We start from the raw sequence: 123,285 nt of genomic DNA, 5'->3' as shown, positions 1-123,285 counted from the left end.
CCACCACTTGACCCCTTCCCCATCTTCCTTAAGGTTCTTATATTTCCTGTAGTAGTTCATTCTCCTCATACTGTTATATTTAGCTCAAACTGTAAGACATACAAATTCCTTTTTCCTGGCTTTCCAACAATCCATGTTGTAGTGAGTTTACCGGGGGAAGGATCTGGCCTAAGCCAGGATGTTCATTTCATTGCAGCATCAAGAACTTTATGTCTGGAAGCACAGCTTGCACCTTCCCCTTGCTGCTTCTGGAGTAGATTTTAAAAGCTCCACCCAAAAAATGCACCCCACTTCAATACATGCTGCCAGTGTGAGTCCTCAACTGTTTTTTCTTGATGGAAGGACCAGCACCTCAGGTTTTGTGGGGGATAAAGGTAGGCAGCAGCTGATATTTCTTGTGGTATTCTATTCAAGCAGTGCTTTTTGTCTGCAGATCTAATATTAGCCATCCTAGGTAGAAGTTTTCCAGCTGATCAGTTGACTGGATGAGGCACTCGGTGCCATGGTCTAGTGGACTGGCTAGGGCTGGGTGCTAGGTTGGACTGGATGATCTTGGAGGTCTCTTCCAACCTGGTTGATTCTATGATTCTATGATCACTCACCTGTTGGAAGAGTGTGGATAATTTCAAACCTCTCCTGGGTGAGTGCCAAGCTGAGTAACTCATTGACATGGCAGCAGCTGGATGTTAGCAGCAGGGCTGAGGTGAAAGCCTTTTATTAGTGCTGTCATCTTGCTTGGCAATGAGTGCAATCACCACTGTGCTACTTCAGCAGGCAGCCAGTCATGTCTGCTCCCTGTCAGTGCCAGGCCAAAGTGCAGCTGATATTCCTTCACACTCCTGCTTATAGAATCATTTTGATCATTTGGAAAAGACCTTTAAGATTATAGAATCCAACCAGTTTAAGAGGGACAGGAATCTGTTGGAGAGAGTCCAGCAGAGGGATATGAGGATGATGAGGAGACTGGAGCACTGCCTGATGAGGAGAGGCTGAGGGGCCTGGGGCTGTTTAGTCTGGAGAAGAGAAGACTGAGAGGAGTTTTAATCAATGTTTATAACTATCTGAGGGCTGGGGAGCAGGAGGGGGGGACAGGCTCTGCTCACTGCTCCCTGGGATAGGACAAGCAGCAGTGGATGGAAGCTGCAGCACAGGAGGTTCTAGCTCAACACAAGGGAGAATTTCTTTACTGTAAGGATCACAGACCACTGGCACAGGCTGCCCAGAGAGGTTGTGGAGTCTTCTTCTCTGGAGCCTTTCAAGACTTGTCTGGATGTGTTGCTGTGTGACCTGAGCTAGATTGTCTGGTCCTGCTCTGGCAAGGGCTTCGACTCGATGATCTCTTTGGGTCCCTTCCAACCCCTGACATCCTGTGAACCATTATCTAACTCTGTCAAGTCTAGTGCTAAACCACATCCCTCAACATCACATTTCTTCATCTTTTAAGCACTCCTAGGGAAAGGGATTTAACCACTTCCCTGGGGAGCTTCTTGCTGTGGATGTGAGGGATGCAGGTTAAAAGCAGAGTGCTTCTGGATGCGCATGGAGAATCAGAGAATCAGTCAGGGTTGGAAGGGACCACAAGGATCAGCCAGTTCCAACCCCTCTGCCATGGGCAGGGACACCTCATATTACATCAGGCTATCTAGAGCCTCATCCAGCCTGGCCTTAAATACCTCCAGGGATGAGGCTTCCACCACCTCCCTGGGCAACCCATTCCAGGCTCTCGCCACCCTCATGCTGAAGAACTTCTTCCTAACATCCACTCTGAATCTACCCATTTCCAGCTTTGTTCTATTCCCCCCACTCCTATCCCTACCTGACATCCTAAAAAGTCCCTCCCCAGCTTCCTTTTAGGCCCCCTTAAGATACTGAAAGGCCACAATAATGTCACTTCAGAGCCTTCTCCTCTCCAGACTGAACAGCCCCAACTGCCTCTTCTCATGTATGGAAGTACACAATGCTGTCTTGAGCTTTTTTTTTCCCCCCCTCAAAACACAGAAGTGAATGCCAAATTAACCTGAGGCACACCATTAAATATTAACCCTGGTAATTGTCAGCAAAAGGATTTGAATGTGAGGTGTGATGTGGTCTTTGTTTTCAATTAACTGTTTGGCTTGATGTGCAGCTTGCTCTGTCCTGTGTAATTGCCATGGGGACTGTTTGCAGTCTTTAATGTTTGCTGGCACAGCAAGTTCTAGGACAGACTGAGAGTCTGGAGCTATGCACACAGATCCTACCTGGGGAAAGGAGTCTGAGCACCACAGCTGCCAAGAGGAGGTGATCTGCAAGATAAATCAGGTAGAAGATGCAAAAGCTGGCCTCCAGCTTGTCCCTGTAGGGAATCTAAGAGTAAATCAGTATGCATTTGGAATATAGGAAGAAGGCAATATACATCCTTGCTAAAGCATTGCTTTCTGAAACAACAGATGAGTTTAGTCACAGGCTAGTCTGGTGATGTGAGAACAGCAGGACTGGGGGTGTGATTGAGCCAGCTATTACCAGAAATTAGCACTTATGCTGTTAAAATGCACAGATAGCCTGGCTTGGCAATCCATTTGCCTGTCAATTTGTCCCTATTTGGGGGAAAGTAAATCCATTGCTCAGCAGGTGATCTTCATAAACCTCATACCCTCCAGTGTTCTTGGGACAGGTTTTATTCTGTGTTCTTAAACTATGAGAAGGACAGGAAAAATAAATCAGTCACCTATCCCCAGTGGAGAAAGAGTGAGGGACTAATTGAGTCTGCTGGGAGAAGATGCAGGCTAAAATCCTGCTGTGTAAGGCCAGTTAAGTGGGTGTCATGCTGCTGCTGTTGGCAGGATGCCTTTTGGGCACAGGAGAGGGAAGTTCTGTTGCAGAGTGCCATGGAGAACAACAAACTGTGTGTGAATTTGCAATTCAGTTGGTTACAACTGCCAGATTTGTGACCCCAGAAAGCCTCTTTTCTGTTTCCTCTTTTTCTGTGCAAGAGGAATCATTCTTCATGAGGAGAGAGCTATGGTTTCATCTCCTGGAATGGTTTAGGTTGGAAGTAACCTTTCAAAGATCATCTAGTTCCACCTCTCGGTGTAGGCAGACACCTTCCACTAGAACAGCTTGCTCAAGGTCTCACCCAAACTGGTTTTGACCACCAGGGAGGGGCCAACCATGACCTCCCTGGGCAAACTGTTTCAGTGTCTCACCATCCTCACTGGAAATTGTTAATATTCAATCTAAACCTATCTTCCTCTAACTTCAATCCATTCCCTCTCATCCTGTCACTACAAACCCTTATAAAAAGTCCCTCCCCAGCTTTCATGTAGCCCAATTCAGGTACTGCTGTAAGGTCATAGAATTGATCAGGTTGGAAGAGACCTCCAAAATTATCCAGTCCAACCTAGCACCCAGTCCTAGCCAACCAACCAGACCATGGCACTAAGTGCCTCAGCCAGTCTTATCTTCAACACCTCCAGGGACAGAGACTCCACCACCTCCCTAGGCAGCCCATTCCAATGCCAATCACTCTCTCTGACAACAACTTCCTCCTAAGATCAAGCCTAGACCTGCCCTGGCACAGCTTCAGACTGTGTCCCCTTCCTCTGTTGCTGCTTGCCTGGCAGCAGAGCCCAACCCCCACCTGGCTACAGCCTCCCTTCAGATAGTTGTAGACAGCAATGAGCTCTGCCCTGAGCCTCCTCCAAGCTGAACAATGTCAAGTCTCTCAGCCTGTCCCCACAGGAGAAGTACCCCAGCCCTCTAATCATCTTCATGGCCTCCTCTGGACCCACTCCAGTAGAGTGTGGTGTCCTCCTTATGCTGGAGGCACCAGAGCTCTCTGTAAGCCTGTATCCAGGTGCTTAGAGACAAGCACACATTTCTGATATTAGGAGGAAGCTCTTGCTAGAGAGAGGACAAAGGGACAGTCTCAAGTTGTGTCAGGGGAGCTCTAGGCTGGATGTTAGGAGGAAGTTGTTGGCAGAGAGAGTGATTGGCATTGGAATGGGCTGCCCAGGGAGGTGGAGTCACCATACCTGGAGGTGTTGAAGCCAAGCCTGGCTGGGGCACTTAGTGCCATGGTCCAGCTGATTGTCTTGGGCTGGGTGAGCTTGGAGGTCTCTTCCAACCTGGTTGATTCTATGAACTTGGAGAGTAGGATTAGGGATGCTGGACAGCTAAATTATCCACAAGGCAGAAGAAATACAGTTGTCTGTTTTCATACTTGAAAATTACCTAAGGAACTTGATTTGCTGAAGGTCAAAGAGGTAGTGAACTGGTTAGGCCAGGACCAGATCCCACAGTGCTTTGATTTTGAGTCTGTCCCTTTCTGCAGCCATTGGCACTAAACCAAGGCAGCCTTCTGGGGAAATGCAGAGGAACATCTTGAAGCAAGTTGTTGTCAGAGTACCCTGTCCTCATGAGCCTGTGCTTCTCCCACCACCTCCCTGCCCATCTGCCCTCTAAAGATTTGGCTGCCAGTCTTGTGTCAGAGTGGCTTGTGGGTTTTGCTCTTCCCTCTGCAGTGATCCTCAGCTTGATGATGCTTTGTAAATTAGGCTGGAAGAATCAGCTGGGATCGCTTGGTGTTGCTAATTGCCAGCCTGAAAAGCCCAGCACACCTCTGGGTGTTATAGACATGACTTCTGTGGCTCTGTTAATGTTCCAGATGTGCAGCTCAGAAATGGCTTCCTCGTGGGTGCTCTTCTCCTGGCCTGGATGGGACCTGCAGGTGTGAGGATTCACTCTGAGGCTGCAGGTTGCAGATGTAATAAATGCTGCTTTATAAGGAACCTTCTGGGAAATCTGCTGCTGTGTCGTGGCTGGGTTATGTCATTTCCCTTGGGTGCAGAGGTACAAAGGTTTGCTGAAACTGATGGCAGTGTTTCATTAGCCAGCCAGCTCCCCAAAGGCTGATCATCCATCACAGCATCCAGTCGCTGCCAGCTGTGACTCAGGATCTGACATGAGCCCATTTATTTTTACCTCTTTGAGAAACTTAACCTTGTCAGGTTTATCTAAGTCATGGTGTTTTGTGGTGTTAAAAGCCTACTTATGTGGCTCACAGCAGAAGTGGAGGGGTTCTGGAAAGAGGAGTCTGGAATGATCAGGGGGCTGGAGGACAGGCTGAGAGACCTGAGGTTGTTTGACTCAAGGGAAACCTAACAGCAGCCTGCCAGTACCTGAAGGAGGCTACAAGGTTGCAGAGGGACTGTTTACAAAGGCCTGAAGGGATAGGGCAAGGGACAGTGGTTTGAATTTAGGGAAGAGAAGATTTAGATTGGAGGTTTGGAACAAGTTCTTTGCCGTGAGCATGGTGGAACACTGCAACAGGTTGCCCAGGGAGGTAGTTGAGGTCCCATCATTAGAGCTATTCAAGGTCAGGCTTGACAAGGCTCTGAGCAACCTGCTCTACTAACAACTGACTGCAGAGGGGTTGGACTGGATGACCTTTGGAGGGCCCTTCCAACCCAAACCATTCCATGATTTTATGATGCAGGGCACCAGGTTAGCTAAAATAATGGTTAATGCCTGCAAACTGTGACCTGAGAGGCTAGAAGGGAGCAGCTGACATCTTGAGAGCTTACAGAGGGCTTCAGGAATAAATTGCTGCTAGTTGCTTGGGTTGAAATTGATTTCTATGAATCTAAATAGAAATAGGTGATGTTGGCATTTGTGCCAGGGTCATTTGTACCCAGGGGAGCAGGAAAGTTGCTGACAGAAAAAGCATGTCATGATTTGGTGGATTTGGAACAGTGAGGCAAAATGGAACCAAGACTTTAAATCCTCCTCATTCTGTTTTGCTCAAATAAAACCTGCTCAAGCCAAACACTTCTTCATATTTTGCCTAGGTTCAATCAAACTTGCAAACAATAAATAAGGGGGGGCTGAGGCCTCATCCCTGGAGGTGCTTAAGGCCAGGCTGGATGTGGCTCTGGGCAGCCTCATCTAGGGTAGGGTGTCCCTGCCCATGGCAGGGGGGTTGGAACTGTATGATACTTATAGAGGTTCTGCCTCAACACAAGGGGGAGCTTCTTGACTGTAAGGGTCCCAGAGCACTGGCACAGGCTGCCCAGGAAGGTTGTGGAGCCTCCTTCTCTGGAGACTTCCAAGGCCTGTCTGGATGTGTTCCTCTGTGATCTGTGTTAGTTAGTATTGTCCTGCTCCAGCAGGGGGGTTGGACTCGATGATCTCTTTGGGTCCCTTCCAACCCCTAACATCCTATGATCCTATGTTCCCTTCCAACCCTGACTGAGTCTATGATTCTAACTCAGTAATCACCAAAATACCTGTGTCCTGAGGCACAGTTGGTCTGGGGTCTGTCAGCTTTGTCACCAAGTGTGGTCCTTTGTGATGCTGCTGTTAATTCTTTTCTCTTAGATTGCTTTCTACCACTTTATTTACTTGGCTCTCTATAACCTCACTGCCTCAGCACTGAGTCGTGGAGTCCATCCTTGCATACCCATGAGGATCTGCCTCATGGACATCCTCTCCCAGGGTCTCCTGATGCTCCACAGTCTTGAACTGGTCCTGTGGATCATTTGTAACATCAAGCTTTACTGCCTCTTCTCTCTCAGTTGTGCCTCTTAGAACAAGAGCATGTTTGGTTTAAAAGTGTGTTGCCATGGCAATGCCACTTCTGCATCTGGTCAATATTTGGGAAGTGTCTAATGCTGATCAGAAGAGAAATTAGATCCCAGTTGTGCATTAGGAGCCTGTTCATAGCAGGACAGCTTTGGATAACAGAGACTCCAGAGTCAGGGCCGTGGATGATGCTTTTGTTGTGTGCCTGAGAAGTTCTCAAAGCACACACTGAAGGGAACCAGGCTGGTGCCTGGTGCTGTGAATGGTTGTCCAGCTTCTCCAAGGGAACCAAGAAGAACCATTTTCCACCTACCAAACTTACTCCCCTAACAGCTCTGAAGCAATTGCTGATGCAGATTCTCTCTCCTGTGTCAGAAAAGGAGACAATTTGTTCCCTCTTGATGGCTGAGCTCTCAGGCCTTGTCTGGATGCCATTTATATTGGAAGTTTTAAACCTAGACTGGTTGGATGATGAGGAGACTGGAGCACTGCCTGATGAGGAGAGGCTGAGGGGCCTGGGGCTGTTTAATCTGGAGAAGACTGAGAGGGGATTTATTATTTATAGTTTATAACTATCTGAGGGCTGGGGGTCAGGAGGGGGGGACAGGCTCTGCTCACTGCTCCCTGGGATAGGACAAGCAGCGATGGATGGAAGCTGCAGCACAGGAGGTTCCAGCTCAGCACTAAGGGGGAACTTCTTGACTGTAAGGGTCCCAGAGCACTGGCACAGGCTGCCCAGAGAGGTTGTGGAGCCTCCTTCCCTGGAGACTTTCAAGGCCTGTCTGGATGTGTTCCTGAGCTAGATTGTATGGTTCTGCTCTGGCAGGGGCCTGGACTGGATGATCTCTTTGGATCCCTTCCAACCCCTGACATCCTGTGATTGATGAGGTCTCAGGTTCCTTCTCTCACCCCTTCTCTATCTCTGACCTGCAGCACTGTGAAGATCATTGGGCAGTTTTCTCCTGTGTTCCTCCATGCCTTACCAACACAGCAAGGGTTCATCAGCTCACCTGGAGGCCATATGTATTTATCCTAGCACTTGCCTTTAGATTTCCTTTGCTTCAGGCAGAAGCCAAAGTCACTTACAAATGTTCAAAGCAGCCTGGGGACCTGCAGTGTGTTCTCAGCCACTGCAGCCCACAGGTGACTGCAAATGAGCACATCAAAGGTGAGGGTTGGTCTCTTCTGCCAGGCAAGCAGCAACAGAACAAGGGGACACAGTCTCAAGCTGTGCCAGGGGAGGTCTAGGCTGGATGTTAGGAGGAAGTTGTTGTCAGAGAGAGTGATTGGCATTGGAATGGGCTGCCCAGGGAGGTGGAGGAGGCACTGTCCTTGGAGGTGATGAAGCAAATCCTGGCTGGGGCACTTAGTGCCATGGTCTAGCTGATTGGCCAGGGCTGGGTGCTAGGTTGGACTGGATGAGCTTGGAGCTCTCTTCCAATCTAGTTGATTCTATGATTCCTTTTGCTGAGTGCCATGCAATGCTTTGCTGTAGAGAAGTCTTTAAACAGATCTGAAAGCAGTGGCTGCAAAGAATCATTCTCAGGCTCTGCCTCGGTGGTGTTGGGTAATTGGACTGTGATTGCAAAGCTGAAGTTCTAACAGAGCTGGCACTAGCCATGCTGGCAGGCTTTGGCAGCAGCTGGGCTCTCACACTGCTCGGCAGCCAGACTGTAACTGTACAAACACTTGCTACCAAAAATGTAACCATGGTGCTGGAATTTTCCACTCCATTACAAGAAAAAACATTCCTGATGCTAAAACCTGCCTAGACACAAACCAGCCTGGTAGGAACCAGTTATGGACTGGAATGCTCTGCCCAAAATAGTGGTTGAGAGCTCGCTCAGGAGGTTGTGCTTTGAACTCAAGTCAGAAGGTTGTGCTTTGAGATGGGGCTGGGTGAATGGTTCCTGGGAGGTGGAAATAAGACCATTTGAAGCCTAAAGAATCCTAGCTGAGGGTTCACATATGTTCATCTGCAGCTTTCTGGGGTCTGTGCTTAGACCGCAAGCTGAAGGTGTTTGCCCTGCTTTCATAGAATCAACCAGGTTGGAAGAGACCTCCAAGATCATCCAGGCCAGCCTAGCACCCAGTCCTAGCCAGTCAACCAGACCATGGCACTAAGTGCCTCCTCCAGGCTTTGCTTGAACACCTCTAGGGACCGTGCCTCCACCACCTCTCTGGGCAGCCCATTCCAATGCCAATCACTCTCTCTGCCAACAACTTCCTCCTAACATCCAGCCTAGACCTGCCCTGGCACAACTTGAGACTGTGTCCCCTTGTTCTATTGCTGCTTGCCTGGCAGCAGAGCCCAACCCAACCTGGCTACAATGCCCCTTCAGGTAGTTGTAGACAGTAATAAGATCACCCCTGAGCCTCCTCTTCTCCAGGCTTTCTGTAGTCTAAAGCTACATAAACTACTGAGCAGACTGGAGGAGAGTCAGGAGGTTCCTGTATGCTCTGCCTTAAGGTAATGAAGAAGAAATTTCACCCCATGGAACGGAAAGGCAACAAACATAAAGCAGGTTGGTTGCACTGGGCTGCCCAGCACTACAGGACCCAATCCTGTGAGTGTCAAAACTCAGCTGGGCTCCTGAAGCAGTCTCATTTGCTTCATGTGATAACAAAAAAACCCCTTTCAACAGGTCACCTACATGGTGCATTCAATGAGCTGAAAGAAACAACTCAACACAGAGAAACTCAGCCTAAGGAAGCCTACCCAGCACCTGTGAGTGATATCAGAGCAATCAGGAGTCCTGGCCCTATCTAGCTGGGGGGCCCACCAGGCCCCCCAGCCTTTGAATCCCCTCCACCATTCACCCAGTGATGCACCACAGAGCACTCACCAGTGATGATCCAAGGAGGATCCTTCTGCCCAAGTGGGCAAGCTTGGGGCTTGCTTGTCCTGGGGCCACTTATAAGGGGGAGTGGGTGGGGGGGGCTAAGTGGTGACACCTGGAGTGGGAGGAGACTTCAATAGAATCCAGATTGAAAAGGGGAGTGGGCAGGGAGTGCAAAGTGGTGACACCTGGGGTGGGAGGAGACTCCAACAGAACCCAGGTGTTAGGAGTTTGGGGGAAATGCATTGTGCAGGAGAGAAAGAGGTGGATATGATGGAGAAGGGAGGGAAATGGAGAGGAGAGGCTGAGGGAGCTGGGGCTGTTTAGCCTGGAGAAGAGGAGGCTCAGGGGTGATCTTATTACTGTCTACAACTACCTGAAGGGACATTGTAGCCAGGTGGGGGGTGGCCTCTTCTCCCAGGTAACCAGCAATAGAACAGGGGGACACAGTCTCAAGTTGTGCCAGGGTAGATATAGACTGGATATTAGGAGGAAGTTGTTGGCAGAGAGAGTGATTGGCATTGGAATGGGCTGCCCAGGGAGGTGGTGGAGTCACCATGCCTGGAGGTGTTCAAGAAAAGCCTGGATGAGGCACTTAGTGCCATGGTCTGATTGATTGGATAGGGCTGGGTGCTAGGTTGGACTGGATGAACTTGGAGGTCTCTGGCACAGTCCCATCCTCTTCCAAGGCTCCTCCCTCCTGACTCTCTGCATCCCAAGCCAACATCCACCAGCCTGGAAGCATTAATCCTCCTTCTGTTTGTCTGAAGTTGGTGGCAGGTCCCCTTAGCCTGGTTCCAGTCTTGGGTAACCCCTCTGCAGACCTTCCCAATATGCTATCAAAACATCATGATTTGTGCTGCTATCCCTCACTAACACTCTGAGACATGTTTTTCACAGCTGTCAAAGCATTTAACACAGACATCAGCACACCTTCTGAGTCCTGTGCTTCAGCTCTGAGAAGCTGGCTACATAGAAAATCATTATTGTCTGAGATGCTGATTAGTAACAGACTGACCAAGGTGGAGATGAGAATCTCAGAGCTGGTTTAGTCTCCAGTTGGGCTGCTTTTTTTTTTCCCCTGTAGTAAAAAAATGCACAAAGTACATCAAATAAAAACCCTAACCCAAACGTTTAGGCAAAAGAACCTTGTTTCATTTCTTTTGTTTGTTTTGTTTCACATGCACTGAGATGGTTTAAGTGTTCTGGTAAATGAGTCCAGCTGATGGTGGTTGCTGCTTTACCTTCCAGCAGCTCTGGCTGCTCAGCGTTAGCTCTAGAAGTGCACTGCCCAGTATATGCCAAGGCAAAGCCACGGATCATGGGATAAAAAAGCATCCTTTGTTTGCAGGACTTGTTGTTTTGCTTCAAGTTGACTCACAGCAAACGTTCCAATATGACTCAGAAAGACCTGATATTTAATTATGGAGACATTCTGTACCAGCATCTCAGCTTCAGCAACTTAAGATGCTGTTGCTGATAATAATTACTGTTCACTAACAGCCCCTTCCATTCAAGGCTCTCAAGGCTGTTGGAGTTTCATTCTAAGCTGACTGAAAGAGTTTAAAAACCTGCCAGGCTTACAAACCTCTGCCCAGCTTGTAGAAATTTAGATGTAGCCCTGGGCTGCTTCACTTTTGCCTATAGTTAAAGATTCATAATAGCTTCTGGAGGTGAGATGTGTGTGTGTGGATCAGGTAAACTGCAGTGGCCAGACATGTAAAACCATTTCTGGCCAGCATTAGAAGTGCTGCTGTTCTGAGTGTATGAAATGAGACAGCCTGTTCCCAACCAGATCATTAGTATTATTTTTTTTTTGTTTTGCTTTTTGGTGGGGCTAAATTCTGGGAATTTTTAGGAAAACAGAGGCAATAATAATGCTGCTCATTTAAAAGGAGTAAAAAACCAGGAAGGATATGGACCTGATGGAGTGGGTCTAGAGGAAGGCCACGAAAATGATCAGGGAGTTGGAAAACCTCTGCAAGGAGGACAGGCTGAGGGAGCTGCGGTTGTTCAGCCTGGAGAAGAGAAGGCTCCAAGGACACCTAATAGCAGCCTGCCAGTACCTGAAGGAGGCTACAAGAAGGATGGGGAGATACTGTTTATAAAAGGCTGCAGTGGCTTCAAACTAGAGAAGAACAGGTTTAGAGTGGATGTTAGGAACAAGGGTTTTTTTTACCATGAGGGTGATGGAACAGGTTGCCCAGGGAGGTGGTTGGAGCCCCCATTCCTGGAGATGTTCAAAGTCAGGCTCGACAGAGCTCTGAGCAGCCTGCTCTAGTGGAGGATGTCCCTGCTGACTGCAGAGGCAGTTGGACTGGATGACCTTTGGAGGTCCCTTCCAACCCAGACCATTCTGTGATCCTATAATGCTATGATTCTAAAGACAGGAATAACAGTTTTCCCTCCAAAGCCACCCCGGTGAGACCAGGTGCATCTCTCTAGATTCTGGCTTAGTCTTTGGTGAGCATCTTTTCAAGTTGCTGAGGTATCACTTAAATGAGACCTCTTGCTTCCAAACAGCCTTGGCTGAGCAGAAGGAAAGCAGCACAGAAGTGCAAGCACATAAATTAGCTCCTTATTCTAGTCACTATCTCCTTGCTGCCAGCAGCAACATGGAAGGTTCCACCTCAACACGAGGAGACAATTTTATATGGTGAGGGTGATGGAACACCAGAACAGGCTGCCCAGAGAGGTTGTGGAGTCTCCTCTGGGCTGGGGGAAGTACAGGCTGGATGTTAGGAGGAAGTTCTTCACAGAGAGAGTGATTGGCATTGGAATGGGCTGCCCAGGGAGGTGGTGGAGGCACCGTCCCTGGAGGTGTTCAAGCAAAGACTGGATGAGGCACTTAGTGCCATGGTCTGGTTGACTGGATAGGGCTGGGTGCTAGGTTGGCCTGGATGATCTTGGAGGTCTCTTCCAACCTGGCTGATTCTATGATTACTTTTAAAACCTCCTTGGATGCCTTCCTGTGAGTCCTGCCCAAGGTGATCCTGCTTTTGGCAGCGAGGTTGGAAGTGATGATCTCCAGAGGTCCCTTCCAACCCCTAACATTCTGTGATTCTAGCAACTTGCTTTAAAAGCTTTAAAACCCAGACAGTGCCCAGACAGAGCCACAGCCAGCTGATGAGCATCTCCAAGGCATTCCAAACCTCTCCCCATCTCCCGTTTGTTGCTAGGACTGCCACTTGTGCCATTTGTTAAGGGCAGTCGCAGCTGCTCTTGGGCTGAGGCATTAGAGAGGTCCCAGGTGCTCGTTTCGAGGGGATGGGTAATTAGCTGGCAATTTCATAAAAGAAGGCTTGCTTGAAGGCAGTCAGTTCCTCAAGTGCTCAGGAGAGTTCTTTCAGGAGATCGTCTCCTGGCTCTCTTTTGTTTAAATGCATTTTTTTTTCCTCTCTCTTACAAGAGCCTGAAGAGTTCTGGACCCCTGAGTGCTTGTCCGGAAAGTGAGTACTTGTGACTTTACTTTGCTCTGTTCCTCCCTTACTCCTTTTGTCTATCAGCTCCACCATCACCACAGACCCACACAGGGTGCTGCACTTTGGCCACAACAACCCCATGCAGAGATACAGGCTGGGGTCGGAGTGGCTGGAGAGCAGCCAGACAGAGAGGGATCTGGGGGTACTGATTGATAACTGCCTGAACATGAGCCAGCAGTGTGCCCAGGTGGCCAAGAGAGCCAGTGGCATCCTGGCCTGCATCAGGAATGGTGTGGTCAGCAGGAGCAGGGAGGTCATTCTGCCCCTGTACTGTGCACTGGTTAGACCTCACCTTGAGTGCTGTGTTCAGTTCTGGGCCCCCCAGTTTAGGAGGGACATTGAGATGCTTGAGCGTGTCCAGAGAAGGGCAACGAGGCTGGGGAGAGGCCTTGAGCACAGCCCTATGAGGAGAGGCTGAGGGAGCTGGGATTGGTTAGCCTGGAGAAGGGGAGGCTCAGGGGAGACCTTATTGCTGTCTACAACTACCTGAGGGGAGGTTGTGGCCAGGAGGAGGTTGCTCTCTTCTCTCAGGTGGCCAGCACCAGAACAAGAGGACACAGCCTCAGGTTGTGCCAGGGGAAATTTAGGCTGGAGGTGAGGAGAAAGTTCTTCCCTGAGAGAGTCATTGGACACTGGAATGGGCTGCCCGGGGAGGTGGTGGAGTCGCCGTCCCTGGAGCTGTTCAAGGCAGGACTGGACGTGGCACTTGGTGCCATGGTCTGGCCTTGAGCTCTGTGGTAAAGGTTGGACTTGATGATCTGTGAGGTCTCTTCCAACCCTGATGATACTGTGAAAAGCTGGGAGTGAGTCAAAACCAAGTGGAGAGGAATCTTTTGAACGGAGATAGACTCCCCAAAATTGCCACCCTCCTCTCCCCAATTTCAGGGCAGCTTTAGCTCTTGATGGACAAAGGAAACACAAACCCTCTGCATTTGTTTAACACCCAGTGAAGAGAAGCACCTTGATTTAAGTAACTGGCAGCAGGAAAGATGAAACGCAGGGAGCTGTAATCTGTGTGGAGAACACACCCACAGAGGAACTCTCCTGTGGATTTTGTATCTCTTTCCAGATTCTGTTAGGAAAGAGGTAATGCAATCTCACACTTCATTTCTTTCTCTTCTGCAGCTCCTTCCTTTTGAGCATTTCTCTCAAGCTGGGAGCCTCCTGAAATCCTAGATACAATTGGATTCTCTGTAGGAAGTGAGTTAGGATGATGCCTGTAGCCCCAGTGGCATTGTTCCTGTTTGAAGCGCACTGATACTGAAAAACCGAGTAACAGTAGCTTAAAAAATGTTCCCTGAGGCTGAACGAGGTCTTGTCAGACTGCATCACAAAGCAAAACCTTGAGCGTAACTCCACTCAGGTCACTCTTTTCTTTCCCTGTGCTTCTTTGTGCCAATAAACTCCTTCTTCTGTGACTCAAGCCTTACTCCTTTTAAATAGCCCAGCACAAAAAAAGGGATTAATTTTATCTCTCTCTCAGAATGTTTTCTTTTTCCCTTTATTGTTATATTTAGCTGCCTCCAGGACAGAGCTTGCTAATAGGTCTTGCTGAACTGTCTTCCTTCTGATCTACAGGGAACACAGCACTGGTCTTGTTGTCCTTTGCTTATTTTAGCTGGAGGAGGGGCAAGGCAGACTTCAAATTTCCCTTTTCTATTATTTCCCCCCCACACTCACTCTTGTAGATCACAAGGCACAGACAAGCACAGATGCTTCCACTCATTTCCAAGTAACTATTCTTGGAAGCTTGTGTGCTGGGGAGAAAAAGCCCAGATAGCTCCTACTCTACTGCTCATTAGTAACTTACAGTGTTGCCAAAAAAACTTTCATCCCAAGTAACTTGTATTTGAAAAGAAGAGTTTTAAGAAGGACTTTAAAGGAGAAAAGGATTTACTGGGGGGAAGAGTTGAGCTAGATGGAGGGTGGAGGAACTGCAGAAGTTTCTGGCAGCCCCAAAGGGAGGGAGGTTGAAGATGGGGTGATGCTGAGAGCTGCAGCATGGAGACTGCTGTGCTCAGAGCTTCAGGCTCCACCTTAATCAGAGATAAACAGAGAGGCTAATTTATCTCAGTGTTCTTAATAAATGAGCACTTAGTTTTTAATCAAGGCTACTGGAAACAGTAATGAAATCATCACAGCCTGGTTAATTAGAGCTGACACTGCTGATGAGCTGTGAGTTGCATCCCTGCTGCTGCTCTCAGGTGAGCTGCTGAAGGTCTTAGTTCCTGGTCCCTGTCGTCAAGGGAGGGAAGATGCTGCAGCATGGATTGGGTTTGGTTTGTGCTGCCTTCATGAGCTGTCTCTGAGAGAAGGCAGGGAGGAAGGCTGCTGGAGTACTTGCCCAGGAAAGAGCATGGACTGCAGCTGGGCAAGCATCTGTCTTGAGATGCTCCAGAAGGTCACTTAGGTGACACCATTTTGGTCAGGGGAACCAAAGCTTGAGATCATCAGGTGAAAGACTTCAGCTTGTGCATGCTCTAAAGATATTTCTGTTTCTAAGAACTGCCTTAGCTCAGTCACACCCTTGAAGATGCACTCTCATTTTTGAGTTAACTGGCTTTGTTCTTCCCTTTGCCCTGCAGACAGTGCTGTTTAGGACTGCCACCAGGGCTGGCCCAGGCCAGGGGACAGTGGCACAGCTCTGTGTCCTGGTGTCATGCACCAGATCTCTATAGCAGAGAAAAGGAACCCAAGATCTAAAAGGAAAAGTGGTTTTATTTTAAGCACCTTTTGATCTTTAGGACCAGCTAAATCAGACATATTTTCCTGGACACACATTCTGCTGCTTTCTCCCCCCAGTTTCCTTCCAAGTTTCATGGGGAGTCCCCCAAGAGAAAATGCTTGCAGCACTTTGCTGCACAGCTGCTCCCAGAAAGCCCATAGTGGGAATGGGAACTGCCTGGTGAGAGCTGTGGGATAAGCATGGTTGTAGGACTGCTGGTGCCTGTCCCCTGAGATGCATGTGGGATCCTTACTCCCTGCTCTTCCCCATGGACAACAGCTCTGAAAACACCGTGTACAGCACTACCCACAGCCAAAACCCAAGCAAAGTATTTTGGGCTCTGCATTTTAGCTGTTCCTAACTCGTTTTTTGTTAGGTTTTTTATCACCTAATGGGACCTGCCTAGCTTTCCCCCCCCCACTCTGAATGCAGCCAGAAGCAGCAGGATCCTGAAAGCAGAGAAGGGAAAGCTAAGTTGCTACAGAGAGAAAGTAGCAGCTGTGTAATTTTACATAACAAGGCAATTTTGGGAGGTTTAAGCTCATTCTTGTGCCATAGTGACATTTTTTTCTTCTATGGCTAGTGCAGCTATGATTGGGCTGTACTCTGAAATGGATCAGTGTGTGCAACAGGTTGTGGAAGCCATAAACCTTTGCTCAGGTGCAGAAGTGAAGCTGTGGGTCTTAATTTGCCTCCAGCAGTTGGCTTTACATCTCTGTGGACAGAGGTCCAAGCACAGGGTGGTGGGTAGTAAAAATGTACTTGGGAGGTGTCCAGAGAAGGGCAATGAAGCTGGTGAGGGGCCTGGAGCACAGCCCCGTGAGGAGAGGCTGAGGGAGCTGGGGGTGTGCAGCCTGCAGCAGAGGAGGCTCAGGGCAGAGCTCATTGCTGTCTGCAACTACCTGAAGGGAGGCTGCAGCCAGGTGGGGTTGGGCTCTGCTGCCAGGCAACTAGCAATAGAACAAGAGGACACAGTCTCAACTTGTAGCAGGGCAGGTCTAGGCTGGATATTGGAGGAAGTTGTTGTCAGAGAGAGTGATTGGCATTGGAATGGGCTGCCCAGGGAGGTGGTGGAGTCACCATCCCTGGAGGTGTTCAAGCAAAGCCTGGCTGGGGCACTTAGTGCCATGGTCTGGTTGATTGTCTAGGGCTGGGTGCTAGGCTGGACTGGGTGAGCCTGGAGGTCTCTTCCAACCTGGTTGATTCTATGAACAGCCCCTTGGAGGCAGCTGCTCTGACAGTCCCTGCACTGGCTGCTGCAGGGTGAGCAGCCAGGTTCTTAGGCAGGCAGAATGGCCATTTCTTCTTCAGCTAATAGGCCCTTTTATGGTGCTCAGTTTTTGAGCACCAGAGCAAAAAAACACTGATGTAAAGCTTGAGTCTTGCCAACAAGCCATTTGGAGCCTGGAGAATTGGAAGACAACTCTTGGGAATGGGCTCATCCTGAGCTGGCATTCTTGAGGTTTGCCTCTTGGAGCGTATTGAGTGTCTAGCCCCAAAGTGCTGAAGGCTGAAAAGAGATGTGAGGGTTGGTGGATGGCTCAGGAATGCGGATGCAGCATTGAGCACTTAACGGAAATGGGAGATGTAAAGGTTGGGTACTCTCTTGAGAGCCAGGAATTGTCGTGAGTGCAGCTGGGGATGTGACAATCCTGTTAAGGACAGAAAAGAAAGCACTGCCTAATTCTGCTCTTCTGGGAGAAGAGTTGAATGAAGTGCAAGTTGAAAAGAGAGAAGGGACTGAAAGCAAGAAATGCTTTTTGTAGTGTGAATGCAAACTAAGCCGAGCTGGAATAGTTGTGATTCAAAAACTCAACCCTTGAAACACTCAGATACTGAGGGAGGAAAAAAAAACCAAACCAAAACCCAAACAAAAAACAACCCCACAAAAAAACCCACACCAAACCCAGACCATCTCATGATGAGTAAGGGCCATTGAAAGAGACTGTGATCATTATCAGCAGAAAAGAGTCACAGAATGGTTTAGGTTGGAAGGGACCTCGAAGTTCATCCAGTTCCAACCCCCTGCCATAGGCAGGGACACCTCCCACTAGAACAGGCTGCTCAAGGCCTCATCCAACCTGGCCTTGAACACCTCCAGGGAAGTTGTGGAGCACAGAAGCACAGAATGTGATCAAAGCCCTATCCAGTCAACCAGACCATGGCACTAAGTGCCCCAGCCAGGCTTTGCTTGAACACTTCCAGGGATGGCGACTCCACCACCTCCCTGGGCAGCCCATTCCAATGCTAATCACTCTCTCTGACAACAACTTCCTAACAACATCCAGCCTAGACCTCCCCTGGCACAACTTGAGACTGTGTCCTCTTGTTCTGTTGCTGGCTGCCTGGCAGCAGAGCCCAACCCCACCTGGCTACAGCCTCCCTTCAGGGAGCTGCAGCCAGCAATGAGCTCTGCCCTGAGCCTCCTCTTCTGCAGGCTGCACACCCCCAGCTCCCTCAGCCTCTCCTCACAGAGCTGTGCTCCAGGCCCCTCACCAGCTTCATTGTCCCTCTCTGGACACCTTCCAGGACCTCAACATCTCTCTTGAATTGAGGGGCCCAGAACTGGACACAGTGCTCAAGGTGTGGCCTGAGCAGTGCTGAGTACAGGGGCAGAATAACCTCCCTCATCCTACTGGCCACAGGTGTCCCTGCCTATGGTGGGGGGAGAGGCTGAAGTTGAAAGTTCTGGGTTTGTAGAGAAATATTTGCTTCCAAAGGAGAACCTGGTGGGGTGTTGGTTTTAATTCTAGTGGGAGGTGTCCCTGCCTATGGCAGGGGGTTGGAACTAGATGAATCTTTGAGGTCCCTTCCAACCTAAACCATTCTGTGATGCTGATTTATTTTGTTTAAAGTCGCTGAGGTACAATGTACTGTCCCTAGGTGGTGTTGGTTCCACTTCTGTCCTAGCTTTCATGCAGCTCTTCAGTGAACCCCCAGCGTTTTCAGAACACAAACACGACCTGCAGGACCTCAGCTGCCTGCTGGCCACTTTCTGAAGAAGAAAACTACTGTTCAGCATCAGCTTTTGCAACTCCGTGTGCTAGGGCTTGGGTCATCCCTGCCTCCAGGGAGTCGTCAGAAGCTTTTCAAGTCTTCTGGCTTCACTTTTCCTTTCAGTGTTTTATCTTCTGCATCACTTATTAAAGGGCTGGGGACTTCAGTTCCCATTTGAACATTTGTAGCTGCTTGTAAAAACCAGACTAGGATGTTTGGTTGGGTTTTTTTTTTGGGGGGTGTGTGTTTATTTTTCAGAAACTTCAGAGCAGTTTTTAGTTCAGTTTCATCTTCCCAACCTCCCCGAGGTGTTTTCTTCAATCTAAGGAGGGAGGGAAAGAAAAAGGCACAAGAGAAGCTTCCACAGGAACTTGCCTGCTTTTGCCAAAGCAGCCAGACCTGCCTTGGTGGTTCTTCTTGCTACTGAATCCTCTGCTAAGGACAAAACCCACAGCAATGCCTAGTCCTGGCAGGGCTCACTTCCACCTACTGAAGGGCTGTAATCAGCAGCCATATCACTGATGATTGCTCTTCTGGCTTGTCTTTGCTGTATCAATCAACTCTTCCTTGTCAAGGGCAAATCTTCCTGGCTGGTGTTTGCCAGGTTTCGTGTTCTGAGCTGACAGCATGTCCCCTTGCCTGGTTTGCCTTGTTCTTGCCTTTCAGCCATTTGATGGGCACAGGAAAGAGGAAATAACATGAAATTTTAGAATGCAATTTTGTACTGTCTCACTGCTTGTGATTCTCTTGAGCATTTTGCTGTGCAGGACCTGTATGTGCTACAGCAGGTCACTGCTGCCTGCCTGCCACACTCAATTAGAAATAATTGCAGGTACATTAGAGAAGTGAGGGAAAACCTATTGGGTACATTTGTACCAAGCTTTCCCAAGAGGATTGACCAGAGCTAACCCCACTCTCAATTTGGGATGTTCTTCCTCTTCCAGGCAAGGCTCACACATCTAAGCCAGGATGCTCTTTAGGAAAGGAACAAAAGGAGAGTCCTCAGAGCTGAGTTACCTCTTAAATGGTGCTGGATGTCTAGGACAAAAGTGCTTATTTGGCACTGAAATGTGATCACTTAGCCATATCCCCTCTTCCTAAGACCCTGCAATAAGTGAGCTCAGAGGTGACTTCATTGCTGTCTACAACTACAACTGAAGGGAGGCTGTAGGCAGGTGGGGGTTGGGCTCTTCTACCAGGCAAGCCGCAACAGAACAAGGGGACACAGTCTCAAGTTGTGGCAGGGAAGGTCTAGGCTGGATGTTGTTAGGAAGTTGTTGTCAGAGAGAGTGATTGGCATTGGAATGGGCTGCCCAGGGAGGTGATGGAGTCACCATCCCTGGAGGTGTTGAAGCAAAGCCTGGATGAGGCACTTAGTGCCATGGCCTGGTTGACTGGGCAGGGCTGGGTGCTAGGTTGGACTGGATGATCTTGGAGGTCTCTTCCAACCTGGCTGATTCTATGATTCTAAATGTAAACTCCTCTGAGAAGGAATCCAATGGAGAGACTTCTGCTTTCACCGAGAGTCTTACTGAACTGAGCAAGGCTGCATGATGGCTTCAGCCTCCTTTGGTCCTTTTGAGGATGGAGAGTATTTGTGGTCCACCTCTGATGGCCAGAGGGAATCCACTTGCAGAGAGGCTCTGGGTGGCAAAGAGTTGTGCTCCTTTTAAATGACAAAGGGGTTTGCTGAATTAAATTGCTGTTGCAAAAGGAGACTAACAAAAGTGCTTGGATGTCTCTTAGCACATAATAGCAGCAAGGTTTGCACCAGTTCTGGGCTGCAAAACTGAGTATTTTGCATTGTTCTAGATGAACATTACATTTGCAGGTCCATGGTGATATAACATTTGGATCACAAGGTGATTGTGGTTCCTCACCTTGCATCAATTTGCTGACAGTCCTTTTGCAGGTTGCTTGTGTGTCTGGTTTCACTATGGAAGTGCTGGTCCACTGTGCTCAAAGAGGTAGCTTCAGCTCCTAAGTCAAGCATTGGTGTTCTGGGTGATCCCACACAGGTCCCCTATCTCTGATGGCAGACTGGGGACTGTATTTCAGTGCCTCTCAGGAAAGCTGGGAGATAAATCCCCAGGGAATAGCACCTTTTAAGTACCTGGACAGATGGATAGCCTGTTGCCAGCACTTCTTCCATTTTCTTTCCCTGGGTGGAAGGGGGGAAAAAAAAGGACATTGAAACGATACAATGTCTGTTTACCTCGGGGCAATCCATTCCACTGAAGAGAAAGTGTGGCCCTTCAAGGAGGAGCTGAAAGCAATTAGTGAGTTTACTTTGCCATGACTAAAGAGGCTGTGTTCCACCCACTCTTTGCAGCTGAGCATCTTCTTCTTACAGGATTCATTTCTCTCTCTGTTTAGATGTTTCTCCACCGCAGTCAGCTGGTGCACACTGTGTTCTTGAAGCTCTGCCTCACAGCTGGGTGTGCAGGTGCTGGTGTGGTGCTGACATCACTGCCAGGGTGGCATCATTGCTGCCAGGGCACCTACTTATCTCCCAGCCCACTCTAGGTGCCTAGCAAACCCCTGTGCTGGAGGTGCCAGTGGGGTTCCCAGCAGGACTGGCAGCCTTCATCATGCCTCCACTGTGGACCTAAGGGAAGATCTCTCAGAATTAACCAGGTTGGAAGAGGCCTTTGAGATGATCAGGTCCAACCTATTACTTCACACCATCTAATCAACTAAACCATGGCACCAAGTGCCACATCCAGTCTCTTTTTAAAAAGCACTTAGAATCACAGAATCAGCCAGGGTTGGAAGGGACCAGAAGGATCATCCAGCTCCAGCCCCCCTGCCATGGGCAGGGACACCTCACTCCAAGGACAGTGACTCTACCACCTCCCTGAGCAGCCCATTCCAATGCCAATTAGTCTTTCTGTGAATATTTTATCCCTAACATCCAGGCTAAACCTCTCCTAGCACAGTTTGAGCCTGTGACTTCTCATTCTGTCACTGGTTGCCTGGGAGAAGAGACCAACCCCCACCTGCCTACGACCTCCTTTCAGTAGTTGTAGAGAGCAGTAAGGTCTCCCCTGAGCCTCCTCTTCTCCAAGTGGCACAGGTTTGTAGGCTGAAATTGGCCCTTGGGCAGAGCTAGGAGCATTCAGAGCTTTAGACACTGTGATTCTCAGCAATGTGAAAGTTAAACTGGTGGGAGGGTGGATGCAAAAGAACATGAAAGCAGTTTCACTGCTTCTGGGAGCTTGGCCCAAGAATATTCAGTGGGGTGTGATGCCTGGTTCTGCCTGGCTCTCTGCTTGCAGAAGCAGAACCCCAATTTGGTTCAGGATAATTGGCTGGCACAGGCTTGCTTATTTTCTGACAGTCACACTGTGACATTTTCTGAGTCAGAAATGCTGTACCAGTCGTTGCCAGCAAAGAGGAGTGCAGCATCCTCCCTGCACCAAAGTGAATACCAGAAATGAAAGGAAAGAAATCCTTCCCAAATACCAGACTGTGCTTTTCAAGGACTGCCCAAAGTCTTATTTCTAACACATGTTTTGAGTGAGAGCAGAAAATCTAGAGGCTGATACATGGCTCTCAAAGCCCTACTCAGGAAAGTGTGAACTGTTGGCTTCTCTAGGGAAGAGAGAATCTTCTCACAACTGCAACAGGCACATTGAAAGACTTTTCTCATTTAGACTTGGACATTTTAGCTGTTGAATTTTCTCTCTCTCTGGACAAGTTTCAAGCACTAAAACTTTCCATCTGCTTCAGAGGCTTTGGACTCTGAATGGCAAAGCAAAAAAAGCATTTGCTTTTTCAAGCCAGAAATCTCATTATTGCACCAGAGGACCTTGCTTTAGGTTTTGCCAGGATGTGTGAGCTCCCTACCCTCTGCAGCAGAGTGCCCTGCAGAGCCTGAACTGGAGGGAGGACAGGGAAAAGGGCAGACAGATGTTCTGGCAGGCATGGTCAGTTCCTCTGTGCATCTCCTTTGTGTGTTCTGAAGCACAACTGGCTCAGAAGTGGGACCAGCTTCAAGTATCAGCTTTTTCTTGACCTCTCCTCACTGGTGTGGGAGGCCTGAGCTTGGCACCAACAACAGAAAAGAACAGAGGGAAAGACAAGCCAAGAAAAAAGGCACCTTGATGGGAACTTCTGCCTCATGAGGATATTTGATGCCATGGCCTGGTGTTCTCAGTGTTTCTCTTATGCCTTCTGATGAGGTCTTTTACATACCTCATCAGCATGAAATACAGTCATTTACAGGGACAATTTCCCTCAGCTGTGCAAGCCCAATAGTCCCATAATGAAAGCATTTTCTTTCCATCTTTGTGGGAGCAGGCAGGAACAAGCACTTTAATACATATACCTACCAAGATTATGGTAACACAGCCAGGGGAGAAAGACTCCATTTCTGTAATGATTTGGCTCATTGTTAAGTACTGTCCAGTAATGAAGATGAATTATGTCCTTAGAAGCCATTTCTTTTAAATTAGCTTAAATCAAGGTGCAAGAGTGAACGGCCTTGACCCTGGGCACAGTGAAACTGGCTGCTGAATTATCTGGCTTGCCTCTGTCAGACAGGAAAAGGACTCAGCAGGCAAGGACCTTGGAAGGTGGAGTCACCATCCCTGGAGGTGTTTAAATGGAGACTGGCTGGGGCACTTAGTGCCGTGGTCTGGTTGACTGGACAGGGCTGGGTGCTAGGTTGGTCTGGATGAGCTTGGAGGTCTCTTCCAACCTGCTTAATTCTATGATTCCATTAGATTCTATTCTATGATAGTCCAACTCCACCCAGCCCTAGACAATCAACCAGACCATGACATTAAGTGCCTCATCCAGGCTTTGGCTTCAACACCTCCAGGGATGGTGACTCCACCACCTCCCTGGGCAGCCCATTCCAATGCCAATCACTCTCTCTGACAACAATTTCCTCCTAACATCCATCCTGAACCTCCCCTGGCACAACTTGAGACTGTGTCCCCTTGTTCTGTTGCTGCTTGCCTGGCAGGAGAGCCCAACCCCCACCTGGCTACAGCCTCCCTTCAGGTAGATAGGTCGGACTCAATGGTCTCAAAAGTCTTTTCCAACCTGGTTAATTCTGCAATTCTCTGACTGGGAGGATACCATGAGCCCACAAAGTCCACCTTGACCTCCCTGAGCAGAAGCAAATGCCAAATTCCAGGCAGATTTACAAAGCCAGGGACAGCAATCCAGTCAGGTTACAGGCTGACAATGTGAATTGTGTGGCAGGGTCTGCTGATGGTGTTGGAGAACTTTAACAGAGAATTTCAGGCCATTTCTCATTCCACCTGTCATACTCCAATCAATTGTATGCATTTCAATTTATTGAAGTAAGTGCTTTGATTCTTTGGTGTTCAGATTTGCCAGGCTGCTGACCAGGCAAGGATTTGAATGTTTATAGCACAGCTCTGAGTTCTTTGGCCCTCATCAGCACTCAATCTACATTAGAGCTATTCAGAAAATGGATCTTCATCTCCTTTTGAAATTTCAGCAATTCAGCTTCCCTTTTTTTTTTCCCCACACACACAAAAAGCACTCAAAATGAAAATGCTAAATAATGCAAGTGAAAGCTTCCCTTTTTTTTTTTTTCCCCCTCTGTTTTGAGTGACTTCAAAATGAGAAAGCCAGAAATGCTCTGTAGAAACAAAAGTTGGCTCTCTGCATTTCGACTGCCTGTGTTTGACTAAGTACGTTTCTCCCTTTGTTTGTTTGACTTAGAGGAGCCAGCACAAACCTTGCTGCGATGCATAATGAACTCTGAAGTCTGCTAGAAGCAGCTCAGAATTTCTAAGTGGATAATAACTGCAGCAGAACCAGCATGTGATTGCTGAAGTGTTTGAACCTTTGACAGACTAAACCGGTGCTGTAAAGAGTAGCGTGGCACAGGGATCGTGTGCCTTTGGCACCCACATGAGGCGTTCAGAGCCATTGGGTTCACGTGTCTCCAGCTGGAAGCTGCTCTGCCAACTTGTCCTTCTGAAGCACAGCAAAGAAATGGAAGGGAACATAGAATCATAGAATCATAGAATCAACCAGGTTGGAAGAGACCTCCAAGATCATCCAGGCCAACCTAGCACCCAGCCCTATCCAGTCAACTAGACCATGGCACTAAGTGCCTCATCCAGGCTTTGCTTCAACACCCCCAGGGACGGTGCACATTGTAGCCCCACCATGGTGGAGCTTGAGGATGGAGCCCTATGTGTCTCCACAGCCTCTGTCATGCCCACCCTGGATCCAGTCGTGTGTATGTACATGTGTGTATGCATGGTGGCATTCACCCCCCAGGCAGCAGCTTCTGACAGCCTGAGGGTCCAGAAGACATATGCAGGAAAATGGTTGCCACTTTTCCTTTGGTAGCCAGAGCCAGGCTTTTGATCACAGTATCACAGTATTATTAGGATTGGAAGAGACCTCACAGATCATCAAGTCCAACCCTTTACCACAGAGCTCAAGGCCGGACCATGGCACCAAGTGCCACGTCCAATCCTGCCTTGAACAGCTCCAGGGACGGCGACTCCACCACCTCCCCGGGCAGCCCATTCCAGTGTCCAATGACTCTCTCAGTGAAGAACTTTCTCCTCACCTCCAGCCTAAATCTCCCCTGGCGTAGCTTGAGGCTGTGTCCTCTCGTTCTGGTGCTGGCCACCTGAGAGAAGAGAGCAACCTCCTCCTGGCCACAACCACCCTTCAGGGATCTCATGCATGCCACAACTCTGCACCTTTAGGCTGTGAGTGATGCAGTTGTGATTTACCCTCCTCCAAACAAGATCCTGTGTTCATGAGTGTCCTTACAGAAACCATGAAGGAAAAGGTGAAAAGTCCTGCTTACTGGCTTATGTTCCTGGCTCAGCCCCTGGGGAAGGTGCAGGTGGGCCAGGAGAAAAAGGCTCTGGGTATAGTGAAGGAGGGCAGAGAAGCCTGGTGGTATCTCTGAAGGCACCTACAACATAACTGCTTACAGTTCTGCTTGCCAAACAAGTGCTGGCATTCCGTGTCTGTCACAAAACAGAGGCAGATGACTTTTATCTCCAATCTTGCATGCAAACCTGACTCTCTACAAAGAAAGAGGAGAAGAGAAAAGCTTTTCACCCACGTTGCTGCTCTTTGCTGCTGCTTTGCTCTGCTCCTGGCTCGGTGCACAGAGGCTGAGCTGTGGCAGGTCTCCCTGGACACACAGAATCACCCTGAAACTTCTGCTTTTGCTTTCAGATTATGTTTCACTTTTTAACAGTCCTTTGTGCCACAGGAAGAGCAAGAAGGCACAAATCCAGGAGCTTTCTGGAGGCAGAAATCTTCAGATGTTCTCCCCCTGCTAAAAGTGGGGAGAAAGATGCTACAGATCAGTACTGATGCTTCACGCTCTGTAGCTGTTGTGCTGGGTACCCAGGAAGGAGGGAAAGGAGGAGGGAGATGGGAAGATCAGAGCACATCCCACTCCCTGTGTTTTCCTGCTCTGTGAGGTCTGCACTTGTCAGCCTCTCCTGGTCTGTCTGGGGCTGTGATACACCTCAGGGTACGGCAGGCAGAGATGCGCTATTGGCTCTCAGCGATGCAGTGTCATCTGCAGGCTCTATATATCACAGGGAAAGCAGGGACCACTCAGCCTCAGAACAAAGCTGTCTCAGTGTATGGCTCAGAGATACTTTGAGAATGGAAAGAAAAGGGAAAAGCAGCCTTTGCTTTTCTGATTCTGACAAGCTCTGAGAACTCTGGGGAAACAGAGACCTGGCAGAGGGACGACTCTGTGGAAAACCAGTACAGCAGATTGCCAAGGAGAAGTTGTGGGAGAGAAGCAGAACAGAGCCCAGAAGGAAACATTCACTGGGGTTTCTTCCCAGGTGCAGAGAGAAAGTGTTTGAGGATCTCTGAATCAGCTTCTGTACGCAGGACACGTGGGATGGGAAAAGGACAGCAGCTGGAGGGTCCCTGGAGCAAGGCTCAGATGTAATCAGCACAGGAAGAAGGACCCATTTTTCAACTCTCTTACATCCTTTGCAACCACAGGGCAGATTTTTAAAAGCAGGCGTGCGTGTTCCTTCCTCCAGCCTCTGACTTCAGCACCTGAGCTGCCGGGGAGGAGGGCAGAGAGGAGTGTGCAGGCAGCACCGAGCTCAGCTTCCCCAGCCATGAGGCACACGTGGTTCCCTTTGCAGTACATCTCCAAGCCCTTCTGGAGAGCAGAGAATCACAACGCCACCAACTTCTTCTCTGCTTTGTACGGCTTCCCCAACCAGTCCTTCTTCCACAGTGATTTGGACCTGGAGGACCTGGGGGACTTTGACAGTGGGACCAAGTACGAGGGCGAGTCGCAGAGCCGGACGGTGAAGGCGCTGCTGATCGTCGCCTACTCCGTGATCATCTGCATCTCGCTCTTCGGCAACATCCTGGTGTGCCACGTGGTGATCAAGAACAAAAGGATGCACTCTGCCACCAGCCTCTTCATCGTCAACCTGGCCGTGGCCGACGTGATGATCACCATCCTGAACACCCCCTTCACGCTGGTGAGCATCTGCCTTGTCTGTGCTGTGCTGGTGTCTGTGTGTGGCTGTCAGCTCTCTACACGTGCAGCAAAGGGGCCAGGAGCAGGGTGAAAGGAAGGTTTCTTTTTGCCCCTTTCCCCTTCGTTTTTCACTCCTGGACAAAGTGCAGCCATGCCCCATCTCCCTAACCCCCCCCATCACCTGCAGTCAGGGCTCACCATGTCTCATTTCCCTGACAGCAGGTCTCATGGTATTCCCACGCCGAACACCCCTTCCTTATCTGTGGGCAGCACCAGCCCGCCCCCCACCCCCCCCCCCCCCCAATCCTGTCAAGAAGCTCCTCTTTGGCTTTCTCCCCTCTTCCAGGACGGTGGCAAGGCAGAGGTGTTGAATCCTTTCTTGTCTTTGGATGGGGAAGGAAGCAGGGGCAAGTTTGACACTAGAAAGTCCAACTGAATGCCACTGTCCTATGGAAATGATGCAAACAAGGTCAGTCCTTGAGAGCATGATAGCAGGAGAAACAATGAGGTCTGTACTGAGCTGTGTCAGTTCAGCACTATTTTTGGACTCAGACACCCTAAACTGTACTTCTTGGGGCAGATTGTCCTTTGTTTATGCTCAGTTATTACTTATTTTTATATGTCTTATATTGTTTAAGGGAAGGAGGTGGGAAGAAGGGAATAGCTCCATTTCTTGCCTTACTGCCACAATCTGTACACAACCTGTAAGTGAAACTCTCTATAGCTGCATTTGGCACAATCCTCTGCTCTGAAATCACCCCAGGTCCTCCTGCCTTAGTCCTTGTCCAGAGCTGCCCACAGGCTGCTTCTGCCTTCCAAATTGTCAGCTTAAACTCACATTTAATGAATGTACCCCGTTTCTTCGGTAGTTTTTTTTTCTGCTGGGATCTCTGGTGGGATTTGCATGCTGGAATCTGTTCAGGGAAAGGACAGTGCCCTCCTGTGTGTTCACACGGCAGCAGTCACACTTCAGGCAGCAGCAATTAAAGAGCTATAATCACTCTTAGGAAAGGGCTTTGTATCAACTTCAAAGAACCAGCACATGGCTACAGCTTCAAGTGACAGCATCATTACCACTGGAGTTGTCTCTGTGGGGAAAATAATCTCTTTTCAATTAATCTAATTAGCTAGTCTTGACTAATTTTCTTTGTGGACAGATGTTCTGTAGCAAACGTGCTTTATTTCACATTAGCTTAATCTGTTTCTGGAGTGAGTTACGTTAATTTGGAATGAATATTGAGCAGTCAGAAATAACAAGGGAGTGAGACAACAGCCCTTGTTGGGAATAATTTCCACTGCAGGGAAGCCACAGTTAAGTGACATCCCTCTGGGAACTCCTGGGAAATGCCAGGGAGGGCTCAGGGAGGGTCTGAGCTCTCCTGCTCCCTCCCTGCCCTCCCCGGAGCTGTGCCTAGGTACATAAAAAGGCTCCGTACCCGCAGAGCTCAGACTGATGAGGAGGGCAACCCAGCCTGGGAGCTGTGAGGTGCTTTTCAGCTAGGGGGTGAAGTTCTCCTCCCTGTTTGTGTAACTTAACTAACACCCCTGAGGCTGCAGTTGATGCATTTCACGCTATGTGGTGAGAGGAGGAGCTGGGAGTGTGCGAGGAAAACCCTGCTGCACTCAGCTCTGTGTCCTGCCCCCAAGTGTGGCTGCTGGCTGCAGAGCCCAGAGAGCCACAGGGCGGGCAGGCAGGGGTGCAACAGAGCTCTCCGCAGATGGGTGATCCCAGCTCAGAGTTATTACCTTATTATTTCAATGCCCTCAGTGAATGTTTTCTCCTGTGCATTTATCTCACTATCTTTTGAACACATGCAACCTTCCAGCATCTACAACCTTCACCAGGAGACAGTTTTTTAAGGAGGCAAGCTGCTGTTTGGCTCCCAGAGCTTCATCAAAGAGTAGAACTAAGATCTCTTTGCACCTGGCAGAAAGGTCAGGCTACATCTAAGGCGTGTACTTGTACACATACACAGAGCACTATCCAGGAAGGTTGGTTTTTGCTCAGTGTAACAAATCTCATCTCTGTTTCAAAGCCTCTGTTCCCCCAGAAAATCTGAGCAAAACACATCCGCGAGGGGAAAGGAAACCGTCTCAAAGCATTGCTTCCTTGCCACGCTCTTGTCGCCTGGACAGATGGGCAGAGTCCAAGGGGATGGGGTTCACAGTATCACAGTATCATCAGGGTTGGAAGAGACCAATAGCTCCAAGTTCAGGGTTCAATAGCTCCAAGTGCAGGGTGCTGCACTTTGGCCACAACAACCCCATGCAGAGGTACAGGCTGGGGTCGGAGTGGCTGGAGAGCAGCCAGATAGAGAGGGATCTGGGGGTGCTGATTGATACCTGCCTGAACATGAGCCAGCAGTGTGCCCAGGTGGCCAAGAGAGCCAGTGGCATCCTGGCCTGCATCAGGAATGGTGTGGTCAGCAGGAGCAGGGAGGTCATTCTGCCCCTGGACTCTGCACTGGTTAGACCACACCTTGAGTGCTGTGTTCAGTGCTGGGCCCCCCAGTTTAGGAGGGACATTGAGATGCTTGAGCGTGTCCAGAGAAGGGAGACGAGGCTGGGGAGAGGCCTGGAGCACAGCCCTACGAGGAGAGGCTGAGGGAGCTGGGATTGGTTAGCCTGGAGAAGAGGAGGCTCAGGGGAGACCTTATTGCTGCCTACAACTACCTGAGGGGTGGTTGTGGCCAGGAGGAGGTTGCTCTCTTCTCTCAGGTGGCCAGCACCAGAACGAGAGGACACAGCCTCAGGCTGCGCCAGGGGAGATTTAGGCTGGAGGTGAGGAGAAAGTTCTTCCCTGAGAGAGTCATTGGACACTGGAATGGGCTGCCCGGGGAGGTGGTGGAGTCGCCGTCCCTGGAGCTGTTCAAGGCAGGGTTGGACGTGGCACTTGGTGCCATGGTCTGGCCTTGAGCTCTGTGGTAAAGGGTTGGACTTGATGATCTGTGAGGTCTCTTCTAACCTTGGTGATACTGTGATAAGCCTGTTTGCTGCTCTGCAGGTAGTGCATGGTCCTAACTGCAGCTCTGCCTGCTCCTCAGGTGCGGTTTGTAAGCAGCACCTGGGTTTTTGGGAAGCTGATGTGTCACATAAGCCGCTTTGTGCAGTACTGCTCTGTTCACGTCTCCGTGCTGACCCTCGCTGCCATCGCTCTGGACCGGCATCAGGTAGGGGATGTACATCACCCTTGTGCTTGGTAGAAAACAAGGTGCTAAATACCTCTTCAAATCCCAGCCCCTGGAAACCTGTTTTGCCATGGCAGTCAAAGAGTAGAGGGGGGCGGATTTATGCTGGGCCCAGGCCTGTTTAATATATTCACTGATGATCTGGATGAGGGGATTGAGTCCACCATGAGTAAGTTTGCAGCTGAAACCAAGTTGGGAGCATTTGTTGATCTGTTAGAGGACAGGAGGGCTCTGCAGAGGGAGCTGGACAGGCTCACAGATGGGCACAGTCCAATGCCAGGAGTTTTAACAGGGTCAAGTGCAAGGTACTGCACTTTGGTCTCAACCCCAAGGAGTGCCATAGGCTGGGGACAGAGTGGCTGGAGAACAGACAGGCAGAGAGGCACCTGGGGGTACTGACTGAGAGCTGCTGAATGTGAGCCAGCAGTGTGCCCAGGTGGCCAAGAAGACAAATGGCATCCTGGCCTGGATCAGGAATAGTATGCCCAGCAGGACCAGGGAAGTCCTTCTGCCCTTATACTCTATGCTCATTAGGCTGCACCTTGAGTCCTGTGTCCAGTTCTGTGCCTCTCCATTTAAGAAAGATGTTGAGGTGCTTGAATGTGTCCAGAGAAGGGCACTAAGGCTGGTAAGGGGCCTGAAGCACAGCTCTGTGAGGAGAGGCTGAGGAAGCTGTGGGTGTGCAGCCTGGAGAAGAGAAGGCTCAGGGCAGACCTCATTGCACTCTACAAGCACCTGAAAGGAGGCTATAGCCAGGCAGGGGTTGGTCTCTTCTCCCAGGCACTGAGTGACAAAACAAGAAGACACAGCCTCAAACTGCACCAGGGCAAGTTCAGGCTGGATGTTAGGAAGAAGTTCTTGATAGAGTGATTTGCATTGGGATAGGCTGCCTGGGGAAGTGGTGGAGTCATCATCCCTGGAGGTGTCACCCCTGGGAGCTGGATGAGGCACTTAGTGCCATAGGTTAGTTAATTAGAAGGGTTAGGTGCTGGGTTGGACTGGGTGATCCTAGAGGTCTTTTCCAACCTGGTTAATTCTGTGATTCCAGCATTTGTGGCAGTGGGCAAAACAATCCCATGCTTCTTTTTACAGCGAGGGTAATCAAGCACTGGAACAGGCTGCTCAGGGAGGTTGTGGAGTCTTCATCCCTGGAGATACTCAAAACTCAACCAGGAATTGTCCTGGGCAGCCTGCTCTGGCTGACTCTGCTTTGCACAAGGTGTTGTAATAGATGATCTCCAGAGGTCATAGAATCAACCAGGTTGGAAGAGACCTCCAAGCTCATCCAGTCCAATCTATCACCCAGCCCTGTCCAATCAACCAGACCATGGCACTAAGTGCCTCATCCAGGCTTTGCTTCAACACCTTCAGGGACGGTGACTCCACCACCTCCCTGGGCAGCCCATTCCAATGCCAATCACTCTCTCTGTGAAGAACTTCAGCCACTCTGTGGAGTGCTGCCCAGAAGGCATGGTGGGAATACACTCAGAAGTTCAAATGCCAGCAAGCCAGGGCAGTATCTCAGCATGTATTTGTGAAAAGTCTTACAGATTTCAGGCTTGCTCCATTCTTTTGGGGTGCTTAAGACTGAAAGCAGTGAGAACCATGTTCAGGGTGAGAGATTCTCTCCTCCTCCCCTTGCCCCAGTGCTTTTTGGAACATACCACCCAGAAGAACCTTGCAGGTCAGGCAATGATTGCAAACCCCAGGGTTTCCTTGAAGTACAACACAGTTTGTAGTCTTGGCTTAAGTTGATGAATGCTGTGTAGTGGGAGAGTAGATCCTGCAAGGCGCTCTGAGGCAAGCTGCTGTATTTCTAGCAGTGCTGGAGTCACTGAAATGGGTGTTATTGAAAAGCATTTTCACCTGCTAAATGGCAAGGCTAGATGAAGTTCAAAGCAGCAACAGATTCCACCCTGACTGTCTGGGATGTGCTCCATCTGGTGTCAGAAAATTACACTGCCTGCCAGAAGGCAGATTTGTAGAACATCAGATTGAAAGGGACCTCAAGGATCATTTAGTCCAACCTTTCAGGGTGAGAATACAGCTTAAATGAGATGGTCCAGCACCCTGTCAAGCTGGGCCTTGCCTTGAAACTGTCTAATGTAGGTTGTTCATTTCTGTCCCTTTTTTTACCCCAAAAGGTTTGGTTTTAACTGTCCATTTCAGCTCCTGAAAGCAAAACATTCATTTGAATCAGCAGATTCTGGATTGATTGCAAGGCAGAGTTTGGTATCAAGAGATGCTTGTTTAAATAAGGGCAAACATAATATCTGCCTTTCAAATGAGTGGAGTAGGTCCCTCAGCAGCATGGTTAGGTAGTATGGCCCAAGGAGATAAAAGCAGAAGTAAGATGTCACCAAGCAAAGAGAAATCAACACTTGGCCCCAGAAATATTGCTGGTCCTGAGGGGTACCAGAGCAGACAGATGTCCCAGGGGGGTGATGGAAGCTTAAGTAGATGTTTATAATGAAAGTAGACAAGGGATGTGTAAGATAGCCAAGAGTTCATCAGCCAAGAGGCTGGATGACACGATAGGTCTATTTTTAAGTACTGTTTCATTGCCTAACCATCCACAGTGCATGTAGCTCAGCAGATATCTAACCACCAGCATCTCCAAAGCCCAGCTGATGGGTGACACTGAGCATGTTTCTCTGCTCAGGGCACTGAGCCAGCAGTAACACTTAATACTCACCCAACTCCTGGCTTTGTTCAACCCTCAAGCTCTCCAAAGTCCTGTAGCATGAGTCTCTCCTTCCTGCCTTTTCACACTGGAGGGATTCAGAGCTGCTGCAGTGCTTAGAGCTGCAATGTGTGAGTGACCAAGATGCTGTCAGATGGAGCAGCCCTCCTTAATGGCAAACACACATGAGGTACACCTTGCTTAGCTACCACTGCATGGGGTGAGCTGTGACCATAAAAGAGCCTTTAAGTCTGTTAGTGGGGGTGTGCAGCCTGCAGAAGAGGAGGCTCAGGGCAGAGCTCATTGCTGGCTATGACTACCTGAAGGGAGGCTGTTGCCAGGTGGGGTTGATGTCTTCTGCCAGGCAACCAGCTATAGAACAAGAGGACACAGTCTCAAGTTGTAGCAGGGGAGGTCTAGGCTGGATGCCAGGAGGAAGTTGTTGCCAGAGAGAGTGATTGGCATTGGAATGGGCTGCCCAGGGAGGTGGTGGAGTCGCCATGCCTGGAGGTGTTGAAGCAAAGCCTGAATGAGGCACTTAGTACCATGGTCTGGTTGGTTGGGCAGGGCTGGGTGTTAGGTTGGCCTGGACGATCTTGGAGGTCTCTTCCAACCTGGTTGATTCTATGATTCTAGTGCTGGGCTGGCCAAGGACTACTCCCAAGCATCTTGCCATTCTATCTTGCAAGTCCACTAACTGTTGTGAGCCCCATGGCTGCCAGCTGTCCTGGAGGCCTTGTAATTTGGAGGCTTTTTGCACTCCCTATAGCCCAAGCCAGAACAGCCTCTTGGCTTTCAACTTGTGCCACATACGATGTCCATGCTGAGTGTTCCTCAGTGTCCTGCGGAGCAGATGCAGCATTCTCTTCTTACTCAGCAGTCAGTGAGCAGTGCTCACTCCTGAACATGGATAAAGCAAAAATGTGTCTGTCCTTCTCTAAAGCTTGTGCCTTGTTGTGATCAGATGAAGACAATGTAGATCCTCAGGACTGGCTATTCTCTGCAGGTGATCATGCACCCCCTCAAGCCACGCATGTCCATGGTGAAAGGAGGGATCTGCATCATTATCATCTGGGTTATGGCCAGCTGCTTCTCACTGCCTCATGCCATTTATCAGACCTTGACAAGATTTTATATTGGGTAAGACATTTGCATGGTGCTTATTTATTTATTATTATATTTGCTAGATTGTATGGTGCTGCTCTGGCAGGGGAGGTGGGTCCCTTCCAATCTCTAACATCCTGTGATATGAGCCATGCAGCTGAATCTAAGGCCCACACTTCTCCATCTGTGGTATTAGAGAAGAGTAGGGTGAAACAAAACAGAGATGTTCCCTCCTCTGCCCAGGCAACTTGTTTCTGATGAGAGGACATTAAAAATCAAGGGAATTGCTTTCAGGCTTGCTGCTTGATTTTTGGCTTGGAGATTCTGCCTGTAATTTGAGACAGGCACAGAGGAGAGGTGATTTTTGTCATTAGGGGCATCAATAGGGCTGGCTTTTCTTTTCCCTTTTCCTGGATCTCTCCTTCAAATATCTTCACTGGGGCCAAATGTCAAAGTTAAAGCGAAAGTATTGCAGTGAAAGTGGCACTTGTGCATGGTACTGCAGGAATTCTGCTGTCTGTACCTTCACTGAACCGTGTGAGCAGGTCTGAGGGGTTTGTCCTTCAGGTGCTGTGTGGAACTGACAGTTCTCTCTCTCTCTGATCACCAGAAACAGGACGATACGCATGGTCTGCCTCCCCAGCTTCCCCCCTCCCGCTGATCTGTTCTGGAAGTATTTGGACTTGACTACTTTCGTTCTCTTGTATGTCCTGCCTTTGCTTGTCATCTCCATCACGTATACCACGGTGGCCAAGAAGCTCTGGCTGAGAAATGCCATCGGGGACCTCACCATGGAGCAGTACTACGCCCACCAACGGAAGAAGAAGATGACGCTGAAGATGCTGATGGTGGTGGTGATTGTGTTTGCAGTATGCTGGTTCCCCCTAAACTGCTACGTGGTGTTGATCTCCTGCAGGGCCATCCACAGCAGCAATGCTCTGTACTTTGCTTTTCACTGGTTTGCCATGAGCAGCACTTGCTACAACCCCTTCATTTACTGTTGGCTGAATGAGAACTTCAGATCCGAGCTGAAGTCCCTGCTGTGTGTGTGCCGGCGGAGGAGCGCAGCCCAGGGCCACCCTCTGCGGTCCATCTCCCCACCTTTCAGGCATGCCTGGGTTGAGAACTGCCACTACAAACGAGGCAGTGCCTGCCAGAAGGCAAGGGCATCCTCCCAGAGGAACTCTGCAAAGACAGACATCTCTGGTGTTCAGCCAATCATGGCAGAAAGCTGAACTCTTCATCTGATGGCCAGGCAGACATCTGTGTGGCAGTCACAGAGTCCTGGGCAAAACTGAGTTGGAGAGGACTGCTGAAAATCATCTAGTCCAACCTCTTGTCCAAAGCAAGCCAGCTTCAGCATTTGATTGGGTTTTTCAGGGCCTGGTCCAGGCAGGATTTCACAGCTCTCCAGGGATGGACTGCCTACATATGGACTCCAACATGAGTCGTACACCTGTCAACATGCCAAGGACTCAACCATTACTGCCTGCTCAGTGACCACCACCAGCCACCCAACGAACAGAAATGGTTCTTTTTTTGCACTTTATTCCATGTTTCTCTTTTGAAGCATTTCTGTTATGCACACAGGTGATACTAGACTGGAAATGTTGACAGTCAAAACAGTGTGGTGGAGCTTGTGCTAAGTGGTGACACCAGTTTGAGTCTGATACTGGTTCCAGCAAGTGAAGCTGGTTGACTTCAGGACAGCTGCCCTGGTTGGGTGACAACAGCCCACTGGGTGCTTTTGGAGAAGGCTGTCAGGGACTAATGGACTTCTGGGACCAGTCTGCCTCCCTCCCCTTCCTTTGGCAGGCCAGGGCTGGGAACTAGGCTGTGACCAGTTTCTCTACCATTGGGAGCTCAGGTTGACTGTAAGCCAGCAGACTGGGAGGGTGGACAGCAAACTCATGTAAGGGCTGGAAGGTCCACACAAATATGGCTCTTTAGCTATTCCAGGAGCAACTTCATGGTTAAGAATAAAACTATATCTGAGCACTCAGGTGGTGAAGTCTGAGCTGTCTTGCCAGGGTGTGTGTGGAGACAAAGCTGCTGGCCAGCAGGTGCCTGTTCTGCTGATACCTATTAGGGCTCTGTGACAGTTTCCAGGCTTTCTCTCAAGACTGTCCCTGATCACCACATTTCTTAAGAAAACTGTATGTTGCCATGGTTTAACACTTTTAATTGACATCTCTTTAGAGGAAAGTATAAATTATTTTCAGTGCCAGCAATTAATTTTTCACCAGTCTTCAAGAGCTATGTCCTCTGTGGCTTCTATGTCAGACTGGCAGCCCTTCACTGGCATGTCAGCCTGTCTGCTTGTCATAGAGTCAACCCAGGGACAGCAGCAGTAGCTGTCTGTATCCTGGAGCCAGCCCTTCAGACAGCATCAGTAGCTGTCTGTCTATCCTGGAGCCAACTCTTCAGGCAGCAGCAGTACCTGTCTGTCTCTCCTGGAGCCAACCCTCCAGGCAGCTGCTGTTTAGGACACCCTGCTCTGTAGCTCTGAGTGCTTGGAACAGATCTGCAGGTCTTCAGCTCAAATGGTAGGAGACATGAGATGTTGGTGCTTGATGAGAGAGTTTATCTGTGAGCCCTTACACCCAGCCCTGCTCAACAGAACAGCATCCACTGACGTGCCACAGCCATTACCTCAAATCCTGCTACTGGCGTTCCGCTGCTCCCAGGGGTGACTGGCAGCTTCCAGTGGCATTTCCCCCGTGGCTCCCAGGCACATGTAACAGGATAGCTGAGATTCCTCAGCACGTGGGCAAGCAGAGCCTGGACAGCCGGGGCTGGCAGCTGCTGCTCTGGGGGACTCAGGGCAGGAGCCAGCCCTGGCATTGCAGAGATGGATTGGGGTCAGCAGTGGGAAATATCAAGTAGGAGCATGTGACCAGCTTCAAATTTGTGGCTGTGAAAATGTTTCTCTACCTCAAAGAATAATAATTTTCTTTTTCTGTGGCCATCAAGTGCTGGATTGGCCTTTGTGATTGCAAAGGATTTAGTCTCAAAAGGCAGCAAGAGGAAAATCAGTTCCATGCTTCCCACGCTAAATAACACTCATGGTGCTTCTGCAGCCTGGCATTTCCACCAGAGACTGGCAGTCTGCTACTCAGCTGCAGGCCTGAGTCAAAGGCTGCTTAAATCTGGAAATCAAGAAGCTGTGATGGACAGAAAGACCTGGGAATGTATTTGCATCTACATATGAACCTGTGTAGCTGAGGGAAAAGGAAGAGTAGTGCAAATCTTGTTCCTCCATAAAATACTTGTGGCAAGGGGAGAGGTCAGAAGCACACCAGGCAGGAAGCAGAGACCTCACCTAGCTTGAGACACTTCCAAACACGTTGGCATTTCCAATGCTGGTGCTTCAAGTGAAGATTCCCCTCACAATGATAACCACTCATCGTGTCTGCAGGAACTGCTCTGCAGAAGGAATTACTCTGCAGGAATTACTCTGCACTTAGGGGAGGAAATTGATTAGAAAGCTCTCTTCAGAAGACAAGCACTCAAGCCTCAGTTATCTTCTCCAAGTCACTTACAAGAAATGTGTTTAACAGACTTTCTTCTGTGGGCTTTTGTTTTGTTCATGCTAATTAAGAAGCCCAGGTGGAGAGCTGAATGGAGCTGGCAGAGCGGGAGGCAGGCATCTGAGTAAACAACAGCATGAACCTGAAATTGCTAAGTTGGGTTTGTTACTGTCTGGAAATGTTGGAATTCACACTCTGCAAATGGCATTTCCACAATGTAACTGTCTGGAGGGTTTCTATAAACATGATGGCTCTTGTTTGAAAAACCAAACCACAGACCCAAACACAACATTATCCAGGAGAGTACTTTCATGGAACATCTTCTCATCCCACTGTTCTTTTGTCAACGCCAGAAGCATTGGGTGACACTTTGTTTGTGTATCCCCAGAGAGCTGCTGGAGCTCAGCACTCAGGAACAAACAAACCAACCAACCAGGGGCTGTCCTTGCCACTCATCTTTTCAGCAAGACAGCAGCTGGGTCTGGCTTCCTCCAGCCTGTGCATGGGGGGATGCTTGGTGTACACCAAGGTCAGACCCACTGTCTGCCTGTGCAACAGCAGTGGGCATGCAGAGAGGGTGCCTGAGCGCTGCAGCAGGTAGTTGAGGCCCCATCCCTGGAGATACTCAAGGTGAGGCTCAGTGGTGCTCTGGGTGACCTGATCTAGTGGAAGATGTCCCTGTTTACTGCAAGGGGGTTGAACTAGATGGCTTTTAGAGATCACTTCCAATCTGGGTGATTCTATGATTCTGTGGCACTTGCCCGGCAGGAGCGACCTGAGGGACACTGTGCTCCTAGGTGGAAAGGTGATGTACTCTTCCCAACTGCACATCCTAAGCTAATCCTTACACAAGCTGCACTTTCTCCAGCAAGAATCTGCAGTCTGGCAATGCTGAGATGCCTTAAACCCCATTGTTTCCTTGAGGTGATTGTCCAAGGATCTGGTAAAAGTCTGGCAAACTCATTGTTACATACAAACTTCTGATGGATGCTCCTGCTTTAGAATCATAGAATCAAGCAGGTTGGAAGAGACCTCCAAGCTCATCCAGTCCAACCTAGCACCCAGCCCTATCCAGTCATCTAGACCATGGCACTAAATGTCTCATCCAGTCTTTTCTTGAGCCTCATCCAGTCTTTTCTTCAACACCTCCAGGGATGGCGACTCCACCACCTCCCTGGGCAGCCCATTCCAATGCCAATCACTCTCTCTGACAACAACTTCCTCCTAATATCCAGCCTAGACCTCCCCTGGCACAACTTGAGACTGTGTCCCCTTGTTTTGCTGTTGGTTGCCTGGCAGAAGAGACCAACTTCACCTGGCAGCAGCCTCCCTTCAGGTAGCTGTAGACAGCAAAGTATATGAGCTCTGCTAAAATTTCTGTACGGTTGTAATGCTATGAGATTCTACCCACTGATGGTTTTGGGGGCTGATAAGAGCCAACTGAAACGTCTGATTTGAGATCTTCTCTCTCCTGTGGGGTTTGAGCAATTTCCTTTGGACAGGAGCTGCTGCCTCTCCCAAGAGGATGAACAAGAAATCATAGACTGCTGCTCCTGACAGCCTCCAAACCGTGACCAAAAGTTCTCTCTGCATGCATTTTGACATCTGCAGTAAGCAGAGCTCTCTGTGAGAAGCAGAGTGATGATTACCCCGATGAGGAGTCGGCCGCCGCCGTGTGCCGCCTGCCGCCTGCAAGCGCCGCTTCGCTGCCGTGCGCCTCGCTGCGGCTCCATGCACCAAGCAGCTGGTCCTGGCAGCACTTCTCTTCACCTGGGGGCCTCAGTCCAGTCAGGAGCGTGGGCACCTCTAACTGCTATTTCATTCTTACTCTCCGATAAGCACTTCTGTGAGAGGCAGCACAGCTCAATTTCTTGTGCCTTTCTCCCAGATGCTCCTGCTGGGGTCCTTGGCAATCTCCCCTCTCCAGGGACCTTGTGCTCTCCCTCACCTCACACCAAGCAAATAGGACAGGAGAGGCTTCTACACCTCTGTCACAGCTCAGTGAAACCCATTCGTGAAGTCCTGTTTGAAAAGAACTGCTCAATGACACCACCTGCAGTGTGATGGTGCAAGACTCGCTCTCTGAAGAAGCTGCGGGTCTCAAGCATATATCCTGGTTACTGAAGCTGCTACATCAATTTCCAGCTCCACACCTGCTGAAAAATGCAGAGAACCCTCTACCAGCATTAAAATAACCCTTTAGTCTTCAGAGTATTAACATGAGGCGAGTACAGCAAAAGAAAACAACATTTTATTGCTGTCTCTGAAGAGTCTTCTTACAGCTCTCCTTTTGAAGCAACTTTACAAGCAGAATAATGAACTTGCAGCTGCAAATCATTCACCCAGCTTTGATCAGCTTCATGCAGCTCCAGAAGGGTTGCAAGACTGCCTTCTGGAGAGGGCTCTGATGTGTGTAAGTATTTTAACTGAACACATGACAAGAATACAGACCCCCCAAATGACGAGGAAGTACCACACAGTGTCACAGCCCAGGTGCTTTGTCCAGTTGCTTGTACCAGAAGGTGGTTCAGACAGAATAAAGAGCAGCCCATTTTTGTACAGCCTTGGTGCAAAACCATTTTAGGAAGAGTATGCAATCCCAGGAGGGTCCCTAGCAGCCACAGAGCAGCTCTGCTTGCCTTCCCCCTCCACCCCTGGTCACCCAGCCCTGGCCATGTAGGCAGCTGGGCACAAGAGCGAGCAGAGCACCCAGTCCTGGCATCCTGTAGGCTGGGCAGAGAATGGAAGGAACCATCTTCTTACCCATTCCCCTGCTCCTCATACTGGACTGGTGCATCGAGAGGCTTTGTCTGATGCTGAAAGGAGCAGCTGCCACTTGGGATGCTGACCTGTGTGCCTGGGTTTGGGCTCCCCGTTTCGTAGCATCTGACAGAGGTTGAATAGCACCTGATGGCATTCAAAATGCCACAAAACCAGAGAAAGATCTCTGTAAAAGAGCTTCCATGAAAATGGTTCTTTTCTCACTTAGAAGTAAAAGATATTCTCTTAGGAGCACAACTCAGTGCAGGATGACACAGCAGGCACACACTGTCAGTCTGCTTAATGAAGGTAAAACAACTTTGACACTGAATAACTCCTTTTAGTGGCCTTTTAAGTGTGCAGATGGTCTGTGCCATGCCACATTATGCAGCAGGAACGAGCTTATTTCTTTTCTATTTAATACCTGAAAAAAAACAAATCAAGGGGCTAAAGCTGTCAGTGCTTCACATGGACGTTTTTCCTCCCCTAGCAAAAGCTAAAAGCAGCAAACCAAAGCTGTTTCTTTTCTGTAACCTGACTCAAGGCTCCTTCAATTCGATGGAAAAACCTTTGATTCAAGGAAGGTCTGCACCAACCATCAGAGGGAAAAGTGGGGTAAGATGTCCTCATACTCTTCAGGTGCAGGATGCAATGACATGGGCTGGGGGAGGGGGCGTAGGGCATAGCCACATCTGAGCTATTAGGACAGCAGGAGTCAATTGAGCACCATTAAAGCTCAATGCATTGTGACTCCCTTCTAGTGCCTTCTGGTCTCTGCTAATGCCCTTGTGTTGAAAAACAAGGAGGTGGAGCAATACATATAAGTGAGAGGAGCAGGACCATGTCCATCCATCCACACAGGGTCACTCTTTTTGTCCTTAACTGTGACAAGAAGGAACCTGGAGACTCAGTGGTAAGGCCTTTTACCTCCCAAACACCTCACTAGAAATGTGTCAGGCTTTGAACCTAAATTTAGACTCAGTTTAGGGTCATTGCTGCTACTAAATATTCCTATGCTAATTGTGCAGGAGATAAGGTTGCCTGTGGGGTAATTATTAGTTACTTGGGTAATTATTAAGCTGGTGAATCTAAGAAGAAATTTACTTCTGCTGTGGACTTTGTCCTTTTGCTGCTGATTTGAACACTGACCAAGAACTGCTCCTTGCTGATGGGTTTTTTTTTTTTTTTTTTGGTTGTTGTTGTTGTTGTTCCTTACAAGAAAGTTGTTCTCTGTCACGCTGCAGTTATCTGCACAGAGACTGGTGCCAGGTCAGGTTGGTAACACAAAATGCAGAGTTGTTGTTGTTGGTTTTTTTTTCCCTAGAAGAACAACATTCATAGAATCAACCAGGTTGGAAAAGACCTCCAAGCTCATCCAGTCCAACCTAGCACCCAGCCCTAGACAATTAACTAGACCATGGCACTGCCTCATCCAGGTGTTTCATGAACACCTCCAGGGGTGGTGACTCCATCACCTCCCTGGGCAGCCCATTCCAATGCCAATCACTCTCTCTGACAACAACTTCCTCCTGACAGCCAGCCTAGACCTCCCCTGGCACAACTTGAGTCTGTGTCCCCTTCTTCTGTTGCTGGTTGCCTGGCAGAAGAGACCAACCCCACCTGGCTACAGCCTCCCTTCAGGTAGTTGTAGACAGCAATGATCTCTGCCCTGAGCCTCCTCTTCTTCAGGCTGCACACTTCCAGCTCCCTCAGCCTCTCTTCACAGGGCTGTGCTCCAGGCCCCTCACAAGCATCATTGCCCTTCTCTGGACACCTTCCAGGACCTCAACATCTCTCTTGAATTGAGGAGCCTAGAACTGGACACAGCACTCAAGGTATGGCCTGACTTGTGCTGAGTAGAGGGGCAGAATAACCTCCCTTGTCCTACTGGCCACACTGTTCCTGATGCCATTGGCTCTCTTGGCTACCTGGGCACACTGCTACTCTCTCCCAGCACCCCCAGCTCCCTCTCTGCCTGGGTCCTCTCAGCCACTCTGTCCCCAGCCTGTAGCACTGTTTGGGTTGTTGTGGCCAAAGTGTAGAACCCTGCACTTGGCCTTGTTCTGTCTCATCCCATTGGCTTCTGCCCACCCATCCAGCCTGGCCAGGTCCTTCTGCAGGGCTCTCCTACCCTCCCAAAGACCACACCTGCTCCTAGCTTGGTGTCATCTGCAAACTTACTGATGATGGACTCAATTCATGCATTTATCCAGTGGAAAATTCTCATTTGTAGCATCTGCACTGACTCTGAGACTGGCCCTATCTCATTTTTTGGTTTTAATGGTCTCCTAACAAGATGTGGACAGGAGTAAATGGGATTTGTACTGATGTGCATCTCCTAGAAACCTGGTATAAAGCTGTCTCATTGGTTGACTAAAGTCCTACTGGCTGCTGTTGGTGAGGTGATGTTCCTGGCTGTGCCACCTTGGAGAAAGATGTGAAACCTGCCTCCAAAGATGGAGACACTGCAAAGAGAGACACAATGGAGAGCCAGGAGGGGATGGAGCTGCTGGCAGCTCACAGAAGGTCCAAGGACCCGGTGAGTGGCATGCAACATGTCACACCGTGTCTCTTCTCTCCCCTACTCTGAATCCAAAGGCCTGGAGAATTAGAGTCTATTTTTTTTCAGCTGGAATGTGTCCCACCAAGGTCTTAACGTTACTGGAGGGCTTGTAATTCCTTTCAAGACCAGCATTACCGACACCGCTCATTTATAAGCGTAAGATTAGCTCCCACCCCACCGGAGGCTGCGGGCTGTGGGGGTGCCCTCCTCTGTGCTGCTCTCCCGAGTGTGGTCTTCCCAGAGCTGGCCCCAAGCGCCCCTCGCTCAGAACGCTCCTCCTGCCGGCTGCGCTCAGCTCCCGTCCCGCCAACAGCAGCCACTAGGGGGCGCTGCAGCCCCGCCCCACCGGCGGTGCCGGAGGGGGAGTGTGCGGGAGCGCCGTGGGCGTGCGTGTGGCGCTGCGTACGCCTGTGTGGCTCTCTGTCTAGAGGCTTATGCGGCTCTGCGCCTGTGTCTCGGTCTGTGTCTGCCTGTGTGCAGCAGCAGGGTGGCCGTGTCCCGCCCGCGGGGGGGGGGGGGGTGTGGTGTGTGTGTGTCCCCTCACCACAGCGGCATGCCGTGTGCCTGTTCCCGAAAGGGAGCGTGTGTGTGTTCCCCCGTGAGTGGGGTTTGTCCCCACGGACGTGTGTGTCTGCGTCACTCTTAGTGGGGAAGGATGTGTGTCCCCATCTGTGTCCTCACCGTGGGTCGCGTCCTCACAGATGTGTATCCGTGCGTCCCCAGCAACAGAACAAGGGGACACAGTCTCAAGTTGTGCTGGGGAAAGTCTAGGCTGGATGTTAGGAGGAAGTTCTTCCCAGAGAGAGTGATTGGCATTGGAAGGGGCTGCCCAGGGGGGTGGTGGAGGCACCGTCCCTGGAGGTGTTCAAGAAAAGACTGGATGAGGCACTTAGTGCCATGGTCTGGTTGATTGTCTAGGGCTGGGTGCTAGGTTGGCCTGGATGATCTTGGAGGTCTCTTCCAACCTGGTTGATTCTATGATTCTATGGATGTGGGTCTGTGCATGTGCCCATGTACCCCTTGAAGGGGTGTTTGTGTGTCTGTCCCGGGGTGTGTGTCTATCCCTGTTCTCTCCAGAGCCTAGTGGGAATGGCCTTTAATGAGACATTGCTGGCTGAGCAGAGGCATAGACAAGGCTGAAACAACACTGCAAAGTCAGGAGAACAACAAATAAATGCCAAGCACTGCATCTTCTACCTGGAGGCAAATGATGGGGGCCACTAAAATCTTCGGGTAGCAGACCACCTGGAGAGGTGGTCCCATTGCTGCCTTCCTCTGAGGTGTCTGGTGCAAGGGCAGAACTCACCAGCAAGGGATGTCACACACTGCAAACAGGTCAGTCCTCCAAAACGCGGCCCAAGATGGGCAACTTTGCCAGTTTTCAAGTTGCTTTGGCAATGGAAAGCAGGCTGAAGGCTAGCACACCCGAGCTAAACCGCTGCTTCTCAGCAGCAGTGCTAGGGGGTGTGAGTGGAGTCCAAGGAAGACATGATTTGAGCCTCGAGAAACTCGTGCACCTGCTTGGACCGTTTTACTCATCTGTGCTAGGACATGAGGTTATCGATCTACCATCAGAAGTGCTTGCACGTCCTTGGAAGTTCACCTGCACCTCGAGGAGCCCAGAGTCCTGCCGATGCAGCCATCCATCCTTTTCCTTTAAATTCAAGCACTTGTTGCTGAAGTGCCGCTGCTGTAATTCTGGAGCTCTGCCTGCTGCCTTGGCAGAGACCTCCGGGACCTCAGACACAACACACAATCCGAGGAGTTCCGTATCTGAGTGAGAAGAACACATTAAAATACCCGAGATAAGGCAGCCTGACCTCCAGCTCCAAACACAGCCCAGCTGGACCACTCCAGCGAGCGCTGAGTTCCCAGAAGCGATAAGGCAGATGGGCAGAGGAAGCGGAGCAATTAACGTGCGGAGCGCTGCACTGACAGCCCTGAACCAGCCAGCCTGGCGCAGCCTTTTGTGTTCGGGGCCATAGAAAACAACCCGTAGAAAAGCGGAACTCGGCGGGCCTGAGCTGAGCACTGAGCCAGCACAAGAGGACCTCATTCTTAGAGCGCTTCTTAGGAGGAAGCCGTGGGCAGAGGAAATGTGACTCACTGCGAGCGCCGGGATGAAAAGGCGCTGCACATGCCAGCTAACAAAGCGCTTGCAGGAGAGCTCCGCTGAGCGCCACTGTCACATTCTTCTGCAGCCTCAGGACAGTGCAGGATCCGCTCCAAAAAGTTCTTAGTTATTCGCCTGGCTAAAAATAGATCCTTGACGGTGGAAGCGCAATGGTCAGCCAGGGCAGGGAGCAAGCCAAGAAGCGCTGATAGCCTGAGCTTAAAGCTTTGAACTCTGAAAGAGACGAGGTAGCTGATAAATTTCCAGGGAAGTGGAACCAAATGCTGATGGTATCAGTTTCCACCCTCTGACATAATGTCTCTCCAGTCTGTGATTTGTCAGTAAAAACGTTACACCTATATATACACCAAAGTGTTGGGAAGCCAGCTGGGGGTTGGTCTCTTCTGCCAGGCAAGCAGCAACAGAACAAGGGGACACAGTCTGAAGCTGTGCTGAGAGAGGTCTAGGCTGGATGTTAGGAGGAAGTTGTTGGCAAAGAGAGTGGTTGGCGTTGGAATGGGCTGCCCAGGGAGGTGGTGGAGTCACCATCCCTAGAGATCATAGAATCATAGAATCAAGCAGGTTGGAAGATCATCCAGTCCAACCTATCACCCTGCCCTATCCAATCAACTAGACCATGGCACTAAGTGCCTCATCCAGTCTTTTCTTGAAGACCCCTAGGGACGGTGCCTCCACCACCTCCCTGGGCAGCCCATTCCAATGGGAAATCACTCTCCCTGTGAAGAACTTCTTCCTAATATCCAGCCTATGTTCAAGTAAAGCCTGAATGAGGCACTTAGTGCCATGGTCTAGTTGATTGTCTGGGGCTGGGTGCTAGGTTGGACTGGATAAGCTTGGAGGCCTCTTCCAACCTGGTTGATTCTATGATTCTATGAAATATTTGCCCTGGGGAAGTTAAAACAAAGAGCTGAATCCAACAGCTATTTCCCCTGCAATTGAGGTACCCCCACAAAGGGTTCCATCATGGCTCTGAAGGGTGCTTTGAACAGTGTGCCATCTTTTGTCTCCATTTCTTCTTGTGAGTGGGCATCCTGCCTTCTGTCCACTCTTCTCTTGAGCCTTCTAGCCTCAAAATCACAAGACTCTGGTGGCTTTTTATATGGAAAGCACAGTGCATGCAAGGGTTGTTCTATCAGCCTGCAGAAGGAAGGATGCTAAGATCATAGTGCTGTGTAGAAAGTTTCAGACAAGGAGGTGTTGGTTTAGTCCTGTGAGAGCCATTTAAAAAGTAACAACTTTTAAAAGTCTGTGGAGGAATAAAAACACAGAGTGGTGTCCTTTGTCACAGCAGTGGAGGAATGATGCTGAGATAGGGAGGTTGGAATAATATGGGAGGAGTGTAATGAGGAGAAAGGGTGTGTAGCTGCATGGGACCACAGGAGAAAGAGTCTCATGTGCCTGCTCTCAGCTTTTCTTCTGCACTGAGGGTGTCTGAGTCACTGGGTGTGTTGATGCCTGCAGAGGTGGAAAAGTGAAGGCAGAGAGACTGGCTCACTGCAGCACAAAGGTCACAAAGAACACCAGAGGAAAAATGCAGTGATGGTGCTGTGATGAAGAGCCTGGCTGTTGCTTTTTGATACCTCTAGTTCAAGCAAAAGCTGATGATATTCCTGAGGGGAGTCAGAGCATTCTGTGGGATCTGTGACAGGGAGGTGATGGTACAAGTCCTGCCTCTTCCCTTTGCACCAGCCACAGGGCAGCAGGTTGGGAGATTCCATCAGTCATCAACTAAAATCCGTTTTTCTCACCCTGTTGTAGCATCTGAAAGCTGAAGACAGACTTCAGTCAGCTCTTTGTCTTGGTAAAGCTTTTCTGGAGGAGTAAGGTAGAGCTCAAACCCACATCTCACTAACACCTACTCACCTTCAATATTGTGAGACATCACTTCAGATTTGCAGAAGCTCTGGGAGTGTTTTTAGTGATGAATGCTGCTATTATTTACCATTAACTTCTATTTTCTCCTCTTTCTTTTACCTCAAGCTGTGTTTAGCAATCAAGGTTCACGTTCAAGCAGTGGCTCCCAGGGAGCTGTAGCTCAAAGCCCTGTGTAGGGAAGGAGGCACATGGCTCAGTCTGAGCAGAAATGCAGCAGAACCAGACTATATATAAATTACTGTAAATCATTCCTTCTTTCCACAGCCTTCAGGAAAGGAATAAAACATTTCCTTGGCTTCCTTAGCTGAATTAACAGAACCCATGCTGGAGCCTGCAGTACCACAGCCAAACCCAGGTTACAGCAAGGTTTTCTTGGGGATGTATCTAAGTGTGGTGAAGGGTTGGAAAGCCCTAATTTGGACAGAATGGCCTGCCCTGCCATCATGGGACCAGGCACTCAAGAAGTCCCAGGGAGACTTGGCAGGAATAAATTGAATGAAATTCGACAGGGGCAAGTGTAGAGTCTTGCACCTGGGAAAGAACAACCTCAGGGATCAGGATAGGTTGGGGACTGACCTGTTGGAAGGCAGCAAAGGGGAAAAGGATCTGGAGGCCCTAGTTGATGGGAGGTTGATCATGAGCCAGCAGTGTGCTCTTGTGGCCAAGAGGGCCAGTGCCATTTTGGGGTGTATTTGAAGGGCTGTGGTTAGTGGGTCGAGAGAGGTTCTCCTGCCCCTCTACTCTGCCCTGTTGAGGCCACATCTGGAGTACTGTGTCCAGTTCTGGGCCCCCCAGTTCAAGAGGGACATAGAACTGCTTGAGAGAGTCCAGCACAGAGCCACAAAGAAGCTGAAGGGAATGGAACAGCTCTGTTATGAGGAGAGCCTGAGGGAGCTGGGGCTGTGCTGCTTGGAGGAGACTGAGAGGTGACCTCATCAATGGTTATAAATACATAAAGGGTGAGTGCCAGGAGGCTGCAGCCAGGCTCTGTTTGATGATGCACAATGACAGAACAGGGGGCAATGGTGGAAGCTGAGGCATAGGAAGTTTCATTTAAACATGAAGAGGGTTTTTTTCCTTGTGAGGGTGACAGAACCCTGGCACAGGCTGCCCAGGGGGGTTGTGGAGTCTCCCTTTCTGAGGATATTCAAAACCTGCCTGGTTGTGTTCCTGTGTGATCTGCTCTAGGTGATGCTGCTCTGGCAGGGGAGTTGGACTGGATGAGCTTTTGAGGTCCCTTCCAGCCTCTGACATTCTGTGATGCTGTGAGTCTGTAATAGGTGGAGTTATTACAATCAGTTCTTGGAACTCATTTCCATAATGCCCTGCCTCTTCAAAAGGTAGCACCTTATGGGGTCTTTCTGATGAAGGCTCAACATCTTCGTTGCTTCTCCTTTTCACCTTTTGTCCATCTGGCACCAGTTGTGGCTGGCTCTTGGACAAAGTTTCTGATGTTCTCATCTTTGAATACAGTGCTCTTCCTCTCCATGGGAGTGTTTCTGGGCCTTCTCATGCTTAAACCACCTTTCTGTGTGTATACCTGATTGATGATGCTTCATACAGTTAATGGTTACCTGGGTTGGTACATCCTGTACTTTCTATCCCCCTTTTCCCATATCAGCACCCTAGGTCAAGAAGGGAAAAAAGCTCCTCGAGAGAGTCCAGTGTATTGCCATTAAGATGCTTAGGGGATTGGAACACTTCTCATATGAAGGAAGGCTGGAAAAGCTGGGGCTGCTTAGCCTGGAGAAGAAGAGACTGAGGAGGAGGAGGATCTTATTAATGTTTACAAATATCTAAGGAATGGATGTCAGAAAGATGGAGACAGACTCTTCTCAGTGGTCCCCAGTGACAGGACAAAGAGGTAATGGGCATAAACCTGGACACAAGAATTTCCATCTAGACATGAGAAGGAGCTTCTTCACTCTGAGGGTGGCAGAGCACTGGAATGGGCTGCCCAGAGAAGTGGTGGGGTTTCTGTCTCTGCAGACTTTCAAGGCCAGCCTGGATGTGTTCCTATGTGACCTGCTTTAGGTGATCCTGCTCTGGCCAGAAGGTTGAGCACAATGACCTTCAGAGGTCACTTCCAACCCCTACCATCCTGTGACCCTTAGTCTGACCTTGCAGAGCACCACGTACCAGATCCCCATGGTCCTAGACTAAAGGTTACTACTGGCTGTATTATTACTTGCAGTATATTGCCCAGTTTATGTGCCTCCAGGCTGTTCTGTGAGTTTCCAGGTGTGGGATCAGGTCTTTCTGTTCACCTTGCAATGGAGTGCTCCCTTCTTGTTGCAGCCACACAAGTGCTAGAAAGGCTTCATCCTTTCACGCTGTCTGAAAAGTCACAGAGCTCTCACCTGAAGTGTGTTGTGGTAGCAAACCACATCGTTCTCATTCTGTGTTTCTTCTTCTTCTGTCCACTTCATTTTTAGATAGAAATAACAACCAGGAGCATTATTCAAGTGCTTTGAATGTGCCATCATCTGGAGCTGGAATGGTGCTCCTGACAGCTGCTCTTGCTCACGCTGCCAGCTCCTTCTTTCAAGAGTCAGATAATTCCCAGTACTTACTCAGGAAGGTCATTAAAAAGTTTAAAGTTGATAAAGTCAGGAAAATATCAGCCAAACAGGATTACTCCCAGCCACTTACCCAGGCTGCAGTCCTTGTGTGTGGAGAGATAGCTCAAGGCTCAGAGGCTAAAGCCAGGGCTTTGCTGGAAGAAACAGCTTCACCCAAATATCAGACTTGTTCCTTTTCTCCGCTCTCCAACACACCCCAAAGTCAAAGTGGACTTCTGGTGAGAGGTCATCCCCAAAGATTTTTGCCCTGTGTTGGATGAATGATGAGAGTGGGAAAGGGCATCAAAGCTTATTGAAGATTCTGAGCCTGCCACTTTGATGGTGGCGATTCCCTACAGGTGCTGGCTGAGTGTCACCTGAGCAAGCTGCAGCTCTTTGCCTCATCACCCAGGGCCTATTTCTAGGAGTCCACTCCCCACAGCTTCTTTTCCTCAGTGCCCTACTCTCCTCCACCCACTCCTAGCAGGTGGCTGCATCCATTGTGCCCAGCTCCTGAAGAAGGGTGAGCTTGAGCTTGTTGCCACTAAGTGGCTTATTCTGGTTCTTGGCTGTTTGGGTTTGTTTGTCTTCTCATGCCTCTTAGTTTCCTGAATTGGTCTCTTGCCCTGCAAGAGGGCAGGTAATGAAGAGCTTGCCTTAGAAAACCTCAAAGAGTAGCTATTGGGATGGATTTCTGTTGTTGTCATGATGTGCACCAAAAGGTGTTCTGGGGGAAAATCCTTGGTGTGGAGAGAGGTGGGCACTGTGGACTGTAAATCCAGGTACACCTGGGTAAGGGAAGGTCAAGGACCATTTACCTTCCCCTTTGTCTCCAAGAACAGGTTTCAGATGCGCTTTGGTTTCTTACTCTGCTGCTCAGAGCTGGCTCAATGCTAGGGTTGGAAGTGAACATGATGACTTTTGCTTCAGTTGTGATCCTTTTTGAGCAGGAAGAAGAAATCACTTCAGTGTCACCCCTGAATGTCTGTTACCTTCTGGAAGTGGAGTTCTTTTTTTTTCAGCTGGTGTTTTAGCCTTTGCCATTTTGTCTGTGAGCTTGGTCCTTGCCATGATGAAATAGGATTTAGCCTTTCTTTATGCTGATGAGCAAGCACTTCCCAAAGCAAGGTACCTAGCAACATGCAGTTGGTGATATTTTCAGCCTAAGAAACTCTTAGGATGTGCTAATGCCCCCCCCTGGTAATTAGTGTGTGTGTCTATAAATGTCAGGTCGATTTTCTTTGTGCTCCAAGATTTTTTAGAGGGCTGTCATATTCTTACCCATGATAACAAATATCTGTTAACCAGAATGGTTTTTTATCCTCCTTCCCATGGAGCCTTTGTGTCTACCTGAGGAGACAGACACCCACAGTGTCTGTTTGGCCTTTCTTGAGTGGTGGGAGGTCCATGCTGCCCCATAAAGATTTATCCCCTCTGGGTGAGGACCTTCACACAGACTGTTTGCCTGAAGTCCTCAAACCAGCTGCTGGTACCTGCTCTACATAAGCTTTGCCCTGCATAGGGGTTTTGGGCAGATCTGGGGTGCAATCCTGACCTCAGGGGCATTTGGTGCCTTTAAAACAAGTGACTTTAAACCCCATTCCCATTTTATACTATTTTCCTACTGCAGGGAACTTGCTTTCTGCTGAACATTTTTGCTGTTGGAATCTTCTGCTGCTCTTGGCAAAGAGCTCACTTGTGCATGTCAGACATCAAAGAGGGGGAAAAAAAAAACCCAAGCCATTATTTCCCTCCTTGTCCCTGCTCTGCCCATGCTTAGGCTTCCTTCCAGGGCTCTGTGGTCTGGACCCACCTGTAGGCTTATGTCACCAGCCTCATCAATCTTGGTTTAAAGGTTTCCTCATTAAGTTAGCAAGTCTGTGATGAAAGAAAATCTTCCCTCGCTTCAGACAGAGCTTGTTGCTGCTCAGACAGTCCCTATCCCTGGAAAAATCTCCTTCTCTGGGGCTGTCTGTGCCACCAGACAGGCACTTGCTCTTTTTTTTTTCTCTGCAGCCTTTATGGTTTTAAAGGAGTTGGACAGCCCACAGTTGGCCTTTATTAATTCTAAGGCATTCAGACTTAAGATCAACCTCATAACCGTCACAGGCTCTTTTTTTCGGGGTAGTACTTTGTAAGGCACAGAGTAAAGAAGGATCTAGAAGGGGAAATGCAGAAGCAATGGGAAGAAAGAATCCTAGAACTGATGGTGGTGATGTGCTAGGCTCAATGAAGTCCATGGCAAGGGTAACAAAGATGCTCAGAGGGCTGCAGCAACTCTGCTATGAGGACAGGCTACAAGAGTTGGGATGCTTCAGCCTGGAGAAGGCTTCCAGGAGACCATAGAGTGACCTTCCAGTATCAGAAGGGGACCTACAGAAAGGCTGGAGAGGGACTATTGTCAAGGTCTTGTAATGATAGAATGAGGAGGAATGAGTTTAAACTGGCAGAGGGGAGATTTGAACTGGGTGTTAGGAAGAAGTTCTTTCCAGTGAGGGTGGTGAGACACTTGCACAGGTTGCCCAGGGAAGTTGTGGATCACAGAATGTGATCTTTGAATTCTGTGCTCCACAACCTCCCTGGAGAGGTGTTCAAGGCCAGGTTGGATGAGGCCTTGAGTGACCTGTTCCAGTGGGAGGTGTTCCTGCCTATGTCAAGGTTCTGGAACTGGATGATCTTTGAGGTCCCTTCCAACCTAGATCATTCTATGATTCCATGATCCCCTTTGCTCCTTGCTCTTAAAACCTAGTGAAACAAACTTCAGTGAGCTCTGATCAGGGCTTTCAAAATCCTCAGGAAACTTTTCCTGAGCTTGTGGGATCGTGGAAGAGAATTCACCTTCTTATGAGTGTCAGTAGGCACCAAGTGCTCTGTTTTGGCCAAGGCATGCTGGAGTCATGCCTTTGGTTAACATGCTTTGGACCCTTTTCAGGGGCAGATGCTGCAGCAGCATTTCATCATCAGACAAGGTTCAGAACTGAAATCCTTCCTGTGCTGTTAGTGGTGGAACATGAGCCAAGCAAAGATTTACTTTCACTTGTCAATGCATTTTCTAGCATGAAGAGGTTAGAAGCAGAAGGTGTGCCAGCAGAAGTGTTGTCCATGGGAAGCTTCACCTCCTGAGCAAATGGGCAAGTCTAAAAGACCAGCACTGGTTCTAACTTTGGCAGGTCTCGCCTAGCTCCTCAAATGACTGGTTCCCACTAGAGCAAGGAGTCCAGCAGAAGGGAATGAGTTCAAAGAGTTTGGAGAGATTTCTGGGAAGGCAGAAAAAGGGGTTTCTGGAGAGGTGGATTTCACCTGGAGGAGTTAGGAGTTTAAAATATTGCCAGGAGAGCCAGTGGCATCCTGGCCTGGATCAGGAGCAGTGTGGCCAGCAGGACAAGGGAGGTTATTCTGCCTCTCTACTCAGTACTGCTCAGGCCACACCTTGAGGTCTCTTCCAACCCTGATGATACTGTGATACTGTGTGAGTGTGTCCAGTTCTGAGCTCCTCAATTCAAGAGAGATGTTGAGGTACTGAAATGTGTCCAGAGAAGGGTGACAAAGCTGGTGAGGGGCCTGGAGCAGAGCCCTGTGAGGAGAGGCTGAGGGAGCTGGGGGTGTGCAGCCTGCAGAAGAGGAGGCTCAGGGCAGAGCTCATTGCTGGCTACAGCTACCTGAAGGGAGGCTGTAGCTAGGTGGGGTTGGTCTCTTCTGCCAGGCAACCAGCAACAGAAGAAGGGGACACAGACTCAAGTTGTGGCAGGGGAGGTCTAGGCTGGATGTGAGGAGGAAGTTCCTGGCAGAGAGAGTGATTGGCATTGGAATGGGCTGCCCAGGGAGGTGGTGGAGTCACCATCCCTGGAGATTTTGAAGCCAAGCCTGGCTGGGGCACTTAGTGCCATGGTCTGCTTGACTGAGTGCTAGGTTGAACTGGATGAGCTTGGGAGTCACTTCAACTTGGTTAATTCTGTGATCTACTTTAGTTTGGCTGAGCTGAGACAGCACTGGGGTGGCACAAAGCCAGTGAGGAATAAATAGAAGTGATGCTGTGAGCAGTTCATCAGCTACAGTCCATCAGCATTCCTCTGCTGCCACATCGTAACAGGAGCAGAGCATCTGGGCAGTGCTGTTCTTGATGTGGCACAGCACCTGCCAGGCTGAGCGAAATCTATTGCCTTGTGAGCCCTCTTTAAACAGGATGAATCCCTCTCCCTGCTCTAAATCAAGCATGAAGCAACATCAACCTCATTCCACAGAGTCAGGGAGCATGGTTCCCCCTTTTTCACCCTTGAAAATGAGTGTCTATGTGTGTACTTAAATGCACAAGCCTCACTTGAAATATAGCCCCCTGCATGTGAGGGACAGACCTTTCCTTCCCTCACAGAGACTGGTGGAAATTAGAGCACAAATAAACTTGTTGAGAGATCTTAAGAGGTTGGGTCACCTCTTGGCAGTTGTTGCAGTTGCCACCCTTCTGCAAAGCCTTGTGACTCAGAATAAATATTCCCAGAGCTGATGCTTCTGGGATGGTTTTCTTCTGCTCAGTCAGACCCAGAGGCTCTTTGCTGGTATCACCACAATCACTTCAAGGATAATTGCAGGTTTTCTCTGTTTCTGGAAAGGGATATGAAAGCCAAACCACGTGCAAGCAACTTGTTCAACAGCAGCTTCTACTGCTGTCATGCTCCCTTTAACTGATAGTCCTCCTCACAGCTTGAGGCACACAGAGGTACAGACTCATGGCCAAATGGAGGAGCTCATGGGATCACAGGATGTCAGGGGTTGGAAGGGACCCAAAGAGATCATGGAGTTCAAACCCCTGCCAGAGCAGGACTACACAATCTAGCTCAGGTCACACAGCAACACATTCATGCAGGCCTTGAAAGGCTCCAGAGAAAGAGACTCCACAGCCTCCCTGGGCAGCCTGTGCCAGTGCTCTGGGACCCTTACAGTCAAGAAGTTCCCCCTTGTGTTGAGCTGGAACCTCCTGTGCTGCAGCTTCCATCCATTGCTGCTTGTCCTCTCCCAGGGAGCAGTGAGCAGAGCCTGTCCCCTCCTCCTGACCCCCAGCCCCCAGGTATTTATAAACATTGATTAAATCTCCTCTCAGTCTTCTCTTCTCCAGACTAAATAACCCCAGGTCCCTCAGCCTCTCCTCATCAGGCAGTGCTCCAGTCCCCTCATCATCCTCATAGCCCTCCAATGAACTCTCTCCAGCAGATCCCTGTCCCTCTTAAACTGGGGAGCCCAAAACTAAATGCAGTACTCAAAATGAGGTCTCACCAGAGCAGAGTAGAGGAGGTGGGGAACCTCCCTTGATCTGCTGGACACACTCTGCCTAATGCACCCCAGGATCCCATTGGCCTCCCTGGCCACCAGGGCACATTGCTGTGCCATGGATGTTCTCCACCAGCACTCCCAGGTCCCTCTCCACAGGGCTGCTCTCCAGCAGTCACCTCCCAGCCTGTACTGCTGCAGTTTATTATCCCTCCCCAGGTGCAGGACTCTGCACTTGTCCTTGTTGAACCTCATTTGGTTCCTCGGTGCCCAGCTCTCAGTCTGTGCAGGTCTCACTGGATGGCCACACAGCCTTCAGCTGTATCAGCCAAGCCTCCCAGTTTGGTGTCATCAGCAAACTTGCTGAGCAGATGCTCTAAGCTCACTTTAGTGGAGGCACTATCCCCTCCCACATACTGGTATGTCCCACATACAGGTGGGACAGTAGCAGTCAATGGAAACAAGCATAGCTCATATAAAAACTCAGAGGGATTGTGGCTCTTTGTCAGAGGCAGCAACCAGAGCCTGCTCTGCCCTGGCTCTGAACCACTCTCTTCGAGGCACAGGACCCTTTCCCTAGGCAGGCAAAGCTTTGAAGACAGGCATAAGTTTAGTCAGTTTTAAGTACTTTTAGTCCTGAAAGTCTTGCAAGCATTTATGTGCCTCTTCCCATCACTTGAGGTGACTTTGCCATAATGGAACTTTCTTCCCCCATGTGTCTGAGAGGACCACATCTTCTGGATTGCCTTCTCCCTTTTCTGGTGATGCTGAGCTAGCCACCCCAGGAATAAAGCTGTCAGAGGAGGGTGCAGTGTTCCTTTGCAGTGATTAACGAGCAGTGTACTTGGAGCTAATAAGTTGGATGAGTCTTTAAAATAACATCCATCAAAGGCAAGAGCTGGTTGGTTGCTGATTTATGAAGGAGAGTCACTGCTCTCCCTCTGTAGGCTGATAATCCGGAACTGACTCACTGACTAAAACTGTTTAAACCATCATATTCCTGAAGTATTACATTTCAGATCAAGGCTTAAAGGGCCAGGAGCACAACTGCCTGGCAGCCTTGTGCATGTGTCACCATCTGTCCTGAGGGAATGCTGCAGCAGCAAGAGCAACCTCAAGGAGACCCAGCCATCAAAAGTGCCTTTTTGGTTGCAAGAGCAACCTCGAGGAGACCTCGACATCAAAAGTGCCTTTTTGGTTGCAAGAGCAACCTGGAGAAGACCTCGCCATCAAAAGTGCCTTTTTGGTTGCAAGAGCAACCTGGAGAAGACCTAGCCATCAAAAGTGCATTTTTGGTTGCAAGGGCAACCTCAAGGAGACCTAGCCATCAACAGTGCCTTTTTGGTTGCAAGAGCAACCTCGAGGAGACCCAGCCATCAACAGTGCCTTTTTGGTTGCAAGAGCAACCTTGAGGAGACCCAGCCATCAACAGTGCCTTTTTGGTTGCAAGAGCAACCTCAAGGAGACCTAGCCATCAAAAGTGCCTTTTTGGTTGCAAGGACAACCTCAAGTAGACCTAGCCATCAAAGGTGCCTTTTTGTTTGCAAGGGCAACCTCAAGGAGACCTAGCCATCAGAGGTGCCTTTTTGGTTGCAAGGGCAACCTCAAGGAGACCTAGCCATCAAAGGTGCCTTTTTGGCTGCTCCTAAAAACCCTAGTTTCCTTTGCTTTCCTCTAAAAGCCACATGCTATGGAAAGGGGCAATATGCTCAGCAAGCTGATAACTTTGGATAGGACACAGAAGAGATTCTGCCCATCATTGTGTTCTGAAGGATTTGATCAGGCGAGCTCTGACAAGGTATGCTCGATACACACAGGCAGAACTGGAGTGGTTCTTGTTGCTGTGCTCATCTTGAAACAGTGCAATGTAATCATCCAGCAAGGCAGGAGCCTTCCTCCTCGGTGGGAAAACTTGTCCCACAGGGGGCTTTGGCCTGAAGAACACCCTTGCTTCCAGCAGACGCCCACACAGAGAGACTATTTGAACACAGACCTTCCTCTGGAATTCTGTTCTGCTTCAAATCTGGCTGGAGATTAAAAATCACCTGAAAAAAAAGATAAGTTCCTCTGCAGGCTAACAGAACAAATCAATTCATTTTGTACTGTGGTCACCTAAGCAGGAAGAGATCCATCAGCTGCAAGCTGATGGGGCTGAAGGACATTCACATGCCCAAGAGCATCTGCCAGGAGACTCTGACACTTCCCAGGAGAGCAGTGAGAAATCCAAGCTGAAAGAGACCTGGCAAGTTCAGCAGTGAGAAACACCTGAATTTGAATAAAAGGGGACCCTGAATGTATCCTGCTCTCAGGCTTTTCTATCTTTGAGCACAACCAAGCCATGGTAGAGATGGAGTTTGTAAGCAAGGTGATGCTTGTTGGCTGACACAGCCCTGTGCTGGCAAGTGAGTGAGTGTTCTCCCTGTGTCACCAGTGCTGGCAAGTGAGTGTTCTCCCTGTGTCACAGAGTCACAGAATTGCTTAGATTGGCAAAGCCCTTCAAGCTCATTGAGCCCAATCATTAGTTCCACACTGACAAGTCCTTGACTAAACCAAATCCCTCAGCACAACATGAATCACTATGAATCGCTGTGGTTGGAAAGGACCTCCAGGATCAGCCAATCCAACCTTCATCCCAGCATCCTTCATCACCAGACCATAGCCTCAAGCACCACATCCACTCTCCCTTTAAACACCTCCAGGGATGATGACTCCACCACCTCCCTGGGCAGCCTGTGCCAGTGCCTGTCCACCTGCTCAGGAAAGAACTTCCTCCCAACAGCCAACCTAAACCTCCCCTGACACAACTTGAGGCCATTTCCCCTTGTCCTATCATTAGTAACTGGGTAGAAGAGGCCAGCTCCAGCCTCACTACAATCTCCTTTTAGGTAGTTGTAGAGGGCAATAAGGTCCCCTCTCAACCTCCTCTTCTCCAGACTGAACACCCCCAGCTCCCTCAGCCTCTCCTCACAGGCCATGTTTGCCAGAGCTCTGCCCAGCCTCATCACCCTTCTCTGCACTGCTCCAGCACCTCAATGTCCCTCCTATACTGTGGTGACCAAAACTGGGCACAGTACTTGAGGTGTGGTCACACAACTGCTGAGTACAGGGGCATGATCACCTCCCTGCTCCTGCTGGCCACACAATTTCTGATAGAGGCCAGGATGCTGTTGGCCTTCTTGGCCAGCAGTTATATCCCCAGGACTGCTGGCAGTGGGGACAGACTGGCAGTCCAGGTGAGTGCTGTTGTTCAAATGCAAACAAACTGCTTTAAAGCAGTCAAAGAACAATCAGGGGGGAAAAAGACTGTTTTGGTTTTTTTTACCTTGGAGCCTTATTCACTTTGCTATGAATTGCTTAATGAAAGCTAAAGCATTTCAAAATGACACCACAACTACTATGAATTATATGTTTGAGCTTCTTGATAGCCTTGGGAATGGAAATCAGTTCTGCTGCTACTAATGTTCCTTTAACTCTCAGCTCCTCATGTGGAAAAAGCATTTCATGTCTTAAATACTTCCTCTTGCCCTAGTCATGCATGAGTTCTAAAGAGTGGAGTCTCATTAACTGTGCTCAGCCTTCAGTAACCAGTTGATCAATGAGCATGTGGTTTATGGCAGAGGGTGGTTTTGGTGGTACAGTCATAGCTCAAGCCACAGGAAAGCTCTCAGAGGACACATTTCTTGGCAAGTTAAAGGAGTACACAAAAGAGCAGGGGAAATGCAGTGGAGAAACAAAATGAGAGCGCAACAGAAAAGGAGAATGAAGTGCCTTGGTTGTACAGAGCTCGTTTTCTTCTCTCTCAAGTCTCAATGAATATCTGAGGCATTAGTAACAGGAAAATGTTGTCTAAACTGCTGAGGCACTCTGGGCTTCGACTCTGAGGAGTGCAGCACCCTCTCTGTGCACCAAAATCGATCTTCTGTACGAGCTGCTTCTCAGTGATTTCACTTCACTGCTTGAGCTTGTCCAGAACTTCCAAAAGACCTTTCCTGCCAGCTCCTCAAGCTGAGATACAGCTTCTGGCAGTCCAGCCTTTTGCCAGCTGAGATAGGAGCTTGCAGTAGGTGCAGCATTCAGAAGGATGCCCAGCGACTGCGGAGGGGAGCGCTTGTGTTGGTCCAGCCTCAAGTATTGTTGGCACATCACTGCGGCTCGGCCCTGTGACAGCTGGGGCCAGCTAACTGCTCCTGCGTGTCAGAGCTGTCACCCAGCAGAAACAAAACCAGCTGAGGAAGCCCTGTCTTCTGGGAAAGCAGCGATAGCAGTGTCAGAGCTGTGACCGTGTCAGGAACTACCTTATCTCTCCGCCTTGGCACGATGCGAGGTCTCTGCTGGCGTACTCCTGTGGACGTGGTGAAGCCTTGTTGAGGGCAGAGGTGTGAGTCTCTGGTGCTGCCCCTGGCACTGCCAAGCCCCTGAAAATGGCTGGAGCAGGACTTTGTGCTGAAGAAAAGGGGCATTGAACGTAGAAACTATGGAGGCACGTTGCTGCCAGTCTGAAGAGAAGGTGATGGAAAGGCAGAGACTGTACTTGTTCTACTGCCTGGGCAGTCCTGGTGTTTGTTAAAGAGATTATGTGGAGTAAAACAGAGGAGAAGATGTCAGCAAAGTGCCATGTAGGTCTCTGCTGGTGACCCAAAAAGGGATGCCTGGCACTCAGGATGCTGAGGAGAGAAATGGCTGAGAGATAAACCTTTGAGCCCTATTCTGCTGTTAACACTGATCCTCCCTCATTGCTCTCAGCACATCACTGAATTTCTCCACTCTCTCCTTTCCATAAAATTAGGTTAATGAAAGCAATTTCTCTGCTTCACAGGAGGGCAGGCTAGGAATTAACATTTGCCAAATAATGATGCATAAAAGGCATGGTATTAACGTGGAACAAAATTGCTTCAGAGGAAATGCCATTTTCGAATGGTTGGGATCCCAGGAGTGAAATAGTTGGGCATGATGGGTCTGGACTGAGGCACAGCAATTAATGTCAGAAAGAGTTTGTGTGATCTGGACTGGAGTGCCTGTGGCTGCTACAGGGAGATGATGGGGTTTGAGGAACAGGGCACTGCTGTTCTGTAGGGCACAGAAAGGTGTGAGTTCTGCCACAGTGAGATGATGGGGTTTAAGGATCAGGGCACTGATATTCCCTAGGGCACAGAAAGGTGTGAGTTCTGCCACAGTGAGATGATGGGGTTTAAGGAACAGGGCACTGATATTCCCTAGGGCACAGAAAGGTGTGAGTTCTGCCACAGTGAGATGATGGGGTTTAAGGAACAGGGCACTGCTGTTCTGTAGGGCACAGAAAGGTGTGAGTTCTGCCACAGTGAGATGATGGGGTTTAAGGAACAGGGCACTGCTGTTCTGTAGGGCACAGAAAGGTGTGAGTTCTGCCACAGTGAGATGATGGGGTTTAAGGATCAGGGCACTGCTGCTCTGTAGGGCACAGAAAGGTGTGAGTTCTGCCACAGTGAGATGATGTGGGTTAAGGAACAGGGCATTGGTATTCCCTAGGGCACAGAAAGGTGTGAGTTCTGCCACAGTGAGATGATGTGGGTTAAGGAACAGGGCATTGGTATTCCTTAGGGCACAGAAAGGTGTGAGTTCTGCCACAATGAGATGATGGGGGTTAAGGAACAGGGCATTGGTATTCCCTAGGGCACAGAAAGGTGTGAGTTCTGCCACAATGAGATGATGGGGGTTAAGGAACAGGGCACTGATACTCTGTGGGACACAGAAAGGTGTGAGTTCTGCCACTGGAAATGGAAGAGAAGCCCCAAGTTAACAGCAAGGATAGCAGTGTGAGGGTTTTGTCTTCCTTTCTTGCATTGGCAAGTTGACATTAAACAGGAGGGCTTTAAGGTAAACATTCACAGCAGCAGACAAAATATCTCCCTCTTGTCCTACCCTTCAGCTAATGTGGACAGTGTGGTCCAGCATTAATCCCCACTCCAGCACTGGAGCGAGGGGGATGAGTGAGGAATTGGTGTTGTTGGACTGGGTTCTGTGTTTGTCAATAATTCCAAAGCAGTTCCTGAGTTGGTCTATTACTAATAATCTACTTTCACCATAATTGGGAGGACAAGAAGTACATGACACACAGAGGAGAAAATGATTAAAACCCAGCCAAAAATATCACCATAGTAGAGCCATGAGTCAGAGCCTGACCTTTGAAATAAGCACCACAGAGAGACTGAGCTCATGTGGACGGGATCCCAGGGACCCAGGTGAGAGTAACAGCACAGCTCAGCATGACTGGCTTTTAATAGAGATGGGGAACTGGGGATGTGCCAGAGAGACACTGGCATCTAAAGGGCACAAGGGACTGGGGGGCACCAGTGCTGTCCATCAGGCAGTATCACTCCATGCTGTTGGGCAAGAAGGCTGATAGCATCTTGGTCTGCACCGGCAATAGTGTGGCCAGCAGGACTGCAGAGGTGATTGTCCCACTCTACTCAGCACTGGTGAGGCTGTGCCTCCAATGCTGCGTCCAGTTTTGGGCTCCTCACTCCAAGAAGAACATCAAGGTGCTGGAATGGGCTCAAAGAAGCTGGTGAACAAATCTTGTGAGGGATAGCTGAAAGAAATGGAGGTGTTGAGGTGGAGAAAAGGAGGCTCAGGGGAGACCACCTGGGTCTCTACAGCTCCCTGAAAGAAGGCTGGAGCCAGATGGGGATGGCTCTTTTCTGTCAAAGAACAAGAGATAGGACAAGGGGAAACAGCTTTAAACTGCACTTTGGAAGATTTATAGTGGACAGGAGGAACAATTTCTTCCCCAGAGGGGGCTTCAAGCCCTGGAAGAGGCTGCCCAGGTGTGCTGCTTTGAGACTAATTGGACTATTTTAATGAGAAATAATAGATTATAGGCTGTGAAAACGGTGGTGATGTCCACTCATACCTTTGCTGAGATGTATAAAAGCAACAAGCCAGAGATAAGACAGTTCTCTCCCAGACAACCAGCAACAGAACAAGGGGACACAGTCTCAAGCTGTGCCAGGGGAAGTATAGGCTGGATGTTAGGAGGAAGTTGTTGTCAGAGAGAGTGATTGGCATTGGAATGGGCTGCCCAGGGAGGTGGTGGAGTCTCTGTCCCTGGAGGTGTTGCAGCAAAGCCTGGATGGGGCACTTAGCTCCATGGTCTGGTTGACTGGATAGGGCTGGGTGCTAGGTTGGACTGGATGATCTTGGAGGTCTCTTCCAACCTGGTTGATTCTATGATTCTGTCTGTTGGAGCTGGGTGTCTGTGTTCTCTCCCTGGGCTTCTGCTGTTCTGTTTGGATCTGTGTAACCCAACTAATTATTCTGCTTCTAACCCCCCTGACCCATTCTTCCAACTCACTTTGCACATAAGGCAGACTCTGGGATAAGGTAGAGGGGTGGAAAGAAGGTGGAAGGGTGGTTGGGAGCCCCTCCTGGGGACTCTGGTTTCTGGGAGGGCTGCTGTGTTTCTGTGTTACCTTTAACTTGTACATTTCTGTATACAGCTGCAAATATCTGTAATATATTGTAAATATCTGCCTGTATATCGTGCTAAGTTGTGAATATAAAGCTTCATCCCTTAAATTCCAGCTGGCTGAGTCTAGTCTGGGTGATTTCATAAGAGTGTAGGGGGTGGATAACTCCCAAACCATCACACCAGGGCAGTGATGGAGTCCCCATCCCTGGAGGGGTTTCAAAGCCGTGTGGATGTGGTGCTGCGGGACAGGGCTTAGTGTTGACTTGGCAATGCTGGGTTAACACTTGGACTTGATGATCTTAAAAGGCCTTTTGCAATGGCAATGATTGTGTGATTCCTGCTTCCCAGGGAGCCAGGCAGATTGCTCTCCACTCATCGCCTGCAAACCACACAGGCAGCTGCCAGCAGGGAAGAAATATTTGTCTTCGTTCATGCTCTGTTAATATAAATAAGCCCTCTCTAAGGTCACAGGCAGAGTCATCATGTCACATCCTGCTCTTTATGCCTCCACAGCAACTCTTCACTTCACAAACCCTGGTGTCTCTGCAATAAATGAGCTCCTCTCACATCCTGGCTCAGCAGCACTCAGCAGGACCAGCAGCAGGAGCTGACCCAACAGCTGCATGTGCCAGTGACATGGTGCGCTCCTGGCCACCTTCCATGCTTTGCTCCCCCTAATTCTATGGGAGATGCTGCCTGTGCCCTTTGGCAGAGCCTGCAGGGCCTAATCACAGCTGTTAGATGGAGAGAAGAATCAGAATTCTGTCTCAGGATTTGACTGCCCAGTCCAGAGTCCTTCACTTTCCCTCGGGTCTGTGGGCGTCTGACCGTGGATGCTTCGTGGACTTGTGGGCACAGTTTTGTCTCTTGCAAGAGCAAATTACTCAGCCAGATAAAACAAGCCAAAGATATGGCTTGTGCTGACTCACAAGGAAACAATTTCCCTTCTATTTTAGCAGCATACCAGCAGGAACTGCAGAGTGACTTGCCAGAGGGTCAGGGAAAATGAGAATAGGTGCAGATTAACTAACATTTCCTGGGCGCCTGGTAATTGCCTCCCAGCCTCACAACCTGGGAGGAGGGTTATACTGCACACCCTGCTACAGAATAAAGAGCTTCAGCCTGGTCTTTAGTAAGCTTTGACACCAGGAGGGACCCAAATAAAGCTGCCTGGAGTTCAGTGGAGTCTAATTGACATTCCTGGGACACAGTACCTGAAGGAAAACACCACCACGTGGTGCTCGCTGTGGTGTTGGCTGTGTCAAGGTTTGTGCATGAGCTGCTGGTTATTTAGCAGACCTTCCCTGCAGGGATGGTTTCTGCCCACATCTAATGGTAGATGGGGCAAATTTCCCAGGGAGTTGTGCCTCTGAGCAGCTTCGCTGACACCCGAACCCTGCAGGCTCATGGAAGGGTGAGGCTGATCCTGGCTCTGTGTGTGGGTGGTCAGGAGGATTATTAAGAAGCAGAGTGCTGGGGCTGGTGAGCTGTGGGGGAGCAGAACCAGGGCTGGTTGTGCTTGACTTGTGTTTCTGCCTTCCTCCAGCTCAGTGTTCACACCTCGCAAGGAGCTCTGATCTTAGCAGAGATGCAGCCAAGGTTTCAGTTCCTGCATCTTGAAGCACTTAAAGAGTTTCTGGAGGAGTTTAGACTTCACTTTGAAACTAAAACTCTCATATTTTACCTGTAGAAGTACAGTTGCCTTGTCTGCTTTTCAAAACTGTCAAGCAATCTCTTCCTTCTGTGATTCTTCCTCTGGGATATCCACTTCTGGGCTCCTCAGTTCAAGAGAGAGGTTGAGGTGATGGAACATGTCCAGAGAAGAGCGACAAAGCTGGTGAGAGGCCTGGAACACAAACCCTGTGAGGAGAGGCTGAGGGAGCTGGGGTGGTGCAGCCTGCAGAAGAGGAGGCTCAGGGCAGAGCTCATTGCTGTCTGCAGCTACCTGAAGGGAGGATGTAGCCAGGTAGGATTGGTCTCTTCTGCCAGGCAAGCAGCAATAGAACAAGGGGACAGAGTCTCAAGCTGTGCCAGGGGAGGTCTAGGCTGGATGTTGTTAGGAAGTTGTTGTCAGAGAGAGTGATTGGCATTGGAATGGGCTGCCCAGGGAGGTGGTGGAGTCACCCTCCCTGGAGGTGTTCAGGAAAAGTCTGGATGAGGCACTTAGTGCCATGGTCTGGTTGACTGGACAGGGCTGGGTGCTAGGTTGGACTGGATGAACTTGGAGCTCTCTTCCAACCTGGTTGATTCTATGATCTCTCTCCTCTGCCCTTGGTAAGGCTGCACAACTTTGGCTTCCCTGAGCATAACTGCAGTACTGTGAGAGTTCATTGGCATCAGATTATCCTGTGGCAGCTGGAACTGCCCTCTTTGTCTCCCTCATGATCCCAATAAAGCATCTACAATGCCCAGGAAGATGTTCTTCTGTGATGCTTGGAAATGCTGATCCAGAACTCATGAAATTCCATCCCTTCAGGTTTTCCTCCCTGCTGTGAGGAGGGACCGCCCTGACCCTGAGACCTGCACCTTATGCCTGGAGCCTCTGCCTCTGGGTTCACACAGCAGCTATTCTGATAAGCTTCTGCTCAGGAGGAATACAAAAGACTGAGCTCTGGACATCCTGATCTAGTGGAGGATGTCCCTGCTGACTGCAGAAGGGCTGGACTAAACGACTTTTGGAGGTCTCTTCCAACCCAAACCATACTATGACTCTAAGAAATGTGAGCAATTCTTCTTTTTCTGAGAATTCAGTAGACTCTCTGAAGTGCTTCTCCACTTAACAGCTCCAGAATCTTTCTTCCCATTTATCTGTGCTCATTATTCCTTCCCTGGGCCACTGCATGGCCAGGAGCACAGCGATGCCCTGAATTGAAGCATCCATTTCCTCTTTTCTCCCCCATCAGGACCACTCTATTTTGAGCAGAGGAGAACAGAACATCTCAGTTTGGCCAGATGATTGGAGACAACACAAGGCAGGGCAGCAGAGAACGATTTGAAGGCAGAGGAACTATTCAGACCTCATCAAAAAATCAGAATGAAAGACATCTGCTGTCTAATTGAGTGCTCCAGCATTAAAGGTGTCGATCTACGTTAAAAATAGTTCAATAGGATTCTGCATTGGCATTTCCTTTCTTGTTTCTGTGATGATCTCATTTTGGTATTGAAATAGGCTGCAAAGAGAGGTACAAATTTAACAATTCGTTGCAATCCATTGCCTGCAGCCCCAAAAAGACAATTACATCCTCTGGAAATAGCCTGATTCTTGGCACCCTGTAAAGAAAACAATTTGGTCTGCAGTCTTGAAAAGCATCTTGATGAATACTCAGATTAGGTCATCTGCAGTTATCTTCATTTTAGTTTTGTTTTCTTTTTAACTAATTTTTTTTTGAGTATATGGTCATCAGTGTGTGCAGTTTTTAATGCTGAGAGAGTGTTAAAAGCAAAGCTCAGATAGAAATAAAACCCCCAACAACATAGGGAGTGGGCCATGTTAAAGGGCAGGAAGCAAACAAGCTGGAAGGAAAGGGCTTAAGGAGCATCACTGCCCACCAGCAACAAAGGTTCCTCTTCCTCTCCTGTGTCATATCAGGAGGTCAGCATCACTGACACCTGTTTGATTCTCCTTGCCATCTGCTCATGCATTTCTATCCAGCTTTCAAGAACTGTGGCCAGTAGGACATGGGAGGTTCTTCTGCCCCTGTTCTCAACACTGGCCAGGCCACACCTTGAGTGCTGTATCCAGTTCTGGGCTCCTCAATTCAAGGGAGGCTGAGGTGCTGGAAGGTGTCCAGAGAAGGGTGACAAAGCTGGTGAGGGGCCTGGAACACAAACCCTATGAGGAGAGGCTGAGGGAGCTGGGGCTGTGCAGCCTGCAGAAGAGGAGGCTCAGGGCAGAGCTCATTGCTGGCTATAACTACCTGAAGAGAGGCTGCAGCCAGGTGGGGTTGGTCTCTTCTGCCAGGCAAGCAGCAACACAAGAAGGGGTCAGAGTCTCAAGTTGTGCCAGGGGAGGTCTAGGCTGGATGTGAGGAGGAAGTTGTTGTCAGAGAGAGTGATTGGCATTGGAATGGGCTGCCCAGGGAGGTGGTGGATTTGCTGTGCCTGGAGGTGTTGAAGCCAAGCCTGGCTGGGGCACTTAGTGCCATGGTCTGGTTGATTGTTTAGGGCTGTGTGCTAGGTTGGACTGGATGAGCTTTGGGGTCTCTTCCGAGCTGGTTGATTGTATGATTCTATGACTTGTTTCTGTCTCCCCTGATTTGAGAAGAAATGAACAGTGCTGCTACACAGCTTCAAGGCAGAAGATCTGGGATGGTGTTCTGGCACCCTAGGGAAACATCCCCAGGCTATCTAGAGCCATTCCTAGGAAATCTCTTTTCTACCCCAGTGATAAGCTCCCTAAGCGTTCAGGAAGACTCCCAAAGCAATTTCACAGTCTGTGAAGAGCTGCCCTGTGTCTTCTGGTTCCCTTTTATGTTTAGTCCTCGTCAGAGAGCTGAGATTAGTATAAATTGGTGAGGCTTGCAGAAAAGGGAGGGCTCTGATGCAGCCTGTGAAAGGAGATCTCTCATACTTCAAAGCATTTGAGGAACAGGCAGGGACACAGAGGTACAGCTGCCTTGAATCCTACCCCTAGGATAGACAAATCACAAGCTCTAGCCCATGGAGAAGCTGGCAGTTTATCACAGATTCACAGATTGGTTTGGGTTGGAAAGGACCTTAAAGGTCATCTAGTCCCAAGCCCCCTACCCTGAGCAGGAACACCTTCCACCAAACCATGCTGCTCACCTCCTCAACTGCAGGCAAAGCAGGACATCAGCCTATCACCTCCTCACTCACAGCTCCCATGCACCAGCAGCAACCATTTCTGCACCTTCTCCTCCTCCAAGGTGAACAAATATTGTTGTTTCCTGAGTTAGGATGGGAGGGCTTAGCCTGCAAAAAGCAGCAGGCAGTGCCAGCCCTGCAGTGTATCTTTGCTCTTGTATGAGGGCTCCAGCATCGACAACAAATGACTGCACTCATCATAGAAAGATTTTAGGGTCTCAGCCAGCTGTTCCCCCATGTTGGTGAGCAGGGCAACTGACCTACCCTGTCCCTTTCTGTTTTGATTAGACCCTGTTGATTAGCCCAAATTAAGCCAATAGAAAGAGGACAATTGCTGGGCAGGCCTGGCACTTGGCAATAGGTTTGCTGTACAAAAAGGCAGCGCCTGTCTCTTCAGCTTGAAGGGTTCATATTCTTAAGCTAACAAAGAGGTTCCTGGTATTCCTCCTCTGCAGCCATTCACTTGCCTCTGGGAAAGGTTTGGCCTCGGTGCTTGCCAAGTAATCAGCCAACCAGAAAACACAGAACATTAGTGTGCATTTATGTCCCAGGAGCTCTGCAGTCGCTGAGAGAAGAAGAAATGTTTGGGAGACAGCCACCTGATCCCCAGGGGCACTTGGCCCCAGTGTCTTTGTCTAGAAGGGGGGAAGCAGGAAGGATGTCTTCCATCTGAAGTTTGCTGATGGAGATACTAGCTAGGGCAGGAAAAAAAAGAAACCTGGGAAAAAAAATGATAGCTCCTGAGTTCCAGGTTGGATAAGCCCCAAACACAGGCATTAACCCATCGCTCAGTGTGATTAAGCATCGCTGACATGAGCAAGGCTGCCAGGGAGGCTGAGGCACAGACAACCCCGGCAGGCTTCCCAGAGGCCCTGGCGCCAAGGGAGATGGCATTAAGCTGACCAAAGGCTTTGAAATCCTCCTCCCCATTTCCTCCTGGGAAAAGCCTTCAGCGGTGGCATTTCATTCCGTGTCTGTCTTTCTGCCTGCTGAGAGGCTCTGCGAGCTCTGGGTCTCCTCTTTGACATCAGATGTTTGGCAGCCTCGTGTTAGTCATTCCAGGGCTTTGGGCATGGGCTGTGTGTGATGCTGTGTGATCCAAATGGGCAGCTCCCTGCGAGCATCCTCTCACTAAACCCCTGTGACCATCCTCTCACTTTAACCTCTGTCCTGGGTGGCTTCCTGGAAGAGCTGTACTGTGAGCAGCAGCAGCAGCAAGTCCGTGGCACGGTCAGTGCCTCTTCTCTTGAACAGGACATTACAAAAGCAAGAAAAGGTTTCATAATGTTTGCTTTCACATCTGGAAAGGGAGGAACCCCACAGGACTGTGATTTAGATCAGTCCCTCGAGCAAGAAAGCCGAGCAGAAGCAGGAAATCAGCATTCCTGAAACTTCTCCTTGTACCAGAGGTACCTCAGCTTGAGAGAAGACCAGCACCCCCTCATCTGTCCCGACAGGTACTCAACAGCTGAACAAAGCTGCCCTGAATCCGTTGGGGAAGCCTGAGAGCTTAAAATAGATTTTGAAGCTTCATCTGAGCCCAGTGGCCAGGAGAATGTTCTCTACTTAGCTGGGGGGGGGGGAACAAGCCCTGCAGAAGTCCTCTTTAACATCTTCATAGATGACCTGGATGAGGGCATGGAGTCAGTCATCAGCAAGTTTGCAGATGACACTAAGCTGGGGGCAGATGTGGCTGGGTTGGAGGGCAGAAGGGCTCTGCAGCGGGACCTTGACCGCCTGTACAGATGGGCAGAGTCCAATGGGATGGGGTTCAATAGCTCCAAGTGCAGGGTGCTGCACTTTGGCCACAACAACCCCATGCAGAGATACAGGCTGGGGTCGGAGTGGCTGGAGAGCAGCCAAACAGAGAGGGATCTGGGGGTGCTGATTGATACCCACCTGAACATGAGCCAGCAGTGTGCCCAGGTGGCCAAGAGAGCCAGTGGCATCCTGGCCTGCATCAGGAATGGTGTGGTCAGCAGGAGCAGGGAGGTCATTCTGCCCCTGTACTCTGCACTGGTTAGACCACACCTTGAGTGCTGTGTTCAGTGCTGGGCCCCCCAGTTTAGGAGGGACATTGAGATGCTTGAGCGTGTCCAGAGAAGGGAGACGAGGCTGGGGAGAGGCCTTGAGCACAGCCCTACGAGGAGAGGCTGAGGGAGCTGGGATTGGTTAGCCTGGAGAAGAGGAGGCTCAGGGCAGACCTCATTGCTGTCTACAGCTACCTGAGGGGTGGTTGTGGCCAGGAGGAGGTTGCTCTCTTCTCTCAGGTGGCCAGCACCAGAACAAGAGGACACAGCCTCAGGCTGCGCCAGGGGAGATTTAGGCTTGAGGTGAGGAGAAAGTTCTTCCCTGAGAGAGTCATTGGACACTGGAATGGGCTGCCCGGGGAGGTGGTGGAGTCGCCGTCCCTGGAGCTGTTCAAGGCAGGATTGGATGTGGCACTTGGTGCCATGGTCTGGCCTTGAGCTCTGTGGTAAAGGGTTGGACTGGATGATCTGTGAGGTCTCTTCCAACCCTGATGATACTGTGAGGCTGTGAAGTCCCACAGCCTGGGGGGCAATGACAGAGGCACAGTCTGCTGCTCCTGCCACACACCAAAACCTGAAGCTAGGAGCAGCCTGCACAGAGAGCTGCAGTCTATGGCCATGCACTGGCTGGGTAGCCTGAGTGTTTATTTCTTGCTTGTTGGGTTTTTTAGGGTTCTGTAGCAGTAAGGAAAGAAATGGAAAATTACCTCCTTGACCACAGGTGTTAGAGAAATCTCAGGCTCTGGAAATCTCTGTGCTTTGCTTGGTCCAGAGATCACTCCTCGAGGCTATTATTTAGCTCCTCAGAGTTGAGATTCTGAGGCTCCAATTTTCTTGAGTGCTGCATTTTGATAAAACCCTCAAGTCCCTGAACTGTTTGTTTACCTAAAGGTGTAGAGGTGTGAGCATGGTGCTGCAGACCTGCCTGTCTAAACTGTGGTATTTTCCAGTACCTGAAGAACAAACCCTTTGGGAAAGTCCCAGCACTGCTCAGCAACTCTGAGGCTCTGAATACTGCAAAGTGCTCTCTTCATTTCAGAGCAGTTAAATCATTCCTCTTCTGCTGCAGCACTTCCCCTGAAGAATTTCTGAGCCTAGAGCCCTGCCGTGGTCATCTGTGTGTCCTGTCCAAGCAGACTGACTGTTCTGGGACAAGCAAAGCAGGGAGACAGTTGCTCTTGGTCAGGTTTGCCTGCTCCTGAGGCTTGCTGGGCTGGCCTGGACCCATGGTCCCACAGCAGCTGATGTTCTTCAAGAGCTTTTGTGGAGAAATGCAGCTGAAAGATTCCTGGGGACCCAAATTTGTCTGCAAGGGTTCTCTTTTGACAACCCCAAGCAATGCTACAGGCCTGGGGCAGTGTGGCTGGAGAGCTGCCTGGCAGAAAGAGGCCTGGGGGCTGTAATAGACAAGCAGCTGAACATGAGCCAGCAGTGTGCCCAGGCAGCTGAGAAGACCAATGGCATCCTGGCTGGGATTGAAATTGCTGTGGCCAGCAGGAGCAGGGAGGTGATTGTCCCCTTGGACTCAGCTTTGGTGAGGCCACACCTTGAGTGTTGTGCTCAGTTTTGGGCACTGCAATACAAGAGAGATGTGGAGGTGCTGGAACAGGTCCAGAGGAGAGCGACAAAGCTGGGGAAGGACCTGGAGAATAAATCTTATGAGGAGTGACTGTGGGAGCTGGGGATGGTTAGTGTGAAACAGAGGAGACTGAGGGCTGACAATTACCTGAAGGGACACTGTGGAGAGGCTGCTGCTGGGCTCTGCTCACAGGGAATTGGAGACAGAACAAGGGGGAATGGCCTCAAGCTGAGGCTGGGGAGGTTTAGACTGGACATTAGGAAAAATGAGAGAGTGGTCAGGGAGTGGAATGAGCTGCCCAGGGAGGTAGTGGGGTCACCCACCCTGGATGTGTTTAAGGGTCATTTGGATGTGGTGTTTAGGGCTATGGTTTAAGGTGAGTCTTGTAGAGTAGGGTTCTAGGTTGGACTTGGTGATCCTGAAGGGTTTTTCCAACCTGGATGATTCTGTGATTGCTTCTGTGATTCTTTTTCCATGGACATCTCTTTTCTGAAGCAAAATGTTTAGACTTCTTCTCAAGTAAGTCTCGTTTTTTTCCATGTGCACATCAATCTTGTTTCTCAGGCTGCTTGGAAGGGAAGCTGGATGTAAAAACAAGCAGGACTGCCCCTGGAGACCATTTTAGAAGGGGTGTCATGCTGGCCACTTTCTATTCACTTGGTGATCAGGCAGGTTTAACTAATAACTTGAAAAGCCTGATTATCAGTCATTTTGTGTTTGATCTCTTTAGACCTCTTGGGGAAGTGCTGTTTGGAGTGTGCTCTTCAGCTTCCATTATTGTAATTTCATAACCTCTTTTGACTGAATTAGCCAAGAACCATTAAATGCTTCACTGACTGTCTGCCTCTCCTAAGCCCCCTTTCCTGATTGCTTTTGCTTCTGCTGCCATTTGTCAGCAAATACAGGGTGATGTAGACTTCAAACCCCTCCTGCCACCTGCTGATCCTCAACTTTTGCTCACATCCTCTCTGATAGCTTCACTTGGCTCTTTTATGTCCAGAAACCCACCTGAACACCTCTCATCCTCTGCCTCCATGGGTGCACTGGGCTGCATGGGCAGAGCTGCATCCACAGTCAGGACCAGCCTCTGCATGTGCCCTGTTGGAAAAGGGCCAATGTGAAAAGCTGTCAGACCAAGGAGTGATGCAGGAGGATACCTGTTGCTGACACTTAGCTACCTTTTCTCCCCCATCAGATGATGGGCACAGTGCATGGAGATCCTTCCCAGCTGAGCTGTGTGAGCTTTCACCAGAGCCCAGGTTTTCTGACATGGATCATCTGTTAACAGCTGCCCATAGATGTGTTTGCCACTGCATTAAGGTGCCCAGATCTGGGATCTAGTAGGTGACTTGAATCCATGTACAGCTTGGCAGGATACCACAGCTGCTCTCAGCTTCTCAATATGACCATGTATGATTTTTTTGGCTTTGCCACCTCTCCTCCTTTGGTCAGAACTGCACCAAGGGAGAGAGTTTTGAGGCAAATGTGTAACTTACCACCACTTTTTGAGTCTTGCCTCCATTTGTTCCTTCCTCCCCTTTGTATATGAGTCAACCTGGCAAACCTGTCAAGCCTCTCAGTTAATGAGGCCTTTAAAAGGGAGCAGAGATGAGGAGCCTTCACAGGATGCCATTATTAAAGAGCCAGGGAAAAGTACAGCTAAGGTGTTACCCGAGCTTTCCTCACCTTGTGAAAGGCATCCAAATCTCAGGCTTTGCCTCCTTAGCTCATGACAGATGAGGTGCAAATGAGAGTGTCTGCAGTGTCTGCTGGCTCTCAGACACTTCCAGCAGGGTTCCTAAGTAAGTGTCTTTATTGCACAGCTTTTCTGGCAGAGTTTCAGATTTCTGGCCCCAAATCAGCAATGCACTCGCAGGCAGGAGCCTTTTGATCCAAGATGAACAAGTTTTGAACTTGTCATCAAAGGCAACAGGGCTCCCTGTGAACTCAGAAGTGTGGTTTGTAATGCAGGTTTTGCAGAGTGTCTTTATTTACTGCTCTGGATCTCCTCAGGTAGACTAAAAGCAATAGCTGCTGGCTGGGGCACCCAAGAGCAAGCTGCAGTCAGAGATTAAGGAATAAATGGCCCCAGTAACAGTTATGTGTCCATCACCCACACAGAGTGTCTTGTCCTTTCCACTTCTTGCTAAGTCACTCCTCTTAGCATGAGTTTTCTGCTAAGGAAATGTGGTTGCCTTGAGTGTTTTTCTGTTCTGTGCTCCCACACAGAGGGTGAAGAACCTCCAAAGAAGAAAACATGCACTAAGGGCTGTTAAAGGCTCAGAGGCTCCTGGAGCCAGGAGTCTACCACAGCAAAGGGAGATGCCTTCTTCAGAGAACCTCAGAAGAGGTTGGTCACACACCACCCACACCACTCCCCAGGCTGTTAGGTCTGAAGAGCAGCAGGTTGCTGACCTCGGCCAGCAGCTGGGCTGCAGTGCTGGAGGACAAGGAGGGCCTGGATTCAGCACTGGAGGACAGGCAGGACCTGAGTGCATTCCTGTGCAAACTACCCTAGGGGATCCTGCCTTGGCAGGGAGGTTGGACTCCATGATCTCTGGAGGTCCCTTCCAACCTCTAAAGCTCTGTGATTCTGTGAACTGCTTAGCTCTGTTATCTGCTGGGTCTTCACATCACAATGAAAATGATGTCATCAGCTGTCAGACCAGAACTGAATATGCTGTCAGTGGCATCTCTCTGATTTCAAGGAGGCAAAAAAGAACCCACATTAAATCAAGCCTGGAGACCCAGAGCCCAGTGCAGTCACTAAACAATACCTGTCAGCTGGAGGAGGGCAGATTTGCAGTGTCATACTGCACTGCCTTGTTCTGTCACCCAAGCCTTTCAACTGAGCATTCAAGGGCTATCAAGTCCATTTCGAAGCCTTTCTTTTCCAGCCACTCTGAAGCTCCATTATGGGTAGCTATTACACATTTTCCATTTGTATTTTGAATAACAAAGTCCAAGTTGTAACTGCCTCTAGAAAAATCAAAATCAATTGCTAAGCTATTGTTGCTCTCTCTCTTCTTAGGTCTCCTGTTGAAGCCCAATTCGTACAGCTTGCCCCTCCACCCACTCTCTGGTGATGAATTTAAGTGCTGTTTAGAACATATGCTAATGGCAGTCTTTAATCTGGAGCTCTGTGTGGGAAAGCTCTGCTCCCATTTAGATGGACAGCTAATACCAGATTGTGCTCCGACCCCGGGGAGCTGGTGCCTGAATGTCATTGGAGGGTTAGTTTGAACTCCCCAGTTCCTGCCACCTGATGCATAATTTGGCTTGAGACAGCAGATGGATTTAGAATTTGGTGGGAGTTTCTCTTTTCAGTGTGCATTATCAGTTGTTTAGAACTCTGGTGGGGTCTCCATCCCAGGTCAGGCTCTCCTCCATACAGCTGCTGCCTGTGGTCCACGCTCAGTGAGATGAACTCGGCCAAAGCAGCAAGTGAAGGGAAGTGGCCTGGTGTGGGAGATCTCACCCTGCAGTTCAGAATTGATTAATTCAGCCCTTGGCCACGCTGTTCCCACCTCAGGTGAACCCAAGCTGGTTTGTTATATAAGTGTAGTGTGTGTGTAGTGTGTCTCTGGAGCAAGGAGGAGAGTGTGACCCACATGTCATCCAGCCATGCTCACTGAGCAGCACAGGTGGATGTAAGGCTTGGTAATAAATATTTCAGGTTCTCACCTATAACTTCATCATAACTGATGATGACAATAGAGTAGACACCATTATCTGAGGGCAAAAGGAAAAGTTCCTGCAGCTCATAAGTTACAATGCCCCTGGCACTGGTGTATCTGTGGCATTATTAACTCATCTGTCTAGAGGGCACCCAGCCCTCCAGGAAACAAAGAGACCTCCTGACATTTAAAAGTAAGACACAAAGAGGAAAGATACTGAATGTTTTTAATATCTCTGGTCTGCAAAGTCTCCCTGGAGATGAGCAGGTAACTTGAAATCTGCCCAAGAAAAGCAGGCAGAAAACCTGAAGTGGTTTTACTGCATGACACACTGCTCTGCTCCAAAAGGTTTTCTGCTAGGTAAAAAGGCAGACAGGTGTCAGATGGACACTTGAGACATGGAAAGCAGATGAATGTTCCATTCATCAAGACACTGAGGCACACACATGAACTCTGACTACAGCAGCTGCTCAAACCTGCCATAGCCTGGGACCTGTGGAGATGCTCTCCTCAATCACCAGGGAGGATCAGCAGAAGGCTGCGTGCAGGCTGGCTGAGCATGGAAGGTCAATGTCAGTCAGCACAGAAGTGTACAGAGACAGTGGGGTGAAGATGAGCAGCTCCTTCCTCTTCTCCCTTCACTGAACAGAGCTGCAGTAACCCAAAGCAAGAGGAGAAATCACAAGCATCCAGCTTCTTGCCTGTCCTCCATCCAGAACCCAAGCAAGCAGCAAGGCAATAGCAGCAAGGGAAGAGTCTCTGTGCTGAGTCAGGAGGCTTAATGAGGATTATTATTGAGTCTGGATGCAACAATTGAAATGAATCAAGCCCTTCAACCAATAAGTGCTTCAAGAGGCCCTACCACATATGTGCAATTCAACAGCTGGCACCTGGAGAAAGCTAGCATGCCCAGGATTTTGCTGGAAATTTGATTAGACTGAACTCATAGCTTCTCTCTTAAACATCTGCAGTTGTAAAGCCAGGAACAACATGTGCCAGACAAGAAAAATAAGAGAGGATAATGAAGTGGCTCTCCAGGTGCACAGTAATCTCACATTTCTGCTGAGAATGACTTCATGGGGAGGGCAAAAAGCAGAAGCCTATCAAACCATCTAACTGTAATGATAATAAATGCATAGCATCTCCTTTCTACAGTCCTTAGGCACAAAACTCCATACAGGCACTAGCAGAGTTCATTTCTGCTGCTGCTGAAAGCAACTGAAGTTTTGCCACAGCCTTGAACTGGAGCAGGTCTGCAGGGAAGCAATAACCAGAAAATTCTAAGCAAAGAACTGATTTGCTAGAAACACTCCTCAGATGGATTTCTTTCCTCCTACAGAAGGATTGCTATCTCCATCCAGGTGCTCTGTTTCTTTGCCAGGAAGATCTTTCCTGGTTTATCAAAGAGCCTCTGGCTGATGCAGTGCAAGCTGAGGTGCTCAGCTGGCTTCATGGCAAACACACCCAAACTGGGAAAAAAAGAAACCTTTGCATTGCCATCACTGTTCACTTGCCTTGGCAGAGGCTGGAGACCAGGTTGTGAACTGCAGCCAAGAAAAGTGACCCCAGCAAGAGCAAAGAGGAATCAACACCTAAATCTCCATAGAGCTCCCTAGGCTTCAAATTGGCCTCCTCAACCCTATCAGAAAGGTGGCACAGGCACAAACCTTCCACACCAGCTAGACTGGGAATTAATGTGGGGGGGAGATGAAATTGTTGCCCTCAGCATTGGTGTGTCTGTGTTCTGGCAGCTCACGGGGAAGAAAACACTGAGGTATGATTGCAGCTCCTGTTGATGGCTTTTGAGAGCAGCCAGCTTTCTGAGAAGAAAAGAACCATGTTCCCTTTCCACCAGAGCTTAGGAACAGCTTGTCTTCAAAGGGAAAAGAGGACAAGCTGTTTAGCATTCTGTCTGCTGATCTCGGCACTCAAAGAGAAGAGAGTCACATCGAACTTGTAAGCAGCTCTTTACTCTGCTTAAAATCATGGAGGAGCACATGAGGTGTCATTGTTCTCTGTGCTGGAAACGTCTGGCTTGTGTCTGGATCTCTCTGCAATGCTACAGGCCACAAGGAGCCCTATAGCATGGAAATATGTCGAGACAGAATCCCTCACCCACGGCCTTGATTCCCAGTCACATGAGTTACATAGATTTAAACCATGTTCCCGGGGGCTCAGGTAGGTATGGGAGCCCTGCACGGAAGCCAAACTGTGTTCCCAGGGGCTCAGCTAGGTACAGGTGCCCTGTGCTGCCCGCAGGGAGCAGGGGGTACCATGCTGGCAGTCAAAGTGGTGGTAAGGGCTTAAAGCATCGGGCAATGAAGCTGGTGAGAGGCACCCAGCCCTGTGAGGAGAGGCTGAGGGAGCTGGGGGTGTGCAGCCTGCAGAAGAGGAGGCTCAGGGCAGAGCTCATTGCTGGCTACAACTACCTGAAGGGAGCCAGGTGGGGTTGGGCTCTGCTGCCAGGCAAGCAGCAACAGAACAAGGGGACAGAGTCTCAAGCTGTGCCAGGGGAGGTCTAGGCCGGATGTTGTTAGGAAGTTGTTGTCAGAGAGAGTGATTGGCATTGGAATGGGCTGCCCAGGAAGGTGATGGAGTGGCTGTGCCTGGAGGTGTTGAAGCCAAGCCTGGCTGGGGCACTTAGTGCCATGGTCTGGTTGGTTGGGCAGGGCTGGGTGCTAGGTTGGGCTGGCTGAGCCTGGAGCTCTCTTCCGACCTGCTTGGTTCTATGACGCTCAGCACTGAGAAGCCCCTCGGCCGGTGCCCACCCCACGGGCACGCCGTGCTGCGCGGGGGGGGGGGGGGGTAGGAGCGCTCCGAGCCCGCGGCGATTTTTATGAATGGAGGGGAGCGACCCCGCCCCGCGCGCGGATTGGCGGTGCCCGGCTGCACGTGCGGGGCGGGGCTGCGGGCGGGGGTCGGTACCGGGAGGCGGAGTAGTCGCTGCCGCCCCGTGGGACCGGAGCGGAGCATGCGGTGAGTGCCGGGCGCTGCGGGGCTGCGTGCGCCCCGGGGCGGGAAGGACTGCGCGGGGCGGGGGCGAGACGCTGCTGCCTAGGGGGAACTCGAGCGTGTGGCGGAGCGTCGCGGGAGAAGTGCGGGTGGATGTGTTGCAGTTGGAGGGTCAGCCCTGCTGCAGCACCGTGCTGGAGCACCCAGGAGCATCCACCCAGCTCATCTGAGCCAGGGAAAGTTGGGCTGGGCTCTCCCTCTCTGCTCCTCCAAGAGATGCAAACGGAGAGGCAGACTCTTGAATCGTAGCGCTTCAGCTCATCGGATGAGCTGTCTTGGAACACAACCTGGCTCAGAAGAGCAGGGAAGTCCTCTCTGCCGCACCCGTCCAAAGCATCAGCCAGCGCCGTGGTTCTACGACTGCAAGGCTGTGGGGTTTAGATTTTGAAAGATGTGAAGGAAATTCCCTGTTAGGAAATCAAGTTACAGCTCCATCACTTCAAGCTCTGCCCTTCTCCTTGGGCTCCTCAGGAAATGGCACCAAGGATGCTCCCAGGTGATGCTCTTAGGTTTGGTGTTAGGTACTTCCGCAAGGAGCAGGGAGTGGGATTCCACCATCCTTATGGCTCCTTTCCAACTCAAGGAGTTCTGTAATTTGTTCCTAGAGCCTCCCCTGGTAAAAAGGGGGTTCAGCCATGCTGTGGGGCAGGTCAGGAAACCCATCCTGAGGATGAGTTTATTTCATTTTCAGATGAATCAGGGTTTTGGTGTGGCTGTGCAAGGGCTTACTGCAGTACAGCTGCTTTGCTCTAGCAGAATCCGTGAGCACTTGTCACTCTCTGTCTTGCCCACGCTTCTCTCACTAATTTGCCCAGGAAACAACCACAGCCTCTTCTCAAGATTTGTTATTCTCTCATCTCCTGGATGATTCCTCCTTCCTTCCACACCATCAAATTGTGTGACATCCACTTGCCCTTGGCAGACATCTTTTTTAGATCCTTCTGTGTTCCAAACACTCTCCACAGTAGGCAGAGAAGACAGAGTGGGTTGTACTATGGGAATTCACAGGTACAACCACATTCAACCCCCAGTACTACCATCAGAGAAGCACTGCTCGCTGAGTCTCAGTAGTGGTCACAGCCTAGGCCAACGCTGTGATGGAGCAGTGGCTGGGAGTGCTGGGCACCTGCCACAGGCCACCACCTGCTGTGCAGTCAGGGGCTGACCTTCGGAGACTCCAGTCTGCTGCACAGGGAGGGGATGGGGAGGCTTTTAACCCTCTGAAAGCTCTGCTTACCGTGTGAGGTCCACTGATGCGTGCATGACAGGAATGGCACGTACCACACAAAGCAGCCACCCTCCCCGAGAACCTGCCAGAGCTTCTGAACAGTTTTCTCCCCCTGTGTGTATTGCAATCTGTAAATAGCAGTGTGCAGGGTTAACAGGTTCCACCCAGCATCAATAGATCAATACGAGCCGAGGTCCCCAGCTCAGTAAAGGCGATGAGGCAGAGGTGTTTGTCAGGTGTGTGTCTAGCTCTGTGTTGGTTTCTTTGCAAATGATGGCTCCTCTGTCAGTTGCATGTCTCTACTTCCAAGTCTCTCTTTCTCTCTTTTTTCCCCCCAGGAAGGACCATTTTCTGGCTGGACCTGAAGTGCTGGAAGCAGAATTCAACTGTTGTTTGGAGCAGAAAATGCAAGACAGGCTGAAGTCAACTTCTGATGTGATTTTCAGGTTCTGAATCACTTTGGGACGACTGCTGGGGTTAGATGCAGACAAAAGCTACCCCTGCTCTCAGAAATGTCCCCCCAAATGACTTTCCCTTCACATTCCAGCAGGAAAGAACCGGGTGGTTTGAACTAGAGGATGAAAGCACTGCCAGCACAGCCTTCTGCCAAACTTGGGGGAAAGATGGACTCAGGTGAGAACAAAGAAGAAAAAGCTGATGTGGGATTAAAACAACTTCAAAGCCCACCCACGTTTTTCCTGGGTTTGGTAGTTGTAATAACTAGTTCTTCTTTCCAGCCCACCTCTGGAGCTATTGCCCTTCTGGATATATGAAGGGGTTGAGAGTGTGCAATCCCAAGCCAGCTCCTTTCCAACGTGCCCAATGGAACTGCTGCCCAGTGCCTCCACTGTCCCTGGGAAACCCATCACACCTTAAAGCCTCCCTTCTAGCTTTCCATTCTAAGGTGGTGTTTGTAACAGCAGCTAAATCTTCTAGAGAGCCAAGCAGCTGAGGCTGCTGGATAACTTGCTGTGCTATGGTCCCAGTGGCCTGGAGCTGAGAGGAGGCTCAGGTTAACTCACTATGCCTCGCTTGCTGCTTCAGTCATACAGATCCCAGATGACAGAGTTTCCTGAGCAGTCTGACCATTATTCTTTGGCCAAACTCATGTCAATCTACCAAGCAACCAACAGGACAACCTTCAACTGGACAGACAGCCGCATTTTTGAGTGGGAGAAGTTTGCTGAGCTGGCTAAATACGAGCCAGAATCCCAGAAGCCAGTAGTGAAAGCTCTCCTCATTGTGGCATACTCAGTCATCATCATCATGTCTCTGTTTGGGAACACGCTGGTGTGCCACGTGGTGCTGAAAAACAAGAGGATGCACTCTGCTACCAGCCTCTTCATTGTCAACCTGGCTGTGTCTGACATTATGATCACGCTGCTCAACACACCTTTTACCCTGGTAAGTGGCCCACAGTGCTACCCCTTCAAGCCAGGAGGGGAGTCCCTTAGAAGAATGCTCTGCCTGCTGGTCACACCTTCTCTGTGCATGCTCCTCTAGGACTGAGGTGTGAACACAACACAATCAAGTCTAATAGACAACTCTGCCAGGCAAGTAAAATGCTGTTTAGAAATCTGTGGGATCCCTTTGCTCCCTAAGGCTCCACCTCCCAAAAGACTGAAGTCTCTCCAAACATTCTACCAAACCACAACAGAGCTTCTTGAGGAATGCAGGATAAGTGCCTGGATGAACATGTACTTCTAGTGTACGTGCAGGAGAGCACTAGAGAGCCACCCCTGAAACTTAGTGGGTCAGAACAACTTGAATGCAAATAATACCTGGACAACTGCAAGAAAGTAGTCAAGCTTTTCAGAGCTGCCACTAAGGTAAAGTCTTCAGTGAAGGCTCCCATGACATCCTAGTGAGCAAGCTCAGGAAGTGTGGGATGGAAGAGCAGACAGGGAGGTGGATTAGGAGCTGGTTACAAGAGAGAGTTCACAGAGTGGTAATCAATGGTGTCAAGTCCAGCTGGAGAGCTGTAACCAATGGAGTTCCCCAGGGATTAGTGCTGGGTCCAGTGCTGTTTGGTATCCTCATCAATGACATTGATGAGGAGACAGACAGACAGACAGAGTCTGCTCAGCAAGTTTGCTGATGGCACCAAGCTGGGAGGCTTGGCTGATACAGATGAAGGCTGTGCGGACATCCAGCAAGACCTGGACAGACTGAGAGCTGGGCACAGAGGAGCCAGATGAGGTTCAACAAGGACAAGTGCAGAGTCCTGCATCTGGGGAGGAATAATAAACTGCAGCAGCACAGGTTGGGAGGTGACTGCTGGAGAGCAGCCCTGTGGATAGGGACCTGGGAATGCTGGTGGAGAACATCCATGGCACAGCAATGTGCCCTGCTGGCCAGGGAGGCCAATGGGATCCTGAGGTGCATTAGGAGGAGTGTGTCCAGCAGACCAAGGGAGGTTCTCCACCTCCTCTACTCTGCTCTGGTGAGACCTCATCTTGAGTACTGTGTTAAGGTTTTAGGCTCTTCAGTTTAAGAGGGACAGGGATCTGCTGCAGAGGGTCCATTGGAGAGCTACAAGGATGATGAGGGGCCTAGAGCATTGCCTGATGAGGAGAGGCTGAGGGACCTGGGGCTGTTTAGTCTGGAGAAGAGAAGTCTGAGAGGGGATTTAATCAATATTTATAAATACCTGAGGGCTGGGAGTCAGGAGGGGGGGACAGGCTCTGCTCACTGCTCCCTGGGAGAGGACAAGCAGCAATGGATGGAAGCTGCAGCACAGCAGGTTCCAGCTCAACACAAGGGGAACTTCTTGACTGTAAGGGTCCCACAGCAGTGGTACAGGCTGCCCAGAGAGGCTGTGGAGTCTCCTTCTCTGGAGCCTTTCAAGGCCTGTCTGGATGTGTTGCTGTGTGACCTGAGCTAGATTGGATGGTCCTGCTCTGGCAGAGGTTTGGAGTCCATGATCTCTTTGAGTCCCTTCCAACCCCTGACATCCTATGGTCCTGTGAAAGCTCTCCAGACCCAATCTAGGAGGGAGGTTGTGTAAACAAAACCCATTCCACTCTTTCCAAATATAGTTGTTAGTATAATTAAAAGTTATTGTTGCTGTTCACAAGCTTTGTCTGTAGGAACAAACCAGGAGGTCTGAGGCACCACTACTCATTTCATACGTGGGTTTTGATCTGAGAAACCCTTGTGTGAAAGTGTTTCAAAATCCACCTTAGCTAATCTCTCTTTGGGTCTTGGGTGGAGCTTCCCAGCCAGCCCAAGCCCACCTGCCAGCCCAGGTGCAGTCCAAAGGCTTTCCTCGTGGATGTGCTGTCAGTACCTTTGCTGGCTGTCAGCACCTTTGCTGGCTGCTGATGTGTTGTCTTGCCCCCAGGTGCGGTTTGTGAACAGCACGTGGCTCTTTGGGAAGGCCATGTGCCACATCAGCCGCTTCGTGCAGTACTGCTCCCTCCACGTCTCCACGCTCACCCTGACAGCCATCGCCCTGGACAGGCACCAGGTAAAACACCACCCAGCCAACACAGCCACTCTTTGTCTGCAGGGCTCTTTCCAAGCCCCTGTCAGTTGTGGTCGAGCCGTGGGTTCAAGGCAGCTGAGCTTTGAGGATTAAACCCACACCCAGTGAGAAGGTTCTAGGGGTTAAGTCAAAGACATTGCTCTTGTGTTACAGTAGGAAAGCCTGATTGAGTTTCTGTCCAGAGAAGGGCACTGAGGTTGGTGAGGGGGCTGGAGCACAGCCTTACAAGGACCAGCTGAGGGAGCTGGGGTTGTTCAGCCTGCAGAAGAGCAGACCTCATCACTGTCTACAACTACCTGAAAGGAGGTTGTAGCCAGGCAGGGGTTGGTCTCTGCTCCCAGGCAGGACACAGCCTCAGTCTGTGCCAGGGCAGGTTTAGGCTGGAAGTTAGAAAGAAGTTCTTCACAGAAAGAGTGATTGGCATTGGAATGGGCTGCCCAGGGAGGTGGTGGAGTCACCATCCCTGGAGGTTTTTAAGGGGAGGCTGGATGAGGCACTTAGTGCCATGGGTTAGTTAATTAGAGAGGTTAGGTGCTAGGTTGGACTCGATGATCCTAGAGGTGTTTTCCAATCTGGTTAATTCTGTGATCCTGTGGTTTCTGTAGCCTCCTACCTGTGGGGCAGTAGGGAAAATAAACCAAAATGCAGCATCACAGATTCCAGAGGGCACTCCCAGTGCACTCATCTTTTTCAGTGGGCAAGGGTGAGGACACCTTTTTTCATGTAGTTTGAAAGGGCCCAGGTCCAACATAGCCCTGAGTTGATTACCAGAGGCTTTGTTTCACATGAAGGGCATTGAAAATCAGCAGAGCCAACACTGTGTCAGCATCGCCAGTGCAGGAGAGAGAGGGCAGCCAAGGCCACCAGCTTATCTCCAGTGATCCTTGTTCTCTGCTGTCAGCCAGACAGCATCTCCCAGCCTCTGACTTTGCAAGCTCTTTACCTTTTCATCTGACAAAGAAAATGTCATGAAAGGTGAGATAATGTCTCAAAAGAGGGGAGGAAGGCTCAGCTTCACAGGTTGAGCTAGAAGAGGAGGCATCTCTGTAGGTAATTCACATAGACTGTGGCCAGCAGGACAAGGGGGGTTTTTCTTCCCCTGTACTCAGCACTGGTCAGGCCACACCTCGAGTCCTATGCCCAGTTCTGGGCTCCTCAATTCAAGAGAGATGTTGAGATACTGGAAGGTGTCCAGAGAAGGGCAACAAAGCTGGTGAGAGGTCTGGAGCAGAGCCCTGTGAGGAGAGGCTGAGGGAGCTGGGGGTGTGCAGCCTGCAGCAGAGGAGGCTCAGGGCAGAGCTCATTGCTGGCTACAGCTACCTGAAGGGAGGCTGTAGCCAGGTGGGGTTGGGCTCTGCTGCCAGGCAAGCAGCAACAGAACAAGGGGACACAGTCTCAAGTTGTGGCAGGGGAGGTCTAGGCTGGATGTTGTTAGGAAGTTGTTGTCAGAGAGAGTGATTGGCATTGGAATGGGCTGCCCAGGGAGGTGGTGGAGTCACCATGCCTGGAGGTGTTGAAGCCAAGCCTGGCTGGGGCACTTAGTGCCATGGTCTGGTTGATTGGCTAGGGCTGCTTGCTAGGTTGGACTGGATGAGCTTGGAGGTCTCTTCCAACCTGTTTGATTCCATGCTTCTCTAAGTGAAGAGATTTGCCTAGATAAGTTCTTTTCTTCCTGCCTAATGTAACACACAATTTAGGAAAAATGGTCCTCAGAGGACAAGATGGAACAAAAGTTTATTTGAAAGCACTTCTGAGCAGACCGAAAGGTTCAACGTTGCCCATTTTCTCAGTCACTCTAATAAGCATTTTCCTCATCATGGTTGTCATTTTCCTAATAGCATTAGATTGTGTCCCAGAAAAGCCTCAGCTGTGTGCATTGAAGGGGCTTGGCTTTCTTGTGCTCCAAAAGTCAGGGTGGTGTCTCTGTTGCAGGTCATCCTGAACCCTCTGAAGCAGAGGATGTCACTAACGAAGGGAGTGCTGAGCATCTCTGTTATCTGGCTGATGGCAACCTGCTTCTCCCTGCCCCATGCCATCTATCAAAAGCTTTTCCAGTATAACTACAGGTGAGGTCTCTCCCCTCCCAAGAGAGCAGGGATTGATGGCAGGGGCTCTCAGTGGGGAGAGCTGCTGGGAGGAGCCCCAGGCTGGGGGCAGGACATGGCATCAGTGGGAGTTTGTGTGCGAATGAATTCTCACTGCTCACAGCAGAGCCTTGGCCTGGTGGAAGAGCCCCCAGCTGGTGCTGATCTAGTGATGGCATTAGTGGGCAGGAAGTTACCTTATCTACTGGGGGAAATAGAGAACCTGAAGTTCTGGGTTGGTTTGCACTTGCAGGTGGCTGTTTCTCCGTAGTCCTCAACTTGTCCCCATCCTCTCATCACTACTAGCCTGTAGCGTTGTTCTGGCTCCTCCTGGCTAGAAGACAGCCCACAACTCTGCACAAACTGCTGTTTCTCATGTTGTGTCCCACACTGATGGTGCCTGCACCCCATGGGAACGCCACGCTCAAGGTCAAGGGCGTAATCTGACAGCAAACAGCATTTCAAACCCAAGGCACAGGGTGAGGTGGTGGTAATACGGGCACCAGGAGGAAGAACTCTGTTGCAGCTACTGAGCTTCTGCAGAAAGGACAAACATCTTCCCTCCTATGGCACAGCCACGTCCCTCCCAGCAGCCTGGCAGGCAGCGTGCGACTGCCCGCACGGGTTTTCACTGCTGTCGGTGGGGGAGAGGTTACACAACACAGGAGCATATTCTGAGGCTTCAGAGCTCTTCCTTACTTGTGCTTGAGCTTGACTTTGCCTGTGAGATAGCTCTGTGGGGGACGTCATGCCTCCAAGTGCTGAGACGCTGTAAACAGAGTGCAGGGTTACTCCTGCAGCTGCGGCCGGGGCGGCGCTGAGCGCATTGCTCATGAATGAACGAACGCCGCGATCGGGTTCGTGCCACCTGTCTCTGCTCATCCCTTTCACATGGCCAGAGGAAACCCAGCCCCACGCTGGCATGAGGAGCTCGGTGATATAAGGACTTCCAGGACGTTCTATTCTCGTCCCTGCTTTCCATTGAATAAAAACTGCAGTGGTAATATTGCTTGTAATAGATGCTGCGGGGCCAGGGGCTCCTGAGGAGTCCCACCAGGGAGGTGCTGGGGGTTCCAAGGACAGGAGGACATGGACTCCATCAGCATCAAACCCCTCTGGCTGTGGTGCCAATGGCATACCAGAACTTAGCACAACACAACGTCCTCTTTGGTTTTGCTCTCAGTCAGCCTCTTCCCTGAATTCATTGAGCCTCTTCTGTGGCAACAGGCTGGACCTCGGGAGAAAGAGGTCAGGAGCATGGTTCAGAAAGGATGATTTCCCCTTCTACATCAGCTTCTCTCTCAAGCAGCATCCCCAGGAGCATCTTTGAGGCCGCACCTCGAGTATTGTGTTCAGTTTTGGGCACTGCAGTACAAGAGAGATGTGGAGGTGCTGGAGCAAGTCCAGAGGAGGGCAACAAAGCTGGGGAAGGGCCTGGAGAATAAATCTTATGAGGAGCGACTGAGGGAGCTGGGGATGGTTAGTTTGGAAAAGAGGAGGCTGAGGGGAGACCTCATTGCTGTCTACAACTACCTGAAGGGACATTGTGGAGAGGCTGCTGCTGGTCTCTTCTCACAGGTAGTTGGAGATAGAACAAGGGGGAATGGCCTCAAGCTGAGACTGAGGAGGTTTAGATAGGATATTAGGAAAAGGGTTTTCATGGAGAGAGTGGTCAGGGAGTGGAATGAGCTGCCCAGGGAGGTAGTGGAGTCACCAACCCTGGATGTGTTTAAGGGTTGTTTGGATGTGGTGTTTAGGGCTACGGTTTAAGGTGAAGCAGAGTAGGGTTATAGGCTGGACTTGGTGATCCTGAGGGACCTTTTCAACCTGGATGTTTCTGTGATTCTGTGATCTACAGCCATACTTGGCAGAACCCTGCTCCTGCACCCATTGTCATCCCTCCAGCAGCCATGCTCACAGCCTTCTGCTCTCAAGCAATCTTCTGTTTCTGGCATAAAAGGCAGCTCCAGAGGTTGAAAACAGGATATTAAAGATGTTGATCAATACCACAATGAATAATGCAGCGTGGTGTGGACTCAAATCTGTGCTGAACACAAGTGAGGGGAGGATAAGGACTGAGAAGGGCAAAATGGAATAAGAGGGCAGAGAAAGGTTAGAAGGGAAGAAAACATCCACCAGAAATAAACATGCAAGTGCTTCTGTATTCTAATGCTCCATCACTCCCAGTCAGCTGCTGCGGGATGCAAACTTGGTGCTCTACAGAGGGTGCTGGGGTACATCAGCTGGGAGCTGATGCAAGCCAAAAAACAGCCAGAGAGCCTGGATTCATCAGGTCAGACAGGACAGGTTGCTCAAATGCTGTTAAAATGAGCTATTGCATAGAGTTAAACTCCACTCTTCTGGTAGTTGAACATCAGAAGTCAAACTGCCAGTGCTCAGTGGCACTTAAATGGCCACATTTTATAACAGCCTCGCCTGTGTTAAGATGTGGCAGTAAGGTTTTTGCAGCTGGCCTCCTGCAGAGCTGGAGGAATAGCACAACCTGGGCTGGTTTTATGGAGAGGCACGTTCAGGGAAAGCTGGGCATGATGTGGAGGTGTTGGAGCAGGTCCAGAGGAGGGCAACGAAGCTAGGGAAGGGCCTAGAGAATAAATCTTATGAGGAGCAAATGAGTGATGGTTGTTAGTTTGAAAAGGAGGAGGTTGAGGGGAGATCTCACTGCTGTCTACAGCCACCTGAAGGGACACTGTGGAGAGGCTGCTGCTGAGCTCTTCTCACAGGTAGTTGGAGACAGAACAAGGGGGAATGGCCCCAAGCTAAGAGTGGGCAGGATTAGATTGGACATTAGGCAAAGGGTTTTCACAGGGAGAGTGATGGGGGAGTGGAATGAGCTGCCCAGGGAGGTGGTGGAGTCACCCACCCTGGATGTGTTTAAGGGTCATTTAGATGTGGTGCTTGGGGATATGGTTTAAGGTGAATCTTGTAGAGTAGGGTTATAGGCTGGACTTGGTGATCCTGATGGGCTCTGCCAACTTGGGTGATTCTGTGATGGCCATTGGAATCACCTGCAGGGCTGGAGAAGTGCAGGAGTTAGGTGGGTCTCACCTCCTGCCTTCTTCCCTCCTGTGCAGGGTATTTGGGAGCAGGAGGCTGGCATGGCTGTGCCTGTGCAGGTGGGGAAGGGGCAGCTGCAGCCGGTCAGCAGCACCTGTTGCGAGAATGGGCGGTCAAGGCTGACTTCTGCCATGTTAAGGGGACATGAGGGACTCCTTCAGTGAAAATGAACTGCAGCTGGTGAGAGGAAACCCCAGCTCACCTTTCTGAGAATGTTTTTTTGCTTTTAATTGAGCAACACAACACTTTAAGGGGAAAGTAACACAGAGTAGCCAGACTTATTCTTAGTGAGACAGATAACATCTGAGAAAAAAAACCTGGGGCTTTGACTGGGCTTTGTTTTGTGGAGCTGAGCAATATCTGTCCCCTCTCTGTGCATGCTACCCATCAGAGGAGGTGGCCGTGGGTGGTGTGGAAGCTCCACCATGGTTCAGTTCTGGGCCCCCCAGTTTAGGAAGGACACTGAGATGCTTGAGCATGTCCAGAGAAGGGCAACAAGGCTGGGGAGAGGCCTCGAGCACAGCCCTACGAGGAGAGGCTGAGGGAGCTGGGATTGGTTAGCCTGGAGAAGAGGAGGCTCAGGGGTGACCTTATTGCTGTCTACAACTACCTGAGGGGTGGTTGTGGCCAGGAGGAGGTTGCTCTCTTCTCTCAGGTGGCCAGCTCCAGAACGAGAGGACACAGCCTCAGGCTGCGCCAGGGGAGGTTTAGGCTTGAAGTGAGGAGAAAGTTCTTCCCTGAGAGAGTCATTGGACACTGGAATGGGCTGCCCGGGGAGGTGGTGGAGTCGTCGTCCCTGGGGCAGTTCAAGGCAAGGTTGGATGTGGCACTTGGTGCCATGGTCTAGCCTTGGGCACTGTGGTAAAGGGTTGGACTTGATGATCTGTGAGGTCTCTTCCAACCTTGGTGATACTGTGATACTGTGATACTGTTTGCTAAGCTGGCAGCATCCATCTGCAGAGCCATGGCCACGTTGCTTGTGTGTTCCTTTGTTTTCAAGGGAAGCCACGGTCCGGAGTTTGTGCCTCCCGGATTTCCCTGAGCCTGCAGAGCTGGTCTGGAAGTATCTGGACCTGTCTACCTTTCTCCTCCTTTACCTCCTGCCTCTGCTAATCATCACCGTCACCTACACGCGCCTGGCCAAGAGGCTGTGGCACCGCAACGCCATCGGAGACATCACCACCCAGCAGTATGTCACCCACCACAAGAACAAGAAGAAGAGCATCAAGATGCTGGTGCTGGTGGTTGTGGTCTTTGCTGTCTGCTGGTTCCCTCTCAACTGCTACGTGGTGCTCATCTCCAGCCTAGGCATCGAGTCGAAGAACTCCCTCTATTTCGCCCTGCACTGGTTTGCCATGAGCAGCACCTGCTACAACCCCTTCATCTACTGCTGGCTCAACGACAGCTTCCGCTCCGAGCTCAAGTCCCTGCTCTGCGCCTGCCAGAGGGTGCCTCGGGCCCAGGGCAACCTCCTGCCACCCGTGGTTGCATCCTGCCGTGAGGCCTGGATGGAGCAGGCCAGGCTCAGGAAGGGACCTGCCTCGCAGACTGCTTGCTCCACCCTAAACCTCCAGACAGCCAACACAGACCTGTGAGCCAAGGGCTGAGGGGACTTAGCTGGCTTTGGTGGGCAGCACAGGGCAGCTCCTCAGGAGCTGACGTTGTTGCTCTGGCTTTTGGCTCGCACCACAGTAGCTCCTGCTTCCCTTGATGCAGAGCCTCTCATTCCTGGCCTGGAGCAGGAGGAGTGTGGCCAGCAGGACAAGGGAGGTTATTCTTACCCTGTACCCAGCACTGGTCAGGCCATACCTTGAGTGCTGTGTCCAGTTCTGGGCTCCTCAATTTAAGAGAGATGTTGAGGTGCTGGAAGGTGTCCAGAGAAGGGCGATGAAGCTGGTGAGGGGCCTGGAGCACAGCCCTGTGAGGAGAGGCTGAGGGAGCTGGGGGTGTTTGGCTTTGAGAAGAGGAGGCTCAGAGGAGACCCCATTGGCATCTACAGCTACCTGAAGGGAGGCTATATCCAGGTGGGGTTGGTCTCTTCTGCCAGGCAACCAGCAACAGAATGGGGGACCCAGTCTCAAGTTGTGCCAGGGCAGGTCTAGGCTGGATGTTAGGAGGAAGTTCTTGACAAAGACAGTGATTGGCATTGGAATGGGCTGCCCAGGGAGGTGGTGGAGTCGCTGTGCCTGGAGGTGTTCAGGAAAAGCCTGGATGAGGCACTTAGTGCCATGGTCTGGTTGATTGTCTAGGGCTGGGTGCTAGGTTGGACTGGATGATCTTGGAGCTCTCTTCCAACCTGGTTGATTCCATGCTTCTAAGTACCCTCCCTGCGTGTCCACAGTCAGTCCCTGGAGCAGGTGTGTGCACAAGGCATGGACATCCACGGACAGGGTGTCTTGCTTTCAGGGGGTTCCCTTCTTATAACTTGCAGAGGGAGTGGGACTTAGGTTCCTATCATTTCTTGTGTTGTCCCAAGCCACTGGCTTTGTCTTGTTACGAGTGTCACACCATGAGGGCTTTACTGGGCAGCAGCAGTGGACCCATTCTGACATTTGAAGGAAGGACCTGGGCACCCAGGTCGATGGTATCCATTTGGAGTTTCACCAGCTGACTCATAGCAAAGCCTCCCAGCAGAGGTAAGAGGTCAGGCAACAGCAATTCCCCCTTCAGCTGATGCTTCTCCTCCTTTTCTTAGCTCTGTCCCAACCCTCAGCCAGCATCTGGAAGCCAGCCATGGGTAAGAGGCAGAGGGAAGCACAGCAGCCACACAGAGCACGTGTTGGGAGCTGTGTGGGTGTTTGTGTGTACACATTTAGTCCATCCAGAATTTCTTTTTGTGTTGTTTTTTTAATTATTACTATAAATTCATTAAATCAGGACATAAACCTGCACTGGCACTAAAGTGAAGGCAACAGAACATGTTGTCAGGGCTGCAGCATTCCCTGATAAAAAGCACTCTTCATAACTGCTAATTGCTGTAAGAGAGTTTCAGATGAACGAGGGAATTGACTCTGAGTAAGAGGGAAGGAAGGAGGGAGGAAGTCCTGGGAAGAATGCAATTTAATTTAGCCACACTTGGGAGCCAGGTGATATAAAGGATGGAGAACAAAGGAAAGATTTAGCACATGAAATGGAGCTAAAATAAAAAGGAAAAAGACAGGGGAAAGATATATCAAAAGCAGAAAGAAACCAGAACAGTGGCTGGGCACTGGGGTGTAGGAAAAGGAACACCTCCTGGCCTGGCCAGAGTGGTCCTTTCTCTGTCATACCACCCTTCTCTTCCAAATAAGACCAGAAGTGCCAGATTTCTTCTCCCAGCTTCTCTGGTTGAGTTTGAGCAAGGCACTTCTCTTACTTGGAAAAGATGGACAAAAGGCAAGTGCATATTTATCACTCAGTTGTCCACCTGTACTTTGGATTGAGTAGTCATAAGTCCTTGGGAAGAACAAAGCTCTGTGTGTTTTAAGCCCTGACAATACATAGAATTAGCCAGGTTGGAAGAGACCTCCAACTTCATCCAGTCCAACCTAGCACCCAGCCCTATCCAGTCAACTAGACCATGGCACTAAGTGTCTCATCCAGGCTTTGCTTGAACACCTAGAGGGATGGAGGTATTTCTATACCTGGGTAGTTCTTCAAAACCTGGTGATGGTGCCTGGTAGTTTCTACAGTGGTGACAGAGGGGCTCTGGTGTGGACCAGCTGGGTGATTATTTCTGGTCCTCAGACCTGAAATCCAAAGGTAAACACTGTACTCATCATTCCCACCCTTCCCCCCTCAACCACACTGCTTAGCATCAGAAGTATTGAGTGCTGTTGCATCCTCACCTTCACAGCCTGAACTGAGCCGCTGCCTGAGGAGGAGATGGAGTGGACCTGAAATGCTGACAAGGAGATGCTCCCACCACCATCCAAGGGGAAGAAGGGAAACTAAGGGCTTATTTTTTCTCCCCACTTGTGCAGCGAGAAGGAACAGAAGAGAAAGCAGGGGAGGTCCTCACTTCCTGGCTACTTGACCCTACTTAGCCACCTCCCTGTACCTTGAGTATGCATTGCAGTACCTGCACAAGGAGAAGGCAGCAGAGCACCACGATCAGAAGCAGCAGAAACGGATGAATACAAGATCCCTGGGGCACTCCACTTGGACAGTAACAATCATCTGAACGTGGGCTTTTGTCAGCCCATGGCTGGGTGCAGGCTCTGCCCACTCTGCCCAGACTGGGTCCCTTTTCAGCTGAAAAAATACCACTGTGGCTTTCCCAAGATGTTAAAAACCTCTCTAACTAGTGAGCATCAAGTTGTATAATGATGGAAATAAGCTGTCATTTACCTTTTGGCTGTTCCTCCCTCCTCATCCCCCTTGAGTGAACTGCCCTCAAACTACCACTTCATTAAAAGACCATTTCTTAATGTGTGCTGAGTGTCAGTATAGGGGTTTTGGTCTCTACCACAGGAATGCAGCAGCCCACTTCCAGTCACATCTTCTGGAGTTTAAGGCCAGCATCCTTCAGCCTTTGCTTGCTGTAGCACGAGTTCTCAGCATGAGCTAAGGGTGTCAATGAGACAGTCCTAAGGTGCAGTGGAAGAGCTTCTCTCAGTGACTGGAAAGCTTCCTCCAGGAGTGGAATTGTGAGTGATGGCAGCCTCAAGTCAAATCAGATGACCATGAAAAGTCTGGGAGGTTCCATGTCCTATGGGCACAGGAAAGAAATGTCCTGGGAGGTCCTACTTTAGGAAGACTAAGTAGGAAAAGCTTCCCCTAGCGCCCAGCACAGGATCAGAGGATGTCAGGGGTTGGAAGGGACTCAAAGAGATCATCCAGTCTCATCCTCCTGCCAGAGCAGGACTACACAATCTAGCTCAGGTCACACAGCAACACATCCAGACAGGCCCTGAAAGGCTCCAAAGAAGGAGACTCCACAACCTCTCTGGGCAGCCTGTGCCAGTGCTCTGGGACCCTTACAGGAAAGAAGTTCCCCCTTGTGTTGAGCTGGAAACTCCTGTGCTGCAGCTTCCATCCATTGCTCCTTGTCCTATCCCAGGGAGCAGTGAGCAGAGCCTGTACCCCCCTCCTGACCCCCAGCCCTCAGGTATTTATAAACATTGATTAAATCCCCTCTCAGTCTTCTCTTCTCCAGACTAAGCAGCCCCAGGTCCCTCAGCCTCTCCTCATCAGGCACTGCTCCAGTCCCCTCATCATCCTCATAGCCCTCCACTGCACCCTCTCCAGCAGATCCCTGTCCCTCTTCAACTGGAGAGCCTAAAACCGAATGCAGTACTGAAGGTGGGGTCTCAGCAGAGCAGAGTAGAGGAGGTGGAGAACCTCCCTTGGTCTGCTGGACACACTCCTCCTAATGCACCCCAGGATCCCATTGGCCTCCCTGGCCACCAGGGCACATTGCTGTGCCATGGATATTCTCCACCAGCATTCCCAGGTCCCTCTCCAGAGGGCTGCTCTCCAGCAGATCACCTCCCAACCTGTGCTGCTGCAGTTTATTATTCCTCCCCAGATGCAGGACTCTGCACTTGTCCTTGTTGAACCTCATCTGGTTCCTCTGTGCCCAACTCAGTCTGTCCAGGTCTTGCTGGATGTCCACACAGCCTTCAGCTGTATCAGCCAAGCCTCCCAGTTTGGTGCCATCAGCAAACTTGCTGAGCAGACTCTGTCTGTCTGTCTGTCCCCTCATCAATGTCATTGATGAGGATACTGAACAGCACTGGACCCAGCACTAATCCCTGGGGAACTCCATTGGTTATAGCTCTCCAGCTGGACTTGACACCATTGATTACCACTCTGTGAACTCTCTCTTGTAACCATCTCCTAATCCACCTCCCTGTCTGCTCTTCCATCCCACACTTCAGAAAAACAAAAGCTTGTGTTGAGGGCTGACTCTCAATAGTTCATAGTGAGGGAACAGTCTAAGATAGGGATGAAATATCAGAGGGAAAAAGAATCACTGAATTATCAGGGTTGGAAGGGACCTCAAAGATCATCCAGTTCCAACTGCCCTGCCAGGGGCAGAGACATCTCACACTAGATCAAGTTCAGTTCAGCAAAGGCTGGGTAAAGCCTGGAATCACCTAGGTCCTGGCCTTGGAGAGGAGGGGATAACCTCGTGGCACTGAGATCCCCACTTGGTGCTTGCTCTGGATCTGAAGGGTTTGATCTGGGCTATTGAACTTCCCCAACATGCTCTCAGAGGGCTCCTTCAGAAAGCAAGGGTCAAAGTCATTATCTCATTATTTGCCAGCAGGTTTCATGACAAGCAATAAGCAAAAATAAAGAGACCTCCATCTCTAGTGCCATGGTGGTGGTGCTAAAGAGACCTGTGATAGCAGCAGCTGCCAGCAAGGTAGATGCAGAACTGGATTAGCTATGATTCATGGGGTCATTTTGCTGTCCACAGTTACTCAGCTGATCCAGATACTCCCAGAAACCCCCCCTGATATCACAAAAGCACACATCTCAAATGCCATCCTGGATGAACATATTCTTTATTTGCTCTTATATTTGCCCTGGACAAATTTTTCTGCATAGCAAACATTTCACCAGGGAAAAAAAACAACCCAGATGATAAAAAAATCACCTCCTCCCCCTAGAAAGGTCCATCTTGGGCAGCTGAGTACGACCCAGCCCCAAGTGGCAGTGCTGGTGTAGACCTCCAGCCATTCTCTCAGCCCCATGCACTGCATGATGTTGTTTCCATATGCTGCACACAAACCACACACAGTTTCTAAGGATGAATTTTGTTCCATGTTTTCTTGCAATGTTCATCTTATACCTTGGGCTTCTATGAAATAACCATAGCAACAGCACTAGCACTGATCTCTTCCATCAGAAGTATTAAGCCATGGCTCTGGCTGTGATTCTGAAATGGAACCTACCTCACTGCTGGCAAATTCTGGGGTGTAAGCCAAGGCAGGGATTAAATCCCACTCCTTGGGGCTGTTTTACAGTGCAAGATGGATAAGCTGACATTTTCAGTAGTTTCTTGAGCTGGAATGCTGGTCCAGGCTGGTTGCTGGTTTGCTCAGGAACAGCTACAAGCTAATCTTAGAGTGGTACCTGCTCATCATCCCTGGCAGGTGAGCTGTTTTGGGAGCCTCTGCCTAGTCTAGGGGCCACGAGTTAAATCTTTAAACTTTGGCTTGAGGCCATTTTTAGTATTTCTGAGGTTGGGCTTTATCTGTTGGTTGTTGCTGTTGCTGGTTTGTTTGGGTTGGTTGGTTGGGTTTTTTTCCCCCCTGCCTTCCTTTCTTTAAATGACTGCATAAGCTTTTTCTGGAGGAATCAAAGCCCAAGGCCATGCACCTCTCTTCATACTCCCATGATCTTCTGCTAATCCATGTGGTTAGCTACCTCTTGCTGTGAAAAATAACCTTAGCTGGTTTTCCTTGGACTGTCAATTGCAGCATCTCTTCACTGCTGGATTTTTCTCCCCTAAATGGGCATGATGCAAGTGCTGGCTGTGTTGCATCCCTGTAATGGCTTAGCTATCTAGACTGGCAATTATCAATGCCTGAACGAGATTCAAAGCCTCACACGCTTTGCCTGTTGCCTTGAGGCTCTTGTATCACTGGAGGATGCTCTGACTAACACAGCAGCACTCTGGCAGCAGTGTTCTGGCAAAGAGAGGATGCACAACATAAGAAAGACGATGATAAACTGAGCGAAGTTGTTTGATTTAGACAAGGCAGAGTGACTGAGGGGCAGGAGGTTGCATTGCTGCTGAAGTGCAGGCTCAGGGGTTGCTGCAGCAGCCAGAGGCTTACCTAGCCAGGGGCTGCAACAGGGAATCTGAGAAGTTCTGCTTTGGCTGCTGCAGCAGCCAGAGGCTTACCTAGCCAGGGGCTGCAACAGGGAATCTGAGAAGTTCTGCTTTGGCTGCTGCAGCAGCCAGAGGCTTACCTAGCCAGGGGCTGCAACAGGGAATCTGAGAAGTTCTGCTTTGGCTGGAGCAGGTCACCATCTGAGCCAACTCAGGAGGTAAACAGATGCAGAAGCGTTCATGAGTTTGTCTTCAGACACAGTGCTCGTCTGTGGGAATGACTTTCTGAGTCGTGCTGGAGGCAGCCTGCTGCCCAAGATCAGCTGGACCAAGAGCATCCCAAACAGGGACCTCCCCCCACGTGGGATGTTCTCCTCCCTTTTCCCAGCAGGGCTGTGCCAGTGGCTGCTCTGGTTCTGCGCACAGAGACCAGGGGGGCTGTGTATGGACAGCAGCCACCGCCCGTTTGGCTCCAAGCAGCCCAGCGGTTGGCAGCCCTGAGGCTGGAGGGCTGGACTGTGGGGTAGGAAAAGAGACTTTCAGGAAGCTCATTCTGCCCAGCGAGTCCTTGTCCTGCTCATGCACTGGGGACAAAGCTGTAATCCTGTGCCTTGGGTGACTGCAGTGCTGCCCTCCTTGGCGGGCAGGTGACTTGGATTTGTCCCAGGCAGGCTAAGTCCCAGGAGGCAAGACCCTGAGGGTGAACTTGGAGGGCAGATTGCTAAACGCTGAGTTACCCGGAGTCTACTCCAGAGAAACTATTTGAGCACACACAAATCAGTGTGCAGAGATTCAAGAGACATGTCTGAGTGATTAACAACCCAGATTTATTAAGGTTAGCTCATGCCAAATGCATCCAACTGCCTTCAGCAGAGTTGCTGATGAAGACGATAAGGGAGAACGCAGCGCAGGGGATACCTGAATTCCAGAGACAAATCCCCTTATATAGCCCCATCACATAATGAACAAAGAAACCACAAAATGCCAACTAGATTAACAAAAAGCAGGCAGGAAAAAAAAGTAAAACAACCCACAATGAGTCAGAAAATTAGCTCAGGAAGGAGAAACAGAGTACAATTATCATCAGTTAGCTCTTCAAGTGGAAAACGGTCCCGAGGGGATGCCCAAAGCATGCTAAGGGGACAAATGGAAAGGTCTTCAGTGAAATCCAGGACAAGCCCTGGGAAGTGCATGTGTGGGGGTAAGTGTCAGACCTTTTGCACTGTCAGTCCTCTTGCACTGAGATAGAACTCATCAGACTGGGGAAAGGAGGCAGGAAAAAGCCCAAACCTGTCTCAGGAGGCTGGGATGGAAAGGGCACACCTAGAATTAGCACTTGGAAGGTGATGAGCAGACAGCCTCTGCCATGGGCAGCAGAGGAGAGTCTCTGCCTCAAGTCAGGGCAGATGGCTCTACCCTCTCACCGACTGCAGAGCAAACATGCTGCTCCCCCCGAGCCATCGCCTCCTGCGCTGCGGTGGGGAGAAAAATGCTTCTGATCTCCCCAGAGGTTGGGCGAGGCCCAGGCAGGAGTCCTGACAGGGTAAGGGCAGGTTTGTCATGCCAAGCCCAGTGCTGCAGTCAGCTCCCAGTTCTGAGATTCCAGGCCTTTCACAGCGCTTCCCCATCCTGCCAGTAATTCCCACCCAAACCCCAGTGTGGATCCCTAAACTGCTCCCCAGAGCCTGCTGTCCATGCACTCCCTGCCCAGTGACAGCTGCTCCATCAGCTCATCCTGGTGAGCAGGTCTGGCAGAGGGAATCCCACTGCCAAGATATGTTGATGCTGTTGGATTACAGATGTCTGTGTGGGAACAGGGCAGGAATTTTTTGAGGTCCCTGGCTGATGGTGCAGGCAGTGAGTCACCAAGCTCAGACGAGTGCATGGGTGATGCTCTGCACTGTGCTGGAGCAGGCAGATACCAGTGGCAGGAGACACGAGGGCCAGGACATCTTCCAGTGTCTGTGTCTGGTGTGTTGCACGGGAGCAAACCTTCCTTAGAAGGTTCCTGGAGGTGTCCTCAGACAGCAAAGCAAAAGCATTTCTTTCCCTGCCTCCCCCACCCAGTCTTTCTGTCTCTGCCTCAGTAATAAGAGTTGAGCTGATGCCTTTGGCCCTTGAACGAGGTCTTGCTCTCCCATGAGCCCATGCTGGCTAATAATGCCTTGTTCTGTGGTGCCAGCTCACATGAGGATGCTGCCTTCTGCAGTGAGCTGTCAGTGAGGAGCAGCTGTCACTTATCAGGGAGGAGAGCAAAAAAATTAGTCAGAACAAAAGCCCCAAACCCATGAAGCTGAGTCCTGCTGAAATGATGTGTCTGATTTGACACACAATAGTCTGTCACTTGGAGAGACTTTTCATGCCAGGCCTCATAAAACTCTCCTTGGCAGATCAGAGCAGGCTCTATAAAAGCAGGCTGATGTGCTATCTAATTTGTCTGCTGGAGACAAAGCCAATTGCTTTATGAGACACTATAAGGGATAGTTATAGGCTGTGTCTCCATTAAGGGAATTTCTGCTTATTGTCTTGCAATTAACCCTGCTGCAAGGGGGCCTACAAGAAAGCAACTGAGGGGCTTTTTAGGGTGTTGGGTAGTGGTAGGACTAGGGGGCATGGATCCAAGCTAGAGGATGGGAGATATAGATTAGGTGGCAAGAAGAAATTCTTTGCCATAAGGGTGGCAAGATACTCAAACAGGTTGCTCTAGGAGGTGGTAGAACCCCTGGGAGTTTTTAAGGCCAGACTGGATGTGGCTCTGAGCAACCTGATCTAGTGGAAAGTGTCCCTGCCCATGGCAGGAGGAACTGGATGGTCCTTGAGGTCAATTCCAGCCCTGACAATCCTGTGATTCTGTGCCATCTTCATTTAACATACCTGTGTGCTTTCATAGAATCAACCAGGTTGGAAGAGACCACCAGGCTCATCCAGTCCAACCTAGCACCCAGCCCTAGACAATCAACCAGACCATGGCACTAAGTGCCCCAGCCAGGCTTGGCTTCAACACCTCCAGCCAACACTTCCACCACCTCCCTGGGCAGCCCATTCCAATGCCAATCACTCTCTCTGACAACAACTTCCTCCTAACATCCAGCCTAGACCTCCCTTGGCACAGCTTGAGACTGTGTCCTCTTATTCTATCGCCTGGTTGCCTGCTTCTGTACACAGAAGCATCTAGCACATGCTGTGTCCTGACAGGCTGTTGAACCTTGGTGGTCTCATGCCTCTAGGATGTCCCCTTCACAAGGATCTTCAGCTGGTGGTGGTAGCTGAAAGCAGTAACCCACCAAGCAGCGCTGGGATGGCGCAGGGCAAAGACCCCCAGCTCAGGGTTAAGTCTAACCCGTCTGGCTTTTGTTGCATATTTGTTGTTCCTGCTTGTTTTAAGTTAACTGTAGGAGGTCAGAAATGATGAAAATTGGCCCTGTTGTTATTGCATTTAGTTGGGGTATTTATTTCTGCTCCAATAATTCCTTAAAACCAGCTCAGAGGAGGATGTGAGGGGGAGTTCGAAGAGGTATTAAGCAGCTTGCAAAACCACTTTATTCTTTTGCTAAAACTCTCTTTCCCCAGTGCAGCTGCACTGGAATCTAAAGCCAGCTCATTATCCAGGCTGTTTGCTCCTGTTAACGCTGTAATTGTCACACAGAAGTAGGCTGCTCATGCTCGCAGAGCCTCATTTTGCCACCAGGGCTCAGGGAAGGGACAGAGGAGTTGCATTGGGGTAATAACAGATTCTTTGACAACTAATAGCTGGGGGCATTGGGCTGTCCCTGAAGACAGAGTGTTTGCTTTTTGTCAGCAAGGCTTTATGATTGGAGCTGCAATGTTTTCCCCTAAAAAATGAACCTCTGCTGCCAAGAAAAGGAATCAGATTCCCCATTTAAGCCAGTGGTGGTTGCTGCTGCTCCCAGGTTGGTCCCAGTTGAGAGCATTTGCTTTCATTAATGTCCCCTGACTCTAACCACTCAGCTCCATTACCCAGCCCTCTGACCACCCGGCTGAACAGTTGGAGCGAGGGAGGGAGGTTGTGTGTGTTTGTCCCCATCTTCTAGCTTGGAAGGTATCGAGTGGCAGAGACAGTCCCTGAGCTGGGAGGCAGTTTGGTCTTGCCCAGCAAAGACAAGGACTGATATTTGCACTTAGTGGGTAGATGAAGCAAAGCAGTCAGAGTTGCTGGGGCGCCCCAGACACAGGCACCATGAAACTTTCCAGCTGCTCCTTGAAAACTGCATCTGGAGAGTCCCTCTGGGACAGCTCACGGGTTTGAAAGGTGAGTTTGGAAGGTAGAAGTAACATAAATTTCTGCCTCCTGGCAAACACCTTCAATGATTCAATAACGTGCTGTGAAATGTGTGTTTTCATTCACTGGTAACTGCCCTTGTGTCCTGCAGAGGAGCAGTAACACGAGAGCCTTGTGTGCAGGGGCAAGCCTGTGGAAAATGTGAAATGGGAAAAGCAGAGAGCAAACAATAAAAGAAAATCGTCTGTGGGGAGGAGAGGAAAGTGAAGGAGGAAAGAAAGTCAGGACTGGAAATTCAGTTCGGTCTCATGGATTGAAGCCTTCACTTTTAGCAACTGAAATGCAACTGATCGTGCTCTAGCCCTCTGCAGAGGAGCCAGGTGCACACAGAAATTGCACTGCAAAGGTTTGGTGGCACAGCTACAAAGAGGGCACAGGGCTGAGCAGGATGAGACCAGCACGAGGGGCTCATTACGGCACTAAGCGCCACAGGTGCCAATAGGGATGAGCAAGTCCCGTGCAAGGGGCAGCAGAAGAAATCTCATCCCTCAACAAAAGCTGGCATCTCGCCCCTGCCACTGGCCCTAGGGACAGGGCATACTTGAGGCATGGCCCTGGCTTTGCTCCCCATGCCCTTGGCGTCTGCATGGTTGGCACCAATCTTGCAGGACAGGGCACAGGGCTGAGAACAGGAACCAGCTGCAGGTACCAGTGTGAGGAGAGCCAGTAGCACCTTGCATCTTGCTCCTTCCTCTTCTCCACAGCTGTCCCACCCCGGGCTCCAAGGCCAGCCTGTCACAGGTTTTTGAAGGAAACCTTTGGAGGAACCAGAAGCCAGGCAAGCAGTCAGCTTGTGTGCTTTGATTGCCTTTGTACAGCTTTGCATCCCAGCTGGAGATGTTTGTCCCAGAGGCAGCTGAGGTGAGGACAGTGAACACCCCAGCTTCTTAAATATGCCCCCAGGACCTCTGCAAATTTGGGCTATTGAGGCACCACAAAATCGAGAAGTAGGTGGCAGCCCTCTTCTGACCAGCTAGGAGATGGTTTTCAACACGTTTCCCTGTGTTGCGGAGGGCAGTAATAATTCGTGGCCGAGTCGAGAATTTATCAAAAATAGATATTTTTTATTTTTACAAAACCCGCCCCCACAACTATATATACAAAGATTAATTTCGTTTGATAAACAGGTTAAGTTGCATGAGAATTCTACGAGGATACCATTAATAATCTGACTATATATATTTGGAAGTCAGTTTTTGGAAAAGGACTCTGCTATTAATTAATAGCGGTTTCTTACTAAATTAAGCTAAGCCAAATAACTCACTCAGGCTGGCTCGTGCGGTCTGTCTTCCTCCTCCAGCGGCTGCAGGAGTCGTTAAGGGTCGTTAAGGGTCGTTAGGCAGACAAAGGTGTGCCTAACAGTAACGCGAATCCTTTGGTCTCTCTACAGTCCAGGCACAGGAGAGTGAGCGAACTCGTCCAGGCACACGTAAAATCCAAAGCGGGAACCCCAAAGGCGGGAAGATCCCCAATATTTATAACCTTGGCTAGACAAAGGGCAGAGTTACCACACTTTAGGCGCGAAAGCGCACGGCCAATCCCAGCCTGGCTCCAGCGCGGGAACTCACGGGGCAGTCCCCGCCCCCTTCTCGGCTGCAGGGCAGGCGAGGGGGGGGGAAACCAGGCGGCTTTTCCCCTTTCCCCCCGAAGTCCGGGCAGGAGAGGAATTTAGGGGTACAGGACTCCAGGACATCCCACCCCGGTGGTAATGAGCATCTTTGTCTAGAACTTGAGTGAGAGGTGATCCCCCTTCAATTTAGGAACCTATTAATATATATATATGGCTTAGCCTTTTCCAACATTAACAATACGTAATACATTAATCGCCCCAACAATATTTAACAATACTTAACAAGGCTTAACAATAGCCCAAACAGTATTAAATAAAGCTACACAGTCAATTTGAAGATTGCTCTGTTCCTGGTAGAGCAACCAAGTTCATGGCAGAGCCTTGGATGCTCTGAGTCCATGGCTGGAGGTCACAGTCCGTGGGTCCTGATGCCATCATCCACTGGCCACCCCGGTGATATGACTCCATCCCTTGTGTAGCTGGTTCTCCCTTTCCCAGGTGCTGGTCAGGTGGTCAGGAACTGGTCCTCTGCCTCGACCTTAACCTGTAAGGAGACAAAATCTGCCTCGGCCTATAAAGGCCAGGCTTGACAATTAATAATTGGGGACGATCCACCGTGCACTGATCCGGTGGCCTTTTGTACTGGGGCAGGTGGTCAGTGACCACGTGGCTCATCTAGGCAGCAGGTCTTTATTCTGGGGGCTTCTGTAGCTCTCCCCGTGACTGCTGACCATTAAAAGCTGCCGAGCCACTATTACAGTAAATCAGTGTTTTGCCTCCCGTGTGGGAGACGAGAAAGGGTTAACCTTTCTGTCTGGGGACGAGCTGCAGTTCCCAGCGGGGGGGCTGCCGCTTCTGGGCGAGCCGCTCTGGGAACCACCGCTGGGCGAGCCGCTGCCGCTGGCCCTGGCGCGGCTGCCTCTGGATTTTGCAGCCGATTTCTGAAGGCACCGCACTAGATCCTTCAGCTGCCAGTCTGCCAGCTGCCTTAAAACAGTTTTTGGTACCCCTAAAGTCAGGGCTTGTCTATACCAACTGTTCTTTTCTCTGGGTCTCCAGTCACTCTGTTGGTCTCTGCCCCTTCCCCTCGGGGAGAAGCCTGAAGTTCCCGCCCCCCTGGGGGGGCAGTCCTGCACTGGCCGGACCTGCCTGCGCAGAGTCCTGGGATTTTCTGGGGGAGAAGCACGAGACTGTCTCTCCCCAGCCCCTTTTCCTTCAGGAGACCCAAACCCAAACTGCAGCCCGTGGGCATTTAAGTCAGTTAACAGTTCAGCCCAAGTCATTACGTGCTCTTTAGCACCATCGTTCTCTGCATTTTCTCCAAGCACACGTTCAATTTTCTCAACATTCTTCAGTAGTTGGATTTGCAGAGTTGCTGGCAAACCCTTCATAATAGGGTGCAGTCTCTCCGGGTCCACAGGGGCATAAAACGGGCAATCATAATGTCCCTTATCATAGATAGCCTGGACACAGGCAAGTCTGCGGAGAGCAGTGATGAGCTCAGAGGAGCTGGTGACCTTTAGTTCCGTCGGCTCCCCCCGGTAGGCTGGACGGACACTGCTTGCCCAGTAGGCTATCCGAGCGGTGAGGCTGTGTGTCCCCTCGGGTTCACGAGTCAGGAACACATCGTCCCCCCAGTCTCCAGCAGCTTCCTGCGAGTCTAGAAGGACCCGGTCCCCACCGGCTCGGGACACTCGATACACATAGTCAGCGACTGAGTCCTCAGGATCTCTCGCATATTTGACTTGTAAGTCACTGAGCTGTGCGTCTGTGAACTGTTTTTTGATCACGGTGGTCCCTGCACCGCCTTTCCTGCCCTTCACGGACTCAATTCTTATCACAGGCAACACGTGCCTCTGCACCGCGGCGCCCTCCTCACCGGAGCTCTCTTCTCCGCTAGCTACGGGAGAGTCCGGTCGGGACCTGCGCTTTCTGCGTGGCTTTGAGGCTTTCTGCCGCGCAGAGGCATGTGCAGAGGAATTCTCTGAGTCTCTAGCAGAGTCTTTTGTGCCTGGTTTCGGGGAACTCCTCTCCCCCGAAGAGCCCCTCGGGGCATTCTCTGCCTTTTTCCCCGATTCCCGCGAATCACTCCATTCAAATTCAGACACGGAGACCGAAGAGGTGGTGTCTGCAGGCGTTACAAGCCTTTCTTTCATCTGGGCAGTCAGTGCCGCGGTCAGGCTCTTTGTCTGCGCCAGCATGCTTTCCCAGATGCTTTGGCATTTAGCTTTTTCGGCTAATAAGTCCTTTTCCAAGGCCTGAATTCTTTTTTCATAATTTTCAAATTCGGCCAGAGTCTGGGTCACGACTGACCCCAGAACAACAGAGAAATGCTCCGTTGGAGACTCAGAAATCACAGGGTCTGAGCGCTCAGCTAATTTTCCCAGGATTTTCTCCGGATTTTTACAATTTTTCTGAGCCCAAATTAAATCAAGCCCTGTGATTAGGCATCCCTTTTCTTGTAGAAATTCTATGATTGAACTACCCTGCATACACTGCGCCATAATGTTGCGGAGGGCAGTAATAATTCGTGGCCGAGTCGAGAATTTATCAAAAATAGATATTTTTTATTTTTACAAAACCCGCCCCCACAACTATATATACAAAGATTAATTTCGTTTGATAAACAGGTTAAGTTGCATGAGAATTCTACGAGGATACCATTAATAATCTGACTATATATATTTGGAAGTCAGTTTTTGGAAAAGGACTCTGCTATTAATTAATAGCGGTTTCTTACTAAATTAAGCTAAGCCAAATAACTCACTCAGGCTGGCTCGTGCGGTCTGTCTTCCTCCTCCAGCGGCTGCAGGAGTCGTTAAGGGTCGTTAAGGGTCGTTAGGCAGACAAAGGTGTGCCTAACAGTAACGCGAATCCTTTGGTCTCTCTACAGTCCAGGCACAGGAGAGTGAGCGAACTCGTCCAGGCACACGTAAAATCCAAAGCGGGAACCCCAAAGGCGGGAAGATCCCCAATATTTATAACCTTGGCTAGACAAAGGGCAGAGTTACCACACTTTAGGCGCGAAAGCGCACGGCCAATCCCAGCCTGGCTCCAGCGCGGGAACTCACGGGGCAGTCCCCGCCCCCTTCTCGGCTGCAGGGCAGGCGAGGGGGGGGGAAACCAGGCGGCTTTTCCCCTTTCCCCCCGAAGTCCGGGCAGGAGAGGAATTTAGGGGTACAGGACTCCAGGACACCCTGCTCACACGGAGTGCCTCTGTTCCCTCTGCCAGCTCTGGTCCACAGACACTTACCTCTTATCTCAGTGCAGAGAACAAGAAGCCCAAGCACATTTATCACTGCTCCTTGTGCCAACGGTGAGGCGAAACCAGACAACACAAATGCTCTGAGGCAAGGAGCAGAGCAGGGTGTAAACCCCTTGTTCACAGGGAGCTCCTGGTTTGGGTGGAAGCGTCTGCTCTGCATGGGAGCAGTCACCTCAGGGACTTCTCCAGAAGAGGAAACCCTTGAGGTAGGGCCAAAAACACCCACACGGTACCTGCTGAAGACACACAGTCATCATGCACCAGAGAATGCTGTGCTGGATGGTTGCAGCCCTGAACCCAGGAGGGGAAAGGCAAAGAAAGGCATGCTCTGAATTCTCACCCCAACAGCATGCTAGAGGCTGCTCTCTCCACACATACACACACACACACCCCGCTCTTGGGTCTCTCCTCCAAACAGCCTTCCTGCTGTGCCAGCAGCCTTAGGCAAGCTACTGGCATGGGCTGGGCTCTCAGCTCATATCCCCAGACCTACCTCACCCTTCCCAAGCTTGCAGCATGCCCACCTCTGCTTTCACTTGGGTCTCAGTGCAGGCTCACTCTTCCCCTTACAACCGCTCTGTGATGCTGGTTGCTCTCAGTGCAGCAGCAAATTCGTTTCACCAGTCACTGGGGTGCATTCTTTTGACCACTGGTGAAAACAGGCTCCAGGCACTCCATGAAAAAAAACCCCACCAAACTTCTTTGAAAGCCAGGCATGCTAAATACCTCACCAACACTCTGGTCTTGCACTCAGTGGCTGCTGCTTCTGGGCCTGACTTTCAGCACCTGCTTTACTTGTACCTATTGCAGTGAGCTGAGGGCAGGGGAGATGGCAGCAACGCAGGACTGCACACAACAGTGACGTGTGTGGCTGCTCTGCACACCAGCAAAGAGCTGTAGCAGTACAAACACCCAGAGAGCCTGAGTTTGGACAAGAATAAGTACTAATTAGGAAAGAAAATCATCCTGTACTTCATCCTAATAATTATTGTAAGGAACAGACCAAGTGTAAGGGCATCAACAGGCTTAACAAGTGCTGTAATTACTGAGCTTAAAAAAGTGCTCTTCAACGAAGCCTCAGGAATGGGAGCTCCTTGGGCATCATTCACGGGGTCTCTGCATCCTCCCCATCCCCACCCAGAAAGTGACCCTTCTGAGAATGAAATATGCACAACAGCAGCTGATGTCTCCTGGTCAGACACCTCACCAGCAAGAGGCCAGAGGCTGCTCCTCTCCAGCACTACCTGTTTAAGCTGCTCCTGCCCCTTTCCCACACCAGTGTCCTGAGGCTGCTGGCCTCAGCTGCAAATCATTTCTCCTTGAGAAGTTCTGCCTGCCCCTGCCAGACGAACCCCTCCCTGGAACTGTGGCCAGCACACAGTAGCCTGTGCCTGGCTGCAGTGATGCCCCAAGGGCTGGGTCTGCCCATACTCCCCATGGGCAGGGGGCTGGCTGCTACACTCTGCCCAGCAGACCCACCTCGAGTGAGGGAGAGGAATCAGAACTCACCAAGCACCAGCACCTCTGTCTCTGAGATTTATTAAACTACAAACACACAGCACCTGAGAGCACCATGCCTGGGGGCAATGTGGGGCATGCACACACACACACCCCCACCCCTCCCCCTTGCTTAACAACACAGGCAGGAGCTCCAGCTACTGCTTTATGTGAGTACAGACAACAACCCAAAACCCAACAGGAACAACTCTGCTCCAGAAATACAACGACACAAAATTTACCAAAAAACAATATATAAATAACCTATTTGGAACCTTAAAGAAAAATAATATCTACCATAAAACAAAACAAAACAAACAACACCACCATGTGCTCCCCTGGGTAAACCATGGCTACAGAAATGTATCTATTATTATCATTACAAAGCACCAGAGCCTGCTTTATTTGGTAACCCAAAAAAGGTGTTGGGCATCGATGCCAAACACTGGCAGACTGTTCTGAGAAGTGTGCCCAGATGACTGGAAGAGTTTTCTTCAGCATTGCTGCTCCTGCAAGAGCCTATCAAAGGTAACAACTCTTGTAAGCACCCCTGGTCAAGAAAAGCACCCCAGGATGTGCTAACTGCTGGTTGCAATGGACACTTTAATAGCATTTCAGTCTGTGCCTATTTTAAGTCTACACTTAAGAGCTTTCCAGAACTGGGCTGGATGTAAAACTTATCACACGAATTCCTCTGCAAATCAAACTTCCAGACAAGAGTGGTGTCAAGAACAATTGCTTGTAAAAAAGATAATCCCACCCCACCAGAGTGTTTCCATTGTTCAGCCCCCAGCTAAGGTTTGCACAGCTGCTAAGCTATTTTGACCCTTTTCAGCTCTTTCTGAGCCATGCCAGCTTGGCATGAAGCAGCTTCCTGATGCTGCAACGTCAGGTCCAGCACTATGGGAATTTCTTTCCCTTACATTCCATGTGTGCTGCTGAAAATACTATTAATAAACAAAACTCAAGTATCAAGTCCATTGGTTCCCAGTCAGAGAAATTCACCACCCAGGGACTGCTGCTGTTTCCAGTGTCCAATTGCAGCATTCTGCCCCATATTCCAGGCTCTTGTGGTTCTTCATCTCCTGAGGGCTGCAGCTGGGTTTGAGGCAGTTGATTGAAGGGGTCCCAAGAAAGGGGGGGGGGTTAAAGGAGGATTAAAGGCCACCTCTTGAAATATTGGCTCGTGTGAGCATGGCTGTTGTTGTCACTGCAGCTGGAAAGCGCTTGCCACAGACATTAGTGTGAAGGGAAGCAGCCCTTGGGTGGGTGCTGGAGGGAGTTCCACTACTGAAACACCCTGTCCTGCCACACTCCAGCCACAGTGACCGACACTCAGACCTGGCATGAGGCTCTGCGTGGGGCTGAGAACAGTTAAAACAGACTTAAAACCATTCATGTGCCAGCTCTTGCCAGCCCAGTGCTCAGCGCACCGATGGGGCTTGAGGGGCAACACCTGGCAGGGCAGGAGCTATGGCATGGCACAAATGCACCTGAGGTGCCACCTCCTCAGCCTTGAGGCGGAGATTAAGATTGACTGTGAATAATATTGCTCAAACAGCTGAAAAATAACAGTTCAGTTTAAAAGACTATGACAGGAATGGGGCTGATTCCTTTAAAGAAGGCAGAAACAAAGAAAGATATTAAAAACCCAATCCATCCAGTGGGGCCAGAGCTCACCCGTGGGCACTGCAGCAGAACTGCTCAGCTGTGCAGAGAGGGAGGGACAGAGAGGAGGACCTGCAGCACAAGCCTGTGACTAAGCCCTCGCATTATTCACTGTTTTTAATTGAGCAGCTGGTCCTGCCCACCCCTTGCTCCCGAGGGTCCTGCCTGATCATGGAGGCTTGGAGCACCTTGAGGACCACCCACTGGTGACACACAGGACAAGCCACCCAGACCGGATCCAGCCTCAAAGGGTAGTGCTGGTGAGCCCAGCTCTTAGTCAGCCGCTGCAGTGAATTTACCCCGATTCCTGCTGGAAGTGACTAAGTGTGTCCACAGAGGGATTAGATATTTGTTGTGGTACGTGACTAATCCAAGAGCTCTCTCCTGCCACAGACAAACCTCAAACATAAACCTTCACCCCGGGGCTGTGTTTGCTGCAGCAATGCTGCTGCCTGCTCTCTAACAGACCAGGCACGTAACGGGAGCCTGCCTAACCCCAGCCTAAAACGGGCACAGGGTCTAACGCCGCTGGGACTTACAGAGCAAGACAGCAATAAAACGACCTTGGTTTGGGAAGGAACGAACAGCAGGGGAGAGAGAAAGTGCCAGATCCAGCTGAGACTGCCCATGCCTCCCCTTATCTAACCACATCCTGAGCACGTTCAAGCCTTAACAGCGTTTGATGGGGAAAAGGGAAAGGCAGCAGCTATTAATACCCGTGTGCCGGGGCAGATCAGAGGAGAGGGAGCCTTCCCAGAAGGTTGTCACTTTTTCTGAGTATTCTGGGCAGATAAAAGGCAAAACTTGTCAGCTCGGCTGGCAATGCCCGGCCGGTCTGCTGGCAGGTGGCAGGGTAACAGTGCCACTTGCTGGCAGCCAGCATAGCTGAGAACCCTGGCGACGGTGACAGGGAGGAAGCAGAATGCAGTCCCCCGGCTCAGCCACAGCGCTGCGGAACAAAGCGGCTACCAACCAGGGCGAGAGCTGCCAAGCTCGGCCACATTAATGCCACAAGGGGGGTCTCGGGGCGACCCGGGGTGACACTTAGAGGATGCCACCCAAAAGGTGCCTGGCGCTTAACCACCGGCTCCAGCCCCGCTGCTCTCTGCCCGCGATGACCTCAGCGGGATCGGCATCCAGGGCTGCCTGCCGCACGCCGGGCTGGCCCCGCTCCAGCTGGCTGCTGTGCCGGGGCAGCTCCCCGCATGCCGGGCCGCCCCCGCCGCGCCGCGCCCTGCCAGCACCGCCAGCCTGCGCCCCAGCTCCCGCCGGTCCCCCGGCTCCGGCTGTTCGGCCCCCAGCAAAACCCCGCCTGGTGCCCAGGGGGGCTGGGGCAGACACAGGGGAACAGCCCCGGGGCACGACACCCCAAGTCAGGGCGCCCGGCACAGGCGGGACAGCTGCAAGCTCCGACAAATCCTCCAGGAAGGAATGAAAGCAGGAGGGTGCTGCCCTCCCCGGCAGCTACTCCCAGCAATGAGAAATCAGGCAGTTTTTAGGCAGGAAAAGGAAAAAAAAAAGGCAGCAGGCCAGAAAAAGCCTTTTTTAAACCGAGCTGCCTCTGCCGTGGCCAGCAGCGGGACGTCCCCACCGCCTGTGACACAGCCTCTAGCTGCCACCCAGTGCTAGCATGGTGCTGGCAGCTCCCCAGGCCACGGTGGTTAATCTGTCCAGCTTCTGCCCAACCCCGCTGTCACCCACCGCAGGGTGTTTTGCAAAGCCTCAGTGCTTGGAGATGGTGGTCGGAAATGTCCATGTGTCCAGAGCCACAGCAGGAGCCCGGGGAGTGAGCCAGCACCTCCCCAGGCTGGCAGCCACTGTGCTGTGACAAGGACACATGTCAACCCATCCCAGGGAGCAGTCTGAGATTCCTGCACCACGTCACAAAGGGGCACAAAGGGGACAGCACCAGGGTGGCACAGGCAGACCGAAAATTGGAGCCCAATGCAGCAGCCACAGCCAGGTCCTCTACTGAGGACCATCTCTGGCATAGAGGGAGGAGTGAGCAAAGAGTAAACTGGGAAAGTGACAGATGGCACCCAGGCAAGCAGAGCACAGGCCAGAGGAAGGATGGGACAGCTGGAATGGAAGGGAGGTGATGCCTGGGCCCATCAGAGGGTGGCTGCCCACATAGACCAAGCCCCATGGCTTAGGGACCCCATGGGGTCCCAGCAGTGGGGTCCAGCAGAGCCAGAGCACTGTAGGATAAGCAGCACAGTGACCAATGATGTTCTGCTGCCAGAGAGGGGCGTTGACACAGCCGTAGAAAACTGGCTGCCAGAGGGGATCGAGCAAATGCCCAGGCATGAAGGCTTGGAGGTGGCACAGCTGTGGCCTCTTGGCACGGCCCCGAAGAAGAATGCTCCCCTAAGGAGGGGGGATGCTCCCCGTTGCATCCTGCTGTTCCGTGATGCGAAGACCAGCTCCACAGACTCCTCAAGTGCACAGCAGGGATTTTGTGACCACAGGGCTTCCGGATGCTCTTCTGGACCAGCACACAGAGTGCCTGGAGCTTCCTCTGTCCCTTTCCTGTCCTCTCTAGCGCTGGCGGCCCTGGGCCTGGCTGAGGGCAAAGTGGTCGCAGAGCAGGAGCAAGGCGTCGAAGCGCTGGAGCCGCTGCAGAGCCTGGGCTAGCAGCGGGATGGTGATGGTGTCTCCTGAGTAGGTGAGGTGAGCCACGAGCTGCTCGAAGCCAGACATCCGTCCCAGCAGCTGGGGTGCAACCCCCAGCTCCAGCGCCACGTGGCTGAAGTTCTTCGCACCGTTCAAGGAAGGGTCCAACAAGGCGGCAAGTGACTGCACCAAGGAATGGGGCAGCTCTGCTACTGGCAGGCCTGGGGCAGCAACACAGCAAAGTGGGGTTAGAAACCAGCCAATCTGGCTAGGAGAAGGATAAACAGGGAAGCCAGACCCTGTCCCTGCTGTGTCATCCTGCCAGGAGAGGTTGTCTCCTCCAACGTCACTTTCAGAGCTCAGCAAGGTGATGCTGGTTCAGCCCTGGGGAGGCTGGTAACTAGGGACAACTGGGTGTCCATCCACCAGCCACCTACAGACTGTTAAAGGCATAAGCTCAGAAAATCCACCCTGTGAGCTAGCACCAAAGGCTGTGAAAATCAGGTAAGCTGATGACTGGCACCTCCATGTAGCTGTGGAGGACTTCTGGAGGAGCTCCCTTCTGAGAATCTACCTCTCTCTGCCACCCAAGTGGAACCCCAGTACTTGGAGAACAAAGATGAGGCCAGGAAGATACCTACCCTTGGCTGTGCTGCTGATCTGAGTCAAGAGGCTCTGGGCATCATCCACCTGGCAAGACAAAGATCCAGGGTTGGTGGCAGCCTGGTGAGAACAGCAATGCCTGTCACTGCTCCCAGGGCCATCACAGAGGCTGAGAGGAATGACACTTCTTCCAGCACTACCATCCCACTGAGCCAACCACCTCCTTGGGATGCTCTGTGGCCTCCCAGCAAACTGCTCCTATAAACACCTGGAGCTAAGCTTCCAGACATTTTCTGACTCTCAATGATATTTGTCACTAGGTACATTTCAAGCTTACCAAATGGGTGAGGAGGAATCAGCTGCTCCCCCAACTACCAAATGAGCTTTATGGAGATCAAGAGGACAAAAGCCCACTCGAGAGCACATCACTTAAAGATGCACTTAGACATTCAGTACATTGACTCTCGTCTTTTGGGTGTTTGAGAGTGCCCCAGAAGGTCACATCTCTGTGGTTGATGGCCTGTTGAGCAACATATCACCAAACATCTGGCAAATTGGTTTTGGTAATTGCCATCAGTCCCAAATACTAATGAACCTCAGTCTATGTCCCTAACCCAATGGCAAGCCCAGGCCCCTGTGCCTGGTGCATGGTGATGGTTTGGAGGAACAGTGAGGTTGGAGGAACTTACTGGCTGCTCCCCACTTTCGGCAGTGTAATTTGGGAAGGCAGAGGGTGGGTGCTGGGCTCCCTCCCGCCCTGTGCCACCACTTTCTGCTGCTCCCCCTGGGATCCTCTGTGCCGCCCGACTTGCCGTGTCCTCTGGCCGCTCGCCGCCCACAAACTCTGCCTGGCTGGAGAACTTCTGGAGGTCCAGCTCGGTGCACTCTACTGGGGCATGCGGCCACTTGTGCTGCATCTCGGAGGCACAGGAAGACAGCGGGGCCATGGCCTCTGCTGTGCCCTGCCGAGGGTCGGAGTGTGGCAGGACCCCAGCCCGGATAAGGGGCTGGCTTTCCAGCAGGCTCCTGCCCAGCTGGGCTTTGGAGGCAGCACCAACCACAGCGGCTGGTGGTAAGTCCATCTCTGGCTGGAGAGGAGGCAGCTGGAGACCCACAGCTTCCCCATCTGAGATGAACTGCACTGCTTCCACGGGACCTACAACAAAAAACCAGCAGGACTTAGTGAGTCAAGAGTCTGCCTTGGACCCTTCCAGGGATCTGCCACCCTCACCATTAAACCTGCCAGCCCAGAGCTTGTGGGCGCAGATGGGACCACGGTGACAGAGACCAGACCCCTGCAAAGCCACTTCTGTGTTTTCCTGCCTAGTTCTGAGTGAGGTCAATCCCTCTGCCAGTCACGCAGAGCAGAAGCAGACTGGAGGGAATCAGGAGATGCAGGGGCTGCATGCAAGCATTGCTGGTATAAGGTCTGCAAGGGGACAGGGGCTCAGACACTGTCCAGCTCCATCTTCCCTGGCCAAGGACATCAGCAGAGTCTGAGGCTCATGTGAACTGGAGCCCAGCACCACCCTCCTTTTCCCCTACTGAAAAAGGTGGTGGTAGGAGCAGGTACCTTCTGCTTGCCTGTAGCAGGGGCTCAAGTTCTTCATGCCCAGGCAGCAGGGACCAGTCATCTGCTCCTCGCACAGGAATCTGCCGGGCGTCGCTGCGGTTGGGAACATTGCTCGCTGGCCCGAGAAGTTCTGAGTCCTCAGGAAGACTTGGAGGATAGAGGAAAACCAGTCTGAGCAAAGGCTTGGCTTGCTTCCCCAGTGTGTCCTCAGCCATGTGGCATGTCTACTGGCGAGGAGCCGGGAGCCAGCAGCTCTCTGGCATGCTGCTGAATGCCAGTGTGCTCTGACCCCGGCCACCAAGCCTACTGCCCTCTTCCCTCCCCAGTCCTGCCCTGCAGAGCTGCTTATATCTTAGTCCACCCCCAAGGAAACCCAGGAGGGGGGAACGACCAGTTCCAAAGGCAAGAAAAACATTCTCTTCCTTCTGACTATGGTACCAAGGAGGAGGGAGGCTCCTCTGTGCCTTTAAGCAGGCAAAGCACAGGAGAAGTCCTGCAGGTGTCAAGAGCAGGGTGAAGTGTTTGTTCTGTGTGAGCTGAGAAACGCTTGGGTGACTGTAAGAGTAAGAGCAGCAATGCTGGGGATGATGCTCTACACAGTGAGGAGGGAACCAGGGGCATGTGTGAAGAGCTATGGGAGGAGGAGCAGCACCATAGGCACTGACTCACCTCGCTGGCACTGGCTCTTCCAAAACCGCTTGCAGTAGATGATGGAGAGCGCCAGAAGCACCAGCACGATGATGACCAGGGCACTGCTGGTCAGTGCGAGAAGGGCTGTGTCCTGTGGTGGTACAGTGGGGACAGCTACCTTCACCAGGGTTGTCCTGGACCGACCTGCAAACAGACCAGACACAGAGTGTTGCAGCCCAACCCCAAGGCTTGGGTCACCTCCTCACTGCCTGTCCCTTTTCACAGGCCATGAGCATGCCCCCTCCAGCAGGTTGTGTGGTGGGCAGTGGAGGAGGCTGCGCAGCAAGTAGGGGCAGTGAGGAGATGGTGCACATCCAAGGGTGTGCCTCGAGACAGTCACGACAGCCTCACACACTTCATGAACCTGCTCCTCCACGCCCACCCTACCAGTTCCACCCAGAGCACTCTCCCTGGGACGATGGCATGAGGACACTTACACTGTGGCTCAGAGGAGGGTGTCTGCTTGGTGCAGGGGATGCACTCCCAGTCCAGCTGCCCACTGATCCGTGCCTTGCGGTAAAACCTGCCGACAGAGCAGAGGGTCTCAGCAGTGCCTGGCCTCACAGCAAGCAGGCTAGGACACTCCAAGGCAGTAGCTCTCTTCAGTGTTAGCTCTACCTGCAGCTATTTTTTCATGCCCAGCCATTTTTGCCAAGAAGTAACATCTCTGGAACAGCCTTTCCCTACCCCACACCAGTTCTGATGGTGGTAAATAGTTCCACGAAGGCACAGAAACACTCCAGCCTACAACTGTGTCTGGAGAGAGGCTCATAAACCAGTGTCCTGATTTGCTCCCCTGTCCTGAGTCTCACTGCTTGCCAACACATGGTCTGAAGCGCTTGGGCATGTGGCTGGCTGGGTGCATGCACCAACTCCTTAAGCCCATCACTTGAGGCATGGTCTGTCCTCCTCTTTAGGGCACCACCAACTGCAGTGGTCTACAGTACAGCCACTTGTTTTGCAGGGCTTGTGGACAGCAACGTGTCCACAGGACTTGGAAGAAGTTTTCTTCCACTGCTTGTTCATGGGTTCCCCTCTTCGGGGCTACAATAGGGGCCATCAGATGTGGCTGATTAACCTGTAATCAGCAGTGTTCTCAAAGAGGCAACCAGGGCCCTCTTAGATCCTGTGTTCTGGGTGACCTCAGCTAAAGCCCCTTCTGTCCAACCCCTTGCACAGTCCCAGGTGTGAGCACCACAGCCCCACTCACCCCGGCAGGCACTCCCCACAGATGGCGTTGGTTGTCGCCGTGCAGTTGGACTTCTGGATGCGGTTGATGAGGGTGCAGGAGAGGCAGGGCTTGCAGCCATGGTGGCCCCAGCTGTCCTTAAACTTCCTGGGAGGGCAGGCGACACACTGTGCGTCCCCCCCGCTGCCATCACCACAGTCCTGCAAGACACCAGGTACGGGCATGGCTGCAGCGAGGAGATGCTTCAGGTCCCAAAGGGGTCCCAAGGTGAACAGTGTCCCTTCTTTAGGAGCAAAGTGGCCTTCTTTGGATGAGCAAAAGGTCCTCAGAACTCAAGAGCAAATGTCACCAGAGCAGCTCTAGCTGGCCCATGCCTGGGGAACAAACTGCTTCCCTGTGTGTCTCCACCAGCCATGAGGGAGGAGGAAAGATACAGGAGCAGTGCACTGCTGGGGAGACAGACCCTGATGGACACAACTCCCATCACCTAGGTTGGGTCCAGATTGCCCCTGCAACACCTGTGTCCTGCTCATGCACACTCCACATGCAGCCAGGCCAGGCATCACAGCTCCACTTGGGGAGGAATTTAGATTTTCACCAGCAAAAAGGAAAGAGCAACTTGAACAACAACCCAAATTTCCTTCCTATCTCCTGCTTTCATCACTTTGCCCTCCTGTCCAGGGTGAGTAAAATTGTTCACTGTCCCTTCCCACTCAGGCCCAGGTCTTCCCAACATGCTAGGACCCAAGATTGCCCTTCCAAAAGAAATGTGCCAGAGGATTCACCTAGCACCGTAAAAGCCTCAGCGCTGGATGATTCCCGGTCCTTCCAGAGCAGCAGAATTACCTTGGAAAGCTCCTGCCCGGGCATGCAGTTTCTGCAGGGGGTGCATTTGCCGTGTTCATCCAGGTACTCGCTCTCCTGGCAGTCCATCAGGGCTGGAAAGGGGCAGGGAGCCTGCAGAGCAGAAGGAGAGAAGGCAGAGAGGTCACAGCCAGCTCCAAGACTTTTAAAATGAGCAGCATGCCCTTCTCTGGGCAGAAGTTTCCGCTCTGGAGGAATCTCAAAACTCCACCTCCTGCAGAAGCACCATTCAGAGCCTTCCCGAGGCGAATTGATGGCTCAGCCAAAGTTAACAGCAGAACCACCCCAGCCTCAGTGGAGCCAGTCTGCATCTTCCAGTGCAGGCAGTTCACAGAGGAACGTGGGACTGGGGTCTCACCAAGACAAAGCAACTCAGACTGAAGCTACAAAACTGCAGATTTATTTAGAGCTTTGGGGCTACCTTTATTTCTCCCCATTTCTGCGTGTTCCAGGTGGGTCCTCTGTGTGAAGACAGAAAGGAAATAAAATCCACTCCCACTAGATCAATTTCATTGTGCTTTCCCTGCAAACTTGTGCAGCAAATCAGGAAAGAAACAGCCTGCAGCTAGGCTTGGGAACCAAAGTTCTAGCACCCACCAGAAACAGGGAACACCTGAAAATGCCCCTTTGAGGACCACCACCCTGAATGGCCTGAAGCACCTGGGAAAGCCTGGCACTTCAGCCAGAGCCACCCTGCTCCACAGCCTCCTGAGGAGGGAAGGCTTGGTCCCCTGCGAGGCTCTAGCAGCAGACCACAGGACCCCCAAGGTCCTCTCAGACTCTCATGCCACAGCCTCCTTCCCTCCCATCCACATCGTTCCTGGGCACTGAGCACAAGGTCCCACAGCAGCATTCCTCCAGAGGCTTTTTCTGCGCTCTTCTGTGCTTAATCTCCCACCACTCCCTAGCTGGTTGCCATTTGGAAGCAGACACTTGGACAGGCTCTCCAGGCTCAAAGCAAGCGAGATTCATTGGGGATGAAGTCTGCCCTGGACGAGCATAGAACGTGAGTCACCCCCTGCCGCAGCTCCCGCACATGGCCGGGGCTGGCTGCCCGTCACAAGGAAAGGCAGCAAGGACGGGCGATGGGGAGCTGAGGGAGCTAAATTTATCTTGCAAACATCTCGGGAGGGGCTTGATCACTGCCTATAAATAGTGGAAAGGTTACTGACACTATCGAATAAATAAAGGAGATTTGTCACCATCTCAGGAGGTGCCAAAGAAGGGGCTCGGTGCCAGTGCCCCAGGAGGAGCACGGGGTTTAGTGTCAGGGTTAGGCTACCAGCTGAAGGCAGGAGGAGAAAGAAAAAGAGGGGGAAATGGCCCCTAAATGGGTGACATAACCACTCTGGAGGGCTGGCATACTTAATAGCCCAACCTCACAGTGAGCTGTGAGCCCACACCTGGCTCACCTCTACCTCTGCACAGTGCAGGGGTTTCAGTGCTGCCAGTGCTCCAGTCCAGAGCTTGATTTAGACTTTCACAATTCATATGAAATAGAGTTGCAGGTAATAGAAAAACAGCCAAGAAACTGGAGTCTGAAGAGAAATGATTTTCACCTACTCTCCAAAGTGTCCTTGTAACAGAAAAATGAATTATCTACTATCATAGAACCAATTAGGTTGGAAAAGACCTTTAAGATCATCAAGCCCAACCATTAACCCAGCACTGCCAGGTCAACACTCAGCACCACATCTACATGCCTTTGAAACCCCTCCAGGTATGGGGACTCTTTCACTGCCCTGGGCAGCCTGTTCCAGGCCATGACAACCCTCTGGGGAAGAAATTGTTTCCCACATCCAACCTAAGCCTCTACTGGTGCAACTTGAGGCCATTTCCTTTTGTGTTATCACTTGACCCTTGGGAGAAGAGACCAACCCCCACCTCAATCCAACCTCCTTTCAAGGAGCTGCAGAGTGACAAGGTCTCCTCGTTCAAAACTAAGCAAGCAGTCTTTGTGGTGAAGCTGTCTTATGAACACACTACAACCACTTTCTCTTCTGTCTTTACACCTTTCTGCACTCCAGGAGGCCTCACAGCTCAGATAAGAGTCCACCACCCTAGGAGAGGCACAGCTCAAACCTATTTCCCAAACACAAACAGTAGCATAGGCAGAAGCAACCCCATGCCAGTGCAAGTCCTCCTGTGGGGACATCCACCAGTGTGACACCATTGCTCCAGGATGGCATGGAATCACTGCAACTGTGCCAACAGAACCATCCAGCACAGAGCAGCCCTGCCACAATATGTTGGTACGTGGAACAGATGCCTTGTTGAGCATCTGGTGTGAAACTCCAAGCTGTAGGATTTCTGTGCTTCTTATTTTAACAATACCAGAGCCAAGACACTCAGTCTGTGAGTGGAGCAAACACCCAAACCACACCGCATTGCCCTAGGAGGGTGGCAGTTCCTGACAGTCTGCTAAGTGACTAAAACAACTGGTCCTCGTTAGCTCAAAGTGAAAAACAAACCCAAATCCTCCCTCCCACCTCTCTGAAGCCTGCATGGGATCCCCAAGTGGCTGCCAGAGGATTTATTAGCCAAAGAGGAACATAAACATGGAATCATAAAATCATAGGATTGTTTGGATGGGAAGGGACCATAAAGATCATCCAGTTCCAGCCCCCCTGCCATGGGCAGGGACACCTTCCACTAGACCAGGTTGTTCAAGGTCTCATGCAACCTGGGGCCTCATACAACGTACAGGTTAGAGGGAAGCAAGAGGTGCTGCCTTTGCATCAAGCTGCATGGAACCTAGCACAAAACCACCACAACTTGTTGAAGGACTCTTTTATTGTCCAAGAGAGACCACTTGCCCAAGCAAGGTGAGCAGAGCATGCTGCACCCTGCACCAGAATCACAGAATTAACCAGGTTGGAAAAGACCTCAGATCATCCAGTCCAACCTATCACCTAACCCTTCTAATTAACGAACCCATGGCACTAAGTGCCTCATCCAGCCTCCTCTTAAACACCTCCAGGAATGGTGACTCCACCGCCTCCCTGTGCAGCCCATTCCAATCACTCTTTCTGTGAAGAACTTCTTCCTAACATCCAGCCTAAACCTGCCCTGGCACAGTTTGAGACTCACAACAGCAAAACATTGAGTTGCTGGATGAGGTTTTGCTGCGTGAGGTGAAAAGTGTTTCAGCAAAGCTGCAATTTCATCCACCTCCCCAGCAGTCCAAGGGCTCTCCTGGTTTCTTTTTCCACTGAAAAGGTGACTTTCCAAAGAATCAGACTATATGGGAATCTAAACTGTTGTGTCCAGCTAATGTGATGGATTTCAGTAGGAAAAAGAGGGTGAGGAAACCAGTGAAGTGAAAAGGCACACACACAAAAAAGGCAGCAGTGAAAGTGTTAGCAGTTCTGGTTCTCCCTGTCCGACTGTGGCCCAGGAAGTACCAGGGGCAGGCAGGGCAGAGACAGGCAGGGGGTAGTGAGGTCAGGCAGAAGGTACTGGGAACAGGCACCCCACCACACCAGTAGCAGCTAATCCCCATCACCAGGTGAACCAGGAGGACATCACAGGGGAGGTTTCTACCCTGCTGAGGACAGACTAGCACAGCCAGACAGAAACTATGTCTCAGATGGGACATTTGTATACATTGGAACATAAATCTAGGGAGCTGAAATCCTAAATAAGAACTGCAAGTGGAAAGGAGGGGGGAAAAATGAAATGTTATCTGGAAAATATTACTGCATGTGTTGGGTTTGGCAGTGTCCAGCTCCAGCCTCCAGCTCAGTCATTCCTCTGCTCCTGCTCATCAGCCTGTACTCATTTTGTCCAGACAGCATCTCCCTGTGCCTCCCTACAATAAAAAACATGTTGGGAGTGATTCTGCCACCCTGGAGGACACTTTGTAGATGAAGGACTGCTCAGAGAAGCAAAAACTCTTGGGGAGGAGGGGGGGGGAAGGCCGGATCTGAATCTTTCCACGTGGCTAGGAAATCAACAACTTTTCCAATGTATTTGGCAATTCTACTGACAAGAATGTCCACTAATTCTTTAATCTGTCTGAGAGCTTCTGTTTGCTCTAGGTGAGAGCACCCCAGGCAACACTTTGGGCTGGTCTCACCTCCTTTATCACTCTGAGAGCTCCCTGGTTACAACACTCACTTCCTACTCTACTACCTGTAGAGGGAAGCACCTCAGACCCCATCAAACGCCCAAAATGGAACGGAACACATCCCTCCCGGTGCTGCTGCCCCCATCCAGCTCTGCGGCGTCCTTCCAGGCACCCACTCGGTCACAGTCCGAGTCTCTACCCAAAGGAAGGGCTGCCCCGATGCTGCGTGCCTGTGGGGAGCACCGGCACAACCGAGGCTGGAGGAAGGAGAATCCTGGGTCCTGGAGGAACACGACATCCCTCAGGTATGTGGATGACTTCAGTCCCAGGATTACGTACAGGGCTCTGTTCCTGTCTTCGCTGCATAGAGGCTTGATAAATAGAGACTGGGACCATAACTGCTGTTTTTTGTCAAGCCCTGGCTGGCCACCTCGGGCATCCACACTCTGCGTTATGACATGGCTCAAGTTAGGCTTCCAAAACTCCAGAGAACTTTGGATTTCCAGCTGGTTGTTGCCCCACACCTACTTTTCAGTAGATGTCTCTGTCTTGCACTAACAATCGAGTCTCTTAGAGTTCCTAGGTTTTTTTTTTCTTCAGTTCTTAACTCCACTATAAACAAACTCCCCCGGATTACACTGAAGAGAAAATCCTCACGTACCTGGAGTAATGAGTGCTGTGGGTGAAGGAATGTGCAGCCAGCGCTCAGACCGCGCTGCTCAAGTGTGCCCTTAAAACCGCTTGGCACCCTTTCGTAGATGAAAACACTCTCCCGACGGGGCACACCCCGAGGCCGTCCCACCAAGCGCTGGCTCACACAGACATCAGCAACCCACACGTGGGGGCCGCCCACGCGTCCCCGCCGCGCCGCTCGGCCCGGCAAGCCCTGGCTCGCCCGTCGCCCCCTCCCAGGCCCGCCACCCGCGAAGCCTGGCCGCTGCCCGGCTCACGCGGGGACAGCTCCCAGGGTCGCCGGGACCGTCGAGACAGCCCGGACCCGCCGCGCCCCCCGCCGCCCGCCCGCGGGAAGACGGGCAGCGCGCCGGGATATGCCCGGGCACGTCTCGACGAGGGGCTTCTCGGCCCCTCAGCGGCGCGACCGTCTCGCATCACGCCGCCGGCCGTTCTCCCGCCCGGAGCAACCCTCCGTCACCTCATCCTCGGCCTCCGCACCCCCCGGTCACCGCATCCCCGGCCTCCGCACCCCCCGGCTCGGTCCCGCACCGGCGTTGGGAGGTGCTCGAAGAGCCGGCTGCAGCCCACGTGTATCGCCTTTGCTGCTCTGCCAGGTGCGGGACACGCCGCAGAGTCACTCAGTTCACCCGATCTCCGCAACTGCCACTGCCCAGTAGTGACACTGGTACCGGGGAGGGTCTGGACCGCCACGCGCGGACCGGCAGGTGCGCGGACCCCAGAGTTTACCTGTGTGCCGGTAGGACGAAAAGGTACGAGACAGGACGGGCAGGACCGGGGCAGGCAGGACTAGGACGGGCAGCACAGATTTGGCCAGGGAAGGGCCGGGACCGGGACGGCTCCGTGGGACCCGCGTGGAACGGAGCGCGGCGCGTCCCGGGCACGGAGGAGCTGGCGCCGCCACACCCCGCCTAGCCCCGCCCCGCCGCCTGCTATTGGCGGACGGCGCCGCCTGGGCGGGGCTATGCGCGGCAGCGGCCCGTGCGGGGGCGGCCGGCGGCGGCGCCGAACTGCCGCGGCCGGCAACGGGAGCGGGTGGAGAAGGCAGCCGCTGTCCGGGGGCCGCGCAGCGCCACACGGTGTCCGCACAGCGCAAGGACGGGGCGTCCCGGTGGAACCAACACCTGGAACGGTCCAGGGGCAGAGGGGCTGGAAAGTGTGCGGCAGAAAAGGATCTGGGGATGATGGCTGGCAGAGGCTGCGGATGAGCCAGAGTGTGCCCGGGTGAGCAAGAAGCGACCTGGCATGGATCAACAATAGTGTGGCCAGCAAGTGCAGGGCTCTGCACTGCCGAGGCTTCACCTCGAATTCTGGGTTCAGTTTTGGGCTACTCACTACAAGAGACATTGAGATGCTGGAGCGTGCCAATATGAGGGCAACAAAGCTGGTGAAGGGTCTGCAAAACAAGCCTTGTGAGGAGCAGCTGAGGGACCCGGGCTTGTTTAGCCTGGAGAAAAGGAAGTTCAGGAGAGAATTTGCTCTCTACAACTCCGTGAAAGGATGTTGGAGTGAGGTGGGGGTCTGCCTGTTCTTCCAGGTAGTGACAGGACAAGAAGAAATCACCTCAAGTTGCACCAGGGGAGGTTTAGGTTGGACACGAGGAACAATTTCTTCTCAGAAAGAGTTATCAAGCTCTGGAACAGACTGCCCAGGGCAGTGGTGGAATCCCCACCCCTGGAGGGGTTTCAAAGCTGTGTAGCTGTGGTGCTCAGGTGACCTGGCAGTGTCAGGTTGGTGGTTGGATTTGATAATCTTAAAGGCCTTTTCCAACCAAAAAGATTCTATGATTCTGTAGTTCTATGAATAAAGGGAACTTCTGGACCACTCATGTCTGTGTAGGCTCAGCAGAGGGGGATGCCTCAGGGCCAGGGAAGGCAGCCAGGAGCCCAGGTGAGCACTTGAATTCATTTAGCATCTGAGGGCTACAGTCTTTGCAGGAGCCCCTGTTCAACCACCCCTTTCCATCAGTGCAAGTGAATATATGTGATGAATAGAAGAATCATTTTCAGCTGTGACACTGCCACGCTGTAGAATCATGGAGTCATAGAATCACAGACTCATTCAGTTTCCTCAAGGCCCCATCCAACCTGACCTTAAACACTTCCATGAGGGAGGCACACAAAAACCTCTCAGGGCAACTTCACAACGAACAATTTCTTTCTAATATCTACTCTAAATCTCCCCTGTCTCGTTTTTCTCAGTCAGAAAAAAAGCAAAAGCCCACATGTCTGTTCTATTGTGGCTGGGTGCTGCAGCCAGGTTGGTGATGCAATCTCCACAGGAGAAAAGTTCAACAGGAGCTATTGTGCGGAGGGCTGAGGATGATCTCATCTTTCACGTGAGGCAGTTCACCTCATGTGGTCTGCGTCTGATGCAACCCGGCCCGTCCTGGAGCACTGCTGCCCCTCCTGCTTCAAGCAGATGGCAGTGTACAAGAGTCAGTGTGGACTGAGGGCTTGCCTGGCGCTGGGGCTCTGATGCTGGCAGAACGTGGGCATGGGCACTGGCTTTGGCGCTTTGGAAGGCTGATTACAAGAGTTGTTCAACTGAGAAAATCACATCAGTGGAAGTCATCTGTAGGATCATTTCCTGCAAAGAGATGGTCGAATCGAGGTGAAAGATCTGCAACAGAGCATTGGTCATGCCACGATGCCTGCCTGATGGGGTGGTGGTGGGCAAAGCTGCCCGGAGCCCCCGTGGTCTGTGGTGATTTACAGTGGTTTGTGGCAGCTGGCAGTGGTTTGTGTTGAGTTGCAGTGGTTTGTGGTGGCTTTCAGTGGTTTGTGGTGGCTGGCAGTGGTTTGAGATGGTTTGCAGTGGTTTGTGTTGACTTGCAGTGGTTTGTGGTGGCTTACAGTGGTTCATGCTGATTCGTGCTGATTTGTGGTGGTTTGTGGTGATCCTACTGATGCCCATTGCTCCTGAGGTGCTGGGAACCTGCACTGCAATGTTCAGCCTGAGCCCACCAGTACTGGGGCCAGGACTGAAGTAGGCAGCTCCACACTCACTCTGGTTCCCCCTTTGTGGCCTCAGGGGAGTCAGAAAACACTGCCAATAGAGATGGAAATGCTCTTCCTGTGGTGAGTCACACCAGTCTGACCAGCACCTCACAGCCACACACCGGTGCTACCCCAGGGACAGCTTCAAAAGCATACAGTAACCTGGGTGGCCCTTTTGCATTAGACTTAGATGGGCTTTAGTAGCTTCCCAAACTGCACCACTGGCTGTGTGATGTTTGCCAGATCTCTGATGTTCCAGCTGCAGGGGCCTTTGGGTTAGGCAAAGTGCTCTGCACCCAACAAATCTGGAGGTATTCTGCAGCCTGAGACCTTTGAGACGTTAGCCACAGCTGCAGAAAGGTGTCCTGAGGTATTTGGAGGTGTAACATGCTCAGGGTCGTGTCCTCTCCATGAAGTTGTAACTAGGCAGCGTAATTAACAAAGTTACTGTGTTAGGAGATAGCAAACCCAAGCGTCCTGAAGCAGAAAAATCTGGCTTACAGGTTTGCCTTACGTCCTGGAGCGGCCGCAACAGTAGAGGGCACCAAGTCCAAGCAGGCTTCTGTCTTGGTGAAGAGAAGGCTGTAAACAGCTCACCAGCACATGGAGACAGACTCAGACACACGAACATCTCCACTGACGCAAGGGGATCCTCTGCATCACACACGCTGTGCTGAAGGAGTCACCCTTGTGCAGCCATGTGGACGCCTCCTCCCTTCCCCTCTGCTTGGCAC

At 50.8% G+C, this 123,285-nt stretch overlaps 3 protein-coding genes and 1 long non-coding RNA gene across 5 annotated transcripts; 3 read left to right on the top strand and 1 right to left on the bottom strand.

The window, feature by feature from the left end:
* Positions 1–12,784: 12,784 nt before the first annotated feature.
* Positions 12,785–14,298, top strand: LOC135183811 (uncharacterized). Its single transcript, XR_010305729.1, has 2 exons — positions 12,785–12,847; positions 14,006–14,298. It is a non-coding gene; the product is annotated as an uncharacterized LOC135183811 (long non-coding RNA).
* An 11,759-nt stretch (positions 14,299–26,057) lies between these two features.
* LOC135183809 (G-protein coupled receptor 83-like) lies at positions 26,058–37,808 on the top strand. Its single transcript, XM_064159030.1, has 4 exons — positions 26,058–27,088; positions 30,132–30,257; positions 33,965–34,098; positions 34,673–37,808. The coding sequence occupies exons 1-4, from the start codon at positions 26,714–26,716 to the stop codon at positions 35,295–35,297; spliced, it is 1,260 nt and encodes a 419-aa protein (XP_064015100.1). The 5' UTR covers positions 26,058–26,713; the 3' UTR covers positions 35,298–37,808.
* A 39,409-nt stretch (positions 37,809–77,217) lies between these two features.
* On the top strand, positions 77,218–89,446 carry LOC135183808 (G-protein coupled receptor 83-like). 2 transcript variants are annotated; one of them, XM_064159029.1, is made up of 6 exons: positions 77,218–77,280; positions 78,883–78,990; positions 79,092–79,948; positions 81,888–82,013; positions 83,964–84,097; positions 88,191–89,446. In XM_064159029.1, exons 3-6 carry the CDS (start codon positions 79,568–79,570, stop codon positions 88,783–88,785), a joined length of 1,236 nt encoding a protein of 411 aa, XP_064015099.1. In that variant the 5' UTR covers positions 77,218–77,280; positions 78,883–78,990; positions 79,092–79,567; the 3' UTR covers positions 88,786–89,446. The 2 variants fall into 2 exon arrangements, with proteins under 2 accessions (XP_064015099.1, XP_064015098.1); XM_064159028.1 differs by having other exon boundaries at positions 78,883–79,948.
* A 16,170-nt stretch (positions 89,447–105,616) lies between these two features.
* EDA2R (ectodysplasin A2 receptor) lies at positions 105,617–120,441 on the bottom strand. Its single transcript, XM_064159026.1, has 9 exons — positions 120,282–120,441; positions 114,773–114,883; positions 113,948–114,126; positions 113,175–113,260; positions 112,717–112,881; positions 112,048–112,194; positions 111,164–111,630; positions 110,513–110,561; positions 105,617–110,092 (listed from the first exon to the last, which is right to left on the bottom strand). Exons 2-9 carry the CDS (start codon positions 114,857–114,859, stop codon positions 109,797–109,799), a joined length of 1,476 nt encoding a protein of 491 aa, XP_064015096.1. The 5' UTR covers positions 114,860–114,883; positions 120,282–120,441; the 3' UTR covers positions 105,617–109,796.
* Between the last annotated feature and the right edge of the window lie 2,844 nt (positions 120,442–123,285).

This window comes from Pogoniulus pusillus, chromosome 19 (genome assembly GCF_015220805.1).
Source record: "Pogoniulus pusillus isolate bPogPus1 chromosome 19, bPogPus1.pri, whole genome shotgun sequence".
Taxonomy (NCBI): Eukaryota; Metazoa; Chordata; class Aves; order Piciformes; family Lybiidae; genus Pogoniulus; species Pogoniulus pusillus.
Note: the sequence above shows the minus strand (reverse complement) of the source record. Positions and strands in the feature narration are given on the sequence as shown.

What these genes read in the sequence shown, in the direction of transcription:
- LOC135183809 (XM_064159030.1), top strand. Translation starts at nt 26,714, where the DNA reads ATGAGGCACACGTGGTTCCCTTTGCAGTACATCTCCAAGCCCTTCTGG. An exon ending in TGAACACCCCCTTCACGCTG is followed by an intron (nt 27,089 to 30,131) that starts GTGAGCATCTGC and finishes CCTGCTCCTCAG; the next exon opens with GTGCGGTTTGTAAGCAGCAC. An exon ending in TCGCTCTGGACCGGCATCAG is followed by an intron (nt 30,258 to 33,964) that starts GTAGGGGATGTA and finishes TATTCTCTGCAG; the next exon opens with GTGATCATGCACCCCCTCAA.
- LOC135183808 (XM_064159029.1), top strand. Translation starts at nt 79,568, where the DNA reads ATGCCTCGCTTGCTGCTTCAGTCATACAGATCCCAGATGACAGAGTTT. An exon ending in TCGCCCTGGACAGGCACCAG is followed by an intron (nt 82,014 to 83,963) that starts GTAAAACACCAC and finishes TCTCTGTTGCAG; the next exon opens with GTCATCCTGAACCCTCTGAA. An exon ending in CTTTTCCAGTATAACTACAG is followed by an intron (nt 84,098 to 88,190) that starts GTGAGGTCTCTC and finishes TTTGTTTTCAAG; the next exon opens with GGAAGCCACGGTCCGGAGTT.
- EDA2R (XM_064159026.1), bottom strand. Translation starts at nt 114,859, where the DNA reads ATGGACTGCCAGGAGAGCGAGTACCTGGATGAACACGGCAAATGCACC. An exon ending in TGTGGGGAGTGCCTGCCGGG is followed by an intron (nt 113,261 to 113,947) that starts GTGAGTGGGGCT and finishes CTCTGTCGGCAG; the next exon opens with GTTTTACCGCAAGGCACGGA. An exon ending in ACCCTCCTCTGAGCCACAGT is followed by an intron (nt 112,882 to 113,174) that starts GTAAGTGTCCTC and finishes GTCTGTTTGCAG; the next exon opens with GTCGGTCCAGGACAACCCTG.